General features: G+C 32.1%; 5 protein-coding genes across 9 annotated transcripts; 1 reads left to right on the forward strand and 4 right to left on the reverse strand.

Annotated features, from left to right (window-relative positions):
• Positions 1–19,749: 19,749 nt before the first annotated feature.
• Positions 19,750–51,823, reverse strand: Pvr (PDGF- and VEGF-receptor related). 3 transcript variants are annotated; one of them, XM_068771677.1, is made up of 24 exons: positions 51,298–51,823; positions 37,779–38,132; positions 37,581–37,693; positions 36,543–36,669; positions 35,654–35,802; positions 35,420–35,576; positions 31,654–31,768; positions 30,797–30,975; positions 29,881–30,029; positions 29,380–29,665; positions 29,126–29,269; positions 28,924–29,048; positions 28,665–28,845; positions 28,337–28,591; positions 27,512–27,736; positions 26,048–26,204; positions 25,233–25,324; positions 24,075–24,226; positions 23,207–23,329; positions 22,949–23,118; positions 22,485–22,629; positions 21,966–22,143; positions 21,115–21,165; positions 20,832–20,919 (listed from the first exon to the last, which is right to left on the reverse strand). In XM_068771677.1, the coding sequence occupies exons 1-23, from the start codon at positions 51,395–51,397 to the stop codon at positions 21,140–21,142; spliced, it is 3,702 nt and encodes a 1,233-aa protein (XP_068627778.1). In that variant the 5' UTR covers positions 51,398–51,823; the 3' UTR covers positions 20,832–20,919; positions 21,115–21,139. The 3 variants fall into 3 exon arrangements, with proteins under 3 accessions (XP_068627777.1, XP_068627779.1, XP_068627778.1); XM_068771676.1 differs by lacking the exon at positions 21,115–21,165 and having other exon boundaries at positions 19,750–20,919; XM_068771678.1 differs by lacking the exons at positions 21,115–21,165; positions 36,543–36,669; positions 37,581–37,693; positions 37,779–38,132 and having other exon boundaries at positions 19,750–20,919.
• Positions 51,824–58,561: 6,738 nt separating this feature from the next.
• LOC137928610 (uncharacterized) lies at positions 58,562–77,837 on the reverse strand. Of its 3 annotated transcripts, XM_068771505.1 has the most exons (9): positions 77,649–77,837; positions 70,297–70,483; positions 69,007–69,138; positions 64,106–64,285; positions 63,409–63,668; positions 60,664–62,590; positions 60,384–60,590; positions 60,186–60,310; positions 58,562–59,765 (listed from the first exon to the last, which is right to left on the reverse strand). In XM_068771505.1, the coding sequence occupies exons 2-9, from the start codon at positions 70,400–70,402 to the stop codon at positions 58,968–58,970; spliced, it is 3,735 nt and encodes a 1,244-aa protein (XP_068627606.1). In that variant the 5' UTR covers positions 70,403–70,483; positions 77,649–77,837; the 3' UTR covers positions 58,562–58,967. The 3 variants fall into 3 exon arrangements, with proteins under 3 accessions (XP_068627606.1, XP_068627607.1, XP_068627609.1); XM_068771506.1 differs by lacking the exon at positions 64,106–64,285; XM_068771508.1 differs by lacking the exons at positions 70,297–70,483; positions 77,649–77,837 and adding an exon at positions 69,213–69,447.
• A 2,207-nt stretch (positions 77,838–80,044) lies between these two features.
• On the reverse strand, positions 80,045–93,273 carry LOC137928687 (uncharacterized). Its single transcript, XM_068771619.1, has 10 exons — positions 93,244–93,273; positions 92,909–93,100; positions 92,644–92,748; positions 91,518–91,773; positions 90,783–90,910; positions 86,225–86,419; positions 85,182–85,534; positions 82,916–82,979; positions 82,670–82,837; positions 80,045–80,212 (listed from the first exon to the last, which is right to left on the reverse strand). Exons 1-10 carry the CDS (start codon positions 93,271–93,273, stop codon positions 80,045–80,047), a joined length of 1,659 nt encoding a protein of 552 aa, XP_068627720.1.
• A 718-nt stretch (positions 93,274–93,991) lies between these two features.
• Pomp (proteasome maturation protein) lies at positions 93,992–96,329 on the forward strand. Its single transcript, XM_068771849.1, has 4 exons — positions 93,992–94,158; positions 94,320–94,478; positions 95,069–95,170; positions 96,122–96,329. Exons 1-4 carry the CDS (start codon positions 94,156–94,158, stop codon positions 96,281–96,283), a joined length of 426 nt encoding a protein of 141 aa, XP_068627950.1. The 5' UTR covers positions 93,992–94,155; the 3' UTR covers positions 96,284–96,329.
• A 1,427-nt stretch (positions 96,330–97,756) lies between these two features.
• Positions 97,757–98,934, reverse strand: LOC137928970 (2-oxo-4-hydroxy-4-carboxy-5-ureidoimidazoline decarboxylase-like). The gene is made up of 3 exons (XM_068771977.1): positions 98,714–98,934; positions 98,185–98,338; positions 97,757–97,934 (listed from the first exon to the last, which is right to left on the reverse strand). The coding sequence occupies exons 1-3, from the start codon at positions 98,895–98,897 to the stop codon at positions 97,757–97,759; spliced, it is 516 nt and encodes a 171-aa protein (XP_068628078.1). The 5' UTR covers positions 98,898–98,934.
• Positions 98,935–141,747: the final 42,813 nt, after the last annotated feature.

Below are 141,747 nucleotides of genomic sequence, written 5' to 3' on the forward strand. Positions count from 1 at the left end.
GAACAACTTGTGACAGATCCTCGTACGCTGCGTATGCCGATCTGTGGTCTACACTCTATAACCTAATACACTTAAAGAATTAATAAATAAATGTAATCTGGAAATGAAAATATAACAATTTACACAATTTTAATTAGTAATTTTTTTTTGGTAGTTTCGATTTATAGGTCTATTTAAAAATTACTCCCCCTTAGGTCTTGTTAGAAATGGCACAAAATATTTTATCATTTTCTTTATCCCATGTATTCTAATTATGACTAAGAATTTGACCATAACATCTTTTACACAGTGGCTGGGATTATGTAACCGCTATCTTATCTCCAATGACCATCTCAAAGTAAACTAACACCGCAATGTTTCAATACATGCATTGAAACGTTGTAGTGAAACTATCTGCATTTATCTCTAATACCGCTTATAGTACAATTTAAAACTATAACTTCTATCTATCCTTTTCAATAGACAATAAATAAGCAAATTTAGGTATATAATATGTAGGTGTGGAAATAAATGAAAACAACGATACACTGACCGCACAAAAAGATGAAAGGTGTAGTCCCTTGAACGACCAGATCTTTTAGAGAAATTATTACGCTGACAGTCGAATATTTAAAGATTTCTCGAAACTGTGTTAAAATCACCGAAGTAATGTTTCGAAGTAATGTAAGAGTTAGTAACGTCATACTTTATTTTAAATACTACTCCGACTATATCTTCGACACATATCAAGAATCTTATATCTAATATATTACAAGAAAAGAAATCAAATATATTAGTTTAAATTTTTGTATATGTTAGGAAAATTTCTTAATTACTTAACAGTCTATTTTATTTCACACGGCTTTATGAACAAGTTATATATGGTTAAGCGAAATCCAAAAATATTTGTACTCTCTGTGTGTTTAGGTACAATTTATGATTTCAAATCGTAACAACGAATTATCTGAGTATAAATTTTAACGAACAGAATTACACATTAATTCGAAGCTTATTGCAACTGTATTTTCAGTGACGTAAAGTTAATAACAAATTAAAACGTTAATCGAAAAGTCATACTAGCAATATTTTAATTATTTTTCTAGAGGTTGATTATTTTTCGGTGTAACAACTTTAAAGAGTGGATGTATTTTCATTTTTTGTACATTGACTACAAATGAATCATACATACACTTTGCCCAAAAATCAGTTGTCACTAAATATAGTGATAACATATTAAGTAAAAGCGTTTTCCAAATTCGGATTACTGCTTATTAAAATTAATTACATTTTACTACCTATTCCTGCAGACTTTGTACTGCCAGAAGTTATTGGCCTATCGCATTCCAATAAAAAAATTAATTTTTATAACTTATTTCAAAGCGATCACTTTATACATAGTAATTGGAATAAGTTAAGATTTAAAGCTTTTTGTTAGCAAATGACTTCCCGTAAAGCTTTTGTGCCTATAATAAATAAACCTAATTAAATAAAAATCAATTACAACACATCTTAAATAAAGATTAATTAACTAATAATTAGATAGATTGAAAACGTCACAAGTCTTCAGAACGTAAACGTAAAACAAAAAAATCTTTGTGTTAAAGAATTTGATATTTTTTTTATAGTTTTTCGTAGTAAGCTTTTAAAAAAAATTCCAATAATAATTTAAGCGTTTCTCTGAAAATGATGGCGTAGTTAGAATGATTATCTAGAACACATTCAAAGGACAATTTATCCACCTGACAGCTCCAATTACCGGCATACACCGGCCACATTCATTCAAACACTATTACAATCGCCTTTTATTTCTGTATAACCAAACATAAATGTAGATATTTATTGTGTATGATAAGAAAATAAATTAAAATATCTCTGTAATGAGTGCTCTAAAATATATTATATTTATAGAATTAAAAAGAATTTTGAATAGTGTACCATACATTAATTGACAGCAAGTAAGCCCTTTAAAGCTTTTATACCTGTAATCGATCCCCATGTATATATATACATAGCTTATCCGTATGTATACTGTTGGTGTATGTATATATAATACAATCTTACTAAATGCTATAATTACACAAAAATCATAAATATAATAAAATTTCTCGAGGTTTAGTACAAGATAATAGTTGTCGAAATATTTTTCAAAAGAACCAGGAAGTATATTTATATGTAGGTACACGGCAAGAAATTCTATAACTTGTATAACTAAAAAGTGTTCTCTTAATCATTTAATCCACAAAACCGCACTGGGCCCGAGTGGTGGATTATAGCCCATACCCTTTGTCTAAAAGCAGACTTGTGTCACAACTGTGAACACATTAGAAGGGATATAAAACATTTTATTCATGATATTACACTAAATTACTTAACAGAACAGTTGACAGCTGGGGCTTTAAGATTCAATAGTGAAGACCATGGCACGGCAAGCGCAGCATAGGATGCCCATCGACAAGGTGGATAGACGACCTGAACATGTCATGGTTTGGTTTTTCGGACAGATGAGCTTGTTAAGGTGGTCGGAAGATGTTATACACTAGGCGCTTCCAACCGGTTATGAAGTCTACGGGGGAGACCTATATCCAGTCGCGGTCGTCCAACTTATGATTTTGAACATACATCTTGCACTGCATATATCTAATACATCTTACGCCTATTATGTACATTTTAAGGACTTGATGAAAGAATAAATTAATAATAATAAAGAGAACTTGAAGTTTTGTAGCACGAAAGTGTCAGTATAAAGTTAAAGACATAAATCAGTTGGTTTTCGTTTATTTTATAACTCATTCATTTCTCGTAAATATCATTGCCTTTGGCAAAATTCGAAATTAGTTATTTTTTTCTACAATTTAACAAATACTTTTAGTTTTCGTTTTTATAAACAGTTTCCAGATTTACATTTATTTGCCTGTAATAGCATATATACTTGTATGTGACATTTAATTGTACATTTTTCTGGCATTATACAGCGACGTAATTCCAATGAAATAAAAATTTGAACTCTTGAACAAATTAAAAAAAAATCTGTAGAGATAGTGAAATTTAAATTGGAATGAAATTTAGGCTTTATGTACCATACGTTAACTCTATGCAATCAAATTCCGTCTGTTTTGATGTACTATGTATTTAAAAATGTACATAGGTATTTAGTAAAAAGTTTGGATATAATCCGACTTTTTTAATTTATTTTTGTCTCTTTAGCTGCTAGAATCGTGATTGAAATATTTTTATTCATTGCTATAGAACCATATTTAAGAAAAAAAAATCATATTATTTGAAAAACGACATGATACCTTTGACGATGACCTTTTACGTACTTTATTCACTATGATAAGTGATCTTTTTTTCATCACGTGTGTTCAATTTTACCAAACCGTTTGGTTTTTCACATGAGTATACCATTTATAAGGTTGGTGTGAGTGATCTCGTGTAACACTGTTATAAAAAAATTTTTTGTTTCTCTAGTTACGTTTTCAACACAGTCGAAAATATTTGTCGTCAACTCATACCTCTTAAGCAATAGGGGTACTAAAAAAACGACCTTATTCTTTTTTTTAATGGACATGGTATTCATCCACAACAAAGTAACCAGACAGCGCTTAATTTATAAAGTCACAATTCTATCAACGTTTAACTATTTTATTATCAGTAAACACTAACGCGTTACGTTCATAAACATTTCTTTAATATATTGCATAATATTGATTTAGATAATTTTTGCACTAGTGTTTTGAGACTCAAAGAGATTACGAATGACGCACTCTTCCTTTACATTAATATACTCGTATATATTACTAATTATGTAATTAATACTCGATCCGTACATTGGTTTATATAAACGAAAAATTTGTATTTTATTATCTTTTTATTATAATTCTACTCTATTGTTATAAATCTTAAATGTAATAGTATCTGTATAACCAATTTGTAATGTCTTAACTCTAAAGAGTACTAATTTCTTAAACTTTTAATTGACCTTCTGCTACTACGGTTATTAAAATTTAAATTAAAAAATCATTACTAATGTCTTGTTTTTCTTCTGTACACTCACCCATTTTAACGGACTGTAAAAAATTAAACCTTTTCATATTTTTACATACCCGTAAAGCTACCACCGCATAACTTTCCAAAAACATAACAATCTGGGGAAAACTGGTTGTAGAGATTAACATGATTAGCCACGGCCATGAGGACGCGACTAAAAAGACATACTACAAAGGTTACAAACAGTAAAATTGTAATATTTGATGCACATTCTTGGAAATTTGTTAATATTACATGTACTAAAGCTGCTTTCAAATAAATAAAAGCAATACGAAACTAAAATACAACAAAGGTGTTTTATGTGATTGGATACCCAGTGGATGTATAAAAGGCAAGTGAAGACATTTACACCCTACGAGCACATGCAAATCTATTAATTCCAAAACAGTATAAATTCATTCATATTTTTTTTAAGTCTATAAGTCTTTTTAAATCAAAATTTACGAATAAAGGAAAAGAAAAGTAGATAGGACCATGTAGTTAGCCTTCTGGTCATCATAAACAATTGAACAAACTCATGATTACGGAGATAAAATGTACCGAACCAATACTGCAAATAAAAAGAAAAAATACATACTTTAGTAATAAAATCAAGAACTAATTGTCAATAAGTGACAACTAAATAGAAAAAAAAACACACTTTTACTACGATTTACACTATATGAAATTTAAAAAAAGCAGATTGAAATTGAGCTAAAAATGTTTATATCGAAGTAATCGCTAAAGGACCAATATCTTCTGTTCACTTTACTCATCTTTAAGTCGTTAACAAATTGCAATCATATTAATAGATTAATTAATTAACAATATTGTAGTTAGTATAATAAGTCTTAGTAAAATAAGTATATAAAATCTTTATTTATTCTATCGTCTCTAAAGCTGCCAGAATGGTAAAAATATAATAAAATATGTTACAAAATCATAAGCAGAAAATCTTTAGGTATAAAACACCCTTGTAAAACACCTGCGAACATCCACCGACGGTCTCGGGATTGAACTGCCTCAGCGGAACTGAATCCCTGTCTTGATGTACTTAGTCATTGATTTAAAAATGTCTAGAATTGCTAGTAAATCATACAATGTTTGTCTTAATAAATCTAGCACTTCTATTTGTGATAGCTTAGTAAGAGATTTTTTGAGAGAGCATTATATCGAAGGATTATTTTGTACTTTCTCTAATAACTATTACCATTACGAAACCTTCATAAATAACGACTAAAAATTTAAATATTTAAAAACTTCTACAACCTCGTTTATTACGAGACTAACATATTTGTTAGAGTAATAATTTAAATAATATTTTACTTGACCGAAGTTTAAAAAAAAACAACATAAAACTGAATTTAAAATAGTCAATCATGGTAAATTGGTGAAACATGTAATCGGTCAGATTAAAAAAAAACCTCTTAATTAACAAGAAAGAAGCCACGGACAGTTAAAATAATTAGTGGTAAATTAACTGAACTGTAGAAAAGAGAATTCTTAATAACTATCATCGTTAACAAAAAGCGTTAAAGAAAAATGTCGAGCTAAAATTAAGTTAATAGCTGGGAACAGGCGAGAGCAGAAACCACACCAGGATTAAGGCGCGGCCATAAAGTAGTTCATGACGTTTATGCTGTACCCGTTTATTATAAATGAAATCCAGAGAGTACATTTGCTCGCTGCTCGCAAAAGACAGAGAGCCAAAGAAAGTGAAAACTAAGGATTTGGACTTGAATGCACGGATTTTATAAATGATTTTTAAATGCGTTCTTATTACAAGCGTGATATCAGTAACAACACATCTACGTATATACATACTTATACATGTATATAAAGTTTTGACTAAAGGTACTATGTTTCCGAGAGTAATCCTAAAAGATATATCCTGCTTAAAAATGTTTAAATATTTTAAGTAATTTTCCTCTCACTTTAAATATGATGAATTTAATTAGGTTTTTTTGTTTTTTTTATCATTACCAATTATTACTGTGTAATAGACATTCTCAAAATTTTTATTTTTTCACTATTAATCTTATATTGTTTATAGATACATAAATATTATATAAAATTTTATTTGAGAGAATCTTTAACAAAGTATTAATAAACAACTCCATTAATTGTAAAAGCCATTTTATTTAGCAATAATTTTACAAATATTGGCATTTATTTATTTGAAAAATTTATCTCTCATAAATATTTGATGAACACTATCCCTAAACACGTTTTCAAATTGCTTCTTAAAATTTTTGATTACGCTTAAAAGAATAATCACCATAAAAGATACTCTGTCACCATTTTATAATTTTTAGACGCTAACTGTGAAGCCCAACGCAGGGAATAAAATATAGCGTAGGTTGGAGCGTAGATTGCTGAGTTAGTGCCGTCCGAGGCCGGAACCCGACGGCACCGCACACCGGCGCACTGCCCCATTTTACAATTCACTAATTTTACATACCACTACGTTTTAAACACCCTAACACCGCTGAACGGGATATCGTAGTTAGTCTTTTGTGTGAATATTCAAAGGTATTATGAACCTGGTTTTAATAGAAATACTGAAATGCGTCCTTCACGCGAGGAGAGAATGTTTAAATATCATCATCAAAATTTTAGCCGTAGAAAGTCCATGGCTAGAGATCGATCTCCACCATAAATTTCTTATAAGACCGATTACAAGCGACTTGCATCCTGCGTTTTCCAACGACCTTAACAAGGTCATTTGTCCATCTTATGGGACCTATGATGTGTCATGATGCCAGGCCATGGCCTCCGCTCCTAAACCTATTAATTAGGCTGTTTTATAAATATATATATGTATACATGTTTATATACACATATGTGTATATACATACATACATATATACATGTATGTGTATACATATATATATATATAAACTCCTAAAAAATAGGCATAAATTATAAGTTATTACAAGTTTCGTGTAATATCTTATAATTTAACAAAAATACTTTTTTTAAATCAAGTTGTTTATTAAGTACAAAAACAAATTTTTTGATTTAATTGTTTTAGTTCAGTGAAAGTTTTCATGCAGCCAGCATTGTGAAAATATAAATATCCCTTATAATAAAAGTCCGGTGTATGAAAAACTGAAAATTCTGAAGTGCCTTTTAGACATAGAATTGCTGGCTATGAAAATATTTTAGAAAAAAATAATTGTTGCCACTAAATTCTGAAAGTACGGGACGAAGTTTCATAGTTTTATTTTAGGAACCTGTTATGCGTTTGGTACAAAAGTGACTAGAGATGTAAGCTTTTTCATAACCATATCCAGATATTTATATCGTTTATTCCCAACTATCCGTTATAACCGTCGTTCTTAATAATGAAACTTTGTGATGAAGTCCACTCGATATGCATAACTTATTAATATCACATTTTAGATATCACTTTGTTTTAACAGAATTGGAGAGATATTATTTCAATGCTAACGCCGTAAGCGGCAGCCACTTCGGGCCGAGTTGAGAATGATTATTTATTAAATCAAGTATAATATTTCATACAAACCCAAGTTACAGAATGATCCAGAAGCTTGGTACGTTAATCTCCGTTCATACTTTTATGAAATTCTTATTAATTTTTTTATGACAATGAAACATAATTTAATAACATTTTTAAACTTCTGTAATTTTATTAATGTTTTATTATAGCATTTGTTTATAATTTAACTTAGGATACCGACTTACAGAGTATACATATGCAGTGGACATCCCACGGCTGAAAATAATAATCATCTGTAATAACTTAAATAGAGTACCGAAATATATTTCCCATTAAAGTTTTGGAAAAAAAATAATAATAAGAAATTTATTATTGCAGCTTGTGGATTTTAACCAGCCACCATTAAATCGTTGACCATTAGCCATTCGCCGCATTCTACATTAATTTACTACTATTCACGTGCGAGATCTGAATACACACTTCCACGTATTTTGAATTCAGGATTTAATATTATATATAAGTGCTCGACGTCCATTGATTTTATTTCGGTTCAAGCTGAAGATAATAGACGCTTTTATGCAAATGCGGACTGCAGTGCATCATATTCTGAGAGTAAGCAAAAAGGAAAAATTGAATAAAAATTCACAATTTATAGCCACGTAAGTTAAAGATTAAAGAGCATTTTAAAATGTAAATTCGTTATGCTAAAGTTTAAACGCAATATGCTTAAAACATTAGCCGTGTAAGTTATTTTGTATAATGTTTGCTTAAAAGTTTTGATGAAAACAGAGATCTAGAGAGATTGGATTCTTGACTTTTGGTAAATCATAGAAGTGGATATTTATGATAATACCTTAAATTGTTGGCTAATTTTTAATAACCTATATGCACCATATACGCAGCCAACAAATCTAAAATTTACCTACAATTATTAGGTTATTTATCTAAGTATTTTTCTTAAACATCTAAACTAAATAAAAACGTAATTAACATTTATGTGGCTCTTTCTATATATTACGTATTTTTCAAACACTTAATCAAATTATATGATTATATCTACTTATGTGTACGTACATATATTTCAGATTACGAACTAAGTAATGACATCGCGAAATCTCTGGAACCGTATGGTTCAGAGACTTGAAATTTTGTATAAATATTTCTTTTTCCAAGAAGAGATAAGCTAAGGAGGAATATTATGAAATTCTACTCACAAGGGAAGAATGGGATTTATTAAGAAGAATGCATATTTTTAACCTAACCGTCCTTTAAAACTTGGCCAGAATTTTATTTGCCATTTTAAATATTACCAAGCATAGATTTTAGGAAAATAAACCCTAAAAAGGCAGTGCACACTACGCGAAACGAGTGTGGAATAGCTTGTGTATTATTTAATTTTCCAACAAAAATTGATCAGTGAATTTTTTCATGCTTTTAGTTTAAATTAATTGCTGTAAGTATAAACTATAAGGTAAGGCAATAAATAACCCAAATTCTAGAATAACAATATTATGCAAATCAATAGTACCACACAGCAAACCATCGGAATGCAATATTAAGGTGAATTTAACATTTGTTTATTTGCATCCATCTCAGGGACGTGGCGCACAATAGATCAACTGCCAAAAGCAACGCCGCGGATATTACCGCGAGACATTTAATTTTCTACGTGAAAGGATAAGGCGAGCTGAATTTCCCCGAGCATCCTGAAGCGGCACTGCTCAAATTGTGTTACGGTACGCCTTAAATAGGAACACGGACAGAGAGTTAGGTCCCAATGACGTGCAATATGCTGGATGATCCATTAATTCTCTATTTCTCTTTAACAGTAGACTTTGAAAAAAATATTAAAGATTCAAATTACTTTTACCGTCTTTGTCAAGTAATCATTGAATAAAATTTTATATACCTGCAGCAGGTTTCAATTAAACTAGGTTACACTATATCAGTTGAAAACTGCTGGAGTTACGTTCAAAAAATTTAAAAAAATGTTTAATTATCATGACAAATCTATTAAAATATAAGATAGTCAACGCGAAGTTTATGCTTTTAAAAATTAAATCACATTGTCTAACAAATTGCAAACATTGTATTCTTTATCTATGTAGTGTAAAATAATAAAATTTCATTAAAAGTTAATCTTATTAATGAATCCTGAGCTCGACGAATATACTCGGAGATACGTGGAAGGCGAGACGACATCGGTAACGAGGATATTTTTCTCGGATGTCAAGTCGGCCTATAAGCTCGTTCCGCAATATCATGCTGGGCATGGTTCTAGCGCAAATGCTTACAAGGCATAGGGAATTCTTAGAGTATCTACACATGTTTAAACTCAAGGAGAGTCCCTCGTGTACCTGTGACCCAGCGGTGGATCAGATCGCAGTGCACGTAATCGTTTGCTGTTCCGTATTTAGTAAACAGAAAACATTGTGTGAGATGCAGCTAGGAAGAAGGATAAAGAGGAGATGGCGATAACCGCCACATTTTCGTACACTCATGAAAATCAGTAATAAGTAATACAATAAAAAGAAATAAAACGTAATAGGCTAACATTTGTCATGGTAATGCAAGGAAAATTCGTAAATAAAAGAGGATAAAATTTAGCAAAAAAATATCAAAAACTGAAAATTATAAAATAAATCAGTCTTTTTTTATGACGAAGGGAACTGAATAAAAAATCATCGTTACACTTATATAAATAAACAAAAAAAAACTCGATTAAGTAAAGGAATTTCCTTAAACTTTTTTAGATAATCAGTACCTTTATACTAATGTAATAATTATGATAATAATTGACCTCATTCCGCTATGATAATACAAACAAAAACTTAAACTTAACATGTTATTTTATAGCTAAGGGTTGTATTAAAGATTATGTGAAAGACACCTCCTCGTAGCCGTTAAAGTGTAGGTACACTTAAGAGCGTCTTTTATAAAATATTTACATTATATTGTAGTATTCAAGCGCATCTTGCTACGAGATAATCCCGTGCAACGGAGCTCGACGGGCGAAGCTCGCGCCGCCCCGAGCTCCGAGTCCGGATGTGCCGCCCTCCAGGAATAAACCAGCTTCGCTTCCGCATTTAAATTGCGTACACCTTCTCATTTAATCCGGTTGCAAACGTATTTCGGTACGGTAGAATCTTGACGCTCTCACATGTTGTTCTAAGACGCCATTGAATAAGTGATAGATTTACATTAAAGTAAAAATTGCAAAAATATTACTGTTATTTTATTGTTTTTAATAAATATCAATAAATTAAAGTTTCAAGGATTCTCTTAGTTTTCAGCTTCTAGAATTGAAATCACGAAGCGACACGCGACGGTCGGCTCATAATGGGCGGATGTCGAACGAGCCGTGGAGAGAACTATGCTCGGTATTTCTATACAAGATCGAATCAGGAATGATGAAATCTGTAGACAAACGAAAGTAACCAACAGAGCTCAGCGGATTGGCAAGCTGTAACAGAAGTGGGTAGGTCTTATAGCGCGCAGATCAAATGGCCGCAAGGGCGTCTTTAGACGTCTACGAAAACGTTAGCGTCAGGTTGCTTTCGACTAGTTCTTTTAGATAGAGTGAGCCTATGTCGCGCATAGAACCGAAATTCTGATACTAGTGATGAAATTCTTCAATCTCCTCAAATAACATTTAAGTAACAAAAATACATAAGTTTAAATAAGACACAAGAAAAATATTGAATACATTTTTTATTTACGATGCGAAATACAGACAATTTACATCATTGTAAATAAACAACCCGGTCATAACAGCGTCTCCACAGTGTATTGTGATACCTATGCATCTCCGGAACGTATATCACCTTGAGACTTACTTACCATATATATAGTACCATACCATGTATAGATACATAATACAGTATTACTAGACACCGGCATCATCATAACATATTACACACCATCAATAATTAGTACATACTACTGGTATAATTATTACTGACAATACATGGTATTGTTATCTAAACGTGTTATACCAAAAACTATTTGCCACCGATAAATCACGGGGCAAATGCAAATTAGTGTATACAAATTTAATTGATATTTTCGGTAACTGGTCTGAACTAGGCTAACCTAAAACCATTATACCTAAATATTTCTCTATTTGTGTAAAATTGGATTAAGAAATCAGGGATGAGGGTCTCATTATCCGAGTGTGTTAGCGTCTTTCGGCTGACAAGTTGACAAGTGACAAGAAGGCAGTGGGCAGACAACATAGTGGCCACAACAGATGGATACTGTGGCTTTTAGTTTCTGGACTGGGTACCACGGACTGATAAACCCAGCGAAAGATGATCACCCACAAGGTGGACAGATGATCTTGTTAAAGTCGTTAGAAGACGCTGGATGCAGGCCACATAGAACCGGTCGTTGAGGAAATCTACAATGGAGGTTTAAGTCATCAATAAATAGTGCCTAAAGTATACGTTTAAATTGAGAAACGCTTTATAAAGAGGAGTTACTTTTGTATTGTTACATCTCGAAATATGTAGTACCATCATGTTCATTATTTTTATTTAATTTCGTACAAGCATCAACAGCAATGAAAAATTTACGGCAAACTAGCTATATTTAACCGTAGTATTGTGAAATCCTCAATATATAAGTGTGCGAATATAGCATCAATATTTACACTAACTTGCTTGAACTCGTCAGTAAAGATATATATAAGTAAAAAATCAACGCCTTATTGCAAGCAAACAGTCGCTCGAAATACATCAAATATAAACCGATTACAGCTTAAATACAACAAATAAACGACTGTGGAGAAAATTACTCACAAGAGCTATTATTCGAAACAGCCGGAATAGTCTAGATTCCGGGCGGGCAGTAAAATTACAAAACCAATCAATAACGATTTTTCGTAGTGAAAACATAAACCAATATATATGTACTTTGCTCCTTAAGAGTGTTCTGTTATAAATATTGTTGCCAGATGCAGTTAAATATAGGGAGAGAGATTATCTGAAAGTCCTCATTCGAAGTCCAAGACCCGGACGTCACAATTGGTAGTAGTATGTCACGGTCACTATAACTCCCATGTTATGATCTAGGCGGAGAATATATGGGTAATCCGCCTTACGTATTAATTTTTCGCTGTTTAGCTTGATTCTGCTCCTTTACTATTTACTATTTCGAAATAGGCTAGTGAACTCAAATGAGGTAATGGGCGTACAGAATATTACCCCCGACCAATTAGGCCGAAGAATACCACTACTAAGAAAAACATCGAAATTGCTGAGAAACATGTACTTTGAGATTCTCGTGTAAGAGTGAAAATATTAGCAAGCGGAGCTATCTATAAGTGATATCATATTATTCCTCATGACCATCTGAATCTGTCGAAGTTTAATCCAAGAAGCCGTAAATGCTCACAGTCACTTTAATATTGTTTTTGGACCTCAGTGGAAAATCTATCAAAGGAGCTTAAAATCACCCCACCCAATAGAAAACTCATGACCTCAGTGTTTTAGAATTCCAAGGAAATCTTACTAAGTACACAAAAAGTTACTACTGTATCTAATGCACGTTATTTAAATGAGGCACTAGAAAAAAGGCACGTTTCCAAAGCAGCTGTGTGGGAGAGGATTTCAAGAAACCAATGAAAAATTTAAGGCGGCAATTGATAAATATTTCACAAACAAAGAAGAAAAATGTTTATAAAACGTACTTAAAGAGTTACTTTCTTGCTTAGAAAGGTTTCTGCTTATTACTTCATGCCAGTACCAAGAATACATTGAACGTCTCTTATATGTAACGGGCTCACGGTGGTGCGTGACTTTACTTCGTGTGAATTTTACTCGTGAGGTGACCCAACTCTCTTCTAAGTCGAAATACAAGGCTGGCGCCGTTGACATTACGGTAGAAAAAAGGAAGTGAAAGTAGACGGAATTTTAGTCCGTAGAGGTCCGGCGAAACCAATTCGTGTTCTCCAAAGCGAAAAGGAATCCCATGAAGTTTTTCTCCGCGAGAGGAATAAGCGTGATTCAATCCTCTATACATTCACTAATTATCCATTAATTAATTTCACATCTATTAGAAAACTACAAAGAAAAAAAATTAACGAGTCCATGTATTTTTGAGTGTCTTTGTTATACCGGTGTTTCAAGTATATATGTTAGTTTTTATCGATTCTTTATTTTACTAATACGATATTGAGTACTTAACAACGTTTTTAACATATTAATTTGCAATAAGTGTTATCACAATATAACTAATTTGAAGATCGTCAAACATTTAATTTAAGGTTTTATCACGTTACTTCAATTAAGTAATAAAAATCCCTCTACAGATAATGAGAGCCGTAAGTGTTCTCTAGCACTATTTCTAAATAGACCGGAATAACCCAATTCCTATTTTTCAGTCAAAATCCTAACATGTCAAATTTCTATAAGGTTTTGTTGGAATTTTTCTAGGTACACATTATGTTAAAATAAAACTAAAATAAATGTTAAGAATAGAAAAAAATAAAATGCGTTATCATTCACCGAGTGGAGTTATTAAGGCTGTTGAACCGTCAACGATAAAAGAACGGATGTAACGTGCTTTGTGTTACATGTGTGAATCAAAAGGTATCGCTATCTTGAAAAAGGTCAAAGACCACTTGCACGAGAGCCTTTAAAAAGAAGAATCGTTGAACGTATCGTTGAAATTATACCTAAGCTTGTGTAAGCTAAAATCTGTATAGATGTCTCAAAATAAAGGCGATTATTTCGAAAAGTTATCTTTTTTTGGGTAACTTATTATTACATAATTCAATATTAATGATAATTATGATTCCGAAAACGTAGATAAATATCTCTAGTTAATCAATTGTTATAAAATAGAAATTGACCAAAATTTTAATTTGCATAAAATTCGACATTTAAAAAAATATCCTTCGTGATACAATTCCATTCGGTTGTCATTTCCATAGATAAAGCGAATCATCTACCGATAATCTTTAATTGGCGAAAGATTCAAAAATAGTAATTGAAAAACTCGTGTACATGTCAGTTATTTCAGACACACTTTTCAGTAAATGTTACAATTTTCATCTTCATTCAGCGCCGGTTAAAGTTCACTTGATTTTAAATAACTTCTTACAACGAAAACTTCAATATCTTACTGAGTACAACTCCATTACCTGGTTGGAACCAAGTCCTGCCGGAGCAGTACAGAGCCACTTGTCAAACATCTAATGACAGCAGCATACAAAAATTATTCCCAAGAAAAGTCACATCGAAGACAGATGACATTGAGTCACTACGAAGTCCAGGTTTATCGTTCTGTAATTTTTTCTTCGTTCTCAAATGACCAGTCTTCTGTAACTATTCGAAAACACTTGCCGAATTAAGACTTAACAATCGAAAAGAAACGGTGCCAGTTCCAGTAGCTTCTTGCTGGCATATTTTATAAAGATGTCTTTTCAAGAATGTTCTCGAAAATCTATAGAACACTCATTCGTCCTTCGTTTATTGAAAATCTTTATTCGTCAAAGCACAATACGGATTCTTATTGTATTTTTTTTTTAATTTGATAATTTATTATGGCTCCCCTTTTGTTTCGTAGTAAATAACTCTTTTTAAACCATTCAACATTGTCTTTAGAATTTCTAGTAAGTGATATTCAAAAAGCTAATCATTTAACTTTGATATTCTATTGAACTCATGAACTAATATTACCTACTGTTTTTAAAAGATTCTATATTTTTCGCAGGATCTCAACACTCCTTTTATTAACAATGAGGAATAATTAAGAAGATGAATAAAAATAGCTTTTGTCAAGTAAACAGCGCCATTATTACCTAGAATATCAGTTTCTATAAACTTTAAAAAGTTGCGAAACTTCCAGAATAAGTTAAGGCTGACCATGCTGTTCAAAAGAGCTCAGACATAAAAAAACAAGTTATTGTGATGTACATGTATTCAATAAAGCCCATTTTACGGCTCGATGGTTATTGAATATTCATTTTTAGCCAAAATGTTGGCGGTCACAAAGAACAAATATGAATTACCATAACATTAGACCCAAATATTTTTAAAACTTTACTGGTGCGTCATTACGGTATGCGGTATTACAACAATGTCTTCGTTTCGCATGTTATAAAAATATTTATAAAAGGCCAAGTAATTCTTGTACACCATTAGTTACAAAATAATGGCTCACCTAACGTTGTGGTTAATTGTAATGTTTTCTCTCGCTGTTGTAGTGTGGAGCGGAGGAAATGATACGAATTCCTCTAGCACGCCTGCGTCACCAACTTCTTCGAAAGATCCAAATACGCCAGTTACTAAGGTCAGTGACTTTTTAGTGACACCCCACAAAACGATTGCTTAACTAACGCACTATAGAAATGATTGTCCAAACCGTGGCTTAATCACCCGTACATACAGAAACTTTGCTGGTCTAAGGCCCTTTTTACCTTTATAGCTTTACAAAATAGGTAAACGAGCTAATGGGTATTATTTAAAACGATCTCAACTTTTGCCAAGAAGATTGATTTACGGGGCGAAAAGAATGTCTAAATCTTGACTGCCGCACTTGACCCGTCACGACTTCGTGAGGTAACACAAAGAATATCCTCCCGTAAGTATAGGAGCTGCCAGAGACAACTCAATATTTCATGATTTCATCGATTCATATCTGACTTATAGAAATGTTACGGTCAGAAAGTTTTTGTTCCTTGTTTTTTTTAAATGGTATTATGTGCATTAATAAATTAAATATTCATGATCATTGTAATAATATTATAGGTGCCAAAATATCTACATGGTAGCAAAGCATTATAAGCTTGCTAAAATTTCTGTTGAATTGTGGAGTTACATAATAGGCGCGGAAGTGTTAATCACGATATACACGAGTTATTTGAGAATTCTGCTACTTAACGTTTATCTACTTTCCCATCCAACTGTTGACGTACCTCAGTCTAGCATCTGCGGGTACATTATTATATGACAAGTAGATAAAAGTGGGTAGCTTGCATCTGTGCAGAAAGTGGTATTTAAAAAATATGACGTTAAAAAAACCCTAACTCTTCGTCTCAGGTAGTATGGTATCGCCACAATAGCCGAGCAGCATAAGACTGACCATTGTGGCGATATTCCAAGTATGTGATGATGAAGATGATGATGATATAAAACGTAACATAAACAGTATATGTTTATCTTATCATTTTTAAGTTTAAATAGTTCGAGAGCGCTCTGGTTACTAGTGATTATCATCTGTTTAACATCGGACAATTAAGGAGACATCTATGACACTCATATATAAAATAGTTAATTAGTAATGATGATATAATAAAGGTTCTTGTTGCAGATCGTGTCCGAAATAGTCGATTTCGCCATAGGAATACCAGAAGTTATAGCATCAACATGTACAGAAGTAAGTACTATCTATTTATGTATATATATTAAAGCTTATCATATAATGTATTGCAATTGCAGAAATGTAAGAAGATGAACCAAAATCATATTACTTTATTGTATTTAGCATTAAATTATTGTAATATAAAGAAGTAAATATAATAAAAGTTGGAAATATATGTATATATTGTATATAAAAAATAAGCTAAACACTGTCTGATAAATAGAAAATAAAAGTAGAAATAAGAAATAGACTGTAAAAAAGAAATTAAAGGTCACTGGTTATCAATACCAGTGTTAACGAAACAAAAAATATATGATAATATAGTTAACGATTGATGTAAAAATATTTCTTTAATTTTCAGACCCTGCAAGCCTTCGGAAACATATTCGGTGGATCACTTGGATGAAGTTGTAAAATAATTACATTTTTTTAATAAAATCATTGGATAACAACTTCTTTGTTTTCCTTTTTGTATTATTTTTTCATTGTTACTTCTGTCTTGTCTTAATCATATATCATACTTGTTACTAATTAAGCTATATTGGCATTACACATTTCACGTACGTGTTGTTATAACTAAAAATTTATTCCTAGTGATTAATATTAATAAAACGGTATTTAAAATTAATAAAATTGACAATATAATAAAACAAGATACAATAAAATTTATTAAATTTCGAAACATTGTTAATAATATAAGTATTAAATGTTGTGTAAGGAAAGATATATGTTGTTAAATGTAGATGTAATTTATGCTTTGTAGATAACCACAACAGATAAACAAAGATACATTAAAAACTTATATGTATATTTAAAAGCATTCAAATAATTTAGAATATGAAATCATTAGAATGATGAAAGTGTTAAATATGTGCCCACAGACGTCAACGCTAACCTCGAATTCGTCATTTCTGGTTATACGATGTACCAACGCTTTAGCCTTGCAAGTAATGCCCACGAAGGAACATTTTGTAAACCATACAATACCTAAGGTTGGTTTAAAAGAGCAATCAGAGTAAACGATATCTACAGAATTAAAAATGGCTGACACGCACAAGTCGTTAACATTGGTAGTATTTGTAATTTATTTTGTACTGGTGGTGTGTAATGAAAACACGAGTACAGCAGTCCCCGCAATGGTCCACCCGTTGTCGTCATTAGACGTGAAACCTTCCGGAGTGAGTTTATTCAGTTTTCTGGTGCAATAGAACATTGTCATAAAATAATCGTCTAAGAATAAACGTATACCCCTTTTTTATTAATTTTTAACCAGGAGCGTTCTGTTTTTGTCAAAAATCTAAGTTTTTAACATATTACATATAATGAAGTAAACCAAAATGTATTAAATAAATTATTCAACACCATTTAATGAAATAACGACTATTTTCCTAAACCGCTTTAAATATTTTTTATCGTGACATTTTCAGGCCGTAGCAAGTTTCCTAAAAATGTTTATAGACATACCACTAGCAATTGTAGAAGCATTCAGAGATGTGAGTTTTTGTTTTTTCATTATTCTCTGAACTTGTTTTATTGTGAATAAATTAACTGCGATTAGTTTTTAATTCTAGGGAGCTGAAGGAATTGAAAAAATCGTGCTAGGGTCGCTTCGAACATTTTTTTAAAGAGAATTGAAAGACGGGCTAGAACAATAATGTTTTGTAATAATAAACGTATAAATAGTATTGTAATAATAAACGACAATTTCGTGTCAACTAATGTAAACGTTTTATTTTATTCCTAACATAAATTCGAGCTAAGAAGTACAAAAGTATGTATTAGTAGCGGAAACCTTACACGAATTCTTATTGAGAGCCTCTCTTCTCCTAAACATTTAACCTTTTCGATTCCTATTAACATCAATCAAAAATAAATTGTATTTGCGGAAAAAAATATGTCAAGTGTCTTGGTGAAAAGCTGCTCTAAGGATTATATAAATGTCTTTTTGGTTCACGCGTAAACATTTCAACATAAATAATTCTCTCTGCATGCGTTACAATAAATTATAGGCTGCTTATGCTTTTATTTTATTGTTTTGCTCTTGCAACGTAGTATGATTTGGTTTTATTTATTTTATTATATTTAAATGAACTTCTCGTCTTATTTTTAGCTTTACGGTCGCTTTATCTTTGAATAACGTAAATGGTTGAATTTAAAATTGTGTGTATTAAAAATACATTGACTTTTTAGTTTTACCGATAGTCAAAAGAGCACGCGCGTCTGTACAAAAATAATTTTTACTTATTATGACATCAAGTATCACAAAAATTAGTTGTGAAAATATTACTTAAACTTTTAATATACTTTAAAGGTGACTAATTGATGTTTACTAACAATGTTTTATTTTAATAATGCATATATCATTTACTTGAGATGAATTTAAAATGTCAGTATAATATTTATAATACAGATTATTTACTATGATCAGCGAAGAATTTGAACAAATATAGGAAGTTGATGATGTCGCCATCTTTTGAATAATTTTATACCTATGATGTAAAAATTATCATATTTGCGTGGGTAGCGACATCTGTTTGCAACATATATACAAATCTAGTCGAAATTAATTTTATTTAAAAATTTAATCATGTAAATGTAAAATTACACTTTTTCCAAAAACAAATAATATTTTTTTAAACCTTTCCAAGTACTATGTTCTGGAATTTAAAAAATATCATTTCTGTGTATAAAATTAGTAATAAAGTGTAACCTATATTACAGCAAACATAAAAACCTAGAATCACTTTGTATATGACCAGTCGGTTTGGTTCCAGTCTTCACTCTCGTTAAAGTATGTGTCATAAGGGTCATCCAATACTAAATATGTCAGTATCTATTCTTTAAGTATATGACATATATCAAAATATCCATATTAAGGTAAAATAAGTGTAAAAAATATTTCAAAGTCACATTTATTCAATAAAATCGTTTTTTATGTATAGAGTTTAGAAGAACATTAATTGTACAACAAAAATATATTTCGATTCATCAAAATTTATAACAACATAGAACATTTGGATGAGACAAGCACAAAACATATATATTAACTTAAAAAATACATTCTTCAAATACCTAATACATTTCTAACAGGTAATCAAAAGTAATAAAGAATTTAATTATTAATATTACAATTTATTACCAATTATATAATAATCTCTCAGGATTTGTTTTCACTATGTATGTGAATAATATATAACGTACCACATTGTTATTATAAGAAACAACATTATATAGCCTTGAATATCAAGTATTATTTGTGTAATAAAATAAATCATATATTTTCTGTTAATTTTAGTACATACTATATAACTGTATTTAATCTCATAAAAATCTCTAGATGAATTAGCCATAATTAAATAAAATGGGGTGGGGGTTCGTTTAAATCTAAAATAACAATTATAAACTAAAGTTAGTCGACAGTATTTTTCATGTTATCTTACAATAAAATATCACATCTCTGTAATAACTTACAAGTATCATTTTTGAATAAAAATAGACTGAAAATTGAAAGTGAAAATTTTTGAGAATAGATTTCATGTTTCAAAATATATATAATGACGTTTGTTGATTACAAAGATGAAAAAGCAAAAGCACAGAGATCAATAGAAGGTAATTACGAAGATCATAGACAGTTCGACAAATAGATTTTTTTTAATATATATGACCCATTAATGTTTATTATTTGACTAGACCATTGGGTACATTAACGTTGATATAATTATTTATGTTATTCTTCGGTTTTTTCTCGAGGTCAACATCGAAAGTAATGTAAGTGGGATTCGTCACGGCGCTATTTTGTGTATTCTTTATGTTTTGTTGTTTCGTTTCGAACACTTCGTCCGTTTCCTCGTCTATTCGCGGGCACATGTTCAGATATGGCGAGGAGCTACCATCGTGATCAGATTCCGATCCACTTCTCGGCAAATTGTTAAGAGTAAGCATTGGAGTGAGCTCAGAGCCGTGGGTTGAGGCCTCGGCACATGGATTCAATTTTCTCGCATCGAAGTCAAATTTGGTTCCTGTTGCACGGGGACTGAATATATGTTGGTTTGTTGCTGGACTCATTTGCAAATAGCCTTCATCATCTAAAAATTTTATCAAAACATTATTTTATAAAATAAATTAGTAACATGCACTACAAATACATAAGGAGAAAGCGACATCGAATAAAAGAAAGCATACATTAAGAAAAGTAGATGTTTTTAGCGGTGGAAATAAAAAGTCTAACACTCTTATTAGTTACATTGATTACTACATGCTTTAATATTTTAATACCATACCAAAATATTGACTGGTTTTGTGGGATCAAAATATGGTAATTTCCATTTCGTCTGACAAAAGGAAAATTAGTATAAATTAAATGAATAAAGACTAGATATATAATCTATTTCTTCGTTTTCGTTATTTCTTTTATAATTATCTTCACTTGATTTGTACAAAAGTTTTATTTCTTAAGGGGCAGAAAGAGGGGCACAACAACATATTTCGAAATGGAATTTTTATAAACACTAAAGTGGAATAATTTTATTTAACCACGTATTAAATTCATAAATAATTAAATATTAATCAAACAGATATAATTAATATATCCTATTACTTGTAATTATTTTCCAAAAGAGCAGTAATGCCCTCTATTGGCAACTGCAGCTTTTAATGGGAGCCGTAGCAGATCAAAACCAAATAGGGATGTTAAGAAATACTATTTTCATAAGAAACTACTTCATCTAGCCGTTCAAAATGTTTATTTTCTTACTATGGCGATAGTCAATAGACATAAAAATTGGTATATTTCATTATTTTATAAATGGGGGTAGGAGAAATTAATTTTCTTGTCAAAGTAGCGGTTCTCCGTAAATTATATCATCATCATCATTATCATGCCAGCCAATAGTCTCCCAAAGATCGACACGATGACCGGTCCTGCGCTGCCTGCATTCAGCGACTTTCTGCTACCATCAAGGGGACCGCATCTACCGGATTGTGGTTGCCATTTGGGAATATTTAGATCCCAACGACCTACAAAAACCTCTGGAGAGCAAATTATATTTGACTTTATTTCAAAGAACAGTAAGGTTTTGGTTCGAGCTACACGTTTTGTGTATTTTCTCAATTAAGACAATGACATATTTACCGTGCTGTAATTGGGTAGGGGTGGGTGGAAAGAAGCTTCTGGTGTCATTAACGTATTGATGAGGGCTTGGTGTCACCAAATTGTTATAATCGGGTGCGCACACCATGGCTAAATAATCCTCCTGGCCTTCTGTTTTAACATTCATATCAATGTATGCGGAGTTAAGATCTACATAATGCTGTAACAGAAAATTAACAAAGATATATCATTAACAACCACAATATAATTATAGAATGTCAATCAATAGTTTATGTAGTACGAGTATAATGAAAATTCAATTAATTGGTTCTTTAGGAATCGCATCTTCATTTATACGTAGATTTTTAAAGCGACAGTAGATTATTTTAATACATTTTCAGAGGACAAGGGACAAAGCTCTGATGGCGCTTGGCCTTTAAATAAATTTCGCTTGTTAAATTTTAATATTTGAACCACCTTAACTAATTATTATTTTAGATAAATTAATTTAACTAAGAATTAGTTATAGCTTATTTTGACACTCGACAAGCAAGTACTTACATTACGAACGTTGTCTTCAAGGAATTCTCCCAGAATTTCCTGAAGCTGTGTAAAAGAGGGACGCGCAGTCGGTTTTTGCGCCCAACAGCGGAGCATGACGTCATAAAGTCGATCATTGGCGTAGGTGGGTTTTTCTAATCTGTGTCTGTAAAATAAAGATGTACAATTTATTTATTAACTCTTTTTACACAAGTACAATGACGGATCTTTTTGATGGTTATTGATAACTTATTGATCGTGAGATCTTTGAGTTTTTCAATACGCTTGGCGGATTTGCCATAATTCTTCCCGCTTAGACGTGTCTACTTGAATAAAATTATGTGCCGATATTTTAAAGCAAAAAATATTTTATTTATTCAATGACTTTATAATTTTAACTGAAATTAATTTTCACGACAGTGATTTTTTATTATTTGATTAAATGAATTTTAAACACGTCTGATGTTCTTATATTATAAACGTACCCTTCAGAAAGCCAGTGTAACAAACTCGGAGGACTTATATTAGGGTAAGGAGTTTTAGCGAGTGAAAATAACTCCCACAGGACGATACCGAACGACCACACGTCAGACTGCGTAGAAAATATTCTGTCTGTCATGCATTCGATGGCTAGCCACTTCACTGGTAGCGGGCTCTGTAATGAAATTCAAATATTTTAGAATAACGAACTAAAATATGCTATTTTATTCAAAATGATAATTATTAACGAATGGTAAACATACGTTTTCCTTTTTCTGATATTCATCGTTCTTGTAAATACTTCGTGCAAGACCAAAGTCACAAATTTTTACAATGTTGTCTTCAGCTAATAGGACGTTCCTAGCCGCTAAGTCGCCATGCAGGACCTGAAAGAATTAAATAATTTAAATAAAATTTACCCTGGATAGTTTTAAAACTTATTTTCTTTACAAACTTTATTATTAAAATAAAATATTTCTTTTCAACCGATAGATGCTCACAGCAAGGTTAAACCTCCCAAAGTTTAAGCCTCTTGTTTTTTTTATTTTTCAGAAATTATTTTTATTACAGTGGTTTATAGTGTGGTAAATACAAGTTTTATACCAACACATAATAAAAACGCAAGGCGATGTTTCTGGCTGCCCTTAAGGATTTTTATAATTCTAATACATACTAAATAAACCTAACGATATATCATAATTAAAAAAATAAAAATACGAAATCAAAATGATGAGATAATTTAATTTAGCTCATTCATTCACTCATTGTCAATTAATGTATGATACACCTCGTACAAAAATCAATGGTTTTAGATATAATAAGTAACGGAATGACAATGCAGCAAGAAAAAAAGATTTCAAAATTGTAATTACTACATATTAAAGAATATTATTGTTTACTGTATGTCCCTTTAGACTTTGCAATGCCAGAAATTATAGCCCTGTTGTATTACAATCATCATCGTCGTCGACAAATCAGCCGATAGAGAGTGGTGTGACTAGTAGAGGACGTATTTTATAATCAACCCCTAGGACACCAGACAGAATTATTGACAAATAAATATACACTGTAACTCTTCAGGGAAACAGCACACCTTTGTTATCACGTATAATCTCATTGTACTATACACACCTTTCTATTAGCGAGATATTCCATTCCCCTAGCGATTTGGAATGCCCACGCAAGCAGGTCTCTAGAAAAAAGTGGGCGGGGAGCTCGACCGTCGCTGTAGTCGCTTTCGTAATTAGACCGCCACTCCGGCTGCACGTAGCCCGTTTCCGAAACTGGAATTATTTATTTCATACATAAATTTACTTTTGGTATTCAATATTCGTATCAATTGTAAGATCTCTTTCTCATTTAGTTTTTAGTTTTTCAACAAAACTATGACTACTGTAAAACAAGGACGTTATCCCGTTTATGGAACTGAAATTTTCAATTTCATTCATAAACTTAAACATATGGTCTACACAGTTTTTGTAACAAAAATGGGTTCCTTTCTTAAAAATGGTTTTTATAACCAAAATATATCCTGACCGTTTCTGAAACCAGGTTTTTTATTTCATACAGTAATGCACAAATATGATCACCATTATTTCTATCAGTTACCAAGCTCCTTTGTTTAAAATTGTTGAATAAACAAAACTATATTTTTCAGACACAGACTAGCATGTAATTACAAAAAGTCTACGCTAATGCCACAACAAACACTGAATTTATAATTTATGCAAACCATATTTTTCGCTACCGTCGTTAAGCGAATGCTATTTAATTTTAAACATGGTCTACGTATGCATATGCAGCAATTTGAATCGATTACAATTTGAAAACTTGATGGTTAACGAAAGATCCTTTTTGGGGCAGAACGTTTTTTAAAATGTTAACGAGAGAATCATATGTATACATAGTCATGGAAGACATTGGTCGCTTACATTTTTCATAATTGCCAAACTATATTAATTCCTGATTAATTAAAATAAATCAGCGATTTTTATGTACATGTTTTTTATTTTAAATTTGAAAAATATTGTCGTTGAAAATCCCTATATATATTACATAACCATTTATCTTAAAGTTAAAGCATTATAGTTGTAGAAATTTGAATTGGAAAGGCTAAAGTTCATCTTACACGAAGTGCGTTGTCACTGGTGGAAATGTTGTACTTTAAATATTATATTATAATATAGGACATAAAACACCTACAATTATAATTAAGTAACTATTTAAAAAAATAAAAGAAACGAATTTAAATTTAAATAAATTGATATCGCTTATTTTTATGACATTCACCTTTTCTTCCAGATCTGTTAGTATTTCCTGTATTTAGGAATGTATGGTCGGTTTCTTGCGTATGATTCGAACTGAAGTAGTCTGAATGCATTCTGTAATTATAAAATACGTTACGTTGACGCTTGAAAACCTGAACAAAAAATATAAAATTATATAACTGAGTAAAGTCTTCTCTATCTAAATGAGATGTTCCATTTTTATCAAGGAAATGTAAAAGTAAATAATAAAATTTACATTCGAAATAACATTTATGATTGACGACCTCGCACGTAATTGTGGAGATTTGACATATTACATAACATGAATAAATATTCTTTGTTCGTACAAAAGTAATGCTTATGTAAACTTGTTCAAATCTTTGAATGATACCGAGTTCTGGATCTTTTTATTAACGACTTTGGTAAAACGACATCTGTTTATAACGATCTTTATTATTAAAAAGGTACTTTGTAGCTTTTTAAACCATTGAATCTTACCATTGTGTCTTTTGAAATACAAAAGAGATGTATCTCTTTTGTATTTCAAAATTCTGACATTAAAATAAGTAAAGCTATTATGAGCATCAGTTATCATCAGTTGAAAGCGAAGATGTGACATCACAAGTTACAAGTCAGCATCATTTCAGCCATGGGCTCCCCCCCAGATTTCCAAGAACACCGGTTGGAATCAATCAACACCCAGCGTCCACGACTTTAACAAATAGTTCTGTTCACCTTGTAGGTCGACACGTCCAACTCTACACTCAACACATGTATTCCTTACCAAATACCATGTATTCGTGACATGATTAACAAATAAAGGTAAAATATACATACGCGCTACTTCCGCTGCTACACGAGAAACCTCTATTTACTTTACCGAGATTCTTCTCCTTGCTATCCGTGAGCTGATCAATAAACACCTCACGATGCTTCTGAAGGTAATTATGAATATTACCAAATTTACAATACTCAACTATGACAATCAATTCACCTGAAATTTCATTAATATATTAATCAACATATTTATCTACTCTTATATCATAATTTTTATTTTCAAACAAATTCTTTTAATTCATTTAAAGTCAATGCGATTTATCGTAAATATGTATACAGTCCTACGTTTCTGCTGTATATTATCAAATTAGGTTTCATATACCGAGGTATAAATCGACTTTTTTTTATTTGTTGCTTCAATATTCAACAACGGTTAGTTACAAATGTACGTAAAGTATTATTTATAGCTGTGTACGTGATAGTGACATAAAATGCTCTTAATTATATAAATAAAGCAAAATATTAATATTTCATCAGTTTTCATATTTAAAAGTAAAGATGATAATTTCTTACAGTATTCAAAATTGATTATGATTCCAGGGTTTTCTCTCGTATCTAAACGAGGCCTAATCTATGTCTTAGTTACCAGATTTCCTATAGAAAATCATATTTTAGTTATTAGTTGTTTGAAACATATTTTACGTTTTTGAAACCATATGGGAGTTTTATTAAGTTATGAAAATAAAGTAACATTTGGAGTTTAACAAACATAATGTTTAGCTTTTGGAACAGACTTCTACGGTGTTTTATTAATATATTTCAAAATAATATACATATATCATCGTGATGTAATGTCGTCGTATATAACCGCAGTACAACGACTGTGAAGTCTAGTACGTTCATATATTAATTTAAATGTAAACGACGGCTCTTGATCGAGGAAAAACATGCAAGGCAATATGCACTTTGTAAATATCCAACAGAATATGATAATAGTGACGTTCATTATTCAAAATGTGTGTCACTGTTGACCTCAAATTACTAAAGTTTAAGCGTTTAAAATACGAATCAATATTTTGAAAATAGCTTGCTTTCCTTTCAAAATTCTATTCACTCGTGTTACACGGGTCTAAAAAGATTTTTGCGGCTACTTGAAACGAACTCCTTGTGATATCCTCCGATAGACAACCACAATAATTATTTTTTTGCCGATCTCCTCCTCTCTCATTCGATCTCCCAGCGGAGCTAGTAGCATAGCCCTGTAGAATGAACTCTGGATGACCGACCATAAGTTTTCTTATAAAACCAATTGTAAATGACCACGTCTTAAATCCAAATGTCATCACCGACAACACGTACTGGTCAAAAACCTTTGTCTTCACTTATTACGGTACAAAACATCTCAAACGATCTCGAAGTTATTCTTATTTCCCCCGACGCAAACAAATCGTTCATCTGCCATAATAAACTTCCTTAATTAGAGAGTGCGAAAACCGAGTGTTTTTCTTAAGAAATATTACTTACGTTTCCCAACATTTTTGGTGCATGCTCCGAGAAGATTGACAATGTTAACATGTTTTCCTAGATGAACCATTATCTTCAGCTCCGAAGCCAATGCTTTAATATACATATTGTCTGCGGTCTTTTTCACCATTTTTACCGCAACTGGTGTAGTTTCTTCGGCGTTTATTATTCCACGCGCTTCCGCTTTATATACAACACCAAAAGCCCCTGCGCCTAATTGCTTTCCTGTTTGGCGTAAGTTAAAATTTTATGCATTTAATTCTACATTTATTTCTTTCTTTTATAGTTAATATTTCTGTCCATAACGCACGTGCACGTTTTTTTAAATATTTTACAAGAAATTTTTGGATTAATAAAAAAAAAGTTCCTTTTAAAAATTTAAATTTTAAACCACGAACAATAATATCCAATGACTTTAAAAATAGATAATGTTAACTAACTTTTCTTAAATCTTTTGTGTGGTGTTCGAACTAATCTTAATATTTATTTAACTGTCTTTGTGTTACGAAGCAAATACATTAAGGACAAGGTTTGTTATTTAAATTTTCAAACATCCTTTCATTGAGGTTTTTTAAATTGTGTTTAATGGATTTTTTTAGGTCGACAATGAAAATAACACAAGGTCTTCTCAGAAAGCTTGTTACCTTTTATAAGATTATTATTTTTAGGAGTTATTAAGTGACCTAATTCATTAGTTTCGTAAATAAGATAGTACTTTGTATATTAAATTATAAGCGACATAACTTGACGAACCTTTGCCTTGCATCAAGTGAGACTATATAAATTATTGTAACTATAATAGCATCACTAAAAATTATGACTTACCTAAGACAAGTTTCTCAGGCGGAAATTCAAACTTTTCGTCATAAGGAAGAAGCTCGGCCTGTTCGTCTATACCTAGATCAGGATTAAGAGACTTCGTAACGCCTTCCTTAAAATACAGTAATCCAGCCGCTGCGAGTTCTTTTCTAAATTGCTTTTCCTTGCGTATTTTCCACGCCAAGTAAACAATCAGCACTAGTAAGACAAAAACAATCCCTCCTATAACACTAAGATACGCTGCCTTATTGGTAGATTTTTCTGAAATCAAAAAAAATTGTTGTAGAGTACATTTCGACGATACATTTTAAAACATAAAATATTATTTTCATACCTTTTATAGCAATATTAAAGAACTCTCTAGCAGTTTTACTGTTGCTTATTGCGACACATTCGTATTTGCCCTTATTTTCTTCTAACATTTGTTTTATCAATACACTTGAATTCACTTTTGTATGGTCTAAAAGCTCTGTTATAATTTCAGTGTTAGTTTCGTTTAATACCGAGTTGCCATCCTAAAATAAAGAAGATTTTTTTACTATTTTTAAACACTTATTTATCATATTTCCAAGGGACTTCAAAGTCGAATTTACCTTATACCATTCAATACGTGGTGGAGGGACCGCTTCAGCTTGGCAAGTGAGTTGAAGTGGCTGATATGGGTACACTTCTTCGTTCTTCTCATTTCTAGGTTCAATTATAGCCGGCGGACGTATCTCTGACAAAATATATATTTATGGTGTAGATAAATTAATAATAAAATATGTAAAAATCATACGATATTTAAAAGAATACCTGCTACAGTTATTGACATAGTTTGACTTTCTTCGGTATCGTCATATCTTATTGCGACACAAGTATAATTTCCGGCTTGTTGTAAAGAAATGTTATCCATTTTTAACTCAGCAACGTAAGAAAATGGATTCTCAGAAAACACCACTAAAATGAAAACGAATTGCGTTAATAATTAGAAAATGCTGAAGAATAATAGAATTCGGATTAATTCTATTTTTCTTCCATTCCATTCCATGCTTGCAAATCATACTAACCAGAATCTCCCGATCCTACGTCATCCGGTTCTATCCAGGTTAAATTAAAGAATTCGTATTTTGAAGCAACACATGTCAAGACGACGTTCTGGTTTTCAAAGAACCATGTTTGATCGCTGCGCTTAATACCGAAACCGCTGTGCATTTCGTAAACAAGGAATCTTCGAGACGCCCACGCATCTGGTTTAAGTCCATTTGTAGCTTTGCATGTAATGTTGCCGGACACGTGGACTGGTATTTGTAGATATGATGTTACACTATACAAACTCGCTACTTCTTTATCAGACTGAAAATAATACAAATGTGGTGTGGGAATCTATTCAGTGAAAAACTACTTTATGTTAATATTTAATGTGATAAGATGTCCTGTTTAATACTATACTTTAACATCTGTAATGTGTTTTAGTGTCTTTTTCAGCAGTATATATTTATATAAAAAAATCTGAACATAAATAAGGAGGATACAGTAAATATTTACTAACAGTTTTTATAAATACTCACTACAAGAATTTGTTCGTCACCTCTTTCATTAATGAAAGTCCAATCAATATTAGGTAAAGGATAACCAGTAGCTGTGCATTGTAAATTTGCTAATGAATTCTCCACATACTTTCTATCCCCGTCTGGTCCGAAATCAATGATCGGAGATGCTATAATAAAAAGGAAAATTATTAATACACACAGGGCATATTGCCAACTGACACCGAATTCTCTGCGCAATTAGCTGAAATTAAGAAATCTCTTGTTTACAATTTTCAACTTCATCATCGTTTCATCCGTAGGAAGTCCAACGCTGAATTGTTGCCTCTTCCATAGATTTCCAATAAAACCGATTGGAAGAGGCCTTAACAAGGTCATCAGCGCACCGTATCACTGAATGGCCAACACTGCTGTTGACGGTCCGAGGTGTCTACTCCAGAACCTTTAAACCCCAGAGACTAGGTGTTCTACGCATTATGTCGCCTACCCACTGACAATATGCCGGTTACTTTTATTAGTTTACGGATATCCTCATTCTTAATTCAATCTTGCATAGAAATCCCGAGCATAACCATTTCCATGGCCCGTTGAGTGAATATTAATTGTGCCAATGAAGCCCAAGTGAGAGACCACGTTTTTATGCCGTCAGTCGTCACTATAACACAGGTTGGTAGAAGGCCTTCGTCTTTAGGCACTGAGAGAGAATTTGCACGACAAGTTGTTTCATAAAATAATGTTTTACTTATCACCAATTTAATATTCTTTTCATTTTAATTAAGAATATAATAGTAATTTACAATTACTAATTAAGGACACTAGGTTTCCAAAAAAGTTTTTGATTTTAATGTCCCAGAGCACGATATAAAAAAGATATTCCTCTAATTTATAACTATAAATATAAAGTTGAAACAAGAGAAAAAACGCATAAATAACTTACCTTTAACTCTTAAATCAAAAGTCACATTCTCCGTGGCATATTTATTCGTGGCAACAAATGTATAATTTCCTGTATCTTTAATGGTCACATTACGTATAGTTAATGTCACTGTTCCAGTGTCGGATCTTTTTATTTCATATTTTGATTTCTTTGAAGATATTTCTTCGCCATCTCTAAAGCTGATGCAACAAAAATGATAAAACAAAGTGTTGATAGCTGAGGAGCCAAATATTTGGATTTGTTTATTTTTATCGCAAATTCATTCTAAAAACTGAACGTCTATTTTTATTTAAAGAAAACGATACTTCGAAATTACTGATTCTCAAATTTTAGAAAGTCGTTATAAAGGTGATTGTAACGCCTGTGTTCTAATAATTAATCGAGTTAAGATAAATTTATGAAGCACATAGATGTAGAATTTCACTAATCACTTTGGCGCATATACTGAGCCGTTAGGGACTAAATTTAATTAGTACTACTTCAAACAAGAAAGTTAATTACTATTAAGCTCAATAATAAATGGTGGTATACAAGGTGTAATAAATTTTCACACACGGTCTAGAACAATTTAACAGCTAGTAGTAGATATTGTGTCAAGGAAAGTACCATAAAACACTATTCTTAATTGCTTTTCATTGCGCACTGTTATAGAGCGAAACATGCCATTGAATTAGTCTCCTGCTTGTCTCAAAAACTCTCAACTCAAAACTCAAAATTTAAAAAAAAAATTTTTCCAGTACTCATGTAAATAGATATCGGGAATACGATCATAACAAAACACGGCAAAAGCTGATAAAATGCTTAAATTGCTGCACCAACTTCAGTAATAAAATGCAAAGAATATTTATCTTACTTACAAAACAATACGCGCTGGTGGATAATCTTTTATGTAAGACACCAGCCTCATGAACTTCTGACTTGTTTCAATAGGATTACTCTTACCACCTTTCTCCAGATGTATATAACCAGTATCTAAAATGTTAATTATAATAATAATATTAATAAACTGTATATATAGTCATAAGCATAATAAGTTATTAGTAATTTTGAAAATTTTTTGTGTACGTAACATTACTAATATGGTCATAAATTCTATCGATCTTAAAATTTGACACCAATAAGAAATATTACAAATAATAAAACTCTTGATTTCCTGGTAAAAAAGAGGCAGGCTCATTAAGTCACACGCAAACGACGTGATGGAAGGATTTATCTTCTGAAACTGGCCAGTCAGTCATTAGGGTTCCAGATATATAGAAGGCAATCTTTTAACCAGAATTGCTTGCTTATATGCATAGTGCGCCGATGATGAATTCAGTTAAAAATAATTTTAGAGTCTCGCTTGCCAAATAGTTCCAAAACGTGACTCTGGTAGTTTACTAGTTTGTTTTTATACTCTTATAATTCACAGATATTGTTTTTACACTTTGCCGAAGCTTAGTAACTTCATCAAACGACACGTCCGTGGCGGAGACCAAATGATAGTATCCTTTCACTTTAGAAAACTTATTTTCTGGAGCAATTCTTAAGAACTTTATGCGCAAAGCCCGTCGTTATTGCAAATTCTCCTCCACGGTGAAATTTTCCTGATAAGTGATTAATTTTTTCTTAAGATGCCCATCCAGGGCGTACTGCTGCGAAACGTGTTTCTAATGTGACATATTAAGCAATTTAATCCAGTTCGTCGTCGGAAAGTGGCACACTTCGGGTACATAGGAAGTTGTAGATAATAGTGGTGGTAAAAAGGCATGAATGCCTCCCGAGACATTTTTTGAATTACTGAGAGGATTTTTATTACTCCGTCAACAATTTTTTTGACTATGGCAGCAGGCGTCTTTATATGTATATCGAGTGCGATAACTATAGAATCTAGTCTACGAAAATCATTCCCAAATAAAACGATACATAATGTCTACTCACATTAACCAATTCAGCAGGTTGAATAACAGGTTGTCAAATATCTCCCTTCCGCTTTTTTGCTCTTTATTCAATGCTTTATAAAAAGTGTTACAGTGATCGGATTTAGTTTAAATATGCGTTGTTTTGTTCGATAATCTGTTTCCATCTAGACGGCAACTTCATAATACCTCCCTCGTAGAAGCCCCCCTCCTTATTTGCGAAGAACTCGGACAGCCACTTTTCACAAACCTCTTTTGAGTTCAATTTTACACCACCAAGGGCGTTCGCCATGGTCAGGAAAACAGGTGGTAATCACTTGGCGCTATGTCCGGGCTATATGGTGGATGTGATAAAACCTCCCATCCGAGCTCCCGTAGCTTCTGACGAGTCATCAACGAAGTGTGTGTTCTGGCGTTGTCCTGGTGGAACACTACACCCTTCCTGTTGGCCAATTCTGGACGCTTCTGGTCGATCGCCTGCTCCAAGCGGTCCAGTTGTTCGCAGTAGATGGTAGAATTAAGCGTCTGGCCATATGGGAGCAGCTCATAGTGGATGATTCCCTTCCAATCCCACCAAACACACAGCAAAACCTTCCTGGCCGTCAATCCCGGCTTTGCCACTGTTTGGGACGATTCACCGGCCTTCGACCACGACCGTTTTCGCTTGATATTGTCGTATGTGATCCATTTTTCGTCGCCAGTCACCATCCGCTTCAAGAATGGGTCGAGTTCGTTCCGTTTCAGCAGCTTATCGCAGGCGTTGATTCAGTCCAGAAGGTTTCTTTGCGTCAAATCATGCGGCACCCAAACATCAAGCTTTTTTTTGTATCCAGCCTTCTGCAGATGGTTTAAAATGGTTTGGTGACTAACTCTCATCTCCTGGGCGATGTCACGAGATGCCACATGCCGGTCTAACTCGATGTAGTCCATGATTTGATCGGTATTTGTCGTCACAGGTCTTCCGCCGGCTGGCTTATCCATGGTGTCGTTTTCGCCGGCTCTGAATCGTCGAAACCATTCCTCCGCGGTTCGAAGAGATAGAGTACCATCCCCCAAAACACCATTAATCTCACGGAACGTTTCTCTAGCGGATTTGCCCTTAACGAAGGAAAACTTTAAAATAGAGCGAATTTCGGCGTTAGTGAACTCCATGTTTACACGTCTATAACTGTTGAACGCAATATCCAAACTAATCATGCATAGCGTCGTTTTGTAGGTTATGTCAAGACCTTTCAAATTATGTATAGTATTGCCAGATACGAGCTCTGTAGCGCTTTGTACATAGCCGCGAAATTCAAAAGACAAAAAGCCGGAAGGGAGATATTTGACAACCTATTATTTGAACAGGTTTTTCAACTGTATAGTTTTATTGTTAGCAGTTTTATTCTTAGTTGTCGAAACTTTTTATTTTGATACGACTTAGTCTGACCATACCTTAGTACTTTGATAACAGTGCCTTACGTATATTTTATGCAATAAAATATTATTACCGAACGATACGTAAAAATTGTTTTAGTTGACAAAATTAAGTTGACTTTACGTTTTCATGATATAATTTAATACATCAAAATTACAATGCTAGATATTTTATTCTCATTCTTTGACCAAAGACTGACTTATAAAGTATTAAAATTAACCAGCGCAAATTACATCAAGATTGTTGTTAACACAAACACATTTATTACAAAAGCCATAGTTAAAAACATTTTAACAAAACCATTAGTAAAAAGCTTGTTATGTTCCTAGTTAATACATATTAATACTGAATTATATATCTGTAAAGATTCTCACGAAAACTCCGTTTTAGATAACCAAAAATAACATTATAAAAATTCTATAGTAGCAGTGGGAAAATATTTATTTAAGTATTAACCATTACCGAACATCCATTTATACACTATATTATATAAGAATGTACAATAAATATAATCTTAATATTAGTAATTGTAAATAAAGATTTTATTGTTTTACTACATTTATTTGCTTAAAACTTACCACTAACTAGCTACTAGTTTTAAATACGCCCATTTAGGCGACCTGATTTAATAGTAAAGGTACTATTTATAAGAATAAAAACGTATAAAAGACGTTATATATTTAAGATATTGTTTACTTGTCTATCACAAAATAATAAAATTATAACCTTACACAAAAGGTATCATAAAAACGAAGGAGCTGTATTCAAAACTTCTCAGATTCATTCTGTAGCCCGAAAGAATCGTGCCAATTTATTACGTGGATATAATTTTAAAAACTCTTGGGTAAGTTTGAATAAAAATAGTATTTCAATTAGTTATTATAATAACAAGGAAGACTGATTATACTATATATGACCATACCCAACTATCGTTTCAAATTAGATGCAAAACACAAAATGTTCATACAATATGACCTTACATTTAGCCAAAATAATTGGAGATTCGTATACTGCTTAACAATCTAACAAACTGACTATTATTATACTTAAATAAATTGTGACAAATGTCAAATGTTTGATAACTGAATTAACGAATAATTAATAAATTTAAATTCAAAATTGGCAGGAACTTTACAAGGGACTATTTTTTACAATTATACATAAAAATAATTTTAACATTTTATTCTTAATATAAATTATGATGAATCAGTGATGAAAATTTATTAACAAATATCATTTATTGATATGGCAGCGTTCAAACAAAACACGTGAAAGCATATAAGTGTGTTATTTGCGAAATAATATTACCTAAATGTATTTTTTCAAAAGTAGCAGTCCTCTGCCCGTAGCTGTTCTTAGATACACAAGTATAAACTCCAGCATCTTCGAGACTTGCATTGGTTATTGTTATATTGCTATATAATATTTCACCAGTAGTTTCGTTTTCGTTAGTTGTATGAAGCACCTTTAAGGTAAAAAATGGTTAATCTTTTTAATTCTTTCAAACATTATGTAATTACAATAAAGAATCATTACAAATACCTTTGTTCTAGTATTTGGTGTCTCCCAAATTAACGCCAAAGCTAAATTACTTTGGTATTTAACAGTACAATTAAGAGAAAACACTTCACCGCTAAGAAAATATTCTGACCCACCAATTAATTTTGGTTCGGGCGGTGGAATATTGGAATCTAAAAAAAAAATATTTTTGAACAACTCTATATAACATATATGAAGTTTAAAAAAAATATTAATATTATCCGATGCGAAACGATATATGAAAATAGACATTTAAAGCATACGAATATTGCACGTTTATAATTGATAAAACAAAATTAATAAGTCGTGCAATATTATAAAAAAAATATTAAATCTATATTTTTCAAAAACAAATATATGACACCCTTTTCAAAAGTACATTTTATAATTACCCTAAATATTTAGTGCAAAATATTTAAAAAGGTAATTATTGATTTATGGTTTATCAGTTTTTGGTGTATTAGTCGAAATGAAAAACGAACCCCTGTAGAGTCTGTCTAAAACCAGTACATTGTGATAAACTTGTCAAAATGTTAAGATTTTATTCAATTAAAAAAAAAGTTAATAAAAATAATAAAAGAAATGAATGGACAAACTCAATTTTAAATATGTAAGTTTTTATAAAATGTGTAGGTGTATATTTGTAACAGAACCACCCGTAACCCAACATTCACTAAACATAAATTCACAAAGTTAATCTGTTAGTAATCAAACAATTACACATAAGTGCACACAAAGAGCAACACACCAAGAAAGAAGAGAAGAAAGAAAATAAGTCACAAGCGAAAAGCAATCAACAAAAATATACATGATTAAAATCAGAAACTAAATGAAACCATCACACCACGCTACCTCGTTATGTGACATCAAGATTGCAGCACTATCTACTTACTCATACGTATAGTTTTCCAAACAATTTGCCCTCCGAGGTATCGCCCGCATTTGTAAGCGACCCTATTCGCTTTGACTAAAAATCCAATCTTTGGAGAGTACTTTACAAATTCTGGTGTCTTGTTACTCTGCAGCCGTATTACCAGATAAATAATGAGTGGTTAGTAGAAGTAAATGGATACGTACCGATACGTCCATTCATTTTCAATTTTTAAATTAGACATTAGTAAGAAATATTTTGCTAATTAAATCTTAGCCAAAAGAAAATTCTTAAATTGAAAGATAAATGGACGTAAAAAACCACATTCACGATGAAACTAAATATTTGTATGGCCGCGGTTGAACGTTCAATATGTTATTTTATAAATGTAATCTCTCGTGTTTGTGGTTGGTACTTTATTATTAGAATTTACACATCTTCTAATCACCTACGTTTATGTAAAAATATGTCTTTTCTGTCCTCATAATCTCCTTTCTTAAAATCACAGACCACAATGATTATCGGAAGATCCGAAATATCATCACTATCAAGGACGAAACCAATTTTAGGATCATATGGCTCATATTCTATGTCTGGAAAGTCCTGAATATTAAGAAGGCTGTTAAGAAACCAGTTGAAGCAATTAAACATTGGAGTCCATGCTTTAGTGGTAAATTATTCATTGGCAATAAGCATTAGTCCTTTCTTTATTACAATACGTAAATGAGACCAACTTAATATTGTTATATTATTTATGTACCACGTATAAAATTCATTAAACAAAGTTAGATATGGGAACAAATATTAACTATGCCTCATTTACTGAATTTTGTTTTCAGTTAAGTAATATAACAAACATGCATGTAATTTCTTTAAGGCAAATGGAACAAGTAACTGTATATTCGATTATGTACTTTTCGTTACATTATATATTGAAAAAGCAATTTATTTATTATTATTTATGTACTTTGGTAAAACTTGCACAACAAGTAGTCTTGATTAGACAACGTAAGTGACGTGTGAAGCATATATGTATGTTTCCATATTTGTCATACATACCGCCGAGAGCATAACTTTAATGTCCGGTGTCGTAGGTCTACACTCGATTACGACCTTTGACCCACTTCTGGCTTTTACGACCTCTCTCATGGGTGCGAACAAGCTATTTGTGCCTAAAATATACATAATTTAACACATAAATTCAATCATGCAAGTTGCTTTGTTGGTCGTGACTATTTTATAGGAGATAAATCTCACCATTTACGTAGATATAAATGTAAGTGACGTGTTCCGTATCGTTTGGTTCCTCCATTAAGTTGTACAATATACTGTCACTGTTAACAGTATCGTCAAAACAAGCGTAGTAACCGATTGCGAACTGATCTACGTTATACAGATTGAGCTCAGTTTGGTGTTTATATTTAGGGTCCGAGGAGGCAACCGTTGTCTGCGTTTTATTAAAAAGCGATCCAACGATTTCTTCTGGTATTTCTTGTTGTTTAAAATCCAATTTATTCATTCCTCTGCATATTAAAGTATAATTTTGACCTTTTTCTAAAATTATTTCTTTTTGAGATGGAATGATGATTGGACCTGCTCTTTCATTAGCATCTGAAAATAAGAATTTTTGTCGGACTTATTACGTGATGAATTGTTTTACAAGATTGGTTAATCTTACATAATTACTAATGATATTAAATATTTTTCAATGATAACTACTACGTTACAAAATATCATTAGATTTGAAGCTTACAGAGGAATAGAAGAGCTAACTAATGAAACCGAAACCGATTTTAATTTCTACGTGGTCTACCCGTACAACACTGGCGTTATATCTCGTATATGACATGCTAAACAGAACGTGAGCCTAATGCGGAAAATTAACTATCGTCAATTTATCATCGTTGTACGACTTACACGAGGTACTTAATCATTTTGCGATGGTAAACATTTGCTCCCTTGTCAAGGGTTAGTATCAAATATCAATAATTATAGGAGAAAGCATGACTTGACGTAAAAAGCGCAGACTTTGAGAGCTTATCATGATAATGGCAGTTGTAACGTGAACCCGCGTACCTTCCTCCGGTGTATCTATCGAAAACTCTATTAATTAGCCCTGTTCGTGTCTGGGGTGTGACAAGGGTGCGGTCGACATTCGGAAAATTAATCCTACCACTAGGATAGCATGACCCGCTCTGTCGCTCACTGATAAGAATTGATCGTATCAGTCTCTAGAAAGAGCAAACAATTAAAGTAATTAGAATCCCATGTTTACGCTTGTCACTAAACGAATTCCTGCCGTACAGAAGCATGCTATGCGGTGTCTGAAGTTCTCTAAGGACTGTATTAATAACTGCCGTTTCAAAGAACTATTTACAATTATAAGTTTCGTGTAACATTACGCCTGATTGAAATGCCAAAAACTACCTATTAAATCTTCCATTTAGCCCACATTTATCGTTATGAATGTTAAATTTTGACATTTTTTTTCTTCTTTCTATTACTATACAAACAACATTTTAACTGACGATTTTTAAATTGTATTCATTCGCCAACATGTTTTAAAGAGCAGAAATCCCTTTTGATATACTTTATGTCCAGTAGAAGAAAATAGCGTGCGAATAAAAATAATTTCATTTGATTTGATATGTAAATGTAAATATGTAATAAAATAAAACATGTAAATAATTTTTTTTCACCACATTTTTTATTTATGTTTATTATTTTGTTCCACATAAGATAATTTACAATGTCATAAGATAAATAATGCTCTGAGGCAAAATTTATAGATACTAAATTACATTGAGCTCCTCTATAATGGCATCTTTAAACTTAAAAGGTACGCTGGCTATATTCTTATGTTGATGCGTGCTGTTAGCCGTTTTGGCTTTTACAGCTTCATCGGACTCAGGGCTCGCGGATCCGAAATCCGCGAGCTAATAAACTAAAAAAAACTAAAAGGTACGAGGGCTCCCAAATCGCCTTTAAAAAGAACAGCCGACAACAATCTTAGGCGGGTTTTTTATCACTTTTACAATATCCTTAATACAGTAGTAAAATAATTCATTCCCACACAGAGACATAATAGCTTAAACACAAATAAAATAATATTTCTCGAAAATGCAAGCCCTGTATGAATTAGAATACTGTGTTCTCTGTACCGGATGTCCCTGTTAAGATATCTGAATAAGCATCCGCTTGATAAATTTATGTAGAATGAGATACTTCCCTTCGAGCAGATATGACATCTACACTTCGTTCTCTAACTAAATAATAATAGCGTGAAGATGAAAATAATCGTTACCAAAAGTAAAAGAATAATTAATAAAATTTAAAATTCATAACGTCTAATATAGATTTACCCCTATATCCGTTAAGTTCGCTATCATTGTCATCGTCATCATCATTTCTATTAAAACCGGTAGGGAAGCGGTCTGCATTCAGTGTTCTCCGACGACCTTAACAAGGTCATCTGTCTACATTGTGGGTGGACCGTCCTGCGCTGCGCTTGCACAACTATATTCGAACAATATTTATTGACAATATCACCGGGGAAAACGCTGACAAAAAAAAAAAAACTTTCGGTCGAAGTCGAAAAAATAGTTGTGCTTTAAAAATCATGTAATATTATTGAGTAATAGTTTCAATGCCATCAGTCAGTCAGTCATCACTCTTTAATATAGTGTTAACATCGAAATAAAAATATACGAAAAAAATATGCCTCATTCCTAAAACACAGGTCAGTAAACCCGAGTACTATGATTTACTAAATGTTTTTAGCTACAAAAGTTTTTAGTTATTAAAACAATATAAGGTTTATCTTTAACTATTTCTTTGTAATATAACATACAATTTCACACAGATACAATTTGTCTTCGCCATGCATCGTGGAATTTATCCTGGCAAAGTAATCTCCAGGAGAGGTAACATAAAATGACCTTCACTCAATCCTAACCTTACACTGCGTTAGATTGACGCAATTTAAAAAAAATATATTTATGACCAAAGAGTAGCAATTACGGAATTTACACGCAGAGCTGTCGTAACCACAAAATAAAACCCAAAAGTACGAGTTTTTGTAGTAATTTAAAAAAAAAATAACAAAAGTACCGTTAATATTTATATATAGATTATAATAGGAAATCATGCACATCGAAATTAGATGATACCTAACCTGTAATTATATTCTGTAAATATAGTCAAAAACAATAGTTGAAATTAAAATAACTATATAAAGAAAACTATGGCTACAAATATACTTTAATATTAAAGATTGATATTACTCATTTCATCTATTATTTCAATTATCCATAATCCAAAGCAATAAAAATGGTAGACAGAAAAAAATACTAATCACAAAGCATTTAGAAAAATTTGACTTTTGCTTTGATATAATGATAACAGACGATAAAGTTCTTTTTGGAAGACATAGGCCTCCCCCAGAGATAGGCACGATGTCAGGTCTTGCGCGGCCCGCGTCCAGCGACATCCTGCGACCATAACAATGTCCTTGCTCCATCTAGTGGGGGGGGGCTACACATGCCGCGTCTACCGGCTCGTGATACCCGCTCGATAACCTTTCGGGCCCAACAATCATCGGTTGCACATGCAATGGGCTCCAACCACTGCCACTTCAGACGAGTAATTCTTCGAGTTACGTCCGTGGCTTTATATATTCTGCGATCTTCTCATTTCTGATTCGACCTCGCAGTAAAGTCCGAGCACAGCCCCAATAGCGAAAGACTTAAGATAATAGTTATAGATAAAAATACAGACACAAACATATTCGAAAATTCGAAATTCTTAATGTTTTTTTTTCTGTACCCTAATAATTTATTTTATCACAGTTCCTTTGTTCTACCGCAAAATTATTCTTGCACAGTTATACAAAATAGCCCATTCTTATAATTGGCTTACTAACCTTGTTCTACTTTTAAAACATGTGTTCTACACCCCATGTATAATTACTTGTAAATAAATTGCTTTCTGACGCTTAACTTTTTTAATATTACGAACCAATGTACCGCTGAACGGACTCTGTCATCGTCCGCTAACTGATAACTACTATGGAAGGACTAAAACCTATTTAAATTTAAAGCAATCATAATTAGTTAATATAATATACTTATCATTATGGACGACTTTCTGCGTATTCGTAATCAGTTCCGCTCGAGTTACATTAAAAGTTGTTTAGATAGAAAACGCACTAGCTTTGTATATCTTATTAAATATTAAATAACCTGACGCAGTATTCACAATATTCTTGTAAGGCCTATAAATAATCTGACGTACTGGGCGTCTATCTCCCTCATTAACACTTATTTTTCCAAAATCGATTATAGTTTATAAAATAATATTAGGTAATCGAATAAGTAACTGATAGGGGATGACCTACTGTAAAGGCGTTTTTATTTATAAGAAAAAACGGTCGCTTATTGATAGAAGACTTAAGTCGCGTCAATAGAATCATTGAAAAAAAATACTACATGGTTTTCTCTTTATGTCATTGCTCAAATCTTTGATATTGTATACAGAACATCTAATAAACAGGTAGTGAAATGTAGTAGTAAGACAGATTCTAATTGACTTGCACTCATAATAAAACAGCATGCCATGTTTATAACAAAACATTGTCATTAACTCTAATGGAGAAACGCCAGCCCAACACAGCCCTATAACAATTCTATTACTTTGTATGTGGTGCTAACAATGACGTAATACTAATACCATGTAACCAATTCCTGTACAGTAATGAAATAAATACTGGCGGATTTTGCACACAAATTGATGAATTTATCTACAAATTCATAGTTACATATATTTTGATCTACAATAAAATGAATCTGTATCATATCAGATGAAATATTTTACTGTGTTTAAAATTACGCGATGGAATTACATTGAGGAATAGTGTGGTGTTAATTGTAGATAAAGAGCACATTAATTCTAACTGGGGTAGAATAAAAATAAAAAGTAGCCATAAAAACCCAACTTAAATAAAAATAACTTGTGCTATTGTGTAACGGCAAGTCAAGTTATTTACTTCATACATTTATAAATTTAATAACGCTTGTCTGCAAACGCTATTTATGTTAAAAAATACAAAAAATTAAGAAACATAATAGACAAAACTATGATACCTATATGTAACTAATTGAAAGGATTAATCGTTAAAATCAGTCTGATATCCATATTATAGTCAATTTAAGATAGATGAAGCAACTTACACATTTTAAATATTGCCATTACGTACGTAATAACAACATTTTAGTAATTAACGTTTATTTTTTTTATTAATAATTGATATTGTTGGTTTATTATTTATTATTACCATAAATTAGGTAGCATTGGCATTATTTTGCGAATCTTTAACTAAGTTTCTTATTCTGTTATTGATATAATTTCTTTATGTGTTATTAACATGCTATAAACATATTATTTTTTATAAATAGTAAATATATTTGATGTATTTGAATCTGTGGATTTATGTGCCTGTGTATTCGTATATGATAAATAATTGATGACTATTTAATTCTCGATTAAATGAAACAACATAAATTAACTAAATGATCTAACTAATTTACCAAATTAATATATGTTCCTTATTAGTTTACATTGCTATGAGATTAGTGTGACAATTAATATGGTGACAATTTAATCAAAAGATTAACCCCGTACTGTTAGGTCAATGAGCTGTTAGCGCTCGCAAAGACAATATCTAACTTCATAACGCACTTCTTAGAAAGGAATTGCGACGATGTCAGTCAAACATTATATTAAAAAATCAATTCACGTTTGTAATTGTAATCAAAGTTAATCGGAGATAAATTTACTCGACACATGTTTCATCAATTTGGAATAACAGCTTTTTTTTTTATAAACCTTGACATTCAAGTCAGAGACAAAAAAGTACTTATAAAAGATCTGTTAAAAAAACTAACTGTAATCATGATTAAAACGAAACAAATTGATGTCATTGCCATCGTGAAACATGCGTCGTAAAAAGTTTAGTAGGGTTGTATCCGTTATTTATCTCAAATGTTACGTTGGTCTATTCATCGACTTAAATTGGAAATCAGTGTCACGAAAAAGTTAGGTAATTTATTTCAGCATTACCTTAAAATTAATACTGCTATCATGTATTTTAGACAATTTGTTTCAAACATAATTTTGAGTGTTTGTGTAGAATTATGCATTTATTATTCACATAGGATACATTAACAATACACATATAACACTTGTTTGCGTCATGAGAAGAACACCAAAAAACCCAAATTTATAGAAACTAGAATCAGAGCAAACTCTCCTAAAATGGCATCCTGCAATTCGGATCTACGAGGGTTCCAAACGTGCCCTAACCTGTAAAGAATCCACCGCAAAAAATCAGACAGGTTTTGTTTTGAGATTACTTTTACAATAGCATTAATACAGGATAAGAGCAGTTCATATTCGATAATAAAGCCTAACATAAAAAATCTTTCATCGTTTTATAGGATTATAATTAAACTTTTTGTATAAAGAACTTCATAAAATTACTACAATATATTTTAAACACATTACTTGGGACTGCATTGTGAAACCGTATCCACTTACAAATTACTAGAATTACAGATTAACTGAAATATTTCGTTGTACGCTGAGTTAATGAGACTTAGGGTGTGAACAAAAAACATCTAATTTCTTTTCGACACTACATTCATTGATAATAATTGTAAGTTAATCAATTGACCTTATATACTCTTGGCATTGAAGCGATTTGCGACAATGCTATGCAAAGAACACCAGTATTCATTTAGACGAGAACATTGCTTGTGACGTTAATTACCCGTGAGTTTGTTTCATTAAAAAATATTAATTTATAGTACCTATATGATTTACATTAGATGCAAGTTCTCCATAGCTACTTTATTCTACAAATATTAAATTTCATTACTTAATCATAATTATTTTATATATTAATTTAATATTAAAACTTCGTTAACAATTATGTGATTTCATAAATTGTACATACTTGTATTGTTTGTTAAAAAATTACATATATAATAGTATTTGAACTTTGTTGAAAATTTTATTGAAGTTATAGGATAAGGATAAAAAATCAGTCTTCAATCAGATTGTTTATCCTATTTTTAACATTTTATTGTTCTCACTGCTAACACAAACTATCTCTTGGCGACAGGAAACGGAGAAAATTGGCCCAGTGAGGATTGGATAAGAACCTATCGCATTTTTATATCAAGAAATACCGCTTTCCTTACGATATTTTCTATTACCGTTTGAAAACAGAATTTAATACTTCACAACAGGTTTGCACTTTCCCGAAGACCAAGAAGCTATGCTTTTTACATTAGTATTTAACCTTCGTGTATTTATCAACTACTGTAATTATATAATTAAGAATGCTTTGTGAGACACAAATTGCAGTGAAATTCAGCGCAGGTTTTCTCCTCCCAATATGACCATATTTTGTGATCTAAGATGCGCTGCTGCGCAAAATATACTTTCCGCTATTATGTTAAAACCGTTATTTAACCATTTGGTTTTAATTGCCGTAAAAATGATTCATCATCAACTCCCTTCGTTCGTCTCCATTTAAAACTTACACTGCATGGCGTAGGTATACCCCAAAGATGTGGGGATATACCATTATCGCCACGCTTGACAGGCGGGTTGGCGAACGCAGTATCGTATAATGTTACGGAGAAGACGCTGTTGCCCATCCCCTGGCTTTTTTGGCAGCAGTGCCTATATAATTAATGCACAAAGTGTAAATTATATAAGATTATTTCCTGGGAATCTAACACGCGACTTACAATTGCAAGTCGCAGTCTTCTACCGCTACGGTTTAACTGCTCGATTTATCACTTTTCATCATAGGTGCGCTTAACCCTTATTAATCAAGCTTACATTTTTAACCTGCATACAATATTTAGTCGGCTGTAGTGTTCGATTATTCCTGCGTGTTTTTATAATCATTTTGTACACCACATAGCATCGGCTGTTCTTTAATATGCACTGCATATATTTAGTAAAAACAAAAAATTGTTTTACTTTTAAAATAGCGTAATGGTTTCTCATCCAAAAACAATCAATATTTTTAAATGATGAAAAATTTAAATTAAATAAAGTGGTGACAAAACTTAATGTCACCACCACATTCAAACTGGTATTATTCCATTAATTATTTCACAGCATTGATAACTTTCAGAAATCAGAACTAAATAGGAAAAAAAATAACTAAAATTTTTATGTACATATGTCTTATCTGATAGCTACTTCTCTTTGTCACATAATCGAATAATGCCGGTCTGTCAATGTCTCATTTATCAATCTATTCATTGTCGTGCAATACATTTCGGAGGTAATGCGACAAAGATGCTTTTCTATTTCTTTATTATGTTCAGAATGAAAAATGTTTCAAGTTTTCTGTGGGAAGAATAAAACTCATACTGCCTTCACATGTAACTTTTTAGTTGACAGTCTTTCTTAAAATTTATTGAAACATCTAGTTTGGACTGTTGATTTCAAAAATAATACACTACACGACATCAAAATAATCGACCTATTAACCAAAGATAATCTCTCTCTTCTCATTCGAGCACTCTTGTCAGAATAGTCTTGGCCATGCCCTGGTCGGTATTGGTGCCCCCGTTGCTCTGGCTATGCTTCGCCATGTAGCTTGGTGTTTGGTGGAGTGAAAGTATTCATCTACAGACTTTTTGGGGCAGTTTTGATGAGATCTATCCATCTTGTCGAAGAGCGTCCGCGAGATCTCTTACCTTCCACTTTGACTTGCACAACCAAACGTTCCACTAAGTCCTTATTACGGGTGATATATCCAAAGAAAATATTAATTAATTTAAATTTTGTTTCAGATCTATGTTAATAATTTCCGTAAACTTATAAAAATTTCTATACTTATTTATTAGTCAGTCAACAACATCTGGAGTGGACCCCACGGATGGGTAAACGCAAATATGTTAAGGTCATCGGAAAATGCTAGATGCAAAAAGCTTCGGAGCTATTGGAAGTCTATGCGGAAGGTCTATGTTCAGCAGTCTATAACGGTATGTAAAGAAAATTTACGGAAATATGTGTAAAATAGAGAATCTTCAGTCTTTGGGTCATCCAGATCACGCTTTTTAACACAGTCGAATTAATTTTAAGGATAAAAAAGATGTAGTCTGTACAGAGATAATAGATCATACATTTACAATTATCCTTTCATTTGTTCGATGCGAATGTAATATTCGAGCATTCAAAAAGATCATTTGTATTTTATCAGCTATCTTAATTCTTGAGTTTAATTTGTTTCCCTCGCATCGCTTATTTTATGCCGTGACTATTTACAGTTAAATGGCAAGTGGATAATGGTTTCAATGCCTCCGTCTGCAGAATTTTGAAATAATTTTCATAGAACATAACAGGAGTAAATTATTCTTACATTATCTTTATTATTTTTATTTAGAAAATTGGTGTCTCTATATATTACTGATGGAGATGTTTTCTGGCAAGAAATATTAAGGGTTTTAATTAAATCATTATACATACTAAATTCAGAACCTTTTTAACATATGTTGATTTTTCAGAAAAACGAATTACTCTCTACACCGACTAAATAGTTAACATTGTTGTAAAGCTTGTACATTAATAAGTTGTTCGTCGGACGGTTCATAAAAAATGATACAGAAAATAAAAAGATATGATGATAATTTTTTTCCCTTGTATGACAACGTTGTTTAATGTTGCAAAAATTTTAAGAAAATACTTTCAGATAGCCCGTTAGAATATTTTATCGCAGCCTTGTATCGGAGGTTGGTCCTTATGATAACTAGTTGCTCCTGCAGATGTAGTGTCATCATACTGGTATATTACGCTTTTTTAAAGAATTGCTCGTAAATTGAACTATTAATAAAACCACGCTTTTTTGAAGAGTAGAATTGGAAAAATAGCCTGAAAGATACGAGAGGCGACACTGAAAGTTTTTCGAATATCATTACTTAAACTAAGTATCTACTTGATATGATGTACAGTTCTAAGTAGTAAAAGAGTGCCAGTGAGTAATCTATACATCGTTGCATCATGTAAAAGCATTGCGGTAAATAAATTGCCGCCAATTTGTAAAAATGATGTCGTATTTAAGAATTGTAAAACATTATTTTTAACATTTAAACTAGCCAGTTCTAAAAAAATTCAGTATCACTAAAATAAGATGCAGCCAGCTATGGATAATATCTTAATCAGTACAGTCATTATTTTACTGTCTCTTAAATGATTTTATAGCAGCAAAAGTTGAATCCAATTCTAACTTACATTAAAATGAATTTATAAAAACACAGATTAATTGTTAATCAAAAAACATCTATTTGTCCTCTAACATAGAAACACTTCTAGCGCGTGCTTGGCATAACAAAATAGTCTATTGCGAGACATCTGCCTTCCTAACTTGTTTTTCCTCTACACAGCAATGCCGTTAATACAAATTTGTGTATTTTATTATACCTAATAAAAATACCAACGTAATTTGCAATCTTATTATACAACCATAATTTCATTGATAAAAATGTGGTATTGAGATTCTGTGTTAAAACCTGTATATGCAGACCGTCATAAGCAAGTCGTTCTATTGATATTAGCTTTCAATTTTTAAATGTAAGGAAAACCATAACGTTTCTTTGTGCGGTTATTAAAAATGTAGTAGCTAATATAATTATGTACGAAATTTATATGAAAAGCAAAAATTCCTAGTTAAAAGCGACTTGGGTATTGAAAATATGTTTGTAATAATACTCAGACATCATCTTTATCATTTCAGTCGGACTACGTCCATAGCTGGACAAAGGCTTTTTCCATAGATTTCCAATAGGATCTATATGAGGGGTCCTATATTAAGAATCTTCCGACGACTTTAACAAAGTTGTCTGTCCTCTTTTTTTTAATCTCGTACCCCTATTTACGGTGGGATAGGGACTTTATTAGCATTTAATTTATTCACTTAATTATTTTATTTTCATTCTCTTCTCTTTCATTCTTCACATAATCTTTCATTCCGTTCTTTTATACCAAGTCTGCTTTCTTTTCCTTTTGCTCTGTTTTACCATTCTTTCATCCTTTTTTCATTTAACATTTTCTTAATTTCTAGTTTTGTTGTATAACATTTTTATCTTTATCTTTATCACAGTTTAATATTATTTATTTTTACATATCTTTTTTGTTGATGCCTAACTTTTATTTTTTTCTATTGCATATTGTATAATTCTTTTGCAATAACTGAGGAATTCTTTCATGGTTTCTTTTCCGCCTATCAGGGAGGTTATTGTCTCCTCCCTGATTTCAACGCCCGACCGGCACTCGAAGCCGTGCCGGAGTTCCCCGAACGCGGGACACCGGGCCACAAGGTGGATCACGGTCTGGTTCACGCCCGGTTCACAGAAGTACGAGGGGTCCTCCTTGAGCTTGAACCAATGGAGGTACTCAGAGAACCCCCTGTGCCCCGTGAAGAGCTGGGCCGAGACCGCGTTCACCTCGATACTGCGGAGCACGCGGTAGGCTGAAATGGCGTGTCTGTCCTCTTTGGCGGTGGACCTCTTGCGCTCGCCCCTGGTCTGTATTCTGACACAGAGTCTCTGTGTTTGGCACTAATCGGTGTAACATAACTCCTGAAGATGCCCCGTGGAGGGGTGAAACACATGTTGAGTAATTTGACGGTAGCAGTTGTGTAATTCGCATTGTTTGCCGCATCCGCATTTATCAGCGGGCTAGCGGGCGGTGCACTTTGTTGCACGACTACCTCTGCATGTGTGCAAGTGGCTAAATATTGGTCCTTTTCTTACTTAGGATGGACTTCTGCAAGGTAACACCTAATTCCATTAAATAGTAAATACTATATTCACAGATTTTTCATCAACCGATAGATGAGAAAAGACTAAAAACGAGTTCTGTATAAAACGTTAAAACATATGTTCCACTTCAGTAGTAACGCAACCATATAAAATTATATTAAAAATGTTCGTAATTTCAGTGAGTGTTTATGAGTATCTATAGCGTAAAACAAAGTTTTCTTAGAACGCTTAAACGGTTATGAATCATCTCAACTATTCTCTCTAAAGTATTGTGAATTCATCCGAGACTATCGATGAGTCACCGATCGAGACGCCGAAGTCGGAAGCTGGGTCTCCCGCCTTACTACAACGTTCACGGAATTTTCACCGACGGTGATTCATCTTAATTCATTATTTACCCATCCCAGACAGTTGTGTGACTTATATTTAGATACACATAAACAAGTGCAATTCGAGCTATATATACTTTGATAAGATGTCCCATACTTCTAATATAAATACTTTTTCAATATTAGTAATTTTAGCTATTGACTTAAAAAAAAATTTTTCACTTTAAATGTAAGCTTTTTATTTGTATTTCATCATAATTTGCGTAACATTACAGGTATAATTTAGTTTATCTTTCTGAGAAAAAAAAAAGTATTGTAATGCCTTCAACAGGTTTTAAACTGTCGCTTTGTAGAAAAGGTCAATGAACTTAAAGGAAAGACAAAATCTTCATAATCATTCTCAATTTTCATTTCTTTGATTTCCTAGGTACGTAATTATTGTCAAATTATTTTCCAAGTTCTAAAAATGTATAAGTTATAAAAAAATTAGCTCCTTCACTATTTTGTTTTCACTGAGGTATATGCATTAGTCGTTAGGAATTTAGTTTATTTGAAGGATCCAATTACATTGAAAAATACAAATTAAAATACGTTGCTTCTAAAACTATACCATTCAATTGATCTGTCAACAACAAAAGATATTCATAAATAAAATGTTATTTAACCTTATTTATTTTTATATAAATACACAGGTTTCCGATTTGGATGTACTCCTACTTCTGATAATGAAATCAAACCACAAAAAGTTCGTAAACATAGAAAAAGGATTGTAAAAAATAGTAGGTAGCTTTGTTTAACTGGGTGAATGGTTTCAATTAAAATATATATATATATAAATGTTTAGTACCTTAATAAATATTAAGATACATTTACTTACGTGCGCAAACTGTTAGCACAATGTTCTGCACAGCACGAAAAAAGCCCCGATTCATAAATTCCCATGAGTCTAGTTATTAAGATGCCATATTCTACAATTTTTATACAAATTCAACAGCCAAGCATTAATGAATTAGTGGGCATACTAAAATATTAAAGTGTCAGTCCAACCGCAAAGATAAAGAGAACAAATTAATTATTTTAGTGATTTCGTAATTAATGAATAAAATGAACTGCCAAAATCAGCAATTTCAAAGCCGCCCTTCTGCTTTTACTTTTTATACAACCAACGTAAACAATACTAGCATGTACAGTAGTTACAATGATGAATGAAATTTCTATATTATTTTCAATAGTCAAACCGCAATGTTATTACTAAGCGTATTCCTTCTACTATCAGCATTCTATTTTTAAACCTGAGACGCTTGTTTATTTTACAATTTTAACTAAATTTGCAATATAGGCCATTATAAATATTTCCTCCTAAGCCTCCTAATGGATGCTTAATTTTCGCATTGTGAAGTTGTACAAAAACGTTCCATTAAAAAACTATAAAAAGTAAGGCACAGCTTTGAAATTTTCACTGACATTTTAAAGTAAGAGTTTTGGCGGAAAAAAATTACAATGCTCACCCTTTGATTAGTGTGGCTGAACACAAACAATAAGAATTTAAGGCAAATTTCTAAATTAAGAGTTTATTACAACTATAATTCGAAATAATGTTCAAACCTGTTTGTGACGCTGTAGATGTATCGGCGGCATGTGTGATTGCGCATATTACGACTCCACACGCCAGCAATAATAGTCGAGAACTCCAGCTTCTAATCATGTTGGTTTAAACTAACTGCTCTATTTACATAACACAAATAGCTGTCTCCAAAGACGTTTGGCTACAAAACTTTTTTACCATAATAAAGAACTTCAATGTCGCATTCTATTTTAACTTTTTCTATGCGATTGCACGATATTCAAAAGCAGGCATTCCATAACCTCGACTGTTGTTGTAAACAATTTAATTTTTCTGAACACTGAGTCATTTCGCGCAAAACCATGTGTAATACTATTTTATAATTTTATACAAGTAGATTGTAAACGTTTAAATCATATTAAAATCACATTGTTAATCACTCCTTTTGTAATATCAGTTCAAATACGAACAAAGAGAATACTATTTCAATTACTATTAAAGTTAACAAGTATTTGATTGCGCGACACGTGATACACTGGAAACGTAATGACGCGACCAAACCGCAGCAAGTACTTCGACGAAATGTCCAATCCGAAGCGCGACTGGTAAAGCGCTCGCATGCGACTGCTATGACCTCGGCACCAGACTAAGATAACACCATACGGACACCATGCAAAAGAAAGAGAGTCCAGATAATACGAAACAAAGGCACGCACTGTGCTGAAATTTTAACAGTTTTAGTTGCTATAAATATTTTATTATTTCATTACGCAAATATTAGAAAACTTCAATTAAAAATGGTTCATTTACACAATTTTAAATAATTGAACAAAAAATCTCTTCCAAGATTAAATAGCATAGATACGTGTTGGTGTATTATAAATATTCTTTGCTAATAATTTATCTCAAAAAAACGTCGCGTACGATTTCTTGCCTTCGAACTACGATAACTATTTTTAGTAGCATATATGTGTGTGTCTAGATTCGACAAACACATCTTTAACGGTAAGGTAATAAAAAATAACCATTATTTTACTTATTTATTTCTAACTATTTACTTGTTAACCAGTCTTTTTCCCCGTTTTATTTTAGTTATTAAGTATTAAATTCAAGAAATACTTTAAAAATAAAAAATAAACTATCACAGAATAGTTAAGGTGCATTATTTTATAAATGTTTTATCAACGATAATGCTTTGGGTACTTTTATTTTTTCATTTACATTTGTTGAAAATAGTTTAAACACAACAACATATATCGTTCACCTGTTTTTCAGCGAATACGAGACCGGCACTAACATAATTAAATTACTGGCATAATGAATTTACGACATCTCTAGGGACTGTTTTATATTATGAAAGAATATTTACTACAAACGACAAGTGAAAAATGTTACAAACAAAGTTATGTAAATAAAAATAGTTTAATATTATTTCCAAATAGTGAAATAAAAATATGACTTTTTGTACTTTTTTTGCCAGTGGAAAGGGACGTTAACACAAGCCTCTTTGGAGATTGAAGGAGATACTTGTATTTATTTTCGTTATTCAGTGCTCTTGGAAATCCGCCTAGCATATCCTATGTAAAGACTTAACATTATGATTACGTCATTTTAACATGACATTTGCAGTCCAGTATTCACTTTTGTATATTAGGAAACTATGTCTATATTAACTGAATTGTAAAAAATATTTGGAAATATGTTTGTTTTAACAATCGTTGGTTAAAATAAAAAAGATTTTCGTAAACAGTAATGTAAAACTTATACTCAATCGTAATAGTCAATGTAAATTTAGATACTGTAGCACAAATTTATCGTTAGCAGATAACGCAATCAGAAATAAATACACTATGGAGACAGCTTGATATGACATCTCACAAAATGTCACTATCACTGAGTTTGTGTTTGAATTTCGATAGTGATAGCGATAACAGATAATGGTTGGGATTTGTAATTATTTTTAGTGTAACTCGTTGTACGCTCCAACATGCACTACAAGTCATGATAATGTAATCAACAATACATGCTTTGCAACTACACTTGTAAATATTTTTATTAAAAATCAATCATACTGTTTTGTTTTTCCATGTAAAATGTTATAAAACAAAACAAAATGTTTTTACTCATATCCCTTTTTAAACATTGCATCATTTGTAGTTGACTAATTCCTTATCTATTCTTAAATAGCATTTTGAATACATGTCATTATAAGTGATAGCTACACGCACAGCTACGCAATCGTCGTATGGAAAACAATTACAAAGCTGTAAACATTTTTAACAAAATTTAACTGGTATTTCCATTTGTTGTACACAAAGCCTTAAAAATAATCCATAATTAATATTAGTTATTTTTTACACATGTTTAAAATGTACGTTTAATTGTATTCACTGAAACATGTCATCAACTGTTATCTTTAATTGACGCCACGATTTATTGTTTAATAGTGATAGATTATACAGACTGTGATTCTTAATTATCAAGAGCGCTCTACTATCTTTACCATAAATAAAAATTGATAATCCACCATAATCGGAACCAATAAATCCACTTCATTTTAATAAATGTACTCTCATTTCTTTCTTAAAAATATTACGTTTGAAAATTAGGTTCAATAATAATTTACGTACGCTAAACTATTGTCGACTGAATACAAAGACCTTGACCTGTAGCATGCTCTATTCAAATTAGTAGTAGTTAGAAAAATTGTCGTTTATTGTTTTACATTTAATGCTAAACTAACTATTATATAATGCCCAGCTATTATCAAGCGGCCGATTTATAGAGTTAATTCAACTCTGTTTGGAACCTCTTAATTGTAATATTCGAAATTTTTGTCATAAATAAATTTTTCCACTTAAAATCCCCTTGTGCTATAATAGGAAGACGTTCATATAGGCAAATAATGCATTACATATATCTTATTCAAATATTATATTTCTAAGTACCGCGTTTTCACTACAATGAAAAATTCTTGCCTTTAATTTTGTTTAAGTTTTTCAAATAATTTCCCTACTTACAACATCTTTCAAACTATGACACTAAAATTTGCGCAATAAAGCATTGGGAAAGAAGTATCATGGTGATAGCGTAGGTCGTCCATCCACAAGAGCGAAAGATGAACTGGTTAAGGTTGTCGGAAGACGCTTAAAAATATTTTATAAGCATAAATATATAATATAAATAAAACATTTTGATCATTACGTTTTTTCTGTTAAACAAGAGACATAAAGACACGAAAAGTTGAATTTTTAGACTGAATTATCGCGTCGACTGCTGTTGAATATGACAATGACAACTTTTAACTTAATAATCTTGACCGTTAAAGACCTGATAAGCGAGGTATTTAGTGAAACTACACATGGGCTTTACTTATCGAGGACACACATTCATTTCGCTTATAGAGGGTGGCAGCGACAGTCGGAGGGGCGCAGGAGGGTGGAGGTATGTACGTCAATCAGGCGACGCGATGTCACACTCCGTTCCATTACTCAACGAAGCTTTCGCTCAACTCGTAAGTCCAATGGCAAGTTGGTAAATCAAAAGTTCATTAACACACAATTAAAAAAACAGTTACACTTAAAAGTTAGTCGATATTACTTTATTAGTAAGTTACCGTAAATGTTACTATTAGTTTAATTATTGCAACTCAATACAAATTATTTTTTTATTCAAACAGGCATTTACTCGCTCTTTTGTATGGTCAATTATTTTAAATTATAAGTAGTAAATCCGACCACAATAGTTCAAACTCAACAGTTGCTATTATTAAATGAATTTTAACAACGCAAACTTCAAATGCACAATATTATAATATCAACCTATTAAATAGGTCAATAAATCAAGTTCTAGACGTTTCAATCTACTATAAACTCTTGATTTTTTTCTAAACAACAGTAGTAGATGCAAAGAAACGTTAAAGTGATATTTGGAATGTATTCATTTCAATTAGGCACACTAATGGTAAAACAAAATGAATATTTTCATCAGTTTCATATAACTCAAAATCAAATCTAAACATACACATCCCTGGTAATAATTATGCTGGTCTTCAAGTAAACGTTAATTAATTAATAATCAAAATTATAATGAAAATACCCTCGAATTACAAGGACATTAAACTAAATATAAACATCCAACGGAAGATAATAGACATTTTATACTTACGTTACAGTGATAGTATAAACAAATAAGAATTTATTTTTTAATTTACGATTATATTAGCAAAAGTGCGTTCCTAATTTTTTCTTCAAATAATAGTTTTACCATTGTCGCAAATATAGAAATAAGGAAACCAATAAATTGTAATTGTATTTCACTCATTTCTTGTCAATTAATGTATCGTTCATTCTGTTCAAAAATCAATGGTTTCATGAATAATAAATTATGTAATGATAATATAAGGATTCATTTTATTATTTGATCACAATATATTCAAGTTAATTATTATTTAATATCTGATCCTCAAGACTGTACTACTGGAAGTTATTGACCAGTCGCATTCCAATAAGAAAAACAAAAATTCAGAGTTATTAAACCTTTTTTATTGACGGATAAGCTAATTCTTAGAAGCTTTTAAAAGCTGTTAAAATAAAATAAAAATAAACAACGTAATTTCTAATCGACGGATGGGAGTTATTTCTAACGCATGTTGTTACCTTGAAGGTAATAGGAGAATGTAGCAAATGAATTAATAGTGCTTGTTTACGTCATACTTTGTCGTCTGCTTCACAATGTACGTAAGAGGGTGGTCGCACGAAAACCCAATAAAAACTTACAACTACCTATTGTTAATTGTAATTTCTAAAATTATTATAATAGAACGATTAATTTTTAATAACAAATCATTATGAAAATGATTGACTAGTCACCGTTAATTAATTAGACAATTTTAATATTTAAAAAAGAAAAAATCACAAACGTCACACATTGGAGAGCAAAAGTTTTTATGTAGAATAGCAAAACCAGAGACTCCAGCACTGAACATCGGCCTCGCCCGTAGGTTTCCAATAAGACCGTTTGGAAGAGGGTAGCATCCCTCATTGGTCCCCACTTCAGAGACTTTGACCCCAGCGGCCATCTGTTCTGTTTTAAAAACCATATAACTTAAAAAATGTCACCTAGTCATCCGCAGAGCAATGAATGTTGACGTTTGACATGATAGTATCGTGATGTAGTATAAAACGTTTTGTTGTCTAATATTATAACAAAGTAATGAAAACCCATCCTTTGTATATAGTTTACTGCAGAGCTGCGTAGGCGCAAAAAATAGTTCAGTGCCCACTTATCCAAAGGCCACGCTTCCGTTAAAATACTCTGCTCAATTTATCACATGAAAACATCCGCTTCGATGATTGGAAAAAAAATGTACTCTTGATAAACAGATCGCAGTATTGTAATTATTTTTAAACACACTAACTTGATAACACACCAAAGAATTCGGGTTGAGTAAATACGGAAAACAATGAACACATATTGAGCTAATATTTGCATTACTATACAATAAATAAAACCAAAGGCAATAAATTTCTTATCAATTTTTTTCATAACCTTTTTGAATATAATTATATTAACGTATTAAAATATTTACACTTGTTCAAAATGTTGAAATGTGTTGAAGGTGTTATACCTTACTATAGCACGATTAACCGCAAGTATAACTAGTTAATAAGAAAATTTATTTATATAAAGTTTACTTCTTATGTCTCGATCAAATTTAAATATATATATATATATTTTAACTGTAATTAATAATAAGATTTAATTTTGAATCATTGTTTACTTTTTTCATGATGTCAAAAGTTTTATCATACGTTTGTAATTAAAATTAAATTTTCATGTTGTTTATTTTCACCATACTTATCTCGCTCAGAATGCATTAAAATATATAAGGTATACTAATTCTTAATTTTTTGATAACGGTTTAAATTCCTTTGAAACTGCCTACAGAAACAAACGTTGTTATAACATCTGTATTCAAATTCATCGCTATAGCTATTTAATAACAATAAAACCATGTTACCCCTGGTAAAAAACTTAAACATATAGCTATACGTCATGTACAGTTTACTAGGCGGCTGGATTAGTACAAAATACAAAACTGTACTTGTATTCTGTTGTTGAAATCCTGTTATACAATCCGTGTAAGTAAATAAATAATATTCTATTAAGTCTATGTGTGTCTATGTGGGGAGTATGAAGAAAATCTTCGATTTTGAAATTCAGCCCTTGATTTCTTTGAAAAATTGGCGATGTTGAGTTTCTTTGGCGATACTGAAACGACAATCGGTTTAGCGAGGTTTTGAAGTTTTTATATATTAACTAGATAGAGTATAGGAGCAGACCACGAAGAAATCCCATTGAAAAAGGGGAGAGAAACATAGGGACGTTATCTCTACGAAATTCACTACCGCCATCAAGCACTTGGGATGGCATGGATTCGGCATCTACATCAGCTGCAAATACATAGTCGCCTTCGATTTGCCGACTTCTAAGTCTTGGCAAGGTCTTCAATGCTTCGCATTCTTAAAATGAACTTTGATTAAAAAAAAAACTATATCAAATGATCAGATTAATACCACTCAAAAATCAGTAGCAGACTCGATTTTTATAAGTTGTTGATTCGTACGTACTGGAGACAAAATAGGCGAGTTTAATTTCGAGGAGGTCAATCGTCGAAACCAACTCGGCTGGGCAGTATTCGATAAACTACGAAACGTACAGAGCAGATGGCTCTGATATCCCTGAGTACCTAATGACGAAAATTCAATTAATCAATACTTTTTTTAATTTATTTCTAGGACAAATTTTAATCTAACACAGGGATTTCTATTTCAAATAATTTTCAGTACTTTTTATTAGGGTCCTCATCTGTCATCCAATTATTTTTTTTCCATTATAATCTATGTTTTCAAAAACGTAGCCTCAGTGGTAAACTTACAATCACTTAACGCCTGACAGAGTAGTGCTTTCGGAATTTCTTTACGAGATCGGGATTAGCGAAGAGTGAAATGGTGTGACGTTGGATTGGCATGCGTAGTGGTCTCATAAAATGAACAGACGACCTTGTTAAGGTTGTCATAAGACGTTTGAAATCTATGTGGAGGGTATGTCCAGCAGAGGATGTTTTACAGCTGAAATAATGATACGTAATTGATAAATCAAGTCCACAAAATGTTTTGAAGGTCTAATGTATTAAAGTACTCCGATACGTTATAATTAAATTACTAAATTCAAAATTTTAAGAAACTGCATTCACGAATTACTTTAGTTTTCATTGTCGTGGGTTACTTAATAAAACAACAGTCATGAAAAAATATTCTATTTTTTTATACATTAGTATCGGTTAACATCATCATATGTACGTATTGATATCGGAATAGTTTTAATAATAAAAAAAATATTTTTTAAAAATAAATAACGTGATTTTTTTTTTGCTCTTGGTGTTAACATGTTAAATAGTTCACATGTAAGCATCAAGTTCTTTACGTACAATAAAATGAAAAAAATCAAGGCAATAGCTTAAATTGTGATAGTAGTAAATTAATATAAAGTGATGTGCAATTATTTTTTGCTACCATTATTTATAAAATTAAATTACAAAAATGTTATTTCACAATTATTTGATGATTTATTTATTGAATTTTTGCAGCAATATCCAAAAGTCTTGTGAAAATAGGTGCTCCGAAATCTTTGGAAACTGTAGTAAAGATTACTTAGCACCGACATCTCGAGAAGTCAAAGTAACATTAGTACGCGTAACATTAGTTGTAGAGTTGGCCGCTTTGGCAACTGTCCCAACTTTTCTGACGGTTTTTGTAGTTGTCGTACGTGATATCCCTCCATTAGGTAAATGTTGTACATCGGTATCGGTGTGTATTTCTTTAGAGTCAGCTAGCTTTTTTTCAAAAGCAGAAGCATTACTTACACTTTTATCGGTTACTTGCTGATATCCATCTCTTTCAATTGTCTCTTGACTATTTTTGAAAGTTCTTGAGCCACCTTTGACACCACTTTCATGAATGTGCACAATACCATCATCCACTGGAACTACCTCATCATGTTCGTATCTTTCAAGGGATCCGTTTACATTAGAGTTATCGATTGTATAGGAACCACGACGAACAGGTTTCTCAGGTACCCAAACAATTTCCCGAGTTAATGTTTCTTGCACCGGCTCAGGAGATGCCGTTGTGCTTCTAACTTCATTAGGCGTTTTTACACGTGTTATGTGAGTATAATGAGTATTATAATCATCAACGTTCAATTCGTTCGAAGAGTCGATATCTTTTACATTTCTTCTAAAATCTTCGTTTATGTTATTTTCTAAATTAACACCATCGTCTTTTTTAGGTTTTGATACAACTTCCTTATGTATTACAGTTTCGTCTATATTTTTTTTCTTCGTGGAGTCTTTTTCTGTTGACTGTACCGGAATTGGCTTGAGTTGACCTAATAGTGGCGAGTGTTTAATTCCAAATGTAATCTGTGGGGGTTTACTCAATTGCACCTAGAACCAAGTTTAAGATAAATCAAATAAATATCAATCAAAAAATTTAAAAATTATTTAATGGCATGATCGACTGTTCATCAATTTTTCTTAATCATCATGTAAAATTATATTTCAACTCTGATGCCAAAAAGTTTCTAAAATAATCCCAATATTTTTAAAATAATAGTAAAGGCGCCATGCATGTTAGGTTTTTACAAAATAAAAGTAAAGTTCAATCTGCTGCCGACAATATTTTTAGGGAATTTTTGTGTAATAGTTATAGGCATCCGTTTATTTTTCAATAAAACATAGTATAACCTACATTTTATTAAAAAAAAACAAAAGGAAAACGAATAACTTAGAATAACGACAACTCTTTGCTATTGTGATAAATTTTTAATTTGGATTTTTAACGCTTTGCTTATTTTTCACATTTACCTTTTCGGGGGAGTAGGTGCCAGGCGCGGGTACTCGTACACGATCGTCTACAGGAACTTTATGACGTCCAGAAAATGTATAAACTGGAGTATCCAAAACAGATGGTATACGATATTTGTTTGGAGCTAGAAAAAAAAAACAAGTTTTTAATTCAAGTTCATGCAGTAAAATTAGTATATAAATAAAAAAATTACAAACCAGGAGAATCAGCAAATTTATCTGTTTGTATCTTTATTCCAAAGGTGTACTGTGGTGAATAAGTTAAAACAAATTTATAGCTCTTCTCTGGATTATACGCTCCTGGGGCAGGGACTTTCAAACGTTCGTCTATAGGCTCCTTGTGTCGACCAGAAATTGTATATAATGGAGTTTTAACAGGTGTAGGAATATTGTATGAGTTAGGCGCTATAATAAGTAAAAATAAATTTAGCATATAACTTGAAAATAGACATAGCTATTGCAATGATACGATACATACCAGGTGTGTCAAGAATCTTTGAAGTATCTGTCTTTATCCTAAAAGAATATTGTGGCGCATTTGACATCAATACTTTATCAGCCTTATCAGGATTATATGAGTTTGGTGCTGGGGTATTTTCTGGTTTGTGCGGATTTGTCTTAATTCTAAATGAATAACGTGGTGCATTATCCAAAAGAATCTTATCTGCTTTATCGGGGTTATAAACATTAGGTGCTGGAGTGTCATTTATTTTCTTATTTTCAATTTTTGGACGAAAAGTAAAAGCTGGAGAGTTTTCATGAAGTACTTTATCAGCTTTTTCTGGGGAGTATGCATTTGGAGCTGGATTTTCAGAAGGTTTTTCTGTTGGTCCTTTAAGCCCAAAGGAATACTTTGGGACACTTTTCAATAAATTGGGATCGTATAAATTTGGTGCTGGTGTATCCAGTGATTTAGGAAGCGGATATTTATTTCTGAAAGTGTATGCAGGTGAATGATCTAAAGTTATATTTAATGCCTTTTCTGGCGAATATGTATTAGGACCAGGTGTATCAATAATTTTATTTGGCTTTCCTTTACCCAACATCGAGTATTTGGGAGAATTTGAAGGTAAATTTGAATAATAACTATTAGGACCTGGTGTGTCTGAAGGTTTTTCAAGAGAACCTTTACCACACATAGTATAGCTTGGTGAATTGCTAGGTAAATGCGGATTATAGTTATTAGGTCCAGGAGTGTCCGAAGGCTTTCCTTCAGGACAACGACCAGAAAACGTGAATTTTGGACTATCATTAGAAACAAGTGGGTTGTATGCATTAGGTGCAGGTACATCTGATGGTTTTGATGCTAAACTTTTTCCGGATATAGTAAATTTTGGAGTTCCATCCAATAAACGTGGGTCATAAGCATTTGGTCCTGGAGTATCTATCGGTTTCACGTCATATCCTTTTCCATAGAGACTAAACTTAGGCGTTCCATTCAACAGCTGAGGATCATACATATTAGGTGCAGGTGTATCATTTGGTTTGACTAAGCAAGTTTTAGGTCTAAAAGTATATGCCGGTGCAGATTCAAAAAGAAGTCTGTCAACCTTTTCCAAGGAATAAGAATTAGGTGCAGGTACATAATCAAATTTTAGTTCCTGGCCTTTTCCTCCCATTGTAAATTTTGGGGAATTGTCTAACATGTGTATAGACTTTTCTGGGCTGTACGCATTAGGTGCAGGAGTATTTTCTGCCTTTTTTGAATGGTCCTTTATTCTAAACGAATACGATGGTGATGACTCATGCAAAATTTTGTCAGCTTTGTCTGGACAATAAACATTAGGACCCGGAGTATTATCTATTTTGGTCGACGGCCCTTTACCACTCAGCGTGAATTTTGGTGCAGTATCTAACATTTGCAATGATTTTTCTGGTGCATACGCATTTGGCGCTGGGGAATCACTTTTCAGAATATTCTGATCTTTAATTCTAAAACTATAGGCAGGAGATGATTCATGTAGCACTTTATCCGCTTTTTCCAAATTATAACTATTGGGTGCAGGTGTTTGCTCAATCTTTTCTATAATTTCTTTCGAACGTATTGTATACGCTGGGGAACTCTCGTGTAATATTTTGTCAGCCTTTTGAGGATTATATGAATTGGGCGCCGGTGTAGATTCATATTTTTCAGCAGCTCCTTTGCCAGCTAACGTATACTTTGGACCACTTTTAAGAACCTGTAAAGCCTTTTCAGGTGAATAGACATTTGGTGCAGGAGAGTCATGAACTTTTTTAATTTCTTGCTTTATCCTAAAAGAGAACGCTGGTGACTTTTCTCTGAGGATTCTATCAGCTTTTTCAGGGTTATACGCATTTGGAGCAGGAAGGTTTTCTATTCTCTCAACTTTCAATTTACCAGAGAGACTATACTTTGGAGATTTTTCACGAAGAATTACATCAGCCTGAAATACCAATAGAGTAATTTTATTATAAACTAAGTTTACTATGTTAATATAGCATCACTATACTCCGGTTTATTTATATTATTTAATTTTTTATTTATTACAATACTATACCTTTACAAATAACGTATCTTCTTGCAATACCAATCTATGCTTTAATGGGCTTCAATTATTCATTTCATGTTTATAGTTTTGATAATAAGCTCATTAATATTCTATTAACAGAAAAATATTAGTAAAGCAATATGTATCGTTAAAATATTAGAAAAATTGTAATAAGCGATGGTAAAGTGTAAGTTTTCGTTATTGTGTTAGTTACAGACATTTCTAAATTGTAGCGATTTCTTCTGGAGCCGGATGATATACAGCTTGTCCGGCATACTGCGAATGACGTATACCGAACGTATGTGAAGGCGCCCAAGGAAGGTTCGCGCACACCTGTTATACACCCATGCGTAATGTTATGAAAATGATATTAAAAATCCGTAAGGTAAGCTTTTTTTAAAAAAAAAGGGAACAGATATTGAGGAAAAATTAACTGTCGCAATTCTTGCTATTGATGATTTTAATTCTTAAACTCCTTGTATTTTTACTAACTTGCTCTAATTTACGCAATAATTCATTATTTTATATTAAGACAGAATTTGAGGAATCTGTAAGCATACTTGTTAATTTTCCTTAAATTGTTCCCATTTCTTCTAATGATTATATTTAAAAAAAACAGTTTCATATCTGAAAACGACACACATGCAATCGATTTATGTTAAACACATTAGGTAAGAAATGTGAATACGTTTTTGATTACAATAATAACATACCTTTTCAGGACAGTAAACACCCGGACCGGGTATAGCAGCGGTAGGTTGTTTCATTTCTCTTCTAGGTGCCATGGTATACGCAGGTGGTCTCTTATTCAGTACTGTGGCTGCTTTATCAGTAGTATACGTCCCTGGTCCCGGAATAGGTGACTTGCTCTCGATAGGTTTTCCGCGTCCTATAATACTGAAAGCTGGTGCCGCACGCTTACTGCCTTCTTTAGCTTCTCCAAGTACCGGGGGCATGGAGTATATATTCGGTGCTGAAAAGTAAACATGTATGTTTGTGAGTCTATGCTTATTTTAGTCAGAAGCAAATGAATCGCTTACCGATGTATTTTTAATAAACAAAGCAAGTGAAACAGCCCGAAATGATTCTACGAAGAACCAAAGTGTGCAATAGAATAATGTCTCTCTATGATAAATTAAAACAAAATCGAAAATGAATATGTAACAGTTGTCTATAATCGCAAAGAACATAGCGAACATTTCAGACATACGCAAAACATGTTTTTACAAAATATATGAAAACCAAATAAAACAGTGATATAGCGTCTATGAGGATAAAATAGATGAAATTACTTTTAAATTAATTAATACGTCCGTAAGGCCGTGCAAAAGAAAGATTTATTTAATTACTGCGACAAAGTACATACAAAGCTAGCGCTACATGAAGATCGAATAGCTCTTTGTTCTGCACCTGGCGTTTGACTACCCGGCTGGGGAGGACTGACGCGGAGGCCAATAGAAAAGGCTGGTGCGTGGTCTAATACTGCTCGTGCGGCCTTGCTGGACTCATAATCGCAAGGCGCAGGAGTAAGAGCCACGCGCGGGGGCGGCCAACGTCCGTGTAACGACACGGCCGGGCCCGAAGCTCGTCCTGCATTCCCACTTTTATTATATCGTTTATTCATTGCACACCAATCTACTTTGTCAAAAGCAACTTTACCCTTTATGATAAAAATTAACTGAACATTAAAACCTTTTTGATTATATTTTATTAAAAACTAACACCTTATTCTCCTAATCAATCCAAAATTTCGTCTGACGGTTCTTAATGGGAAGCCTTACCAAAAATATTATAGCTTGTAGAAATAAATATAGCTTACTATTTTTTAAATTTAAAACGCTAACACCTTTTTTCCAAATCAATCTAAAATTCAATTAACTGTAGAATAAATGTGAATAAAAATGATATAACTTTAAAAATATCTTAAAAGCTTTCTAAGGGTTGAATCCAAAACTATAGCTTAGACAATAAAGCAAATTATACTACCTGTAAATGAAGTCGGTACTTCGATGAACCGATTCACAAATCCGATGAACAGATCCAAGAAAAAGCACAAACGCGATGCAACAACGGGTAAGTAATGACGATGCAATTGAATGGATGTGGATGTGCGACTGAGCCTCTCAGGGTCTCTACGGGCTCCTACGCGACGAGCTGACTCATCGCCGATCACCTTCGTGCATACGGACTTATTTGGCGACTACGAATAAACGCAACCCGACAAACGCCAATCGCAACCGTCCAATGCCAATGCTTTAATTTCTACTTATAAGTGAATATATACACTTAAATCAGGGTTAATTATCTCATTCATGAAGAGTTAAGCACCACCCTATTATGAAAGAAATAAAATCTTACAAAAGGAATATTTCACTTATTTAACTTTTGTTGTTTCCGAAATTTTACCATATATGTACATATACTTTACATATAGTTTGTATTACACTACACTAATACATTTCCAGTAATAGAATCTTTTAAGATTCTAATAATAGGACTGTTCTCACAAAAGGCATAAAGTATAACTTCATTAACTTAATTTTCTTACGAAGATTCATAAGACTAGCTGGAGCACCAAAGACGTTACATTATTGAAACTACATTATTAAAACATTTATTTCATAATTAGTCATTTCTCTCGATCTGGTGTTTTAAATTTTTTTCATTTTTTAATAAATTTAATATAATCAAAATCAATCAAAAAATCAAATAATGGTGCTAATATTGATAAATGAAGTCTTGTGAATATAGATAAAATATGAGTCGAACAGAGTAGAAACATCAATTTTCTTTTTCCCACACAAAACACAGTATTAATAAGAATACCTCTTTCTAACTAATAAACATTAGAAATCAATGAAAACAAAGAAAAGGCATGTCAGGCTGTAATCAAACAAAATTCAGTGTACCAAATTATTCATAACGTCTTGCGGTATGGGAAAGCTAACTTTGAAGTAATATTTTATTTTTAAAGCATTAAATAAAAAAAGTGACCATATGCACGTTTAGTTTTTTTTTTTCTCTATGACAGTACAATACCAATACAAGCCAAAATCTTTAGTAAGTGTGAAATCTTTCGGTACAGCTAGAAAAAGTATTTTTTAACATTTTTATAATTTAAGGCTAAGTTGACTGCTTTTAGTTACACACAGTGCACTTTCGAAAGGTGTCATTGTCACATTTGTCACGTATTACTTTATGATTTAAAAAAAAGTAACGTCAAAAGTAATTTCTAATACGAATTAGTTACCTCATGTAAAGACAACCTTGAACAAATAGAATTATTCAAGAGTATGTAACATTTTTTTATCTTTCTTTCAAATATGGTACAAACATTTTTAAAAATTCTCTTACTAATAGAAATATGTATAACACACACAAACTCATTACATAAACAATGTAGATGAATGATTTAAATTGTCGGGAAAATGTTACACAAGCATTGCAAACAGCAATAAGTACCGGCGGGGACTTCAGTGATGCAAATTATATTACTAGTCATTATATCATGAACCACATAAAAAACACAAACAGCGACAAAACAGGATGATGGATTAAACGATAATATTAGGTAAACATTATGCCAAAGGAAGTTTCTCTAAAATGAATACTAGAATATTTGAAAATGTAATATTAACATATTACTCAACTTCACGCATATTTGGTTTAGCTATTACACAGACTGATTGATTATAAGATTAAAAGCTTAAAAGAGATGAATATATAGCCTATTTATCAAAAATGCTTAAAGTGAAATTTGTCACATTAATATATTTTTTCTATCAGAATGCTACACTATTTGTCCTCGCAGATGAAACATCTGCAAGGACAAATAGTGAACAATAATTAATTTTAATATGCAGTAATCAAGTAAACGCTATTTCTTGCTATAATATCATTATGTTAATTATGATATCTGAAACCGTCGATTTTGGCTAAGGTATACCATACATTAACAGACTTCAAATGAACTGTACGTTCACCCTTTTAAAGTTTTTACACCTATCACCAATAATCCTGTAAGATATTTAATTACGTTGTTCAATTTAGGCTACCTTCTCAATACGTATCTATTTAATCTATGTGGAGTTGAACTTGTTAGATTATGTATATTTAACATTTAACGTAAGTAAATTTCTTTTTTGAATAGAGGGAAAAAATTTTTTTGTATATTCTTTGTCGTCTAAAGGTCAAAACCATTAAGAATCTACATATATTCGCTAAATAAATATGCGTTTTATGATAATATTGTGATCAGGCAAGAGTTTTAGATTGTCAAAGTAATAATTATAAAGGTTTATAAAATACCTATAAATTGGCAAATTAAAACTAAATCCATAACGGGATTAAGTTTAGTCTGAATACATAAGGTCTAATAAAAGTTGATTTCATATTAAATATTACAAAGCTTAAAACCGCCAAGCACAAGGCGGAGAGACGACCTCGTTAAGGTCGTCGGAAAATAGAATATTTGGAGGTGATCCATCGGTCTGTGAACGTCATAAGAATTAAACGATTATGGTGATAAGAATATTTTGAATTTTCACAACGATTTTGATAGTTGTAATAATTCTGTATCTAAGCTTTTTATAGTTATAACAAGATTCGAAAAATAGACTCGAATATAGAGTAAGGAACATTAACACACGTGTCCTTGCTGATCTATAAAATAAACAACACGCACGGGCAGTTAGTAGACAACAGTTCCGCAGGCAGCAGCCAGTGAATTGTCCATTCAATAAATTACAATTATCTAGTTCACGACAATTTCCAGACGGTATAGAATCAAACGATTCCTAAACGGTCGCAGATGTCGTTCTAGTTGCGCTTCGGTGAACAGATCCGTTTGTTAATATACATGTGTAACATATACACGTCTGCACATCATTTAAGGACTTTTTTTGATATGATGATAATAATTAATACAAATAAAATCTTTTTAATGACATGTTTGTAACATTAAACTTATCTTTGTAGTCTGCTAAACTGTATACATAGTTATCAAGAGAGCAATAGGCTATATTATCTCTGATCAATTTTCCAAAAACAACTATGTGACTATGCATTATATGATGAAACCTAGTAGGTAAAAATAGGCAATTTACTTAAGAATCTTTCAAATTTTTTTTTTATATTTCATTTCATCGATAAAAATTCATCTCGTTATGTTTTATAAAATTCGTATGTAAAGAACAGCAAATAAAACAAAATAAAATAAAGCAAAGAAGTTTCACCAAAAAAGAGAAACGGCAGCGGTCAAATGCAGTCATTATTTTTACCCAAATACATATAAACATACATATGTGTAACTTAAATGGGTTTGGCAAAAATCAACCAACGTTTTGGATATTTTAGTACTTAAACAAGAAATGCGCAAGGTCAACCTTATTTAATACTGCTTAAAACTTCATTGCCTGTTTTAGAATACCAAACGAATGTTGTTGTACTCACAAACGTTAAATGTTTTGAGTTAAGGCCGATAATACAAAGTCAATATATTTTAATGTAATTTTCTTATCATTTCGACAAATTCAACCTCTACTTGTACTTCAATGTTATTCATGTAAGATAACAAAAGTAAATATGGCGGGGTGTCCTGTTTATAAACAATATGCTATCTCTTATAGGATGAGGCTGTTTAATTCGGTAGAAATACTTTTTTAATTATAGTTGATGAAGGAATTCATTTAATCGCAACAAAGGCTGAACTGCTTGTATGTTTACAAACATCGACGTACGATAATAAAAACATTGATTTTATCCTCTTTGTGAAAACACTACATTACTATACTTTCTAACGTTATATTTTCTTAAAAAATATTAAAATTTTACAGCTCTGGATTAATCTGTCTAGGCTTTTATAAAGGATATTTTATAAATGTATTATGAATATAAAAAAACTAAACACTTCCGATTATTTATTGATAACAAATAAGGACTTTATCCGCATGCTCGCGGTTGCTTAACGGGACATGGACAAAGCTCAGGTCGTAAATAGCGATGAGGAAACCTGCAGACGAACGAAAGTAACCGATATAGCCAATGCCGGATTGGCAAGTGGAAGTAGCAGTGGGTCGGCCACATACGGCGCCGAAAAGGTTGCCACAAGGGCCTTAAGGTTCTGGAATGAAGAGCACGGACTGATAAATGCATTATATGACATCTACCCACGAGATGGACAATTGACAAAGTCATCGGAAAACGCTGGATGCAGGTTGCTTTCGACTAGTAAGACCAAGGTCTACACCCAGCAATAGTTGTCTTAAAGGTGATGACGATGCAAAAAAATATTAAATTTATAAGTTACTAACCTTTGGCGGTCATTCCTTCGGTGTTGTAAGAAGCTGGACCGGGGCCCGATTTTGTATTACTCACTGGATCTAACTTTTGGCCGAATGTGAAAGCTGGTGCCCTCGGCTTGCGGGACTCTGGTGGTGGTTTACCTATACAACGTTTTATTATTATGTTATTGAAGTATTGCTTTTATAAAAAAAAAAACACAACACCTAAATCCAACCTTAGTAAGATCCAGTTCGCCCACAGCCGCAGATGGCAACAAATTATTAATTTCTACACTACACAAAAAACACAGACACTTTTTGATACTTTTAATTAAGAGAGAGATTTTTGAATTATTCGCAAATAAAATGAACCCTTCAAAATTCTATCGTTTTACGTGTTCTTGAAGCGGCATTGAAACTTGTTGTACTGAATGTTTTGCGAACAACTTAACGAAGTGATGTCACACATTATACGAGAATGAACACGGGCAAGGCCGGCGCGTTTGCAGAGCACGAAGCGATAATCTCAACCTCCGGGTGATGTCAGAGTAAATTCGCGTATAAAAATACGGCACCGAAATTAATACGCCACAAACTAAACATTTTAGCATAAATTATATACAAATTATGACTTATATACAATGCTGGAACAGTGTTAGAGTTATCATTTGTACAATTCAAAGGTTAAAGGATTTATTATTTAGTACTCACAAAAGATATAATATTTTGGTAAATTTACAATAGATTGTTGGCTTTTTATATATTCTCTTTATTTAATCTTTAGATTTTAGTAATAATTAAATATATGTATCAAATCCACTACTTCAAAATATTTAGAAGATAATTTTTTTTTAGTTCTGTTCTTAACTTTCTATTCATTTCCGTACCTCTTATTAAAACTTTTTCATTTGGTAAGTTCCGTTTCCATGATTATATACATTTTATACCTATTCCTATAACTGTCTCGTGTCTCTAGCACAGCGTTTTTTAAACTGTGCGGAACCCGAGGTTTTCGTGTAGATCGCTCAGGGGTTCCTCGAATGATTCGTGTCTTTTTTATACCAATCAAAGAAAGACCATAAAAAAGTAACAAAAATTTAATGGCACAACTAAATCACACTTTCTTTTTTTTACTTTTCTTTTTATTTCAACCATACGACGCTTACGGCTGGACCAATATGCCTGCCTCATACATTTTTTCATAAAGGCCTGTTGTTAAAAGCCTGTATTCAGTGTTTTTTGACGACCTTAACAAGCTAGTCTATAAACCTTGTAGGTGGAGGGGATATTAGGTGAGAGAGGAAATTAGAAGTTTATTACCTATTAGTGATGGCAAAGAAACCACAGCAGGTCCAGGGCTGGCGGCCTCTGCCGCAATAGGTCCGCGACGTTTAGTGGGAGTCCAAGGGTTCTGACGTACACCCATCGATGAACAAGAGAAATAGTTTTTTGATAGCGTCGTAGATGTGGGCAGGTGTATGGTCGTGTGCCGAGGTGGGCCTATGCTCTGAAAAATGTAATTTAATAAACATCACTGATAATAAACTAAAAGCTCCTATTAGTGTAATAGGAAATGTGAAATTAAATTACCAATGTATCAAATATTATCAGATAATCGATACAAAATTCGATACTGCTATCCAGAACGGATCCTTAATAGTATTGCACTAATTGGTACGTTAGACCTCGGTAATCAATGCCGACTTTTACCTATGTATAATGTGCTTTTACCTTACTCTATTAGTTTAATAAAGACCACTAAATCATATCGCCCGACTTACCGTGCCATCAAAATTCATAGCTCACCGTTAAATTACTTTCTTTACATTTAAGACCATCATACTTAATAACCCTAAAGTATGACATTTTATACATGCATACTAAATTTTGGTATCTTAATAAATATGCTATTAGAAAATAAGTATTAAGAACTCAACTGAAAACATTGTAAATATTTACCGATTTATGACTCAGTGCTGATTTGATAACCTTTGCCGAGCGAACAGATGATACTTTTTGAACCGACATTTTAAAATAATTCAAAAGAAAACTATCCTTATTAATAAAATTCGCTCACAAAATTAGAAGAAACGAATAACAAAATATAATTCCTTGTTCACGCTACAAATCGTAATGGTTGATTTATGTCATCGTTATTTATGTTCGTTTAACGTGCTTAAAGTTTTATCGCATTTTATTTAATGCCAGTATTATAATGCTTTTAATGAAGTCCAGTGGCATTCGTTCTCTTTAAGGGCATTAACTCCTTACTATATCTAGTTGCATGCTTTATTGAACATAATGCATAATGTATATACATAAAAAAAAATGCTAAGACAAAACTCGCTTACGAGATACATTGATAAGGAATAGTTTTAAAGAAATGAATTTTAAATATTAAAATACTCTTCAGACTAAACTTTTAGAAGGCAAACGAAACTTGAATGATTTATTACAACGTCCAAAAACATAAGCATTTAAGATTATCCATCGCTTCTAGCATGTCGTCATTTATCAGATGATATAACTATTCATTTTATTAATGCCCTGCTCTAGTTGATCATCGACAAACAACAGGATTATTTTTTCTAAATCTATATCAATTCGACGTTGAAGAGTAACTGCTATTTATAATACAACGTGTACTTTCTCTATGTTAACCACCTGGGTTAGTAAGACATCCTCATTATCTGCATATGGAATAAGTATTTTTATAGAACTATTCAAATATTTATTTAGACTTTCGCTATGTTTTTATAATATAAGGTTTAAATCATCATTATAATTAAAAACTATTGTAAAAACTTGTACGACGTGTGTGCATTTATTAAAGAAATTCATTTTATTTTAGACTTAACTCTTAATAAGTTTAATGTTAAAGATAGAAAAAAAACAATATCATTTTCATATATGGAATCCAATTAATTTTCAATGTTTTAAATACTAATCTTTTAATTTAACACTACAAGAATTTATTAAATAAATAAATGGCCCACTAGATGAATAATGATGACTTTACGAACAATTTATTCAACACGATCATAAATTCACTGCTTCATAAACGGTAAACAGAAAATAATCCGACTAAATTGAATATGGAAGCGTCGAAAACAAATGAATCTCTGTAAGTGTTATTTCGCTTTTAGGCAGGTTATAGGTTAAATACGAAATATCCTTCGTCGAGATGGCGTCACTATACTATTTTTGACGGTGTCTGGCTTACTGTTACTCTTAACGAAATGAATAATTTCAATAAATTGTATGCGTTTTAAAACTTGTACATGATGAGTAATATTAAAAAACCAAAATTAAAAAAATATATATACTATAACTGCGCATATTATGCAAGAATGATAACAATCAGAACTAAATGTTATGAAAACAAAACATTCAATTAATACTTAATAAATAAGAAGACAAGCATTGGCAAGCTCGCAGTCACTTAACGAGTCATGGGGAGGGCTACATAAATTTTTTTCGCGATCGAATCGGAATTAGAGGCATGATAATAACCGAAATAGTCCAGTAGATTAGCAAGTTGAAATGACAGTTGGCAATATATAGAGGACACAACTACTGGCCGCTTGGGCCTTCAGGTTCATGAGTCAGGTGGAGAACACAGATCGGCAAGCACACCGCAGTCCGTCCCACTATAAAACATACAAGCAATTTTGTCAAGGTCGTTGAAAGACGTCCTATTGAAAATCTATAGCGATACCTACTTCCAGCAGTGGATGTTCTGAGGTTGAAATGATGATGACTGGTATTGGAAGAAATACTTTTAAAAGAACTATTTCTTTCGGTTTTTGATCTAGGTTATTTAAAGTTTAATTCCAAAAACTTAAAGGCCCTTTACCAAGGCGGCTGTAACAGCTCTTATTAAACTGTAACGGGTGAAATGATGATAATGAATTAAGAAGCTATTTATTGTTCTAATTGTGTAAACAATATTTGTACTTCAGTGTTTTTTCTTATAGAGACGCTTTTATAAAAATTTTCATATACGATAACAATAAACAAACAGTTATGCAAGTTGATGAAAGAACCAAAAGTCATATCAGATAACACTTTCGTGACTCCCGTTCAAGTAAACTCTTTTGTTTAGGTGTTTAAAGTTATGATCGTCATTTTAATTTCCACGGAATGTAACGGCGTCGTGAAACATCACGCGAACGGTGAATTTTAGTCATATTAACGTATTAAGTTTATTTTCTATAATCTCTAAATGTTATGCAATCATATAACATGATTACATAGTAATCAAAATATTAATAGCTAAGAGAAATCATTTAGTATCTTTGTATGTATATTACGTAAAGAAAATATTTCCTCTGATGGAAGCTGTGTTTAAATTTATAGTCTATTAACAAGTTGTTATTTAACGAAGTATTAGTTATTAGATTATAGAGGAATATTATCATCATCACCATCATCATGTCGATAAACGTCCACTGAAAGGCATAAGCCTCCCTCAAAGGTCGCATTCAAGAACTTCCTAACGATGTATATTTTAATTGCTCGAAACCTAACTGATTTGGCAACATTGATATATTTTATTACTTTTTATATGAACAGTAATATCTTCTGTTTTTTTTTAATCATTTATTGTACATAGTTTTATTAATGCTAAAAAATAAGAAACATTCCTAATAATGCAACCTTTTTTATGAATTACAATAAATTCAAAATAATAGAAAAGTATGTTTGGTTAATAACTTGATTTAATACATAAAATAATTATAAAAAATAACAGACCTATACAAATTAGCCATTATGGAAAGAGGCTTACCATCACTTTTATAACAACTGTCTTGTATTAAACTACTTTTACTTTGTTTTTCACTCTTTCTATTGGAAAAGCCGTGTCATTCAAAATTATGCAGAGTTATAATTCAAAACATAAACGTAGTAAAGAAATTGCTAAGCAAATAATTGGATTTATATTGATCTTTACTAACAATATATTAAATAAAGCTATTCATAAATCACATAGGCCTCCTTCATACATTTTCTATTAAATCGGTCTGAAGCGACCTGCACCCAGCGTGTTTCGTACGTCTACTTAAAATGTAAATACTATAATATATACTGAGAACTGTAGATAAGTAATAAAAGAAGCAGCACGCATGCACACACAGTTTACCGAGCCTTTATATTAAAATATATATCATCAAACTACTTTTTCAACCATATCTTACTTCATACGTGATGAAGCACAATATGACTTGTTATGTAAATACACATAAGTATATGCGCATTGTTAGAACTGTACCATTAGTCATATGTACGGATATATTTTATATCATTGTTACGACTGATTGCGAAGTAATATTTTGAAGGGCACTAAATATACGAAATACGTATAAGCATAACACTTGACCTTTTAATTTGATTACACAATTGTGAAACAAAAATTAGGATTTCTCCTTCTATCATTTTGTCTGAAAAAGTTAAAAGTTGACCATCTATTATTAATGATGTCGGATTTTTAAAGTCATCGTTGTTTATCCAAAATAATACTTATATTGTCATTTGCCAAAGTTACTCATATATTAAATACAAATCAAACATATAATTGTTGTTAACCTATTACATAAATTAATATTTTTTATTGTTACACATATGCATATTTCTTTATCAATTCCATAAAAAGTATTAGACATAGCCGTTTTGTAATAAGAAAGAAAGTTAATTCAGTACCAGGTCGTACAAGTCGCTGTCATCATGAAAAATGAATAAAATCGTATTTGGGCCACTCGTTTCAGCTTTCCCAATCCTTCGCGAAAACGAACATGTAGACGCGTCGTGTCACTATTCTTAAAAGGGTTCGTGTTCAATTCTATAAAAATAAAATTGGCAATGTAATGACAATACATCATAAATAATTTAAAAAATACCCTCCGATAGGCTTCACTATATTCGAGTAATTGACAAAAAATAACTACGCATTAATTTAATTTTTCACTTAATATAAGTGATTATTGTAACAATTTTAATGTTAAACACTTTAAAGTAATTAAGTCAAGTTATGTAAAGAGAAATCTATATCCAACGAAATTATAAATACAATTTACGTCCAATGTATGCACATAGTAAGACCTAGCCAATTAGGATTATTTGCAATACCTAGATAACCTTCCAATAGTTAATTATCCTCAAGAAACTGCGTAACTATCTGATGGCCAATTAGTAAACAGGCGTTTTTTTTGTAAATATTAATAACTATGACTTCATTTACGTTCTAAGCTATCTTTGTCTAATAACCCTAACATAAAAAATATTGTTTTAAATAATGTTACAACTGCAGGGGACAAGGCTCCTTTAAGATTAAAAAAAGTTAAAAATTGGTTTTATCTACCAGATCGAATCAGTAATGAGGGATTCATTAATGACGGATTTATTCAGAAGACAAAGTAAAATAACCGACATACTCCGGTGGATTTGCAAGATTAAGAGACAGTGGGTAAGCACAGCGCACAGAACTGAGGGCCCAAGAGGCTTTAAAGTTCTGTAGTGGACACCACGGATGAACAAATGCAGCGTAAGACGTCCACCCACAAGGACACATGACCTGATCAAGGTCTTTGGAAAACGCTGCGTGCAGGTCGAGGGTCGTGCGAGTCGGGGAGGTATATATCTAGCAATGGACATCCTACGGCTAAAATCATGATGATGTTGAAACTAAAAACTAGTACTCCTGTATTATTCTTCATAATAGAGAGTTAATTGTGTGTCTAGTCTGCCTATTTGGTTCTATTAAAGCATCCAATAAACGTCTTAAATCAGAGCAAAATAAAATTAATAGAGAGACGAGGATCTAACATTTGTAATTGATTCATTGACATTACGTAAACGAGACAACCAAATGGCAGTTCTCTTGGATTTATAGGAGTTTATAATACATTTGTAAATTCAACCTGAATTATTAATTATATAATTATTATATAATTATTAATTATACAATTATTAATTATACATAACTCATTGCACGGATATTGCTTGTACGCGGTACATACAGCACGCTGTAATTAATGCTATTTCAAAAAAGGAATTAAAGCAGTTCTTAAACCAACAGAAAGTATGAAAAAATAACAAAATATGCATAAGTTATCAATGTACTAAGGTGACTATATCACCTCCATAGGTCAACAGAATAAATAAATCTATAAACATTAGTGTTTTATCTGTGTTTATGAAAACATGTTGAGTGCTTTTACCTGCCACAGAAGGGGAACAGGACAAAATGTTGTTTAAATAATACATGACATTCAAACCCTTACTTTCTACAATTGGAGAGCCTCAGATTCATGTGAATTTCTATTAACTAGACATGAGCTATTAATTGAAATTATACTAAGCTATTACTGAAATGAAATTATACCAAATAATAATTTATTTCAATTAAATTATAATTGTGATAAAGTACCAATTATATTCAATACTAGTAATTTCATCCCCAACACAAAGGTAAGTACAAGTGCAGGTTTCCTTTTGTAGGAATTTACTTTACAATTTGTGATTAGTATTAAATGTATCTAATGCGGTAACGCATTGATACATTACATAACGTATTTTTGGTAGCCAGTAAAAGGTTGCATAAACTGTTATTTATTCGATCATATTAAATAAAATATTTTACTTAGTTAAATCTTTCCGTGTATTATTAAAAATATTACAGAATAATTACATATTTTTCTTAACCCTATTCCAATGAAACATCGAAACATTCAAAGCTGCTGCCAATAGCTCATGTATTATTAATTAAAATTTCCCCTCTCTTGATCCCGGTATTTTATTTGCAATAGCGTAATATTTATTAACATGGTTTTATATCAATTATCTTGATGATCAAAGATGTAAAATTTATATTATATTATAAGTTTAACTACGTCATTATTTAATTCTTATCGCATACCAGACAAAAGTGACCAATTAAAAATATATTTAAAAAGGCTTTACCGGGACGGATAAAGACAAATTGAGATGTGTAATAAATCTTTTCTTACGTCTTTGTGTCTGATTCTATATACAGGTTTTTTAATAGTTCCATTAAAAAAGTAAGCAAGTTTTGTTCAGAACCAAAATGATAGATTTATAGTTTTCATATTAATGTCTATTGCAAAGCTAATTGATTGTGTGATTTAATTTAAGACAAAAAAATAATCATGGTTTTATCGACTATTGAAGAAAAATTACTCCAAGAATGGCATTAACTTTTACCTTTGATCAGGATCAACAAGCTCAGATTAAATAATATAATTTCTTCCTAAAATGGGTTTTAAAGATCACAAACTTGATAACAAGTAATCAAATAGTAATAAAATCGTGCAATACAATCGACCAAACTTTTATTTCACCGTTTTACTAATAGTGTACATGTTTACAATTACTGGATAGCCTACGTTACGCTATCCTCTCGTTCTATAGTAAAATACTAAACCTTTAACCACAAAACACAATAAAAACTCCATCACATTCAAGCCATTTCTGCTTATTTTTAATCATAAATGTATATTTAACTGCAAGTTTACAAATTGTTTAATTTAATCTTTACCAAAATTAATCAGTATATGTATGAAAATAACGAGCTAAAACATATATTTACTATATATTGAATGTCATGTTCTCTTATAAATAAGCATTATGTTTAGCATGTACGAATTTGTACTTACCAATATCAACTGCTGCAATTAAATTAATTTCCAATTAACAGTATAGATCAGGTTAGTGCCGTCAAAAAGAAGAGATAAGGTATAAAACTAACAGGTTTACGTTATTTTCAATGTACTATATTTGTTAACAATTGCGTATATTTAATCAGCCGTGGCTGTCGTCGTGTGTCGCGGTCGTTTCTCGCGGTGCACTGCGGTCGAATGCTTGGCCATTTTGCTATTTGTTTATTTCGCTATTAGGAGCCGTGTGTCGCGTGGGCGCTTCCCGCCAAAACCAGTTGTCTTGGTTACGTGACGCGAATGACGTCATCGCCTCATAAAGTGCCTCTTCCTAAAACTTCATTAGTTTTATTCAAAAATTTAATTTACACTTAGAAACAGAATAATTATTTTCTAACACGAAAGTTAAATTAAGGAAAAGAAAATTTCATCTGAAACGAAACTCAAACATTGGCTTAACCATTTTTTATTTCATTTTAATAAATAAAGAAAATTATTATCACAAATAGGTAAAATTTGAATTGATAATGTAATTATTCACATTTAAATATCTAATTTTAAATTACTGCGCAATAAGTGTGAACGCGATTTGGGAGATTATTCAATTATCTCAAAAATCTATTCCTTGTCGGCACAATACGGGTAATCTATATATATAATGTATATACTATGTACTATTTAAACCACAAAGTGATGACATCAGTATTACAATCATCTTATAGGATGTGACACGACTCACCTCTACAAAGTGTACCATAATTCTAGTTATGCCCCACAGTTACAAGAAGTTAGTTTATTCACAAAATTTATCTATTTTCTTATTTAAATAAATGGTATGATATAATACAAATTATAATATTTGAAAGAAGTGAAAATAAAGTCTTGTTCCAACTAACAAATTACCGTCAAGGTAACAAAAGTACTTAGGATGTTCGTCACGTTAAACTATCAAATGTGATCCGTAACATGTATGTCGATAGAGTATAAAATTCAATATATCACAAAACCGTAATAAATCATAAGAGTACAGAAAGTGGTAATTGAGTGATCATTTGTGTAACCTCATGGCAAATTGCATACACAATTTATGTTATAACGCACTGAAAAAAATCTTTATAAAATATCCACAAACGAAAACAATAACATTAATTTCCCGGCTTTACTTGGGCATATTGTGGATTAATGCTCCTATTAGTAGAATGCTTCCTCTAAAAGAGAGGTTATTAATTGTAATCCAAACAATGTGAGCCCTATATTGATTTATTGATGTAATATCGCTTTTCTTTAGATTGGATTTTGGGACTGACAATGAGCTGAAATTCTTAGAGCATTTCTTCAGCATTAGTTAGCAGTAACAAAGCTAAAACATGTACAAAGTGTATGCTTCCTGGAAAACCAGAGATCTTAATGAGAATTATAATTTATAAACTGGAGAACGGCGCAACCTATAATTCAGGTAACTAATTGTTATATTATTTTGTAATTTCTTTTGGAACGAGATGGTTCTAAGAAAAATCACATTTTCTTTTCTTATTCAAGCCACTAAATATAAATTGAACTACAAAGCTCTAAAAATAAATAGTTTTTTCCTGTATTATAAAACATTATAATTCTCTCTCTTGTCAACTGATAGACACTCACTGCAAGGCATAGGCCTTCCTTAAAAATATCTTTGCGGCGATTTACCATAATCGCCACGCTTGGCAGGCAGGGCCGGTGATCACAGTGTGGTATTACGGTACGCAAAGGACGCGGCTGTCCATCCTCTGGTAACTTGTGAGCAGTAGCAACCCTAAATAATTAATTCACAGAGTGTGAATTATATAACATTGTATCTCAGGGATCGAACCCGAGACCCATGAACACAAGTCTCTGTCCTCTACCGCTCGGCTACAATTACTCTCAAATACAATTAAAATATATCTTTGTGTTCATAAAATCACCTTTTTATAAGACATTAACTCGATAAATAATGTGGGCACCATGAAATATGTTTTACTTTTTTATTTTTTGAATTGCGGTTAGGCGGACCAATAATTATTAATGTTACGCAATCTATCGGAGCAGCCAGTACAAAAAATAATTTTGTTTTATTTTTTGGCCAAAATTGTCTTTATTATATATTTTCTATAAGTATCCTAAATAAATCAGTTTCACAAAGTTTTATTTATAACTAAGTTAAATTGTACTCAGGCTAAGGAGCCATTTAATTGTTTTTTCCATAATGCATAAAAATTCCGTTAAATCATATAGCTTTCAAGTTCATGTAGGTTCATAAATAAAATAAAATAGCTAAGTATTAGCTGTAATTAATTTATTTAAGAAAAAAGACATCACGCAAGATGCATCGGTATTTTGTTACAATTTTTACTGTTTCGTGCGTCCTTATCAAAGAGCTATATGTCTAACATTTCCTCCATTCGTATAGAGTAAGGCACATCGTGTACCGTGGTCCAGTTGACCGTGTGGGTACGAGAGACAACATCTTCAACGGTCTGTTCTTTGAACTCCTCCCATCGACGCGCCGTTACGAATTCTTTGAACAGATCTTTTTTTGTTGGTATCTGAAAAAATTATCTAACAATAATCAAGATATTCATATCCATATTAGGTGACCTCGGAGTCAACACGACACCCACACCGATTACCGGTCACAAATGAACTAATTTTTTATTGTATAATGATTTAATAATATTCGTCTCAATAAATGTCATTTATAAAATATACGAATTACACACGTATCAAAATTGGCAGTGATCCTAAATCTTAAAACAATTTTTTTTGAACAAATATCGATTACAAAAAATATTAGTTTAATTAAGAAATATAAAAAAAATATTGTAAATATTTCTTAAATAAAATAAATATTTTACGATTACTATACTGTTACAGTATTAGCTTTAGCTTAAAGCTTTTTCACGAAGATCAATGAGTGGAGTCTTAAGTAATTGTTAATAGAGTTTTTTTTTATTATACGCTAATCTAAGAAAATGCAACATTAAAACATTGAAATAGACTAGCAATAATTGAGACAGCAAGATCCTGACTGTGTGTTTTATGTATATTTGTGTTGTGACAGATTCTTAATAAAAAAAATATTTTTATTCGTACTGTACTTAAATAAACGAGGTTTCACCGAGTCGCCCACCGTTGCCGCGATTTAAAACATGACATAATCCTTCGCGCCTAATTTGGTAGCGGCCTACGTTTCGGCTTTCCTTACGCCTTGCGCGAGTATAATAAATAAATAATGAACCTTCCATTAAAATTCTCTGTTTTTTACTAACGTAGTAACACTATGGAAACATTTTAAAGTCCCGCGTATAACTGTGTCGAATCTATAGTCAATATTCTATTCACTCCAGTGCATGATTTAAATTAGTAAGGTGCAGATTTTGATTAAAACTGTATTAACGATAAACGAATAACCATTCTAGAAACATTTTTCAATACATTTAAAGTTTTAGACATAAAATATCTAAATATCTCATTGTCAAACAATCATTCATATCTACATGGGCAAATGATCAACGTACCCGTATGATATAAATAATGTAAAAGTTCTTGTTGAATCACCTGTATGGCCTGTGCATCAGATTATGAGTTTTAAAAATTTAGGTTTTTCATCACACTTTTATATGTTTGTATTTGCAGATTTAGCGGATATGAAATAGTAGAACACTGGAGGCACTTATCCAACTTCTTTATAAGTTACTAAGCAAGAAGCCTACGTTACGCTTGACTTACATTACGTTTTCTACTTACTGAGCGGTCGCCAAGTTGTAACATAAGGTTCTAAAGCTACATGTAAATTTTAGGCGCAAGAACACTCGACTAGGATCTTGAATTTTTAAATTTTAATGCGAAGATACTCGAGAGGACCGAAAAAAGGCTTGATGGATTGCTATGCGGAAAATCCAAAACCTAAGTTTTTTATAACTACTTTTAGGAATAGAGCAAATCTCTACTAACGGGAATGTTTTTTTTTCTTGACATCAAAATTAACATATTGTTATGACCAGAGACAATGCCTTGTATGTAGCCTACTAAGACTATAGTTTTAAATAATTTAATATGATACTAATCGTAAAAAAATTGTAAATATTTTGACCACACATAGTGAGGACATAATATAACTACAAAAATAAAAAAACAACGTTATATTTCAAATTAGAAACTTCCATTTTAATATTAATATTTATTGTGTTATCTCATTTTCGTGCCAATCGATGGTCAAGCGTCTTAATAACACTGTGTTCAATAACCAAGAATGAACGAGTCATAAAAGCTCGATCCATCTAAACGTAGTACAAAAAGAACGTTTTGAACTTTATCAGAACTGAACAATAGTCCCCCATCTAGTCCCGATTTTAATTCACTGAATTATAATTTGTGGACAGTAGTAGTAGGATGCCATACCCTCTCTAAACGCTATGTTAATCCCCTAAAACAATCCATACCATTGGCAGCTAAGATTTTATCTTTAAAAATAGAGAAAATAACTCTATTGAAAACTGGCACCAACATTTAATTTAAGGCATAATTACATAGGCGTAAGGACATAATTTTTATAAGCTTCGTATATTTTTTTATAATAATGTTTATATGTTTAGATAAAATATACGAGTACCATTATTAAACATAAGATTTGCCTAGTTGATGATGCATTACATTGTTGTAATAAAAAACTACACATAGCGTAAAATTTTACACTTATTTCTATAATCACCCTGTAATAAAGTTTGTATGCGACATGTTAATAACTTCTGGCAGTACAAAGTCTGCACAGTCATAGTAAAAGAGTGATTAATTTTAATAATTCGAATTTTGAAAAAGCTTGTTAATATATTATCCTTCCGTTATTTATTTTTTATGAAACCCATGATTTTGAACACGGTGTATGATACTTTAATAGACAATAAATCAGTCGTCCCTTTAAAGTATTTTCACTTATAAATAATAATCCAAATTTATAACTATCCATATTATATCAATAAATATTATAACAATAATTAACTTACTTTCTTTTCAAGATAGTGTTGAATACGTGACCAAATGTTTGCGGTGTTCCTTTGCAGTAACCAAATGTTTGGCAAGAGCATGCAGTCAACTGGAGTAAGAGCTATAATTCGCCTGTCCCGCATATTTTCTCCGAACCCGAAACTTGAACCTGGATTAAACTGGCATACCTAAAGGTTTAAGATGTAAAATGTAAATAAAGACTAAACTTTATGTTCTATGTAATTAAAATTTACATCATTTTTAACCTGCATGAAATATGTGCGAAGATTCTTTGGTGGTAGGTTTATCACTTCGGGAACTACGCTCAACCTGAAAGGTTAACAACCACTCAATTATTCTGCGTTATAACATTTTTCAACTAGTCAATAAATCAAGCTTTATTATACAACCCACGCATAACTCAATTATGTTAAACAAAACGCGCTTAGTAGCCCAGTGGTAAGAGACTGAGATTTGTGGTCATAGGTTGCGAATTCGATTCCCCATACAGTCCCCAAACAGACTTAAAAATATTTCATACTTTGTTCGTTATTGTAGAGGAGTGCGACTGCTTACAAACAAGTGTCTAGACCAGTGATTCCCAAAGTGGTCTATACCGACCCCTAGGGGTCTATGACAACCTGCAAGGGGTCTACATCAAAAGAAAAAAAATTTGGGGGTCTATGAAATGAAAATGGGGGTCCACGATAGTGGATCTCAACACATACACTGATAGTACCTATTTACTTACATCATACTATCTTATAATATCCCACATATATAATATCAACATTTACATTATTTATAAAAGTACCTATGAAGTACAAAATTTTTTTTGTGTAAATTGTGTAAGTTGTAGGATGTTGGTATTCGCTTTGTGGTCGCAATACATTTTGGACTTGTAAAAACCTGAGAGTCGCAGTCTCCGCTTCGCTACCTTGCACTGACTTGTTCAATTCTCTCTATAAATACCAATGTGGGATAAATACGTTTATTCGTTTTCTGAATCTTGAAAAGGAAAGTGCTAAGAAAATATTTAAAAAATGTATAAAATAACATGTGTTTTTACTTTTAGTATTTAACACTAAACTTCACTACAGTTAGAAATTTATAGGAAATTAATATCAGGTCAGTAGGGGGTCTACCCAACACGGAAAAACATGGCAAGGGGTCTACGACACAAAAAAGTTTAGGGAACTCTGGTCTAGACTCTAGAGGACGGGCGGCAGCGTCGTCTTGCGTTACCATAATACCACACTACAATCGCCTGCCAAGTGTGGCGATTACTGTCAATGCTCCCATATATATTTTTGAGAGAGGCCTAGCAGTGGGCGTCTACGGGCTAAAACGATTAACGAAGTGTTACGAAAATGGTAACCATCGAACGATAACAAAAAAAACAACGGTAATAAATAACTTGGTGTTCAATTAAATCGAAAATTCCAATTTTTTCAATACAAAACATGGTGTTATCAAGAGAAATTAATTTATAATAATATAAATAGGTTTGATTTCAATTTTAGAGTACAAATTCTCAAAGATTTCACTAAAAAAAATCTTTTCAAGTAGGCGAGTTCAATTTAAAAAATAAAATTATTCATCGTCGTTTCAGCCGCAGGATGTCCACTGTTGGACATATACATTCCTCATAGATTTCCAATAAAACCGGTTTTATCCAGCATCTTCCGACGAATTTTTAAAGTAAATCTGTCCAAATTGAAAATTTGATTACTTAAGATTGAAAACATGCTAGTGCCAAATTCACAAATCTATTATTTTTTACTAGTATTATGAAAGTCACCGAAACGAAACACAACAAAACACATTTTCATGAAATATTTTTTTTCCGAGTGTTTGTCCCACTTGCAACCTAATGAATCGTTTATTAGACTTCAATTAGCTTTTATGGACAAGCGCCTTCTAAAGCAGCTATGTACAGCTGGTATAACGAGTTTAAGTGTGGTCATTTGAAATATGAAGAAAGAAGTGGTCGTCCTTTGAATGTTGTGACGAAAGAAAATACGCTGCAAGTGTAAAACATTTTTAAACGCCGTTTTGTTTAATGATACCGTCGAAGATATTATATGTAATAATAATATACTGACAAGTAATGTTTCTGAACTATCATGTGATAAATAAACAGAAACTTGTTATCCAATTGTGATGTGAAAAATTTTTTAAAATGATAATCACACATGGGAATGATTTGTACCCATTTAATAAGAATATTGTAAAAATGACAATAAAAATAGGTTTGTGCGTGGGTTCCTCTCAAATCGGGGTGTGTTAGAAATACTTCTAAAAACCCATGTGCGCTCTACTATAATGGTAACTTTGAATTTAAATTAAAAGTACCACTGTAATAGAGCGCATTCTGATTCTAGTTGCAATCAAATTGGATCGTTCTGGCATCAAGCACTCACTAAATGACTCTATATAGATACTAATATGAATAAATAATCGAATAACTTGAAGTTTTTAGTCATTTAACTGACTTCAATATGCTTTTAATTATTAAAATGTCTTGATAACCTGATGGATTCCCTCACAACTCGATCGGTAGGCTTCAAGAGGTCCTGTGACTTGGACTCGGAGCGCTCGTAGCGAATGTGGCCGCTGTCGGTACTCTGCCGTTTTATTTCATCTTCGTACCCCACAGAAGCATGACCGCTATCCGGTTTCAAAATACTGGATTTCTTTTTATAAGAGCTCGGATGTTCTGTGCTGCCGGTACTATTGGACTTCTCATCCTTTATAAAGTGCTTCATCTCTGATTGCTCTTTCTCAGAAATAGTTTCACGGCCTGTTTCGCTGCTTTTGTTAAGTTTGTTGTAGGCGCCGAAGTATTTTGCATCCAAATCTTGTTCACTTTGTTCGCTAGGAACCTAAAAATGTAAGTTGCCAACACATGCACCTCTTAATTTATTAGTTCAAATGTCAACTTCTTATCCCCAAGTCACAAATAAAAGTACATAAGCATACTATTATCGCTACGCATAACAGAATTAACATAAGACTTTTTCATCTGCAATTTTGTAATGGCAGGTGATTATAGATCGACATTAAAACTTAAAAATTTAAAAATGCGTTCACACATTTCTTATTTTCTCAAAATTCCGGTTTTCACGTTAATAATAAAATTTTCATTTATTATTTTAAGTGGATGGGTACAAAAAAAACAATGAACAAAAAGCAAGAGAACGATTTTGCCCTCATGTAAACGCAAATATTATATAATTGCTCATTGATACCAACTCGACGGCCATTAAGCTATGCATTTTCAAGAATTACTCTACACAACTAATACAGTGTTGTAATGAAGTTCGTTAGACTAATGAAACATGATGTGTTAAAACCACAAATTTAGTATCCGAAATTTTCTGCAACTGTTTTATTTTAATCAAGCTATATCACTCAATATGAAGCGAACAACTCGCTCTTCTCCTAACTGTTAAATTTTAAAAAAATATTGCATACTGTAACTAGATATAATTATGCTTAAATAAATTAATAATTTAGGTATTATGTCGTTGGTATTTTTTTATAATTTTGGCAAAAACTGTCATAATACGTACATAAGGGTCGTAGAGCGAGTAATAGTTCCTGCCGAGACGCGTCACAACAGTTACTTGTATAGATTCAATCATCTGACAGCGGCCGGAGAGAATAAAATAAACAAAATTAGGGACGCCTACGCCGTCTCCAAGCACCGTTTCATTCGTTTCATACGACTTCATTTTTGCCACTATACAACCTTCGCGACGAGCAACCTACAGACAAAAGTAACTTCCTTAAATTCTTGCAACTTGTTTACTACCACGTGATAGCGTCAGCAAAAACAATAGAAAATAAATACATTCTAAAATACAGCTCTCTTTATACTTTTTCACATCATAATACAAAAAAAGGCCGCCAATATGATGCATATTCTGTAAGAGAACTGCCTATTTAGATATGGCGATATTACGCAAAAAAGCGGAGGAATTTGTGTATTGTCAAAGTTTCACAGTTATGCCTATATTACATATACGAGTATAGTTATAAATATATAATTACAAGTGCTGGTGTAAATACAATAATTACAATTTATATATAAACACACACAGTGTATACACACAGTAAACTGCCATCGTTATTTTTCATCATCAATCCAGCCGTAAGCCTGCTGATCTTAGGCCTCCCACATAAATTTTTATATATTGCTGGCAGGAAACAGCTTGTATCTATTGTTTTTTAACGACCTCAATAAGGTCATCTGGCCATTTTGGGTGTGGATATCCACGTGCTTAATTACTTGTATACAACTTTTATATAAGTGTCTAAAGTGTTCAACCATTTAATTCGCTAAGCTGGGAAATTTTAAATCACAAAACGTGACAAAAATTTTACAACTGACGCGCTGGTGGTACGATGTTCAAATATTTACTTTAGAACAGTTTCGACGTGAACTATGACATCATTTATATCAAATAAGTACGTTGACCATTTGCCAATGCAGCCTTTCGGGACAATGACAAATTTTATACACGACAAAGTATGACAACATTGACAAATATTTCAAGTAATAATCGCTTATCAAATAATACCCAAACTTTAAATGTTTGTTAAGACAACACAACACATTTCTACGCATATTTATTTAATGTATGTGGACAGAAACATAGTGAAAAGAATGGTGTTCCAAAGTATTTTTTATAAACAAGCACAATGTCTTATCATTATTTCATTTCCATGCAAACATTTTGTTATAAAAAGATGACTAATTGTCAAATTATAGAATATATGCTAATTAACGTATCACTTGCTGTAATTTATAATCTAAATTATTATTAAATCAGTATATAATATAATTGTACTTCCTTTTACCTAGTAAACATATCACTATAGGCCAATCTAAAATATAATCAATTTTAACTAAATTATTAAATTAAAAAAGAATTTATTTTGCTATTGAAAAATGTTATTATGCCATAGGCATTTACAATACTGATGGTAGAACGGTGACAATTAGCCTATACCCCTTGTTTACGGATATGTTTGATGACTTTCACAGGTGCCTCGACTGAATCCTATACACAATATTACTCCTCTGGATTAAGAAGCCAAGCTTGCTCGATTTGACAAACGTTCCATGTAGTGACAAGGGCCCCGACGAAGGGCCTAGTCTGATTTGTGACAAATGTATCGCAATTAACATTTTGATTTAGAATTGCCCTGGAGCCAGCGTCTCTATAGCTTTAGAATTATTTAAAAAAAACAACTAAAAGTAATCTATCAATGACATAAAATTCGAATGATCAGGAGCTTAACCCTTTACTTGGCAAGAACTAAAAATATGAAAAAAAAGGAAATTATTGATAAATTTTGTTTAATTTATGAATGGACAACTTGAGAAAAATAAAAATAAAAATCTAGGTATCCTAGGTTTCGAGAAAACTTAAGTACATCACAATGTACACTGCCAATTTTACAGAAATATTATAAATAAATTGTTTGTACATTTTGGTGTACACTACCAAGGACATAATGAATTACATTATTCAGGTTATTATAAATTTATTTCAAAAAAAGGAGGAAATATTTAAATTATTCTTTATTATTTTAGGTGAAAATTACGAAAGCAATTACGTTTTATTTTTCCCACAACAAAACACAAATGTACGTTACATTTTATACAGTAGACAGATGTTCTTCCACTCTTACAATATTTGCAACGCATTGTTTCATTACCTGCTTCTGGAAGATGACCTGTGTTATCAAATCTGACGCTATCAGTTGGTCGGACTGAGACTGGTTTATGGATTTTCAGATTCTCGCCTATATCGTCTGTAACGTTTTGGTTTGTTCCTATTCTATTAGACAACCCATCAAACAATTCAAATCTGAAATCTTTCAATGAAGTCTTCTTCCCATCTCTTCTATGTAGGAGCCAAGCGTTATTTATACACATATCAACAAGTTGTGAAAATATTCCCAAGTACCAACGGTGACTTTTGAAGGGAGTTCTATATAACGATATCAACATATCTGCTAAATCGACCCCTCCCATATGTTTGTTGTAATGTTTGACCACTTGAGGACATTCTACATCTACTTTCTTTTTCTCATCCTTATCGTATCGTTTGATTGTTTCTAAGGGGTACGAGTCTATGTAGGTGCTAATAAGTGTAACCACTTTATTGTCGTTCCACTTTACGACTGCCAACTTATTCTTATTGCAAACCACCTGGGCGCTAGAACCGCGTTTCTTCTTTTTTAATTGTTTGTCAGTTGGCAATAACTCTTGACAGCCTCTGAGACGATTAGTCCTTATTGTTCCTAGACTAAGGATCCCGTATTCTTCCCGCAGAATATATGTTAGTTCAGGCGACATAAAAAAGTTATCAGCATACACAATGGCCGGCTTTTTCTTTATAGTTTGACACAATGCAAGCACTACCATACCTCCTAAACCAATTGAAGCTTCTTTCTCTGAAAAAGTCAGTCCACGAAAGGTATCGTCGCCACCATACAGAATAAAATCGTAGATGATACCCGAAACACCCGCACGGACAAAATTCTTAAACCCCCATTTCTTAGGTTTCATTTTTACGTACTGCTTTCGTTTACCTGCTTTACGACCTTTATAAGGTATCATCATCTCGTCAATGGAATATTTTCCTTCTTCTTCAATTTTCAGAAAATTTTTGCGTATTTTCTCCATTAGGGGGCGAATCTTGAAATAACGGTCTGAATCTTCCAAAGTATTATCAACAAAATGAATATATCGACGTATTTGTTGATACTTTTTGAGAGGCATAAGATCAGCAATGAGAGGGTATCTTGTTTTTCTTGCCCAATAGTCAGTATAAGCTGGCATCTGTACTATACCCATCATGATTTGAATGGCCAGGAAGCTTTTAATCTCATCTTCTGTCAGCTGAATAGATCGACCTAGTTGTTCAACTGCATATAAATTTGTATTATAAACAATGTCAGTAATTAAGTCAGGAGAAAAAAAGAAATAAAAATAATCCAGTACTGTCTCTATTTGTGTTTGATGGAGATTGTATAAGTTTTCTTCAAGAGATACATTGTGACGAAGTACTGCTTTTGACCATTGATAATTTAGGGCGAATTTCTGAACCTTTACTTTTTTGGTCACTACAGTCTTTGTTGTCTTTTTACGCTTGGACTTGGTAAGTAGTAACTGCTGTCCGCTGGTGCTAGGCTGGGGAGATGATAGTTCAACAGAAGGAGATGGCAAAGATTGGATGGAGTTCAATGTGGGTATAACATTGTAGTTACTTGTATTCGGCGATGGAAAAACTTCATCAAATGTTGGTGTGAGTGGTAAAGTAATGGGTATATCATGCTGTTCGTTGTTGGAGTCAGTTGAAGTATCAAGCAAATTAAGGGCTTCTAGTGATGATGCTATTGAAGGTGGATCAGAGGTATCTGGTGAAGGCGGTATATAAGCATTTGCTTCCTCATCAGATGTGGAACTATCGTCAGAGCATGCGTTTTGAGCGGGTACCAAAGCCAAGATCTTATGGGCGCGAGTTAGTTGAAAGTTCTGCAGGCGGAAAAAGAAAAAAAAAAGTTCAAAGCAGACAGTTTTTATGAGAAGGTAAAAAAATAAATAAACAAAAACTGCCGATTCGTTGAAAAACAAAAACTGTGTAAACTTAGCAATGTACAGCGTGGTTACCATAGTTCATTTTTAGTATTTTAGTGCGTTATTGGCAACGTGCAGTGCAGTGTACATACATTTGTTTCAACCAAAATCGGCCATAAAAATTGAGACAGTAACGCATAAAACCACTTTTTGAGTAATACATAGTTTTTAGATCAAATAACACACCATTTTTTATTAGTTTTTGAGCTAAAAAGTAATTTATAACGCAAAAACTTACCCGGGTCCCGCCAACACTTTGTTGTTTCGAAGCCATTTTGAATTTGACATGTGTTGTTCAGTGTTGCAACAACGAAAATATTTTTCTACTAATTCTAAATTATTTAGTAATATTTTTAATAAAAACAAAACAAAAAAATATTATTATTTAACCAGTAAATTTTTTTTGAAATGTATGTACAGTCTAATGTACCTTACCAAGTTAAGGGTTAAGTGTACTAAATAAATCAAATCATCACCTCATCCAGAGCGTCGAAATAAGTAAAAGCGGACATAGCACGTTGTACTTCGTCCCATTGCTTCTGCACAGACGCCTGCAAGACGTTTTTGAAGTCGTCCCTCATGAGTACAAGCAGTTCGCAGTGACCTGTACGTAGAAATAAATAAATAAAAACTACAAAGCAATCTTTCCGGCCACACTAAACCAAATCCGGTTCAGAACAGTTAAACACAAATATTTTGGTTGCTGCGCTACCTATGTTGGGTCGATTGAAACGTTCTAGCAACAAAATTTTTGAAAATTAGTTGCCGATTTATTTTATAACCTTTTTCGTTTTAGACGCTTTTGGGAATGTTGTAACTTTATGTGAAGGATGCCACCATAGTGTTTCTGTGGTGTTAATTTCTTTTATATAGGGCTTTTCTGGTATTCTTCTCATGACGTGAACTAGTTACACTATAAAGTATACTAAGTTGATTATAATATGAATAAATTATGTTTTTATTAATAGTTATATCAGATGGTCTTTTCGCCAACGTTTTTAACTAAATTTGTACTTATTTATACTTTTAATTTCTATAAAGTATACATATGCATAGTTAGTACAAATTGCAAAAAAAAAAAAAACAAAGTTTAATTTTTTTCTATGTCTTATACAGCATGTGTTAAAATTAGAAAGAAAATGACGACGCCCATGGGTATATCAACTGGCAAGACGTCTACGGATTCAGCTAGTCATAAAGAAAATTATTACCGACTGTCGTAACTGAAGCGGTTCTCTTGATGTTATGCAGCAAAGAAACTTCACCAAACATATCTCCTTGGTGCATCGCACCAACTTCAATAGAAACGTATTTTTGCAGCAATTCGTCGAATATCATTTGGCTGACCACGACATCGCCGCTTACGATGAAATACATTGCGTGCGCCTCGTGGTGCTGTCGGACGATGGTCCGGCCTGGGCCGTAATATTTGTAATACGTAACCGCCGCGAGCTTCTTCTTCACATACTGGGGATATTGTAAACAAGTTGCACTAGTGTAAGTGATCCTTCCTAAAATTTGATCTCCAAATTAACGAAAACTAGTTTGGCACTATTATTTCGTCGCCGACGTCGTTTCAACCCATAGACACCCACTACAATGCATAGGGCACCCCCCCAAAAATATATCTATGGGGGATATACTACAATCGCCACGCTTGGCAGGCAGGTTGACGATGGAAGTGTGGTATTATGGTACGCAGAGGAAGTTGCTGCACATCCTTGGCTAAACTTGTTTATGAGCAGAGGCAATCCTTTATAATTAATGCACAAAATGTATGTAAGATTGTATCCCGGGAATCGAATTCGCGATCGTAGATCGCAAGCTCAAATAGTGCAAATGCTAATAAATCCTAGCCTGTGGTCATTGTAAGAATAAACTTGTGTTATGGACAGCGGAGGTACTTCATTTAATAGTATTAGCAAAATTAAATATTCTGAACAGTAAAAAAATGTAGTCGGAAAAGGTACACGTAGGAGTGCGTGAGGAGTGTATTTATTTCTGTGTGAATATACGAGGGAATTCATTAGATTTATAGTTATGAGACATTTTAATGCATTTCTGTATTATCGTAATCATTGAACACGTTTTAAGAATAAACTTTCTTACCATACATGGATAATTAATAACGCTGTCGTTCGATTTATAAGAAATTAATATAGTAATCTCATAAATATTTTTATTAACATGTTTCAATTCTTTTATTTAAGCTTACCCGTTAAATTATTGTCATTTAATTTAAAACAATACAAGTATTATTTTAAATTTTTGGTGGAATAAATAACAAACTTTTAGCTGCTAAAAAACCAAATTAATTATTATAACATAACAACTTACGTTGGGATAGCGCTTGAAACATTTCAAACCTCCAATAATACGAAAGATATATTTCTTTTCTTCTTCTGTCCTTTCTTCAGCTGGCTTATTTAATAAAGCTTTATCCTGGAAAATAAGTAATTAAATTTATTTATAGTTAGAAACTGCTGTAATGATATAAAATAATAATGATATTAAATAATATGTTTACAAATTGATATTTTTTTTCCCAGTATACCATATAATATAAAACTAATTTCAAATAAATAATACATAAAATGCTTACGTTTATGCTTAACAACTGCTTCTTCTTTGCTTTGCCTCGGACAGCTTGCTGTACTCTCCTCTTCACATCATCCAATCCTTCATATTCATCTATAGCTTCTATTAGCCAATATGCATTCGCCATCACCAAACGTCCAAGCGCGCGAAATAAGCATTTAGCATGAAATTTTCGTTTCATCTGTTCTTCGGGATCCTATCAAGATTTTTTTACAGTTAGAAACAAATATGCGGTATAAAATATTATAAAGCTTCATATTTAAGTTTTTGAATCATTAATCTACTTCTAATTCTTCTACTGTTACTCCTTTTTACAAATTTGTTAAAAAAAATTCTTACCAATTCTTTTTTGGTTCCACGACCTGCCATTGTTTTTGAATTATAATTTAATATTAATATGAAATATGTATAAAATATTAAACTTTACTTTAACGTTTTATAGAATTTATATGAAATTTGCAAAAACTTAGAGTAAATTATAAAAACCATGTACATACAAAAATATTTTGATAACACTTTGCCAAGCCAACATTGACTAAAAATGTGTCTAATATATTTTTTACTTTCATCTAGTTTTGTGTCATTTTTTTAAAACAACAAAAGATATAGGATCAATAATAATGTTTTTACAGAAAGTAATTAAAAAAACAAACAATATCATATCGTTAGCCAAGAAAGGTAATTTATTGAATGATACGTTATATATCAAATATGGTTAAAAAATAAAAAGAACTTAGTTTTGTAGATTATTTTTTTATATCCATATTTTGTAATACAGATTACTATTGATTCTATATCTATGATTATTTTGAAAATGACACAAAAACAAAGTTCTTCAACTTTTATAAAAATGTAACATAACATATATGTTATAAAAAGTACCAGAACGTTCACCACTGTAATTATTAAGCTTCTGTGTGATTTGTTAAAATCATTTATAAATTTATCAATATATTATCTGAATTTATGTTAAAAATGTTACTTTATGAAAAATTTACGTCCTATATAAGTATAACGACTACAAAAATTAACGGATTCAGAGCTAAATCTATTTAGTCTGTTACTTTTAGATAGTGCTTAGTTTGGTATACAATCTGTGAACGTGATTTGACAAATTAGATTGCAAATACCGCTTTTAAAAGTTATCATAATTTACTCTCGTAATAGCAGTTTATACATAAAGAAAATAATATAATAACCAATACAAAGCCTACATTTATTAATTTTTTGTGGCCAATCCTTGATTTCACCATGGTAATATAATTTGGTTTTTTAAGAGCTATTCATTTATAATTGGTTATGTTATTATTGAACTAAACCTTTAACAAATCAACTTGATTTTAGCTCAAATTCATGAAACATTAATATTCTTAACTTGCAGAGCTTAAAATTTAATTTTGATTATACATTTCCAGAGCTTCGGATTACCGTCTTTAAAAGTTAAACCTGAAAATGCAGTCACGAACAATCTACAAGTTGGACCTTTTGGAGTTTCCAGCCCATTTGTCAGTGGGTTAGGTTCGACTAAACCAAAATTGGGTATAGCACATCCTTTGGAAACATCTGAACGAAACGTAAGTAACTTTTGAGCAACTAACTTATAATGCTTTTGTTTACCATTTGAATGGGTTGTTTTAATTTTGTCAATATCTGTATATTCTTCATGTAGTAGTGCATGTATCCCTTTCAATTATATAATGTTTTTTTTATAATATATAATAACTGTGTCCATAATTTTGAATGATAAAAAGTGCTACAGGTATATTAACATAAGTGATATGGTTGATTATGCCTTTTGTAAGAGAGATTAACTGTAGAAAATTAGTAATATTTATGGCCGGTATCATGCGCAAGATTACAAATGCTTATGTAAGATTGGCAAAGTAATTAGAATTAGAAGTTAATTACCAGTAATGGATAAGAAATCTTGAATCTTGATCGAAATTCCATCTTAGTAATTATTCATTGAAAAATGTGCAATAATCTTTCTTTGATTCAAACTCAATAATTATTCCAAATTCACATGATTACATGTTGCACTAATCCATACTTAATGAAATAATTATTATTAGTTAACTAATTTCTAATTGATTTATCTTTTTAACTTTAAAATTGTAATATTGATTATTAATACATTGTTGATATTGTTAATTTTTATTTTCAGTATCACCTAAATGAAGAAAAAATGAACATGGCCATGTTACGGAATATTCAAGGACTTCATGCTCCATTAAAACTCACAATGGAAATGAAGTTTACCAAAAAGGTATCACACCATTTTATTATTTTAATAGATGTTATAAAAAGATGCTCATTGTAATTTAATCTTTGACTTTAAATTAATTAATGATATATGAGGTACAAATCCAGGGAATACAAAATAATCAGAGAATAAAAACTACACCTGCTTATGTAATGGCAGAGGCTCTGAAAAATGGTCCCTTTCTTAATATGCATGCAATTAAGTAATTAAAAGGCAGACCAGTTGACAGTGTGCAGGGTACATGGCTGCAGAAGCCCTATAGCTCTGGAGTAAAGGCCACATACTGCCTAGCTTAGTGTAGGATGTCCAAGCACAAGGTGGATTAACAACCTTTTAAAGTTGTTGAAAGACATGATACGCTGGATGCAGCCTGCTTCCAACAGATCCTATTAAGAATTTATGGGTGAAGCCTATATCTAGTTTAACTACATCACATAAAATACAATTTGAATAAAGTTATAGATTGAAATAAAGATAGATTTTTTTAAATATTTAAAATACATGTCTGATACTATTTATAGCCAGCTATGATCTCTTGTTAACAAATATAATTGTAAAAATATTGTGAGCAAAGTATATAATTCCAATCAGGTTTAGTAAAAGAAAACAAAAAGTTTGTGCTGTTAAGTATGCATGGCTATTGATTTACATTGTAATAACCAGGTTTTCATCTATTATTTTATTTTTTATGCCCATAACATCAGAATTACAGCAATACTTACTGCTTACCAAAACACTACACTAGGAATATTCTGTTTCATTTTTGTGGTGTTGGGATAATATTTTGAGGCGGTGTCCAGTGCTAGACAATACTGAAAACATATACCTAAAAGATCTAGGTACTCACTAAAGAAAAAAGAAATTTTAATACAGATACAAAAGCTACTTGATATTTTTACGAAATAATAATCTGTAAGGTTATAGAAATATTTACTAATATTAGTTTATTTTCAGATTGGCCGTTTACCATTTTTGCCCAGTTCCAACCTTCAACATGAAGTACTTACTGGTCGACATTTAGATATAGGGTTCGAAGACATCCTCAATACTCCAGACTTCTGTGAAGTAGCTGGGCAACCACATGCTGTTGTAGAGAGATCACTTGGCATACTATAAACAATATTATTATTCTAAATGTTCACATTTCTTAATAAAAAGGTATACAAACTATTAATGTTTCATTCTGGACTATCTATTTCCTTTTTTTTAGTATGTTTCAGAAAGTAACCTATTTTATTTCTATTACATGCTGAGTCATTGCATTCATGTCCAATATCACATAACATAACAGTAGGTTACTTCTTGAAGTCATTATTAAAAATAATTATAAAACCAATGTTTTTATGTTAAATTACATTTATTATGTACAAACAATCCATCTCATCTTTAAATATGACAACTAAAAGGTTATTTCAAGATTATTTACTCGCTTTTAATCTATAAATGATTTGTAAACTATAATACATGGTGGTTGGTTATAAATTTGAAAGATTTTACATTTATTTCCAAAAGTTTATTAATAACTGAAAATTTATTAGAATGTGACAAGCTAATAACTTCTGGCAGTATACTATGTTAAAAAAGATAGTCAACAATAATTAATTTTAATATGTTGTAATCATAATTTTGAAAACATTTATATTAGTATATTATCATTACATTATATATTATTTCTGAAATCATTGATCTTTGGTTAGGGTGTACCATACATTAATTCATGGGAAATGAGCTATATATTCATCCCTTTAAAGCATAACCTATAACCAATAACCAATCATTCTCTATACACATTGGTACATTTCTTCATTTATGATTATATGGTTTATAAAGACTTTGATTCATACAAAATTCTTGTTCCTATTCAGCTACCTAGAGAGTAAATGATATTAAGATATGATTTTGTAGAACGACCGTGTACGACTTAATACCTATTAAAACTTTATATAATTCATAAACTTCATGGGTTTTTAAGAAACACGGTAATACCAGATTTCTCACGATTAATCAAGTCATCTGTTCGAGAGTAGGATCTAGTGAGATGACCATAAGCTTCAGAAAAGAATTGAGAGAGTGAGATAGTCTGTTTTATTGTGCTTTGGTTTAAGTACAAGTAATGCATAAAAATAAAACTAATGGCCAAATGCTAAGTGTAAAACTTGAGAATAGCATGGCCAATTTCATTCATATATCTGTAAAAGTACAAGAAAGGTTCTTATAAAAAAAAATTGCAAGGAATATAGTTAAAACATCAATTTCTCATATAAACCACAGAGTAAACAAATAGGCCGGTGCATAGTTGTCAAACATTTGTCAATCAAACCAAAAGATGGCGTTAGGCAATAACAAAAAGGATCGTGAACCTCTTGAATTGTTTCTACCGTCTTGAACAACTAACAACCATTACTATTGTAAGTAATAGTTGTTTATTATTAAAACACCATATTAATAAATTAATGTTAATACTGAAATATGGTTTTCTATTTGTTTTGTAAGGCCAATTACTTTTGCTAGTAGGATATCTTATAGAACAACTAATTTCACTTTATCAATTGACACATGATCAATAAAACAATAAATATTTTTTCCTTTTTATTCTTTTACAATGTTGAGAATTCTAAATTTGCATATTTTCTTTACTTCTTCAATGCCGGTTTCAATTTCTTGTTGATAGTCATTATTGTACCGGTTCTGTAAGCCTTGCAAAATCGACTGCACCTTGTTTTCTCTTGCACAAATAATAAACGGGAACCCAAATTTTAGTTTATACCTGATGAAAAAGTTAATATCAGTTATTAATTGTAATTGTTGGCAGATCTTTTTCGTATAAAACATACAAAATTAAAACGTAACAATCTCAAATGTTAATAGCGTCATCTAGTGTCGAAAATAAACATTAAATAGCATACTAATTAGTCAGTGAGGATTGCCAATTCACTCCAGAGATGGCGTTAATATAAATTTTTAGAAAGTTTATAGTGAATAATGATTATTAATAACTTTAACAATTGTTGAATTACCGTTCATTCCTAGTATCCATTAATAGCTTTTGTTCCTCGCTAAGATCATGCAATCCTGCACTACGTTGTTCTTCTGTGGACTCAGGCGTTAGTTCACCGCGAAGTGCTAGGCGGCCGGCTAAATCCGGATGTGATTTCAGAATAGCTAATTTTTCTAAAATAATTGTGCTAAATTAAAAGTAGTTTATCGAAATCGAATGTTATGTGTATATATATATATACACACAAAACATTCAATTTCATACATATCAGCCATCACTATTTTTTCTATCAACACGTGTAACTGCAACAAGTGTAACTGTAAAAAATATATAATCAGAAGAGAAACGTGGAATATTGAGTCATGAAGATGAACTTGATGAAACTGATCTTGATGTAAATAAATAAAAAATAAATAAACTGGTTGTGACAAACATTTGGTAGTAAATTAGTTAAATGTAGGCGATCAACTGATAGTTATTCTGTAAAAATGAGCTCGATCATAATACTTTCATGTAGTAATTTTTTTTTAAGAAACAAAACACAATACCTTGTTCATTGATTTCGTCCAAGTATTTCTGAAATGCGTCACAGAGTTCATTAACATTTTTGAAAGGTCTCAGTCTGTTAACTGTTACCGATGCTATTTTGCAATGCTCAATGACATTTCCAAAAATTGATTCAAACTGGTCGTCCCCCAAAGAATTGACACTGGAAATTGTTAAAGACGTCATTATATATTTGGTTTAAATAACTCCAAAGACCACTGAGTTGTACTGACAGTTTAAAAGCCATATTTATCAGTACAGCAAAGAGCGTTATCGCTAGTTGTCATAGGTCATTAGTTGTTTGCCCGCTTTAAATAGATGTGAACATTTAAAATTGTTTAGTTTGTTATACATAACAATAAAAAGTATTTGTTATACACACCTTACATTTATATTTTTCTTTAAAAAATACAACGTTGGGTAAAATTAAACAATCGCTTTATAAGTAGACAAAATCTAAAAAATATTAAGCGGTCTTTCAACTGTACGTTTTTTTTAGTAAAAATGACAAATAATAATTAAAGTAAGTGTCAATAATTAAAAAAATCTCTCCTGATACTTTAACATGTTCCTGCTTTAAAAAGGCGGCACATTAAGTGCGCATGTAACAATTTTTATTTCGTAACTTGATTTAGTTAATTTTTAGGTGGCTTACATTGCTTCCATGTTATTATCCATGGCATTCATTATTGAACCTACGACTTCCTACTCGTAAATTTTGTAATATATCGATTTGGCTATTGTTTAATTCGAAGGTCCTATTACTTTTTTGCATTCTTTATTTTCTACCAGAGCCCATAATAATTTTATGAGATAAAGTGAAGCACATTACTTTTAAATGGAATGTCATTTCCCGAACCGAATTGTTGAAACATATTACTGTGAACACTTTTCCTACAACTGTCGGTCGAGCAAAATTTATTTACCAGTGGCTTTTTTAACAATTCAAACGGTGTTGTTTCATCGTCTTTTTTAACAACGTTTGCATAATTATTTGACAGGCTATCATTTTACTACTGACATAACGTTAATGCTTAACTAATGCGATTAGTTATATATTTTCTAGTACCAGCTCTATCCAGTATTTATAATAGAGGTAATACACTAAGTCCGTAACAAGAAGGTCTTAAATAAAATTATGAACAGCAACTCGTTTCTAATTTGATTGATTTGTTTATTAAGGGAAAATAAAGGCGGTCATCAAGTGATATAAGAAGCTGAAAATGGATGTAAATAATGATTACAGATTATGTATTAAAATATTTACAATATATTTAGAGTGATTGATTCTAGACACTAAATTAAATTTAGCGTTATTGTCCAATAATTTCATTAATACATATATGCCCTTAAAATTAAAACGTGATGTTTAATACTTATACGCTTAATATAAAAATAACATCATGAATCATGCAAAAAGTCTTAATTATCATAACTTTGTAACATGTTACATTTATTCTATTACGTTCTTAATTTTTAATTCTCATTTCAATTTCAAAAGCTTAATCTTTTGGAATCGAGACCATGAGAGCAGAAAAAAGCCTTGAAAAACGCCACCAATGTAATGGAAATATGATATCATGAAATTGGCGGGCAAACTCTCTCTAGGGCCTAGACTAGACTTTCATTATCCAAAATGGGAAGAAATTAAGGTGAACGATAAATGAGGCCTATACTAAATTTATAATAAAAAATGGCTGAGAAAGAAAAAGACAAGAACAAAGGTTTTAAAATACATATTAAAATAAAGTGTATCGATCAGTCAGTAATTTACACATTTTGTATATCTACTGTAAAATGTCTGTTCTATTCATGATTTTGTTATATGATAGAAGCAATATTACAAAATCTGTGCCGTTAAAACCCGTTAAGAAAAATATATTGTTTGTACCTCTACAATAATATTTGGTCCTTTTTTATCGTTTATGCATGGTGCATATTTTTCTTATATAAAATTAATAATTGATTTCTGAAATAAAATCGCAATATTATCTATTAAACGGCTGCTCAAAGAGATTGTTTGACTTGAGATTTATTATTCTTTTCTTTAATAGACAGGGCCTAAGATTCTTACCCAGATAAATTTATAGGTGGCCCTGTTACATGTGGCTATTTCGTATTGCAGTTATATCTTTGTACTGATATGAACCCGGCCTTTATTTCGCCAATGTTACCTTTCTTTTTTGGTTTTGGAGTCGGGGACATTTTGGATGTTCAAAATACCTCGTACCTCTGGTGGCGGTCATGGTCTACGTAAAGGTACCACTAAAAGCTCTGCGCGGTGTGAAGAGCTCTGGTACCTCCACTGGCAACTTATTCCGCCAATCTACCTTATTTTAACAACGATAGCTGGCTTAGTCTTGTATATGTTAAGTAAAGACAGCATTACATAACTGAATGATGACTCAGTTATAAAACCTCTGACACTAAACTGTAATGTAAATGAATTTACGTCAACAGAGAGGCAAACGTTTTAAAGATTGTGAATGTAAATTACCAATTTCACATGTTTGTTATATTAATTACAGAGATTGGACTCTTATTTTTATGTTTTCAAAAAACGAAATAGAAGTCACATAAGAGTATTTACATACTGTAAATAAAAAAATTGCTGCTGAAATACCTGAGGTGAAATACTGAGGTATTGTTTATTTTCAAATTGAACAAAACTCTTGTAATAGCAATTTTAATCTTATTACATAATACCAAGATTTTGAAGTATAAGGCTTACATTTCATCAGAAACGTCTAACACATTGAATAACTTCAAGGTGTAACAAAGAAATTGAGAATATTATTAATTGTTTTATTAAATGAATACTAAATAAATATAAGAAGTACGAAAGCCGTTGACAATTTTTTAAATAACTATCATAGATTCATGTAAAAAAAGTATCTTTGAGTATTGAAGTTTCAGACCTTGATCTATTCGCATTACACTATTTTCATTAAATAATTCACAAATTAACATTTCTAGGCAATCTAGGCATCTCAAAAAACCGACATCATAACAGACGGATGGACGAGAAGACGGCTTTAATTTAGTCAGCGTTGATGAGTTATTATCAAATCATCAGTTATAGTTTCATCAATATCAAGGTGATAACTCCAAGTTCATCTCTTTGACCTGGATGTAAATTTGTAATATTGATTTGCTCTTGAAATGTTGTTTCATATTTCTAGACCTAGATTCTAGACTAGATCTAGCCGTGCAAGAGGTTTCCTTGGTCCGTTAAAGTATTCTCGCCAATATAGGACGTCAAAACGTTATTTGCAATGCTCATCTATTCTAGGCAATCTGCACTGCTTCAACTCTTCGTACTATTAAATATGCATTTAAAGTGCTAATTTGAATATATGAATACTGTCGTACGAAAGCCATCGACAGCCCAATCAATTCGCTCAGTTAAAAACTTATCTTCGTCATTGTTTCTTCAGCCTAAGTTAATTTATTTAATTTATTTTAAGGCCATTTTAATATAACTCAATCATTCGTTAAGAAGAAACAAAAGCGACATTTATATGGCAGCAGTTTGGAGAGCAGGGAGAGAGGAATAAATCACGGGGATGCGGCATGAGACCTCGTTAACGAGCCCACCGGGAGCTCGGTACGCCGCGGATCGCGACAAATGGCCGCAGGGGACGCGTCTTCGGAACACCCCGTTCCGCTGTCGCAATATTAATGCAAATCGATTTAATAACTTTTGAAATATGATCCGTACGCTAATTTTCTGTAATTTTTTGGAAATATTTATTTACATATTTATTTACACATTTTCGTCATCATATCAGCCAAAAGACGTCTCCAGCAAGACGTAACTTTGGGGACGCCCAAAAGTCGCCGCGACTACGTGTCTTACGCTGCCCACATCCAGCGACTTCCTGCGACCTTAACATGTAGTCGGTCCTCTAAGGTGGAGCCTACTCACGCCGCGTTAACCGGCCCGTGATCGCCGTCCAAGAAACCTTTCACGATGTGTCTTGCTCACTTGCCATTTTTGATCCTCTCTCGCAACTAAGCTTGTAATGGCGCACTTAATGCCATGTAAGCATTCTCTACAAGTTGTTCCAAAGTCGTGTAGAGATAACAAATCGTCCTTTCAGCCCATAGACGCCCACTGTAGAGAATAGGCTATCTCCAAAAATATTTATGGGAGGGATATATCGGGCGATCGCAGTAGTGTATTATAGTAGATAGAATAGGCTACTGCCCATCCTCTGGAAATATCATTTTTGAGCAGTAGTAATTAATGCACAAAGTGTGAATTATATAGGCCTAAATTAAGCCCGGGAATTAAGACCGCGAACTACGATTGCAGATCCCCTTTACTACTGAGCCACCGCCGTCCATAGAGATAACAAATAGACGTGTGTAAACGTTATAGAAAAATAATTAAATACGTTAAACTAAATGTATGCTATATACTTGATAAATATTATCTGATTATTAATGAAAACATTCTTAAATAAGATATAATATAGAGATAAAAAATAGAACGTATGGAACGTTCTAAGTCGTTTCTACGTATCAAATTGAAACAATACGTAAATCAGTAATGTCACATACTTATATTTATATGCTTCGGCTACTGTTACACTTCCTTCCACCAAGTTTTATTGTTTTAATGCTTAATAAAGCTATAATCATTGGTATTGTCATTATTTTATTACGTACTATAATAATTTTGTAGGTATATAAACCTAATTAGTTTTTTTGATATAAACCAGAAATTCATGATATTTACTGCGCTTACAACTAATATAATATATTACGACTATAAACTATTTTCCGGGTTATTTGAATTATCAATTGAATGAAGGATTGACTTTTTAACAGTGTGTCGGTGTAATTTACATCAGTTTTCGTTTAATTTAAATATCCGAACGTTTCATTACGGGTTACTCTTGAAGCTTTGCTTCATGGTTTGTGCAGTGATGAACACATAATATAGACTATGGTTATGCATGGAAGGTTGATCTCACAAGTTAATAAGTTGTCTACAACCGCTGCGGTGAATTGGTGCCGTGTGTTATGAAATTCTATAAATATTCTGTTACTAGTTAGAAACATTATCGCTTGTCTTTGAAAAGCAAATGTACCCTACATTTGAATTATCACTTCAAATAAAGTAGTACGACTTACGTCAAAGATCATCTCGGTTCGGTTTCGGCTTGTACAAGTTTGGTATGTATATAGAGGACAGTAAAAGCTTTTTATTTGCTTTGTATATACTTCATAAATATGCCGCGAAACTGAAAGATTACATATATACGTTCCTAGGTGACAACACAAAAAAGAAACAAACGAAAAAAAAATTGTTGAAGTTTTTGAACATTTTGATTAATTATTTTAACGCTTGAACAATGGTTTGAAGAATTTTGTAATTTTCTCTTTACGCTCATTCAATTTAGACTGATATGCAGCAGTCGCGTTTACAATTTGCTTCTTAAAAATAAGATTTCGTTGCACAGACGGATCAATTTGTAATTCGTTTCCAGTGCTTGTTGAAGCCTCTTCTTTAATGGGCTGTGAATTTAACATTTAAACATAACCTTTTTTTTATTAGTCCATTTTATTGCGTTTACTTAGGATATTGAATTGGATACCTATTGGAATCCTTAAATTATTATGTAGGTACTTATGAGATACGCGAATAAAAAAATTTTTAGCCGCGTATATTGGGATTGATTATTCTAAATAGAAGCGTTGCTTGAGCTCCTTCCGCCACTTCTTCTCCCAGTGCTAATGCTTTCGAAGTGAAAGTAATATTATTTAAGTAACTGACCACGACAAGGTTTAGCCCTCTCGGCCGCCAATAAAACGGAATGCTAAACTGGTATTATCAACCAGTGAGAGCCTAAGCCGATGTCCCCTCGTGGAGGTTCTTGAGCTTAGTCACTCTATGGTGCGTTTGTTTAAGCGATCTAAGTCCTCCGTGGTATTCCAATTAGGTGAGGCTGGTAAATTAGTTTAGATTTCTCAGCTCTTAGATTTCCCAGCTTTAGCTTCATCGAATACGCGGACCTGAAATCCGAGAGCCAAATTATATGTTTACTGTGTGATTTTGTATTTTATTAATAAAAGATGAATGTAGGTACTTTTGACACCAATTGGACATAATACTAAACACTGGAAGTACTACGCTCTCTTTGTCTGTTTGTGTAAAAGTGAAGTGTTAATATTATTCATTTATGTTGCACAACTATGTTTAAAATCTGAGATCCAAATAAACCCTTTTAAATTTTTAAAGTTACAACCTGTTAATAACAAAGCTTCTAAATAAAAATTGTTACTTACATGTTAATATTCGATGTACACGTTAAACTTAAAACAGTAAAAAAACATATTTTATTCTTCCATGTAAAAACTGTAAATTATTTTTTTATAAACATTGAAAGACAATTTTTCTCCAGTTGTAACAAAAGAGTAAAAGTTAATATTTACTTCTGATTATTATCGTAAGTACCCACTTCTCATCAGACGTACTTTCATGTATTAATTCCTAACACTTTTATAACATCATATTCTTTCTTGTACGTGCCTTATAGATTTCCTTCAAATTGCTTATTTTGGATCTCGTTTATTTATTTCATTACTCGAGTGGTGATGACTAAATTTAATATAATAATGCATTTCTTATAAATAAACATTAGCTCCCATTTACATCTATTCTATAAACGCGAATAATTAATGTAAATATTTTTTGACTCAACCAAAAAATATGCACTGGGGCGACGTGTTTTGCTTAAAATATCTTGCTTTAAAGCTGAGTAAAGATGAAATCCTGAAAACAAAACCTAAAGAATAGGATCGAGTAATTAAAAAACGCGTTTCGAGAAATAATGTATGGGTGTCCACAAACGAAATTCTTAATTATGCAGTATCCGACACATTTACGATTTTATTTGTTGATTCTTTTCAAGGTATGCCTTGTTTTCTCTTTGATTGCTTTTCATTACAAACTGTAATGTTGGCTACTTTTTCATCAATCCTTCAGGAACCCCAAATACGGAATCTGTTTTGGACTCGCGATCTTTATTTACTTGGCATTCGTTTAATTTTATCAACTATTATTTCCTTTCGAGATAAAATTGAGTCCAATTCTGGTCAATTGTTACAATTTTAATTTAAAAATCGGTCCGGAACAAAATGGTAATATTCCACATTTGCTCTAAAAATATCAAGAGTCGTTTCTTTTTGTTGCTATAATTCTTGCTAACCTTCTGGATTCTACTATATAAGCTCTCCGCTACTTTATGTAGAAGCTTTATGTAGAAGTATCTATATGTTATGAATTCAGATCTAAATTAATAATTTATGAATTTTTAAAACACAAAAAAGAGTCGGTGCAAACCTCCTTCCTAATTTTTTTTTCTCGTAAAATACCGCAAAAACAGTACAGTAAAAATTAGGTAATGTTTAACAAATGAATTTGTCTGATAGAAATGACCCAATTATATAAATTCTTAATATTCAGAATAAAAACTTATCATGTTAAAATATCGCCAAATATCACCATGATTAATAGATATAAATCGATTTATTGACTTATTAGACAAGAAAAACGGAATACTATATTAGTAATAACAACTAAAAAACACAAACTTTTGAAGGTATTTTTAAGTCGCATATACGAAGTATAATGCCTATTGTAATTAAAAGTATATTTCGAATGTGAAGTAATGAAATTAAGTAAAAAGTTACGTATCAGTGATAATCATAATAATCACAATACGAATAAAAGCCATCATTGTTTATATTCACGTCATTTATAAAACAAAACATTACGACAGTGACACTCCGGAGAAATCAGTAACGTGGTGCTTTTAAATGATATGGAAACAATAAACATAAAAGCAGCGCCATGGCGCATGTGACCGCTGTGAATTAATTAAAAGTGGTTTTCATTAGATCCATAAACGCCCGTCGCCGCGCCATTCCGCCGGCCGCCATGTTGGTAGACGCGCCGCCAGGGCGGGGCTTGCGCACAGATAACAAAAGCTATAACAGCGCGGCGTGCGTGCGTCCGATCGCGCCGCTTCACTGCCTCACGCTACCTGCCTTCCAATACCAATACATATCTATATTTATATTGCTTTACATTTCAGAATATACTCCGCGACCGTTCAATATGCATTGCCTTGTGAGGTAACATCTCATCTTTTCAAATATAATACAGTCGTCTTGCAATGATATACTACAAAACTTTTATATATTTTTTGTGAATAAATAAAAACAGTATTACTAAGTGATTTAATATACTAAGACAAAATGTGTCTACAATTCATATAGAAATATTTCGATAATAAAGCGTAACAAACATTTTTAACATGAATTTTATTAGCGATCCTTATCATATATATGCTCTTGGGTAAATAATTAAATAATTTGATTTTTGACCTATAATAGGACGTTATCAATTTATTAAGATCTATGTTGCATTTTTTTTCATTTTGGTGACATGCATATTAAGATTTAAAAATAAAATCAGTGTAATTAATAATAGTACTACGAATTCCAGTTTGCTATTTAATATTTTGAGTCTACTGTTTTTTCTTAATGTAATTCCAATTACTAAATCTATACATTTTTCCTATACACAAAATGTTAACAAAGTATATAAAAAAATTAAAGATTATTTTTATCATTTATAAAAAATTTAAGGAACTTTAACAGAAATAGGTATATATTGCCGATAAGTGTTAAACGACAAAAAAGTTACTTAATGGCAGCAAAGAATGAAAAAGAAATATAAAATTAGATAACACCAAAGATAAGCAAAGAGGTAATAAGGACGTTAAAGACTCGAGAGAAACATTCTCTACCAACATATACACAAAAGAATCTTCATGATTAGGTACTGCTTTATGAATGTTTTGATTTAATAATTAAATTTATGTTCACTCTTTTTATAATTTGTACAATGGTGGACGTAATGTCTTGTAGGCGTATTTAATGTATCTATTTGTTTTTAGTTGTACATTCTCAACTCGCAGGTCTTCACGGGACAAACTTACTTTAATTAAAACCTGAAATAAGATATGAAGCTCTGCTTCATCGCAAAAATACAGATTGATCACCATATACCATATACCAGCTTGTCTAGAACCGCTTTTACAAAACATCGCTATAAAAATTATTTGTTTAAGTTGTTACAATCATGTTTAAAAAGAGACAGAATTTCAGGTTATTGGTGAATATTATTCCACATTAATATTATCTGTAAATATGTTTATCGAGGATCGAATTGTCATAAAATATGTGTAATAAAATTTAAATGACAAAGAAGCCTCAATGTTGATTTCTGAGTTTCTATTCTAAGTTTTTTCAAATTATGTGAAGATATTTTATATTAATATGTATAATTGACATAAAGTCCAATCATCATCTTCATTATATATCGTTTCAGATTTAGGGCATCCTCTACTGCTATATTTTATAGACAAAACATAAAAAAAGCTGTAAACGTACTTTTTATAAAATAGGATAAGAAGCATTTTAAAATGTTTTGTTATGTAAATAAGCCTCTTTTACATTCTTCTTTCCTTATCGAAAATATATTCTTTTTTTAATAAATATAACCAGAATAATCAAAAAGTAAAAATGTCTAAAATTGTATTTTTTTATTTGGGTTATTACTAAGCCGATCATTTCTATTAATGATATTTTTTTGACGGAATGTCACTATTGCTGTTCTTGCACTCACAGATTCCGCAGGGTTAAGAGAAAAACAGAGGCGCTTAACCGCGTATAATAATAAAAATAAAATATTGTATAGTAAAATTGGAAAAAAATCGGGATCTTATAACATATTTGTTTAGGGGCAGTTAAACAATCGTGTATTCCTTAGCAGTTAGGTATCTGGTTAGCAATGTTCTATAAGAAAATTTGGGCATTATCATCACCTTCACGTCAATAGATAGACGGTAATTGCAAGGTAAAGGCCAAAGATATCTTAATAGACAAAATGTCAAAATCGCCAAAATGGTTAATAACGAAAAATTTTCTAACATCACTAACCTTTAATTACTCAAATAAAATGTTTGCCCGTCCTGTCAAACATTGTGTATGTACTTATAGTGATGTGTCGTTCGAACCAGTTATCGCTCCATATAGATGTCCAGCTATAAAATAAAACCCCTTTTTGGTAACACGTGATGCGCAGTGATTTATAGCAAAGTCGGAGACGACACTATATCCCAAGTTTACTTTAGACAATCCGAGTAAAACGAGGTACAATACGTCGAATAATTTATTTACACTATAGAGTAAACCGGAGACCTTTATCTCTTTGTTAGGGAGTTTTAGGTCAGATAAAATAGATAATGTGTTTCTTTATGTTAGCTAAATCGTAAAGTTGACGACCGCGTCGGCGTCATGGGGTTTATTCCGTATTTATGATATAGCTAAGTTCTGGAAGGGTTGATGTGATACCAAAGATTTAGTCGTGCTGTGGAAGATGATTGGAAAAAAAGTACAATAAATTTATGTTTCGCATGATTTATTAGTTTAAACTGCTTTCCGATTTTGTCTTGCATTTATGATATGGGCTTAACATATTGTACTGACAGACACTATTAAATACGAACTTGAAAATATACGTCCCATTATAAAAAATATTATTCAACAAATGATTGATATCGCTGTTGATATCGTTTTAAACTACCGCGCATAACGTAATACGAGAACTCTAAATTACCATATGGCATATATGATGATGCATACTCTAATGTGTAATTAGAATAGATATTTCATAGGTTTATTATGTTTTGGTGAAATAAATGTTGAAATAACCGTGCGATTTAATAAAACTTTTTTATTATCATTAAATGACAGATATACTAGTTATTAATCGATATTTTTCTTCATTAACCGCAATTTTTAAACATTAATGACATAATCTAGTTCATAACGCGTTTGCACACATTCGCAAATGGCTAATGTAGTGACTAAGATACGCCATTTTATACGTCTTACTAACTCAGTGATTTTAATACAAATATATTCCAATAATTTTCAATACCAGGTACAGATTACTGTATTCTTGGTAACTTAAAAGAATCCTCCTGTTACGCTTTTCTTTAAGATTTTTTGTGTTGGAATGGCACATGTATTACTGGCATTTACCAATACCGCGAGTTTGAGGGGGCAGAGCGCGGAGAGCGGTTAATCTAAACTTCATTTTAGGTAACTAAGGTGTCAGGGCTCCCTCGGGAACATCAGCATGGGCCTGGTATAAATTATTTTCTTTACAGGATTGGATTTTTATTTTCAATGTTTCAATATTTCTGAGCGAAAAGTCCTTGCGGCAATCAAGCGATTGGATATTTCCAAGAGTGCTCAGAAGTGTCTCTCCCGCTGACAATTATATTTAAGTAATCTCACACGGTAGTTTTTCTTCTAAATGGAAGAAAGCTAAAGTTACGACAATTTACAAAAGAGATGATGAAAATCATGTGTCTAAATACCGCCCAAATTCTGTACGGCCATGATTCTCTTAATTATTCGAGTAACTTGTATATCACACTATTGCTCACCATATAGAAAGTATTATAGGTAATCATCAAGACGAATTTGGTAAAAACCGCTCAACAGTAACAAATTTCCTATCATTCATACCTAAGGTGCCGAGAGATGTTGACGCGGGATCGCAGATTGTTGCCATGTATACTAACTTCTGGAGCGCTTTTTACAAAGTCGGCCACGAAGTATTAAGAAGGAGCAAGCGGTATCCGTGGCTCGTTGTTGAACTGGTTCAAGTCTTACATTGAGAGTTGATGACAAATATTGACTTTAGGCAGTTACGAATCACGGGTATACAGCGCAGAATCTGGTGTGCAACAGGGTTTCCACCTGAGATTGATTCTTTTCTCTTTGTTTATCGCTGATATTGCTTCTGTAATCGCTCTTCGCGCTGACGACCTGAAGATATACGCAAGAATTTAATCGTCGACTGACACTATTCTCATATAGAACGAGCCTAATAGTATTTAGAAATAGAATTGAAAACTGAAGAGAATAGAGAATTCTAAACCCCAAGAAATGTTTCTATATTAAGTTTACAACTTACCCACTGTGTGGCGAAGTCATAACTGAAGTAAATTCCATTAAGGACCCCGATGTAAAGTTAAGTTTCATCACTTACATTGTCACGATAACAAAAAAAGTTTTCAGGTGGACACGAAGATAATTTTATATGAAGGGCTACCTCGCAGTCATTTTGAGTACACTACGTCTGTATGTCTATCTTATGGTGGAGGGTGATACAGAGAGCTTTTACCAAGCACCTAGCGATTAAATAGATAGTCCACGAGTATCCCGCACAGAATCTAAACTCTACGTCTAAAGTTTCATATGTGCTCCCGCAAAGACCGTCGCTTACTACATGGTCTGCTATTTTTGCATATAATATTGAATGACCAAATCTCTTGTCGGAACCTTTTAGAGTTTTTTGGGCAGCAGGTGTGAGTGTTAGCCTCATTATTGGACAAACATTGGGTTAAACTCTCCTATCTCACGAATGTGCAGTTTTTATGACAAAATATTTGAACTGCCTGTCACCAATATCTTTCGCGGCTCTTACAGAGTCTTCGGAAACCATCTTAATAATTCACTATATCCATAACAGATATTTAATTTTAACTGACTATTTTTAAGCCCAAACTTTTTAACTGACTATTTTTAAGCCTTGAAGAAAATTTCGCGCCGGAGGAAACATTTTCAAATAAAGAACTGTTTTGGTGTTTAAAGTCGTAAGCCAGATGTTTGTTATTGTGTGCGATTTGCTATTTTCTCTTAAATTTTTTTTTGATTTGATGTGTTTTTACATTTCATACTACAATGCTGTATATTGTCAATTTTTAATGTTATGTCTCCTATAAAGGAACACATAACAGGGCCGTTATTTATACGATAACTTTTAATGTACTTTTACCTATATAAATAAATAATTGTATGCTAATTGAAATTATTCAATTTTTGACTGCGTATACTTTATTTTATTACTTATTTTCTACGCTCTGAATTTCTCTTTAGTGTAATTTGCAATGAGCAATGATCATATATTTAAAAAAGGGATCCCAGACTTTACTGCTTGTAATTTAAACTGGTATAAGCTATATCAAAGGGCGAGGCTATATATGTCTTTATTAAAGTTAGTCGGCATTAAATAAGTACGACAGCCTTTAGGTTGATGAAGAAGTTACCCTTGCCCGCGTACTTTTAGGTGGTCACGACGCCTGTTGTATGACATATTGTGACTTCTATAATTGGTTTTAAATTTTCTTTTATCCCTAGCCGCAATCCTTCTGTTCAAGTATTTAATATTTAAGACAATAAAAATGTTTTTATTACATAAATCGACTAAAATATTTAATCATCAAAAATAGAGGGCGAGAGAGAATAAAACATTGACGTAATTTTTTAACTGTAGAACAAATAACATACACTGTAATGTAAGTAATAAAAAAAATTATAAACAAATTCGTTTTATCAGTGAATAAAATTTTAAAAATTTTGGGATGATATTAAATGATCACAATTTTTGGTAAACGAAACTTTGTTTTGATTGACATATACCTGACTTTTAAGCACTGGCTAAACACCCCGGTTGCCTTGCAATGTAGAACAAAATTCTAGATAGACGATTCACGTGGGTTTTTGTTCGGTCTATTATACCTCTTTTGCTTCTCTTATTTCTGTCCTCGACTTCTGTCAATTGCTCTACTTCACCTTAATAGTATCTTTTATCTGTGATACACTCAATTTATATAATTAGAGTTTTTAATAAAAGATTTAATAAACGAGGCGTTAAACATATGATAACTATATTTCAGACATTTATTACATACAACGATTTTTTTAAAAGTAAAGTGACACGCTGTCAATGGAATAAAAAAACAAATGAGTTTTTTTGCAGATGTGATTTTGTTGTGTAAGTCATATTCTTGCTAAAAATATATGAACACGATAGTGAATCTAAACTTTGATCCTAAGCACAAATGGACTTAGAGTATCCATGCTCAAAAGCCCGTATCCAGCGCTGTGTTCACACGAGGTGGGTTGATTTATGCCCGATGCCGTGTCGCGGCTCGGGCGAGGCAGGTACCGGGCCGTTTATAGCGGAACTTTAATTTACGGCCGCTCTAAATTACTTGGATTTACTGCGTGCCTTTATTGGCCCGCTACGAACGCCCCCCTCCTCTCCCCGCCCTACTCCCCCACGCAGGACTCCTTCCCTCTTTTTGTTTGAAGCACTCGCTATAGATACTAATGATTTACGTTAAGCGTAGCTTTCTAATGTCAAATAATATCCTTTCACAGATAAATTAAAATGAAACTCATTTAATAACCATAGTTACATTATAATAATAGTTGAATTAAATAAAAATATTGAAACTACAATTTGTTTAGTCAGACTTCTGTGCTAGGATATAGACCTGGGATATGCTACGAAAAATCATAATTGAAATAATTGCGAGATTCAAATCTTTACACAACTATTAATATTTTTAAAATAATTTTAACGACTTATTAAAAAAAGTGTAAATATTCCTCCTGGGTAGGGTTTAAAATGTAAAACAACTATATAATATTTCAATGTTCATGAAGAAAAGTAAAGAAACGGTGCCCTTCATGCTATCATTACGTCTCTATTAAAAGATTACACCAAAAAATTAGCTGAGTCATCAAAATATTTCCTGTTCTTACGCAAACAGATGAAGCGTTCTTATCCCTCCGCTGGAATTTATCGAGCAATCGTGAAAAGCTCTCTCTAGAGACAAGGCCACGTCATATCCGGCATTATCTTAGAGAAAGCGGATGCATTCATACCGGCGACTTCAAAGCGTTGCAGCCCTTTTGTCGGTGCACTGTCGTTATTGCACTCGCAGAAGTTAAGGTTTATTATAGTGCAATAATATTAACAAAAAATGTCTGCTCCGTCGTTAGAAACAATTGTCTTGAATTCATTAGGACCCAGGTGCACGCCATGCCCCGTTATTCATGAGGTGAGGGTGGTTTAAACTTGGCGAATTTGAAATATCATGCGGGTTTTTAAAATTTAAAACTATGAATGAAACTAACTATCCGCTTAAATTGATCAATAACAAAATAAAAATAATTACTTTTGCGATAAAAACTTCGTATTACTGGCGAGTAGTGGTCACATATTTTTTATAGTTAAATTATTTATTTGAATAATTTAACTCTGAAAAGTATTGTATTCGTAGTGGCCAGTAATAAGTAGCGTCCTCGTGTAATTATTATTTAACATTTATTTTAGGTACATACCGTCTTTGGGCGATGGTCTCTTTCATCTTCTTCCATGCCTATCGCTGCCTCTGTTCAACTAGTATTTCAGTCCACCATTTGATCTGCCTACCTTTCTGTTTTATCATAGTCCATTTTGTTGTTTCTCCACTAGTTTTCTAAACAATGTAATAATAACAACACTTCAAAGTATACTTTATTACTCTTTGGGTGAGCCTAATTAGATGCAAAAATGTGCAATGCAAGGACATATTTTTATCATTTAATGACATGTTTTAACTTTGTTATACTAATTGTTACTTCTTCAGCCGTCATTATCACACCACCGTGTAAAATTATACTTTCAATATTTATAATTTTTATTGAAATAAATTTCGTTTACTTTTGGAGTTATGTGAAATTCATGTAAATGAATTTTATCTATGTATCTATATATATATGCTAAAGAGTGTTTTAATAATAAATAATTTGTGTTTAATAATAAGTATTTAATCAACTTACGAACAGTATATTTTTAGAGAAAGAGTTCTAAATAATATCGTTTAAACTTTAAGTCTTTCATGTATTGTTTCGCTTTTATATAAAAAAAAACGCAAAAAAGGTTCACTACCGCTTTTTTCTATCACTTCACATAAGAATCCACATAGTATATATCTACTGACGAATCCTAAGAACCATTAAATGGTTCTGGAGGCCAACCCGACCGGGCTTTTAACTTCTAATCTTAGCCTATTAAACATCAAGAACCCTCTCCGATTTCTTTTGAATGCATTTCCAAGTAACAGACGATATAATTGTAAAAAATAAAACTCGGGACGGGCAACAAACACGTTTTACCTAAGCATAATTTGCATCTCGCTCGGAATTAAAACGTAATGACGACAACAGGATATTTAATACTGTACTATAAGATGTGGTCATGAAGTTGAAAGTCGAGTGCAGGGTTTTTGAGGTAAGACGTTATAGATTGCATGGGAGTTTTATTGCGTTGGCGGCTGGACAGTAATTGGAAGCGAGGATGCGCGGGCGCTGTAAAGCGGCAATTGACCAGAAAATAACGAGCCTTTGGCCGGTGCCATAGATACGCGCATATGCCGCTTATCTACAGCTGCCGGGTGCCGAGTAGTTTATTGTTATAAAATATTTATTTTTTAATTACAAATGAAGTACGGTTATAACTCATTCTTTACTTCCTTTTTATTGTTGCCGTTAATGTGTGTAATCAATAATGTTTACCGCACTTAACGCTTTACACTTGTGTACTTAGCGTACGAGAACAAATAACTTTAAGAGGACGTTATTTATCTGTGAACAGTTCAAAAAGTCTGTGATATATCTTTGAAAAGTATTTTCATACTGTCACAAAGTAAATGACAATGAAATAAAATTTATTGCTTTGCCATTAATATAAAATTCCTAGTATCTACGCTCTAAAAATTACTAATCTCATTTAAAAGAATACGATATTAAAATAATAACTCTTTACTAATTAGGAAACTTTATAAAACTGAAGAAAACCTTATATTAGATAGTATGTTACTTAATTAAATAATTTATTCTATGAAATATATTTGCGAGTAATATTTTTAAACTCAATCAAAGTTCTTACCAAATGTATAAGGTTTGCAATGTATTTAGTTATTGTATAAAATTTTTGTACCTGTTAGCAATATTATTAATTGTGAAAATTACAATCACAATCCAGAGCTTAACCAACATAAATACGTTCTTAATTAAGTTATTCTCTGAAATAATACATTTATTAACAAATTATTTGCAGAAACATTATTAAACGTTGTAAATCAGTTGTAAAACCGGGCCTTATTAAGTGTGAATATATGTGTATCTAAATACAATCCGTAATGGTTATGGACCCCAGCGGGCAGCGAATAGAGTCCATACAACTCAATGATGATTCCATAAATTTATATAGTGCATAATAAAAAAAACGGGGTCGGAACTAACCAACGTCACCTACTTTTATTGGCTACACAGTCATTGTTCTAAACTTGTCTAATTTAGAACAATACGTCGGCGGGTCGAAAGTAATTGCCGTGAAATTGGTGAATGGCCGGTCTTATCGACATTTTGCTTAGATTCGCCTTGTAGGCAAACGGATTCGCCTTGACATTAAAATAGGTTTATGTTTGGCTACGTGTTGGCAGCGTCATTTTTATTACGATAAAATTTTTATTGAGTGACAGGGTATTAACTATTTGATACGTAATCTGAATTTAATTTAACGATTGAAGAATGTAATTTTAAAACTTTTACGATTTTGTTACAAGAAGTACGTACTCATTCCTAAATCTGTTTGAGAGTCGCATTGTAATCATTATATCCTAGTTGAGTTTTTTACAATTTTGAAAAAGATATATGGTCAAAATATCAACTAATTATGTAAATAATGATCATAATTCGCGTTGACATGAAACATAAAGGTAGTTGACATAAAGATTAAAGTGAGGCAGTTTATTGACAATAAATCGGGACCATATTTAGCCTTGAGGCACGCCTATTTTAAGCAATGATCTAGAGAAACGTTTTCCATTCACTTCTAGTTTCGATTCTACCGTTTAGATGTTTCGCTTCAAAGTATAAAAATATATATATAAGAGCAATTTAAAAAACGTGAAACTAATAATGAAAAAATGTATAAATGATGTAAACTGATGAATATTTGTGGTCATTGTTAAAAAGAGTTACAACATAACGCAAAGATGGACGGTAATAAATTTTAGCTATTCTTAAGTCAATTCTAGCAAGCCGTCTAATTAGGTAGGTGTAAATAAACGTAACACCTACAACAAATTAACATTTTCGACGAAAACTTCACACAAAAGTTTAATGACGATTGCAATAAAAAACATTTGCTGAATGAACTGCTTGCATGGTTTAAATTTTAGCCAATGGTAATAAACCTTACACTTCATCAATAATAGGCGTAGTGGCAAACTGTAGTACTATTACTTTATAATATCGATTTTAAAGATAAACGTGAACGGTAAAGTCGATAGAAAAAACGTTTAGCTTAAGAATAAAATTCTGAAATGTTATTCTTTTCACCTTATTTTTTTCACATCAAATATATACAGATTATTCATCGTTTTCGCAATAAGATATTCACTACTGGATATAGGTCCCAAACAGATTTTCAGAAGGACTAGTATGAGGGAACCTGTACAGAGTGTATTCCGACGACCTTAACAAGGACACCTAAACACAATGTGGAAGGACGCGAGCGTCGCCCGACTGTATTCCCAAAACTTAAAAATCCAGGAAGCCATCTGTGCAATATGCTATGGTTTGCCCACTATAACTTGCAAAACCGATCGGCTGTGTCGTTTAGTTACACAAGAAATAAATAATATTATTTCTAAACTTGAACTTTATAAAATGTCAAAACAATTACATATCGTATCTACTTAAAAAGAAGCCTGAAATTTGATATTTCATGGATCTCGTTTATTATGTTGGACCAATAAATGGCAGGAAAAAATATCAATATCAAATGATTTTTCATTAATTATGCAACGATAACTCTATAAATACAAGTAAAACTGTTATTATTTTCAATTTGCTTATATATATATATATATCTTTTGTTTATAAGAACGAGATAAGAACTCTGGTTTTATTTATAGTGAACCATTCATCTTTCCTTCTGACAGCTCGGCTTACCCTACCTACAATGTATTAAATATAAGCATTTTTAAATAACTTAGTTATTATCTGTTAACTATCTAGAAAGAACCTTTACCAACTATAAGTTAAAACATACGTATATAATTATATACTAGTTAATTCAAAAAAATGTTAAGTAAGTAATTTTATGTTTTAACTATTATTTATTTAATTTTTCATTACACTTATTAAAGTAATTGGGCGTGACACAAATTACTGGATTATTAAATGCTAAGCCGCTAGTTTATGCATTTTTTCATACAACAAAATTAAAACAGCAATTTGGAATTCAATTGTGAACGTTAAGTTACGGGGCGTACACAGTGGCGCTAACTAGTGTTTTGACTGCAATATCCCGCGGAGATTTGGGTAAGCACGTCTCATAAGTCAAGTGCGTTCACCAGTAGTACCTGTCAAAAGAAACAATAATGCTTGCACTGTACGTCTTTAGGGCAGAAATAAAGACCTTGGTTATGTTTACTAAGACGACCTTTTGTTAAAACGACTTATCATCAGCAGGATGCTTGTATACCGCTTGCGTCTTTTAGACAGAAAATAAAAAAAAAAAACTGCACTAAGAGCATGGTTTTTACGTTCAAATTCAAAATTAAAGTATCTTTTTAGTGTGCATATACGCGCATTATAGAATAGTCAATTATTTTGACATTATAAGTAGTAAGTTATCACCAAGCGGCTCAGAACGCTGAACTGCCGAGATAAACCGGCCAGAGATGGCCGAACAGAAACATACACGAAAATACAAAGTATTTACTAATATTAACTTTGTAAGCGTTTCCTTACTTTAATAAATTTTAGTGTTGTATTTTTAATTTAATTGGGATAGTGTGAAAAGTACCAAGTAAACGACAAAGTAAGCAGACATGTAAAGTACCCCATTTAATTGATACGTCAGAAATATAAATCTGTTATACCCACTATTGGTTTTAACTACTACATATAGATTTACTACATAAGGGCAAATGTATTATAAAAAAAATAAATTTAAACACCTTGCGGTTAAGCACGTATTTGTTACACCTGTGCTTCCAGTTCTAATTGTATTCCCTCGACGCTTCAGATTCTGTATGAAGCCTTATTTATAACAAGAGGAATATAAAAATAAACGGTCTGAGTTAAAAATTCTACCACTAAATAACTGACCTATTGGTTCTACTTACGTGACTAAAATTTTATGAAAACCATTAAGTAGGTATAATACCGTCGTCGCAATTTTTTTTTCTTTTAATATAATTTATTTACTACTGTTTACATTAGTTTTAATCGTCCTATACCTCTTCGTCTTCTCTTTTTTTTTTACCGTAGACCCAAAGATATCTATGGGGTAATATACTATAATCGCCACCCCTAGCAGGCGCGTTGGCGATTGCAGTGTAGTATTATGTATACAGATGACGCTGTTGCTCATTCTCTGAAAGATTCTTTGTGAGGAGTGACAATCCTTTATGCACAAAGCATAAATTATATAGAAACGTATCCCGGGAATCGAAACTGGTACCACGTAAGTCCTAGTCCTTTACCGTTGGGCTACGACTGCTACTTTTTTACCAAGTCTTCTACAATGTTGTCTAATATTGCTCATTCGTTCAAAGTGCTATTTCAACCTAATTCAATCTACGAGACTAGGCACATTCCAGAGACTTGTTAAACTGTAAGTTTTATTGTTATTTTAATGTTTTTGGAATGTAAGCTATTATTATATACATATATAGTACACATAACTTTTAAACCGCATACCATTACAAATAAAAACGTATATGATAATTAAATTTTATTACGAAAGCTATTTTAAATACTTTGAGGAACTGTAACATTGTACGTAGATGCACAAAATAATTTAAAATGAACAGAATAATATTTCGATTAATTTTTAACACTCTATCATGTAATCCCGTTAAAAAAAATTCCCCGGGCACACGTTGAATTAATACAATTTCAAATATAATAAATACACGCAATAAAACATTATCATAATATACAATTAGCTGTAATCTTGAACTTGAAGCGTGTGCGTGTGAGAGTTTAATACGTGGTGGGCAATATGGTGGAGGGAGCGGCAAACAATCGGGCGGCGTGATAAGCAGATTCGGCGGCGCGTTTCATGTATCGCCTTTGTCCGAGCTTAATCCGCCGCGCGCGACTGCCCGCGCCCTCCCGCGCCCTACCGCGCCTGACATGCGCAACTCCGCCTACGCCAGTCCACGTCGTAGCACCTACATATTAAGTCGAGACTATGTTCCAAAATTTGTTTATAAATACCGTAATACGACTCGACTCGTATATTTTAGTTATTTTCCATAGCGTTTGTCATTCACTGTTGTTGAAATGGCATTTGCAGATTTCGCGGGTTCGAGGCGGCAGAGCTAAGAGGGCGCCTAACCTAAGACTCTTTTAAAGGTATCGAAGCAACCGGGGAGCTAGGCTCCTGCATACTTACGATTTTCAACGGACTGGTAGGCCGACTGGCTCATAAACTGTTTCTGCATCATGGTGTCCTTCTTCTACTCCATAGCGTGACTAGGTTTAGGGGCCACTAGAGTACCTCGGTTTTGGACTGTCACTCGTCGATAATATTCGCTTAGCATTCCAACACAAAAGCGCCCGAGAGAGCATAACCTCGGTTTAGTCGATTGCTATTTCCTGGCTAATAGCTCTACTGCTACTTCGACAAGCGCTAGCTAAATAATTACGTAATGCCTAAATTTCATCTTCAAAATTAACAAATACTTCATAGGTGTACGCATACATAATAAAGTTCCTCAAAATTCCTTCCGTTCCTCAGTTTTAAATCTATAATTAAAAGTATATTATTAAATAAAGCTTAATAAAGCGTTCATAAATTTTAGTTGATCAAAATGTGTACACGAAACATTGTTAAATTTCATTTAAAAGCAAGTGTTAAGTTTCTGGCCGGCTCTTCTCAGCAAATCAACATTCGGAGTCAGTGGAAGCTTACTACTCATAATATTATTGTAATTGAAGAATAACAAGTGCATCAAAATTATTACTTGAAGATATTTTTAAATCGAGCACCTACATAAATAGTCGAAACTATTTTCCAGACTTTATTTAAAATATTTGATTTTCATCCATGTCTTTTGTCGAAGGAATTGACATAATAAAGAGTAAGCCATAGCAAAGTTCACTTTTTTTTAAACATCTTCTTGTCTAAAGCTTCAAGAGTTCAATGAGTTCAAGAAAGTTACTTAATTCCAGCAGAACGAGACCACTTGATATACATTCTTATGCTCTGCTGAAAAGTTCTATCGAAGGGGAGTGATATTTAGTGGCCATGATTCTAAACTTACAGGTGTGTTCAAAACCTTCAATGTCGTTTGGAAGATTGTTACGGAGGACCCGGACGATATCTTGACGAAATTATTAAAAAAATAACATTCCTTCTTTTGTTCAATAGGAAGTATATAATACATTCGTCAAAACACATGTATTTTCATATTATTATTGAAAGAAAACTTTACTATGGCCTACCATTTTGAATCTGAAAATATGATCTGAAAAGATGATATCTCTATTCAAGGCAACTATTTTTAAGTTTTGTCTGTCTTTAAATTCTCGTCATATATTATTTAAGTATTTTAGAATTGCTTGGATTTTTAAGTAACTTGAAAAATATTTAATGTATGTGTTATACGTGCAAATCTACGCTCGTACGTACTCACGCCTGTTAAAAATATTGTTTTTGTTTGACAAAAATAGTGCTGCATAAGCCGGTTTATTTAATAATTTAAATATGATTGGGTATTGTGGATACATCGACTTTTGAATAAACATGATATAATTTTTGTCAAACCTGTTTGTTATATTATTGTAATACATATAAAGAATTTTTGAAGTCTGTTATATTTCGGCCATAATCACCTTTTACTAGGCAAGTTTTTATGTAAAAGATTCAAAGCAACGACATATTGTAATTATCTAACCATTACCGCTATACAATCGACAACAACTCCCAAAACATTAAAAAATAACAATCTGTAGTAAAGATAAAAATAATAAAATGTTAAATTTTATTGGACATAGCGTAATTAATAATATTCATAGTAACATAGCAACCTTTTGTTTTCCTAACCAAAAATAAAAGCGTTGGTACAATTCCCTCTTCTATTTCTTTTCTCAGCGGTAATATTTTCTGAAGTAGTATTAACGTTAACTTAAGATCTGATCTAGGTTCTGTCTCGGTTACCATCAAATAGCAATGAAGAACGCTATTCGGGCGGCAACATAAGTGAAGTCCTGGGTACAAGGACCCCAAGAGGTAACTTTTGGTTGGGCTGTTGGAGTGACTTCATGGTCCATTCGCTTCGAAGACCACCCCATCCAGTGAGAATTAACAATAAATTGTAAATCCTGGGGGAGCTAAGTTCCTCTAGCAGAGTCCCACGAGCATTGTTACTGTTAAGAGGTGTAAATTTAGACTAAACGTCTTTAGCGTTATTTGAAAAAATTAAATTGAGTAGATGTTTTAGTTTAAGTTAAATTTCAAAATCGAAAACAGTACATCGCATATATAGTCTTGATTACGACTATACAAAGAAATAATGTACTATTATTTTCTTTCAATATGAGGTAAGACGAACCGGAATTTCTCTTGATGACCGAAAAAAATCTGAACAAAACATTTGCTAATTAATTATATAAAGACAGCTCTTTGAACTGAAATTAAGATACAATTGCACATCGGTTAAATACCCCGACGTTTTAAAAAAAGGTACATAAAAGTAGTAATTTTTTTTAAAATAAAAAAATATTAAATTGAGCACCGTTATTTTAATTACTTTTAATATTATTACCACTCGTATTAAGTGTTGAACAATACAAAAGTTCATCATCGAATGTTCTTAAAGTATTTAATAAAGCTACTTTTAAAAATAATAAAGCTAAATGGATTATAAAAATCTCTTCTACTACTGGCCTTTTAAAACAGAAGGAACAGTGGGCATCTAATTTTTGCAATCAGTATTTAAGTAATATTTCTTAAGTGATTGTTTTTGTTCTTTTAAATACGTAATCATTGATTGTATGTCTCTTTGCCTGTTTCTGCCGCAAAACAATATTGCGCTTGCTTCACTGTGTTACTATTTCAATGCTTTGGAAAGAGTAATGTCTTTTTTTACCTGACTGGCACTGCTATCCATGTGGTATTTTCATGGCATATGGCGCGTTGCCTAAAACTGTTTTCAAGGTTGTGAAGACCGATGATTCCCGGGAGAGCCCCCGCACGGGCCGGTAAATACAATTTCACCGGACTAGAGAAAATAGGCGCCGGCTATGTTTATAAGACGTGCCTTTTTTAGTTTAAAAAACCAACGCAAAGTTTTCGGCATATAAATCGTCTGCTTAACTCTTTACATTACGGTATGGAAAATGAACGGTCAATGACTTGACTTTTTTTAAATAAATTTAATACGTTGCATTCTACACCAGTATTTATATTCGTAATATAAAAGGTCCCGTCTCCATGTAACCCGTAAACGGGCTCTTGCAAATTGCCTACCGTCAGGGAACCCTGCTAACTACACATTTATTGCTTTTTATGGTGTATAATAGCAGTTCTTATTAAAATTTAAGTCGTTTCCCTTCCTTGAGCTGCCCCGATACATGATTCTGTAAGTATTTTCAGTAAATGATGTGTTACGTAAGTATATTGGATAGTACTTGGTGCAACACAGTTGCGGGTACATTATATAACAAAGACTATATCGATCGTAACGGATTATTTAAATTAAATTTTCTTTCAGTTATTTTAATGATGGCGTAACATAAGCGCCCGAAATTTTTCCCAAACAGGGTCACGATACTCGGTAGTTAGAGATGCATCTCAAGGAAGGGGAGGTAAAGCCAGTTCAGTTCACATTTTAGTATGTTAATTTAAAATTTACTTTCTTTTTAACTAACTTTGCCATTAAACCATTCAAATTAAAAGACACGAAATAATAAAAGAAAATTTTTCCTTTTTTTATCTCTTTTGAATAAAAATGTAAATTTAAATTTAAATAGACCTAAAATCTTAAGTTATTTATTTATAGCAAAAAATATAGATATAATAAACGACAAATACAATAAAATAATTCACGAGAATAAACATCAGTTCGTAACAAAATAAATGAACCAAAAAACATGTTATGCATCTACATGGCGATGAAAGGTTTAGTAAAATATTGGATGAATTTTACTAACAAACTAGTACTTTGTAATATCGTGTAACTTTTATAATTTATAGACTTAAGCTATTTAAATGTCTTCATTGCGCTTATTATGAAAACACTGTATTAAAGCAAATATTGATATAAGAAATATCGTTCGGATTATCACAGTAATAAAGCGTGTAGGTCGCATCTGCCTACTGGGGACTGACGACTGTAATGAAGTGTACTGAAGACTGAAGACTGCAGGAAGTCACAAGACCGGTCATAGTGACGATCTTTGGGAGAGGTATATATCTTGTAGTGGGCATCTGTCGGCTGAAAAGAAGAACTTTAAATGCTGTTTATAAAATATGAACTTGAAAGAGGCTTTTTAACGGACTGTTAAATATTATCGAGTTTTATGTTGAAGTTGACGTGCGTTTGAGCGATTTTTTTTAATTTCGTCCACACTATCATAGTTAAAATAAGGACTTTAATTTCATTATTAATTTTGATTTTAGAAATATTGCCTGGATTTCCCCTCATTTATCCTTGTGACGTGTGTATGACATCCAAAACTTTTACTTACAAATCTTCCTTGCATCACCTCCAATCCATCACGACAATTCTTATACTAGTACGATTTATTTCTATTTGTTGTATTACATATTACTATTTTGCAGTATATGTGGCGGCTATCGCTATCTCCCAATAAGTTGGCATTGCTGCCATTATCTATCCTCTATCCCAGCTGCATCTCATACTGTGTTCTCTGTCTACTAAACACGGAACAACAAACTGTTACGTACACCACGTTGAAACTATTGGACTAGTTACATTATATTTGTTGATTGAAAAAGCGTTATTCTTCTAGAATATGCCATTTAGTTACACACTGCCCAACGCAATTTACCAGCGTGTAGAACTGATAGCTATTGGGACACTAAGTTTCCGACCCTCAAGCGTCAATAAGAAGCGTAGCTCCCAAGTATGCTGTGTGTAGAACGTTCTCCCAAAAGGTAAACAGGCGACATTGTGAAGGACTTGGGAAGAAGCTGGATGCTGTCCACAACCAACTGGGAGTATTATAAGAATGATGTCAAAGAATGCAGTAGGCAAAATCGTGTAAGCTATACATTATCAGTTACTGCGGTCTTAAGTAACATTAATCATTAAAATTGCCCATTACCTTTGTACAATTACTCAGTTGTACAAATATCTTCAAAATCTATTATGTAGAAATACGTGATATAAACGTTTTAAACGTAAACGATTATTCTTTAAATTAAATAAGGTAATTTTCATAAATTTAAAACGTCTCTATTTATTTAAATAAATAAATTTTAAATGTAATAGGATTAAACAAGAGTTTTACGCTAGCAAAACCTTTAGTATTAGCATTTGTAAAGCGTTAGTCATAAATAATATCATTTTTAATGGGAAATTAAATTACAATCATGAGTAAAACGATAGCCTTTGTAAAAACTGTGCCTTAGTTAAATTATAGGATTTAGGTTATAAAGGTTATGAAATAAACATATATGCCCTTCTAATTAATGTTAGCAATAGTGCCAAATAGCGTTAACATGTGTTTATTAAAAATATACATTTTTATCAAAACAAGGATATATAATTTTTAAAAAAAGAACCCTCTTAAGGATCCCTCGTTGGACTTTTGTGTAATTAAATTTCGCTGAAATATATCAAATCTTGGTGTAATATTCAAAGAAAACGGTTTCTCTTCTATTACTATAACTCTTTGCCTTAATGAAAATAAATAAAAATTTATAAAATTATCAAAAAACTAATCGTAAATGCTACAAACACTATTTATTCTATTTCATTAATTTTACAGATATGTATCATAATAGTTAAATTTAAAAATCAACTCAAACTAAAGTAAATGAACTTTCTACAAAATTTTAACCACCAAATTTACTTAAACATGCACATCAAATTACCTGCTTTAGTTTAGGGTAGAGAGGTACCTAAGAAAATTTGGGATCTGTTGTAGTTTCCGTACGGGAACAACACCGGCGGACTGCGTTTATTGACTGAGCTGTGGACAAAGACGTTGCTTTTATGACCTCATAAAATACTATTGTACCGACGGGGCAGCACGAAATGCGAGGCATTCATTGTTAATACTTAAATGAGATATCCATTTTTTTATTGTTTAGCCCATTACGGGCAGCGTTTGTACATATTTTGACTGCAAACGGCTTTTCAGAAATGAGTTGCTTTGATTTCGCCGACGCTTTGTTTCCCTTCGCAAAACTATCACGTGCTGACCGTCAGTGTACCTAGACGGACCCAAAGAAACCTCCACTCCGGGGTAGTACTAACCGGTCTCATAATTGTCTCGATTCTTTGAGGAAAGAAAGACAGGAATATTACAAAAGAACAAACCGTTAAACACATTGGTTTCAATCACTGAAACAAAACATTTTCAAACTGTGGTAATATTTCAAACAACATTGAATTGACAAATACTGTGAAGAATATTGTTGACTACCGTTTGTTGTAATATGCATAAAATCGTTTGTGTTTTTATTATATGATCGCTTATTTCTCTTCTTATTTCTATTATACCATTAATTGACGAAACGTCAAAGCTCTGGCCACTACAATGTATTGTAGTATAAAAGTTTTATAATACAACATCTCTTTACCCTGTTTAGAACAACGAACTACTATCTAAAACATAGTGATGCTCACAATATTTTGAAGTAGCAATAAGCTTCTTAACCACAGCAAGAGAAGAAACCACCGAGAAAATTAGTTACGAGAAGTCATTGCTAATGTATTAGATGAGAAAACTTTTAAATAGTTGTGGTTTGAACTTTTTAAAAGTTATTTAAAATAGTTTAGGATTACAAAGGGTATTTTCGTAATATAATGCAATTTTTAACAAGGCATAATAGCGGATGAAAATGCCGCATTAGTGTGGCGTATAACCTCACGGCACAAGAAGGCTTACACTATAACCCTTCAGTAATATACACGTCGAACCAATCAAGAATTGGTTCAGCCATATCAGATACCTTAGAATTAAAATACTAAGCGCACATCGAGATCCAGCTGATGCCTGTTAGGGTCTTTGCGTAGGACATGGAACGTTTGTTAAGTCAGTGTTTCCCAACGTGAGGTTCACGCCGCATAAGGCAGCAATTTAATTTTTGGGAACATTCGAAAATAGATTCCACACGAGTTTAACTATTTCGCTTTCATATAAGAATTAATTATATTATATTGGGGTGTTTAAGAATCTTAGAAAGGTTTAGGTGGAGCACAGCGAAAATAGGTTGGGAAACACTGGTCTAAGTCATCAGCTAGGTCTTCCAATATTGTGCAAAATGTAATCCATTAAAAATTAAATCTTCACTACACACTTCACGTCAGCTGGACCAGCCAAAACTAATTATAGCTCTCTCGTGCGCTCTTAAGTCGAAATGCTAAAAACGTTACTGTCGTTGGGTATCCTCTGAGAGGTTCCTGCATCGGGTCACTACATGGAACGTCCCTACCAAATTTAAAGCTTGGTGCCTTTCCCATCTGGTAAAGATACCCGTGAGTGTCCACGGCCCTTCGACATACCCCGAGCCTTGATACCTTAAATGAGGTTTAGGATAAGCACCATTTGCACGTTACTCCTTCAAGCCTATGAAATCAATAAATTTCGGTAACCCACATTGACTTTCCGTCAGCAAGAAGATATCGGTGCCATTCCTCCTAAACTTAGCCCGGCTATAAAATCATCAAGAAAATAACATTTGTCGGTGATAAAAAATATTGAGATGTGGATATTGTACAAAAATTGACGTTAACGATTCAGTTTATCGCGATATTAAAAAATTAGGTTAAATAATACTATACTGAAATTAACAGTAGAAAAGTAATTCTTAAATAATTAATTCGGATAAAATTGTCATTTTGTATAGGGTACTGGGTAAGTATCGCACACGACAGATTGCCGCTGCAGCCTTAAGATTCTGGAGTGGAGACCACAAAACTGCAAGCGTAGCATAAGACATCTACCCACAAGGATAGATGACAAGCAGTTAGTCTTCGGAAAGCGATGGATGCGGACTTTTTGTCTGCAGTCAAACAGAAGTACTGTATTCTGCTTTAAAGGCGACAAAGTCAGAGAAAGTTACTCTACGGAAGAAATTTATTTCACGTGGTGGTGGGCTGATGATGAACATGATGGTCTCTGTTTATTTAGTTATTTTCCTTAATTGAAAGTTATCTTTATCTATGCGCTTATCATCCATCCTCGCATGTTGTCTGGACGCAGAATAAACTCCATCTTTAATATGCCGATGCGATGCTTGTCTTACTATCTTTGCTGTATCTGTTGATGTTAATGCTGTTAGCCTGGGGGCTTTTACAGCTTCATCATTACTTAGTTCACGGTTGCATGATGACGTTTCTACGTATTAGACATCTCTGTCCAAGTAGAGGTGTGTAGCCTATTTGTATTTGATGTGTATGCGGCTTGGAACGGCAGCGTAGACCACTCGGCGATGCAAGGGAGGATCTGGATCCTTTCGCGGATAGCCCACGCTGTTCGTGATTAGGGGGCAGCAGGCCCTATATTGTTTTGTAGAACGCGGGGTCGTGTGCGGTGTGTTGCAGGCGCAGTGGCTGTTGATGCTGTGTGGTTAGCTCTTATAGTGTCATGAGTATCTATAGCGTATGTGGTGAGTCTTTTGCAGGAACCATCAAATGGGAGTGACCAGGACGTCTTTGGGATGCCTCTTGGTCTTGGCTGAGGTGCGTGGAGAGTAGCTTGATGCGCTACCTGTGAGTGAATTTGGGTGAGAGAAGGCTGACTGAAAGTAGGTCTCTCAGCAAGCCTTAAAGAAGTATTGGACCATATTAAACTATCTTTTTCATTGTGGAGCGCAGTATAAAGATCGTTGTAAATTGATGCCATTACGATGTCACGGAAGATTGCCCTCTACCTTTTTAGTCAAAGGTTTTGGCCAGCAATCATTTGATTATAAATATAATTACAAATTAAGTTCTAACCACTGTGAAATATTTTAGTACAAGACCTTTACAGGTAAAAAGGAGTCTGAAGCGTACACCAACTTCAAAGCCTTTTGACGTATTTTTATTGAATGTAATAAATTAGCATCGCTATAAACATAAATCTTAGTTGACGTCAAATCGCATCACAACGTTCGATTTACAAGAATAAATTGACTCATAGCGGTATCTCTCAATTCTTACAGTCACTTAATGTGCCTAAAGAACAGAGAAATATAAACATTTGAATTACTGTCTTTTAAAATTGAAACATTTCGGCACATTGATTAAACGGCCAAATATATCTCAAAGCCCATGTCACCTTACTTACTCACTAAATATTTCAATATAACAATGAGACGTATTATTGATATAATTGATAAAGTATGTTCAACCTATTAATTAAGAAAGTAAATGCCTTAAAACGGTAATTACTAAGTTGTATACACGTGTGTCATGTAGAATTGTCAATCATTTAAATAGTTCTATTTATTACTAATATTTGCCTTCTAAATTTGTATAATGTAATAAAAATAACAAAGTGTATTAAGAAAACTCCGTTACGGAAGTTCGTATCGCGTGCAATAAAAATATACGCAGAATCTCCAAATATAATATAAACCCGTAAAAAAATTCTTTTTTCTTTTCTCAACCACTGAATCTCAAAATGATCGACTCCAATAAAAACTGATTTTTGATGGTCAACGGGGTTTTATAAATAAACTTTTGTTAATTAATACAACTAAAAAAATTATTAAAAGTCAAGATACTTTATTAGTTCTGCCACGTACACCTTTATAAGAATGACTGATATTTTAGTAGACTTTAAATATATCTATGTCATACCTTAAAAGAAATCTCGTTTGAAAAATTTATGTAATGTTTACTTAGCAAAATCGCAAAGTTTTTTTGGTATCGAAAGATATATTGAAACAATTTGCTAAAAAATAGAGATATTTAATAAATTTCGCTAGGAGTTTATTATGCCAAAAAAAGTAAGCGAGTCTCTATTTTAACCGAACTCAATTTTAGAAGTAAACGAATTTTCAAATAAATGTGTTTCACTTTTTAATTAAATTTCGAATTTGCATATTATATTGTATACTCTAAAGATTACGATACTGATATATATTTAAAATTTTTAATAAAACATGGAACGTTATACTGCAATAATTTCATCTTAAACAAATTTGATTTCGATAACGAAATTTTAAAACTCAGTACGATAACACCATGTAGCTGGCTAGGTAAAGCTACGCCTCAGTATAGCATATAATCTGCCACGCATAGCTCAGCTCAGTATGATGTAGCCGGCTACGCTCAAAGGTAGTTTTATTTGCAGCATTAATGAATTTTATATATAATTAACAATTTATTTATTATTTTTAAACATTAGGTACCAATAGCAGTGTTTTAGGGACAAGTTCGACTAAGCGTTATGTATCTTTTCATTTTTAACGACACTCAAAACAATATTAACACCAAATAAACTCGGTAAAGTTAATAAAATTGTAACTAAAAACAATCATATTATTAATAAATTTATAAAGGTAATAAACAACAGTTAAGGTTAATTAATCCAAAACATTCACTTTATTAAGAGTAAGACATATTACACACAAAAAACAAGATAACTACCAAGGTCTACGTGCTACGAATTTTGTACTTTTCAACGGATTAAGTGAAAGAATTTCCCAATTACATTCGCCGTAATGCAAATTTTTACGTAGGTTACAAAATAAACAAAATTTATCTCGTATCATTACGTTATGTACAGCACAATGATAACGCTGTTTACCCTTCTATGTATAGACGGTTCTCGATTCTACGCAAAATATATAAGAATTCTTTTATCAAATTTATCTTACAACATTAGATTTAGCAGAAAATTTTATGCCTAGTTTCGTATCATCTAGTGTTGCGCAGTGTGGGGAACAACACGGCTTGTAATGAATAATAATCATATACATGCTGTTTGCCTGTTGTCATTTACAGGTTCACCGGGTTTAAAGTGACAAGGCGCGCAGGATGCCTAAACCTCTTTTATTTATTTATTTATAAAAGCATACCATAAGCAAATACGCTGAAAAGGTAAAAAAAAGCGTTATAATAATTAAAAATACTAATACACTTGCTTATTTAAGTTTTGAGTCATTCACAATACTCATGTCTTATCACAGCAAATAAGTAAGACAAGATCTAACTAGGTAATTATATAGACATAAATATATACTAAAAAATAGAACAATAGAATTTCATTCGTTAATTTTATCTAATAATGCTTCTTTTCGGAATTTGTAAAGCGATATCTCAAAAATTTAGAGACCAGGTGACAGCGTTGAGATTATTGAAAATTCTTCACGTTCTAAATATAGGCTTCGTCTTCGTTTATATAACATAGCCCGAGAGCTAACTCGGAAACCTCGGATCGTACCGATATACAGAACGGATGGAAAAGCAGCCGAGCTCTTAGATCGATCATGAAAGCGCCCAATGGAATGTCCTGTTGCAAAAGCCATCCAAATTATTGAACTGCTAAAGTATCGCCATACATGCGGAGTCATAATATGCATTTCGCTTAATACATTGCGCTCAGGTAAGCAATGTTAATTTATTATCTTTTTTATATTGTTTATCCTCACCTATTTCAAGTGCATGTAGTGATTGTAATTAGTATTAGATATTGTGTAAACCTAGAAGTATATATACTACTAGAATCATGTAATGCTATAAGATTGAGTGTAAAGAAATAAATAGGAAAAGTGTGAAATAAATATTCGTTTTCTTCTAAAACAACTGCGCAAATAAGTTTGAGAGCTTCTTTAAGAGACTCGGCTGGTACATTAGATATTCTATAGGGTTGAGAGATCATTAAAATCTTTGTTACTTAAGGATGTCGCTTGAGATTGGTTTCCCATTCCGATTCAAGTTGTCCACTAGTGCCGGACTGGCGCTATATGATCATATCTCTCTCTCTGATCAGTACTCAGAGACACAAGACTTTGTGATCAACAATTCTTTAAGGAAAATTTGTAGTAAAATAAACAGTATTCGAGAATTGTTGAAGAAGATTTTAATATCAATCACGATGATAGCCGGAAAAAAACTGCCCAGCAAATGCGTTCGCAATATAAGAATATGCTCCCAAATATAAAATACGCACAATATTGTTTGTTTATTGTGAGCCAGATATGAATTTCACAACTTACATAAATTCTTATGTCACCCACAAACTCGAAACGTCATCATTCGTTAGCATGAACAATCACGGTTATGTATGAAATTATTTGGAATGACAGTGGCGCTATCTGTCGAAAATTAGTCATACCAACTTAGAAACCTTCGTAGGCTCATGCACAACGACTTTGCTAAATATCATCATACGATCAAATGCATAGTTTACGATTATATGAAGGACTAACAGACAAACATCAATTTTTCAAGTCAAGGTTTTTCTTTTCTTCCCAGGTCTTTATTATATAAAAAAAAAACTTTTTACTATCGCATGGAAATCATAAATATTTGATAATTATTAAATTACAAGTAAGGAATGCACACGCTTTCTATTCAGTAAAGCATAACAAAGTAAGTGCAGCGTACTTAACAAAATGGCTACATTGCCTTTTATACAGTTGTTTTTAAACAATAGATGCTTAACAGTCTGTGGAGTATGGTTAACACATTTTCACATTTATGTGATAGCACCAGGAGTTCGTGCCTAATTATTTTACTATTTTAACGCTTTGTGTTAGAAGTTGTATGTGTCGTTCCATACGTTTAATCCATATTTTGATGTTTCAATGACAGTTTTTTGGATTGACCAGTTAAAATAAACCCAAAAAAATCACTTTGAATCTAGGAATTAGATTATTTTAGCATTCATAATTTCAGGCAAATTACATCATTGTCATTATTTTTACAAATAGGCGCCAATTGAAAAATTTTCAGCGACATCATGGATTTAACAAGTGAAGATTTTAGAGGCAAAATTATTTACGATTTTCAATGCGGCTAAATACACCGCGCTGTTGATTGGTGGCTATTTGATTGAAAGTCGGCTGTGGTGCCCCAAGAACTGTATTTGATATTTGCACAGGTGACGAAATTGTGTTATAAAATATAATTCTCACAATAGGTGTTTTGTTTTATTGTATTAGAGCAATTGCCCACAAATATTCAAAGAGGTAGAAATGTAGGGAAAAGATGATCGCCTCGTTCTTTAGTCAGATAGGCTCTTATGCAACAATTGTTCTTAAAAACTAACAAAAACGCTGATATTTGTTTGCTCTCGGTATTGGAAAACTTTGAAAACAACGTCCACGTGGCAGAGTTTTTAAATTCGACAGAATATTTCAGGCCTTGTCTCAAGCGGCTTTCATATATTCCCAAAAATGAAAGATGTACTTCGTGGAGTACAGTTTCAAAATGCCGTCAAAGCGAGGACTTTAATTTTTTTTCACCAGGACTGTCACTGCTGTCCAGTTGGCATTTGTAAATTTTGCGATTTTGAGATAGCAGAGTGCAGAGGACGCTTTGCCTGAAACCTCTTTTAAGATGGCGAAATTCGAGGGATCATGGTGGCCGGCTCCAGACGCTACATACTATACTTTACCGGATTGCCGCCGAATTCTTAGATCGTGTCGGTGGACGGTCCACGGAGTGACTAGGCTCAAGGGCCTCCATAAAAAGACTACGGCTTGAGCTGTTACTCGTCGATAATACCCGCTTAGCACTCCGACACAAGAGTGCCGAACCTCGGTTTAGACGATTGCTGTTACCTGGCTCATATCACTACTACCGCTTCGGAAAGCGTTAGCGCTGGAAGAAGAACCGGTTAGAGAAACTCCTGCCACGCTGATCGGTGGATGGCGTCCCCTCTGGTAAACATTGCGACCTCGTTTCCGACGTCACCACTTGGTTATCAAATTGCTCAAAAACTTGAGCAAAGGAATTCCAAAGAGAAGTAGACCAACTGCTTCTCACAGTAGGTACACATGCAATGATGCATATATTGTCAAGAGAATTGTTGAAAAATAACAAATCATTCATTAGTTGATATTTAGTTTATGTTTTGGTATTTTAAAAACTAAATCAATAACCAAGAAAGTAACCTTCAATATTGTTTTCGTTTATCTCAATTATTACTATTACATTAAAGTATATATTAATTTAATGATTTGCATTTATTATTCTGTAGAAATGTAAAAATAAATATAAGGAAATAGTATCAGTTATTTTTAAATACATCAGTAAATAAATATTTTAATAATATTACCCATGAAAAATGTTCGGGAAACAATTTCTTGGAATAATTGATTTATATTTTTAATAAAAAATCACTGACTTTTACAGTTTTATTATGGTATCGTATTAATAATAAAGATACGGCACGCAAATACCGTAAAACTATTAAATGATTAAACAGCCAAATAGAGAACTTCATAATTTCCGTTCTGAGTACAATATCAAATATTATTGAAACGGAAGTAGAAGCTTAAAATATTTAATTAAGACTCTTATCCAATACAACGATATGTGCGATAGATATGCGTAGCGTTCGAGTGACATCGCTATATATTACAGGTATACTGGCCATTACGACCATCAACATTTTTTAGAATTAATTCATAATTGCATGTTCAAATCCAAAATAGCATACCGATTCAAATTTGGAATCTAATAGAGAGGTAATTGTTGCCATTGTTCTTTGTTCAATCATCATTAAATAGTCTTTGTAATACAGACGAGATATGTAACATTTGTCTTTTCTTTGCCAACAACGAAGAAAAAAATATGTGAACGTTTAGTATCTCACAGCAACCTGAAAAAAGTCTTATAGATATATATTTACTTATGTGTTTACTTCGGTATTAGATAAATATTATAATATAAGAAAATGCAACATACGATTTGAAAAAAGTGATTAAATTACTTTAGTACCTTTAACTTGCTAACGTTTTCATGTTTAATACATACGTACCACACATATTATATGCAAAAGAAAACAAACATAAACATATTCATTTATTGAGTTGATTAAATAATAATGTCGTTGGGTATTAATACGTCAACTACCCTCTACGTTTTATAGGAAGTTAGGGAACAAAATGTGATCCACTGCGTTATCAAAAATACATATATTAAAATTAAACTTATGAGGAAATATCGATGTTAACTTAGATAAGGAGTTACGTTGAAATAGAGATTTAAATCTGGTGAAATAAATAACCTACGTATCTGTCTCATTTATTTTTTATGAAACATATTCCCATTTGCGCACGATTATTTCTAAGAAAAAATAGATTACGTATTTGGAATCTCGCTGTAAATATTCTATCTCTAAGTCGTACTGTTGCAAAAAAAGTATTTTTTTACTTAACTTACTCTGCTACTTAAGTGGCATTTGCAAATTCCGCGGGTTCAAGAGGCAGGACTCGGAGGTCGCTTAGCCTATAACCTCTTTTAACATAGCAAAGTTCGAGAGCTCTCTAGGGCCTTTGGCTCAAGTTTCCATATACTTCGACTTTAGAATTGGAAGGCAACCAAGCTATTATGTCGCTCAGGCAGATGCTTCAAAGGCCCCCTCCATTAGGCTTGGGCAAGAGATTCAAAGGCGCTCGAGACGATCGAACCTCGAATTAATGGGTTGCAGTTGCCAGGCTAAGAATACTACTATTGCGTAAGCCGTTAGTATAGAGAGAAATCGTGGCGGACGGAAATCCAGCATCGCTTCTAGAATGATCGGAAAATACATGTATTTATACATATAGTTATAGTTCAACAATGATCTTGTTTCTCCATCTCACCTAGATTGTAAACCATTTTACAGGCCTTATTTATTGAGTTTGGTTAAGCTGTAATCATTCTGCGTTATATCTACGTATCAAGTTGAATCTACATAGCCAAGATACGACGGAGTGACGGTGGGAAAGCGGGATTAAAAATTCATTTAGGTGCTTTCATGTGTGCCGATAATCCTTACTTTATCTTGATATCAATTCTAAAGGATTAAAGCCACCTAGTTAAATAGAATGGAAGCGATAACGACTAATTATCAGCCGTTTACACTTATCTACATACTTACCAACGTCGCTTCATGAAACTGTTCAAAACTTTATATCATTCCGTTTATTCAGTACATTAATACATTTCACTAAATCATATACATGTAAAAATTATAAGGGATTTTTCAACAATAACTTTGTTTTACAAATCAACTAATGAACTTATATAAAACAAACATACATTTGTAATATTATTGCAGAGAACAAGATTTCTTTAAGTTTTAAGGTTGCATCGATTCGATTGACTCTCTATACCCTTTTCTTAAAAATTACCTCAATCATCATCACCATATTTTTTATTTATTTTTTATTTAATATTCTTTATTGTACACGATAAGATACATAATATACAGATACAATAATATACAGAAAAGTACAATGGGCGGTCTAATCACTCAAGGCAATCTCTTACAGACAACCATAGTAAGGAAAAGATAATAGTACTTATAAAGGGTAGTTCACGTGTACACAAAAAAAAATACATATTCACAAACAAATGAACATAAATATACATAAACATACATAGACATACATACTTAAACATACATACATACGTATATAACATATATACATATAATAAAAAAGGTTTAATACATATTATAAATATAATACAATAATAAATAAAAACATACAAACAACACCATAATTTAAACCAATAGATATAGGCCACCACCATAGATTTTAAAAAGGGCCAATAGGATGCGGCTTGCATCTAGCTTCTTCAGCGATACCTTACTATAAATAATAAATATGTCAGTATGACCGCATTATAATATCGCGTAACTGTTAAAAATTGATTATTGTAGTAAAAACCCAATTGTTGAAAAGTAATTATTGGGGGTGAGCAAATATAAAAAGTTGCTTATGAGTGGGTATTAATAAAGACTCACCGCCGGCACAGTCAACCATTCCGGTAAAATAGAATGTAGCAACCCGTACAGAGGCACCACGGAGAGCCCTATACCTTGGCAACTTATAAAAGAAAATTACGCTAACAACAATCTACTTCAAGCCCGCGAAACCTGAAAAATATACAAAGAACATTTGAGCAATGCCAGAAAAGTGTAAAAAGAATGTCGCATAAACCGCCGAAGCGTTCACAACTCTTTAGTGTTCTTACTCTGTTAGTCGAGTATACTCTTCGAAAATATCCTGTATTGACAGTATACTTAAATCGCTGAAATTATATTATTATGTCCGCAAAGCTGACATCGCACACATTTTAAAAACACTACTCGGATTATTTCTCGGACTTTTACAATCCAATTGTTTTTAATGGAGACGTTAAAAGCTGAATATTAATATTATCCGTTCGGCAAATTTGGTTTACAATAAAGTCATTGTTTCATTTGCTGTGTAACATTTGGAGCCTCCATGTTGAAACCAGATGTCATTGATATACTGTCTGTTGGAAAACAAATTCCTAACATGAGTTGTTACTTCCTAAAAAAAATATATGTTGCACCTATCAGTGTTTTATATTAACTTGTATATTTATTTTAATTATATAATAAACAATTTGCGTTTGTTGTTTGTAATTAACTTTGCGGACAGTTTTATATGTTATAAACAATAACATAGGTTCTGCTATTTTTATATAAACAAAATAAAAGATAAATGGAAGTTGCTTATTTACACCAGCTAATAAGTAAATTATCTGATATATTTCAGCTATATTTATCTGATCGTTAAAATGTTAGGAGCATCTATCGGTAATGGTGGTATAGTAATCGATAAGGATCATTTATGTCTAAAATGTGATAGATTTTTAAGCAAAGAAATGTGTTTTTTCGAACCCTAGCCCAATATAACTAAAAATCTTATTGATATTTACTTAAGGTTTCAATATTTTTTTTGTACTTATAAATGCAGAAATTTCATTTTATGTACAATGTAATTCACAGCCACAAAATACTGCAAAAGATGTTTGTAAATAATTATTTAACTTAAATAGTATTTTGCACAAAAGTTGTACAAAAGCCAGACTTAATGCCTACAAGTATTCTATACCAGTAAACCACTAGAGGGAAGAAATGTTATCCTTTGGTACGTAAAAATATGCTTAATTTAAAAAAAAAATCTGAATTACAATATAAACACTTTCGATAATTAATACGTATTTATACATGGCGATTGGTTACAAATGTATAAGCTTCAAAGCATTGAAAGTACAGCTCATTAGGCAGCTAAAAGCTTGAAAGCTTTTGCAGATATTTCCAATCACTCACAATAAAGTGATCACTATGAAATATGTTCTTTTATTTTGTTTTGTTGGAATGCGACAGGCCAATAACTTCCGGCGGTATCAGGTCTGCAGAGACACATAGAAAATCAGAATCAAATTTAATACAAAGTAATCCGAATTTTTAAAACGGTTTTTCATTCTATATTTTCATTACGTTGTTTATTATTCCTAAATCCATAAATATTTGGATAGGATGTACCATATATAAATTGACAGCAAATAACCTTTACATTCACTCCTTTACATCTTTTTTTTTTAATTTACATCTACTATCTATAATCAATCAACCTGTATATAGGTAATTAAACAAATTTTCAGTACTTTTCAGACTCAAAAATTGTTGTTTAAGCTTTCATGTAGCTTAATAGATAAAATTAGTTTTGAATAAGAAAAGGACTAATATATAGTTACTTCCGTGTATGTATATTAGTCCCTTTCTTAGTTAGGATGGACTTCCGCGAGGTAACGCCTGAATCTATTAGAAAATTAATTTTGTATACATTACTATTGTAAGAATTTGAACAATTTAGGAGAAATTTTTAATTAACGGTTTTATTTAAAAAAAAAAGTATCTTTACAGTATTTTTTATAAAAATTGTTTTTAATCTGGAACTAGTTTATAATGAAAACGAAAATGGCGCCGATTTTTGGAATAATTACAATTAAATATTTTCGCTAATAAATACATATTTATATATCCATTAACCTTGAGATGAATTCATCTGATATCTAAATATACATAAGGAATCTACGCTATTTTGCCTGAGTATTACTACTTCATATAGCAAACAAAACATCCGGTGTTGTCATCGTATTATTTTAACGTTCCTTTTATTCCGTGTTCTATCTGACTTATGACTCGCCTGATGATTTAATTATAAAGGTTACCATGGCGGCCGTGTTGACATTGTCCTCCAGTTAGGCGTGACGTGTTAACGACCTGTGAGACTTCTGTCAAACAGCAAACAGTGCAAGGGAAGAGTCAACAGAGCTCTTGTTTACGCGCCGGCCCTCTGTGTGACTGCCCGACAGCACACAGCGACGCGGTGGTCGCGCTGTGTGCCGTCTCTTCAGCCGCTTATTAACTTTTCTGCTTGATAATCTTCAAACATTCTTTATAACTCAAGCGGTTAAAAACATATCCATCTAATACAATTTAAAAGGATAGTTGAATGTCTTTGTTTAGATTACTACTATGTATGGTAATTGCCTTAAACGAATTCGCATAATAATCGCAATAATTTCTCCTGTAGATTTCAATAAGATCGACAGGAAGCAGCCTGCATCTAGCACCGTCAGACAACCTTAATAAGGCCGTCTGCCCACCTTCGATGGACATCTTGCTAATTCGTAGTCTCCACTCGAGATTATGAAGTTTTCAGCAGCCATCTGTTCTGCGCGCTATGTGGCTTACCCACAGCCACTAATTTGTCGATTCGCTGGCGTGTGACGGCTACTTTTGTTTGTTTATAGATCTCCGAATTTCTGATTTGATCACGTAGAGAAATGCCGAACATAGCTCTCTCCATAACTAGTTGAGCGACTAAAAGCTTGGCAATGAAGCCTGAAAAAAAATACTAAGTTCACGTGCCGTAATTCATCACTGGTAACACATTGGTTGTAGAACTAAGGGATATTGGATGAGAAGATATTCTGTAATTTCGAACGCCGCCCAGACGATTACGATTCGACTATTGATCTCTATCTCAAAGTTGGACTTACTTAGTTTAACCGTTTTCTCTGGTACATGTACGAGTCAAGTCCCCATATGATTTATATAATCCCAATTCGAATAAACAAATTCTGTAACAGTATATGCTCAAGTTCCTAAAATACACTCCAGTATAATTACTGTAAAGATGTCTAGGTTAACCGCCTTCTACGCCGCTTTCAACCGCGTCAAATCAAAAACAAATCTTACCCGGCCGGTGATAAAATCCAATCATTTACCAATAACAAAAAATGTTTTTGTATGTAAAAGTAACAGATATGTTTCACCACTGAGTTATGTAAATGACATGTATATACATACCAACTTTGATGATAACAATATAATTTTTAACTAAATTTTCAAACGATAAAGATGTTTATACTCCGACCAAAACCGCTATTTTGCGCCTTATATATACGCGTTGTTCTATCTGGTTATAAAATAAAGATAAGAATAAAATGAGACATTTTGTGTTTTTATACTGAACAATATAATAATTTTAGTTATTCGGCTTTTTTTTACAAACAAATACAAATTATACAGCATCCAAATAAGTTTCAGAATCAGTTTTAAAATTGAATCAATTCTATATTATTATTTTATGACCTTTGCATTTTTCTTTATTTATGATTTTATTATTATATCATTAGTGTAACAAACAAAACAGATTCGAGTAGCTCGTTTGGCATTTGCAATCAGTATCAATTAAAATTAAATCATGTCTATCAACATAAAACGATAGACAATTAAACTTATTTTATCAAATTTTTATTTTTAAATAATTTATCATGCAGATACAATGTTGCGAGCATAAGTAAAAGGATTGCTATAGGATTAGTCCAAAGATTTTAGGATAAAGGTTCATACTGTATTTATTAGCTAACCGGGATGATTGTTTACAGGTGTCAAAGCTTCAAAGAGTTGAATTTAGAGCTCGTTTGCTGTCAATTATTGCACCCTATCCAAAAATCTATTGTTTGGGTAATAGTAAATACCGTAATGATAATATACTACTTACTATATTATCATTACGTTATTTACTATTATTTAAATCGTTTTCAAAATTCGAATTACTGTATATTACAACTCATTATGTTTATATCTATGCCTGCAGATTTTGTAGCGCCAAAGATTATTGGCCTATTACATTCCAAAAAAAAAATTCGAGAGTGACCACTTCATACAAACTGATTTAAAATAAGTATAAAAGCTTTTTGTTTATCAATGTTTTTTACACCTTTTACCAATCCTCCTGCATGTAAATACATAAAAAAAACTTTATTTATATGTATATATAGTCTTTAATGAGTGAGTTCGTTATTATAAAACTTAAATATTGATTAAAACAAACAAATTATTTGCCTTTTCATTTAATAGAAGAATAAAAGACCACATTCGCTACGCTGTCTGTGTTCATAGTCTACTTCTCAATGGCAACGAGCTCGACGAATTCTTGATTGCAGCTAAAACGATATACCGGACAATAAATAATAACTAACTGGCCATTTTAAACTGGTTAGTAGACGGCTGTTATTAAAACAACATAATAATTACAGCTTCAAGTATGCAAAGCATTCATTGTGCACTTGTTATTCTATAGCAATAAACATCAGTGATCAGGTTATGTCTAAAGGAAATTACAGCAAGTTTCGATGTCGACCCGAATAATTAATTTCTGTGACAATGTTTCAGCATTGTCCAAATGATGATAGCTCCGGGCGTTTTTATATGCAGATAAATTTAGCATTCTCTGTAACTGTAAATTTAATTAATGTTTGTTTATGGTAAGTCAGGTAACATTAACAAATACAATGTAATATATAATATAATATATAATGTCACCTAATCTTTTTTTTCTAACCTT

This window comes from Battus philenor, unplaced genomic scaffold (genome assembly GCF_028537555.1).
Source record: "Battus philenor isolate CCGP_79_NKW_IND1 unplaced genomic scaffold, ilBatPhil1.0.hap1 SCAF_4, whole genome shotgun sequence".
In the NCBI taxonomy this organism is placed as follows: domain Eukaryota; kingdom Metazoa; phylum Arthropoda; class Insecta; order Lepidoptera; family Papilionidae; genus Battus; species Battus philenor.

What these genes read in the sequence shown, in the direction of transcription:
- LOC137928687 (XM_068771619.1), bottom strand. Translation starts at nt 93,273, where the DNA reads ATGGCAGGTCGTGGAACCAAAAAAGAATTG. An exon ending in ACTCGCTCTACGACCCTTAT is followed by an intron (nt 85,535 to 86,224) that starts GTACGTATTATG and finishes TTACATTTTTAG; the next exon opens with GTTCCTAGCGAACAAAGTGA. An exon ending in GTTGTGAGGGAATCCATCAG is followed by an intron (nt 82,980 to 85,181) that starts GTTATCAAGACA and finishes TTAACCTTTCAG; the next exon opens with GTTGAGCGTAGTTCCCGAAG.
- LOC137928970 (XM_068771977.1), bottom strand. Translation starts at nt 98,897, where the DNA reads ATGACGTCTTTAACAATTTCCAGTGTCAATTCTTTGGGGGACGACCAG. An exon ending in GGACGAAATCAATGAACAAG is followed by an intron (nt 98,339 to 98,713) that starts GTATTGTGTTTT and finishes CAATTATTTTAG; the next exon opens with AAAAATTAGCTATTCTGAAA. An exon ending in ATGGATACTAGGAATGAACG is followed by an intron (nt 97,935 to 98,184) that starts GTAATTCAACAA and finishes CTTTTTCATCAG; the next exon opens with GTATAAACTAAAATTTGGGT.
- LOC137928610 (XM_068771505.1), bottom strand. Translation starts at nt 70,402, where the DNA reads ATGGGTGTACGTCAGAACCCTTGGACTCCCACTAAACGTCGCGGACCT. An exon ending in CGAAGGAATGACCGCCAAAG is followed by an intron (nt 64,286 to 69,006) that starts GTTAGTAACTTA and finishes GTGGGAATGCAG; the next exon opens with GACGAGCTTCGGGCCCGGCC. An exon ending in TAAATTTGCTGATTCTCCTG is followed by an intron (nt 60,311 to 60,383) that starts GTTTGTAATTTT and finishes TTTTTTTTCTAG; the next exon opens with CTCCAAACAAATATCGTATA.
- Pomp (XM_068771849.1), top strand. An exon ending in TGGAAACATCTGAACGAAAC is followed by an intron (nt 94,479 to 95,068) that starts GTAAGTAACTTT and finishes TTTTATTTTCAG; the next exon opens with TATCACCTAAATGAAGAAAA. An exon ending in AAATGAAGTTTACCAAAAAG is followed by an intron (nt 95,171 to 96,121) that starts GTATCACACCAT and finishes GTTTATTTTCAG; the next exon opens with ATTGGCCGTTTACCATTTTT.
- Pvr (XM_068771676.1), bottom strand. Translation starts at nt 51,397, where the DNA reads ATGATTAGAAGCTGGAGTTCTCGACTATTATTGCTGGCGTGTGGAGTC. An exon ending in TTGGAAAACTATACGTATGA is followed by an intron (nt 35,803 to 36,542) that starts GTAAGTAGATAG and finishes TTTTTTTTTTAG; the next exon opens with ATTCCAATATTCCACCGCCC. An exon ending in AATATCTCGCTAATAGAAAG is followed by an intron (nt 23,330 to 24,074) that starts GTGTGTATAGTA and finishes TAATTCTTTCAG; the next exon opens with GTCCTGCATGGCGACTTAGC.